This window comes from Myodes glareolus, chromosome 6 (genome assembly GCF_982192425.1).
Source record: "Myodes glareolus chromosome 6, mMyoGla1.1, whole genome shotgun sequence".
Lineage (NCBI taxonomy): Eukaryota > Metazoa > Chordata > Mammalia > Rodentia > Cricetidae > Myodes > Myodes glareolus.
The window spans coordinates 48,792,724-48,936,247 of NC_142031.1; the positions used below are offsets into that span (position 1 = coordinate 48,792,724).

General features: G+C 44.8%; 4 protein-coding genes, 1 non-coding gene and 1 pseudogene across 13 annotated transcripts in view; 1 reads left to right on the forward strand and 5 right to left on the reverse strand.

Annotated features, from left to right (window-relative positions):
* Positions 1-13,240: 13,240 nt before the first annotated feature.
* Positions 13,241-14,722, reverse strand: LOC125403977 (small ribosomal subunit protein eS12 pseudogene; annotated as a pseudogene).
* Positions 14,723-14,820: 98 nt separating this feature from the next.
* Positions 14,821-19,368, reverse strand: Ephx3 (epoxide hydrolase 3). Its single transcript, XM_048439954.3, has 7 exons — positions 18,881-19,368; positions 18,644-18,729; positions 18,129-18,286; positions 17,868-17,996; positions 16,691-16,794; positions 16,460-16,596; positions 14,821-16,361 (listed from the first exon to the last, which is right to left on the reverse strand). The coding sequence occupies exons 1-7, from the start codon at positions 19,289-19,291 to the stop codon at positions 16,133-16,135; spliced, it is 1,254 nt and encodes a 417-aa protein (XP_048295911.3). The 5' UTR covers positions 19,292-19,368; the 3' UTR covers positions 14,821-16,132.
* A 5,031-nt stretch (positions 19,369-24,399) lies between these two features.
* Brd4 (bromodomain containing 4) lies at positions 24,400-99,283 on the reverse strand. Of its 5 annotated transcripts, none has more exons than XM_085690740.2 (19): positions 99,145-99,283; positions 58,143-58,461; positions 55,318-55,455; positions 53,923-54,058; positions 51,938-52,230; positions 51,213-51,575; positions 50,270-50,398; positions 43,085-43,294; positions 41,950-42,149; positions 41,249-41,544; positions 40,135-40,245; positions 31,348-31,400; positions 30,842-31,217; positions 29,684-30,274; positions 27,134-27,508; positions 26,882-27,012; positions 26,554-26,759; positions 26,222-26,471; positions 24,400-25,967 (listed from the first exon to the last, which is right to left on the reverse strand). In XM_085690740.2, exons 2-19 carry the CDS (start codon positions 58,425-58,427, stop codon positions 25,899-25,901), a joined length of 4,212 nt encoding a protein of 1,403 aa, XP_085546866.1. In that variant the 5' UTR covers positions 58,428-58,461; positions 99,145-99,283; the 3' UTR covers positions 24,400-25,898. The 5 variants fall into 5 exon arrangements, with proteins under 5 accessions (XP_085546866.1, XP_048295910.1, XP_085546867.1 ...); XM_048439953.3 differs by lacking the exon at positions 99,145-99,283 and adding an exon at positions 98,709-98,800; XM_085690741.2 differs by lacking the exon at positions 99,145-99,283 and adding an exon at positions 98,679-98,766.
* Positions 79,874-79,979, forward strand: LOC125404184 (U6 spliceosomal RNA). The gene has a single exon (XR_007233199.1). It is a non-coding gene; the product is annotated as a U6 spliceosomal RNA (small nuclear RNA).
* An 11,479-nt stretch (positions 99,284-110,762) lies between the features above and the next one.
* Positions 110,763-129,009, reverse strand: Akap8 (A-kinase anchoring protein 8). 2 transcript variants are annotated; one of them, XM_048439945.3, is made up of 14 exons: positions 128,859-129,009; positions 126,875-126,913; positions 125,883-125,915; positions 125,110-125,389; positions 124,218-124,707; positions 123,691-123,820; positions 123,457-123,503; positions 122,033-122,066; positions 120,155-120,242; positions 117,904-118,045; positions 117,539-117,632; positions 116,620-116,750; positions 113,846-113,941; positions 110,763-112,647 (listed from the first exon to the last, which is right to left on the reverse strand). In XM_048439945.3, the coding sequence occupies exons 1-14, from the start codon at positions 128,875-128,877 to the stop codon at positions 112,207-112,209; spliced, it is 2,064 nt and encodes a 687-aa protein (XP_048295902.3). In that variant the 5' UTR covers positions 128,878-129,009; the 3' UTR covers positions 110,763-112,206. The 2 variants fall into 2 exon arrangements, with proteins under 2 accessions (XP_048295902.3, XP_048295903.3); XM_048439946.3 differs by having other exon boundaries at positions 125,295-125,389; positions 128,859-129,008.
* Positions 129,010-129,214: 205 nt separating this feature from the next.
* The window catches only part of Akap8l (A-kinase anchoring protein 8 like), a 34,556-nt gene continuing 20,246 nt past the window's right edge, over positions 129,215-143,524 (reverse strand). For 3 of the 4 annotated variants that reach the window (XM_048439951.1, XM_048439950.1, XM_048439949.2), the window contains 5 exons: positions 142,617-142,758; positions 142,425-142,530; positions 142,090-142,220; positions 129,699-129,794; positions 129,215-129,587 (listed from right to left, as the gene is read on the reverse strand). In XM_048439951.1, the coding sequence (XP_048295908.1) occupies positions 129,288-129,587; positions 129,699-129,794; positions 142,090-142,220; positions 142,425-142,530; positions 142,617-142,758 (775 nt within the window). In that variant the 3' untranslated portion in view covers positions 129,215-129,287. Of the gene's footprint in view, positions 129,608-129,685; positions 129,795-142,089; positions 142,221-142,424; positions 142,531-142,616; positions 142,759-143,524 lie in introns of all 4 variants that reach the window. The other variant, XM_048439952.2, reaches the window with a different exon arrangement.

Here is a 143,524-nt window from a genome sequence, read left to right on the forward strand (position 1 = left end):
CTTCCATGCTTGGTTTATGATTTTGAGGCCAGCCTGCTCTGTTGAATCAGGCTGGTCTCAAACTCAGAGATCCGTCTGTCTCTGCCTCCTGAGTGCTGGACTTAAATGCATGTGCCACCATTGCCTGGCTGCATTGGTATTTTTATACAGGATCTTACTACATAGCCCTGGCTGACCTGGAACTGGCTGTGTAGATCAGTCTGGCTTCAAACTCACAAAGATCCTCTTACTTCAGCCTCCTGAGTGCTGATATTAAAAGTGTGCGCCACCACATCTGATTCTTGATTCTTTTAAGTTGAGCTATAATTTACATTACATAAATTTACCTATTTGCTATTCTATTGTCAACAATTCAGTGTCACTTAATAAATATTTAAAGATTTAAGTTAGTTTTCACCTCTCTGGCTCCACAACTTTCCACTATCCTGGAGAAAGGATCTTGCTCCTAACAAGAGCTACTCCTCCTCTCCCTGCCACCAGCTACTGACGATTATGAATCTGTTTTCTTTATCTATGGCATTGCTTGCTCTGGATACTTATAAATTTCTATAAATTTATTTATTAGTAAGGGTGCACAGTATCTGAACGGAGGTCAAAGGATAACTTGCAGGCGTTAATTCTGCTCTTCCACACAGGTGGACTTGGATCAAATGCAGGTCATTGGCTTTGGTCCTGAGCCATCTCTCTTGGCCCCCCAGTATTCCGTATAAATGGAATCCTGAACTTTCTGACTGGCTTTTCTTTTTTTGTGGCTGTCAGATGAGATAAGGTGTCAATATGTACCATTGGGTTGCCTGGAACTCACTATGTAGGCCAGCTAACCTAGACCCCACAGAGGGCTGCCTACCTTTAGCTTCCTCACTGCTGGGTTAAAGGTATGCACCACCACACCACACCATGACTTTTCTTTTTCACTTAGAATTTGGAAGTTCTGGGGATCTACCAAAAGACCTTATATTTGCCAGACAAGTGACTTCTACTGAGTTACATCATCAACTACATTTTTTATTTTATTAGTGTGTGAGTGTGTGTGTGTGTGTGTGTGTGTGTGTGTGTGTGTGTAGATTTTGTTTTGAGAAGAGGAGAAAGACTTACTACATTGCTATGCTGATCTTGATTTGCTGTGCTCAAATGCTCTTCCAAGGTCAGGAATGTAGTTTAATCTGTGCAGTGCTAGCTTGTTGTACACAAAACCCTGGGTTGGATCCCCAACACCAACACCACAGTTTAAAAACAGAAAGCTGTCACAGTAGCACGGGCCTGTGATCACAGCACACTGGAGGTGATGGTGGGAGGACCAGACACCCAAGGTCATCCCCAGCTATGTAGAGAGTCCCAGGGCAGCTTAGGCTACCTTAGATGCTGTCTCAAACAAGAAAAAAGTGCCTTAGTAAGATGGCTTGTCCCTGGGAGCCACATGGTAGAAGGAGAGAGTGACTACTGTAGGCTGTCTTCTGATCTCTACAAATGCACCGTCTTAGTTAGGGTTCTGTTGCTCTTATTAGAAATGTTGAATTGGGACTGGTTTACAGTTTCAGAGGTTTAGTCTGTTATCATCATGGGTGGAGGCATGGCAGCTTGTGGGCAGATATGGTGCTAGAGAAGGAGCAGAGAGTTTTACAGCTTGATCCGTAGGCAGCAGGAATTGAACTGTATGTCCCACACTGGGTATAGCTTGAGCATATGAGACCTCAAAGCCCACCCCTAGTGACTCACCTCCTCCAACCAGGTCACATCTTCATCAACCAGGTCACACCTCCTAATAGTGCCACGGCCTGTGAGCCAAATATTCAAACACATGAGTCTATGGGATGGGGGCCATACCTATTTCAAACCACCACATACCTATATGCACACACACACACACACACACACACACACACACACACACACACACCAAACAAATATTAAAAACATTTTTAAAGATTGAATGATCTGGGGCTGGAGAGGTGGCTCAGTGGTTAAGAGCATTGTCTACTCTTCTAAAGGTCCTGAGTTCAATTCCCAGCAACCACATGGTGGCTCACAACCATCTGTAATGAGGTCTGGTGCCCTCTTCGGGCCTTCAGGCATACACACAGACAGAATATTGTATACATAATAAATAAGTAAATAAATAAATAAATATTTTTTTAAAAAAAAAAGATTGAATGATCTTCCTGCTTCAGTTTGCCATGAGCATGCAGCACAGATTCCTTTAGTTGATGTTGACTTATGTATCTATTTGGTAGGCATCAAACTCAAGGCCTCACATGAGCTAAGCAAGAGCTTTACTGTACAAGTTCCCTCAGTCCCTTTAGACAACCCTTAACAACTGCAGAAGGAGCAAGTGAGGGAGACTGAGAGAGAATGTTAATGAGAAAAGAAAGCAGGAGGATATAGAAGGAAAGCTAAATGACTGACCAGAGCTGGTGTCAGAGCTGACCTCCAGGATGCGTCCATGCTCTCTCCCAGGTGTATCCCTTGTGTGGGAGAAGAGCTACCTGCCGAGTTTACGGGTGAAGCAGGACAACTTTGACAACAACCATGATTTCATGGATGCTCTGTAAAAGAGCTGAGTTTATTGTGGTTTTAGTAGTGTGTGTGTGTGTGTGTGTGTGTGTGTGTGTGTGTGAGTGTGTGCATGCGTGCGTGCATGCATGCATGAGTGAGTGCATGAGTGTGTGTTTGTGTGTGTGTTCCTGTACTCCATGGCTCGAGTGTGGAGTCAGAGGATATAGTTTAGTGACATAGGTTCTCCCCTTCCTTTGTGTGGGTTCTGAGGTCACCGGTTTGCCTGGCAAGTGCCTTTACCCACTGAGCCATCTCACCAGCCCTGCTGCTTCCATTAGATTTTTGTTTGGTTTTGGTGTTTTGAGACTGTAGTACTGGCTGTCCTGGAACTCACTCAGCAGACCAGCCTGGCTTTGAACTCACAGAGGCGCATCTGCCTCTGTCTCTACTGGGATTGAAGGTGCCTGCTGCTCTGCCTGCTTTGTCATTAGGTTTGGCTTTGCAGTTCCGAAGATGGAACCCAGGACCTGGGGCATGCCAGGTTGTACCAATGAGCTACTTCCTTAGCGTTAAGAAATCAGATCTGAACTGGGGTCTAAGGGATCCCAGGCCATGTGGATTACAGGGGAGGGGTAAGGAAGGAGTAGAAGCTGGACAAAGGGGAAAAAATGTTGCGTAAGAAGGAGGGCAGGCTGATTCTCCGCAGCGTGCTGAGTAAGCTGTCAACTGACTCAGCCACGGCTCTAATCAGTCTGCGCAGGTGCAGCTCAAACCCCTCCTCTCTGTAGGCCCAGGAGGCAATCCCAGCCCTACCTCCCCATCCTGTCGTTCATTCCTCTCTAGCAGCCTCCCTTTTAAAACAATTTTCTGTTATATCTTATTGGCACTAGAGAGACGGATCAGGGGTTAAGAGCACTACTGTTCTCGCGACCTGAGTTGGATTCCCATAGCCCATGTTGGACTGTTCACAACTGCCTGTAGCTCCAACTCTAGAGAATCTGACTCCTTTTGCCTCCAAAGACAATTGTACTCACGTGCATAAATCTGTATACAGACACACACATGATCAACAGTAACAAAAGATAAATCTAAAAGTGCATTTATTTGTTTGTTTGTTTGTTTTTGTTTTTTGAGATGGGGTTTCTCTATGTAACAGACCTGGCTGTTCTGGAACTCACTCTGTAGATCAGGCTGGCCTCAAATTCACAGAGACCTGCCTGCCTCTGCCTCCTGAGTGCTGAGATTAAAGGCATGGTCACCACTGCCTGGTTTGCATTTTATTTATTTTGGGTATAAAAGACGTGATGCATATGCATTTGTCACATATGTATGTGTCAAAGAACAACCTGTACGTCGTCCTCTCTTTCTACTATGTGGGTTCTGGGCATCAAACTCAGGTCACTAGGTGTGGCATTAGGCCATAACTCTTAAAAACCCTTTCACTATCCTATGTCAAACTCTTTCTTCAACCAGCAGGCCTGTAGTTTCCTGGTCCTGGCCCAGACTTTTCTCTCTGTCAGGGGTGGAAGGACCCTTTGGCTTACTCTCCAATCAGGAACTGACAACAAATGCTTTTATTTTTTCCCAACATAATATTTTTATTAATTATTTGGGAATTTTGTACAATACACCCCAATCACATTCACTTCCCATTCCTGTGCCCTTCTCCCCTCCAAAAGAAAACACCAAGTCCAACTCGTATTGCCCTTATACTCACCAGAGCCCAGGGCTGAATAGTATGACCATATCTCAGAATTGAAATGAATACATAAATGACTGAAGATGCTCAACACCAAGCCTGCTAACCGGAATTCAACTACTGGCCCCGTGTGTTAGGAAACAACCAACTCTAGCAAGTCATTATCTGACCTCCGAACTCATACCCCTCGCCCTACAAGATGAATACACATTTTAAAGATAAAAAAGAAATTAAAAAAGAAAGGTATTCCTCTCCAGGAAGCCCTTCCCTCGAGCTGAGGTCTTCTCCCCACCCCTTAGCTGCCCCCATAATTCAGCCTTGTTCAGAAGAGGCGGGAGGTGTCTATATCTCCCTCTGTAGCCACGACCCTCCCACAGGAAATTGAGGGTTTCCTGAGGTTCGGATGAAAGATGAGACTCCCAAGAGCCCCCAAGAGCGAATGAGTACGGGGGGGGGGGGAGGGGAGGGTTATAGGGCAGGGTTTGGTAACCCAGGAAGCGACCAGAAGGGTTAGGATGCCTGTAAAACTCGTCATGGTGGTTCCAAACCACACTCTTCAGAACCATTCAAGTGATCTTGGAATCCGGAGAAGGGTCTGCGTATAGAAAGAGCGAAGCTAGAGCCCTCGAGTAGGCCTTGTTTTCTCCTGAGTCATCGGAATGGATGCTTTTTCTCAGAATGGACGCTCTAGAGGGTGCTGAGATTCCTGCACAAAAAGCACCCAGGGAATTTGTTGATCCAGGGGCTCCTGTTAGACAGGAAATTGTACACACAACGGCAAAGCTGACATATGAGAGTGGAGACCAAAGGAAGATGCGGCCACAAAACAGGAATTGGAAAGAGGATTTCCATCTGCTTCGAATCCTCGTTGCCTTTCTCTAGCTATGGTGGAAGCATTGCTCAAGATTCCAGGGTCCCAAGGGCACAGGAGTGGCACCGTGGCCGTTCCCACAGATTTGCAGCCTTTGGCTGCTCAGACCTGTGTGGTGTGGATGGGCAAGCGCCTCCTCCCTTGACCCTGCTGGTCGCCTTGGCTAGGGACTACATTTCTCGTCCATGAGCTCAGTCCCTGGGGATTTGGGACGTGGGACCAAGCCAAGACACAGCTGTAGGCACACGGACTAGGAACCTGAGAACATGCCCTTAGCTTTTTGTCCGAGAACCGCCCTCTGTGTCGAATCTGCCGCGAGATCCTCCCATCACACACCCAGGAAGGGTACCACTGCCATGGAGAAAGGCAAGGGCTCCCTGGATATGTGTGGCAAGATTAAACTCCAGGACTTGTGGGCTGGTGACCCAGTCAGGCCTGCTGACACAGCCTCCCTGGGATCCTCTGATGCCTGAACTACCAAACTGCCTAGAGTGGCATAGCCTCTCTCCTTAGCAGCTTCATCTCCCTGTCTGGCAGCCTTTTGAGACTTTGACAGGCTGTCTCCAGGGCCAGAACCACCAGTCTCATGTCCAGGACAGTTCTTCACCTGGGGGGTCATCCCAATACTCCACCTTTTCTTCATTCTTTCACTAAATTGTGTTTGCTTTTCCTTTTTCTTTCAAATTACACTTAAATATTTTACTTCTATCTTTCTATTTGCTATGCGTGTTTTGACTGTATGTACATTCAAAAGGCCACAAAGCCAAAAGCCACACAAAGACAAGGGAATCCCTAGGACTGGAGCTATGAGCTGCCATTGGAATGCTGGGAAATGAACCTGGGTCCTGTAGAAGAGCAGCCAGTGCTCTTAACCACTGAACCATCTCTTTGGTCTCCTTAATTATGTTAAAACATTATTGATGTGTATGTGTGTGTGCATGCCTGTACAGCATGTGTACCATGTGTTTGTGGAGGTCAAAGGACACCTTGTAGAAGCTGGTTCTCTCCTATCATGTAGATCTAGGGATAGACCTAGGTCCTCAGGTTGGTGGCAAGTATATCTACCTGTTGAGCCACCCTACCAGCTCTCTATTTATTTTTGAGACAGGTTCTCAAGTTTCTAGACAGAACTTGAAGTTACCCAATAACTCATGAGATAGTCAAAGGTGACTTTGATTTCCTGATCCTCCTGCCTCTACCATCCAACTGCTGGGATTGTGGGTATACAACATTCTATGCAGCACTGGGAATCGAATCCAAGGCGTTGTATATGCTAAGCAAACATGGTATCAACTGAGCTACACGCCGAGCCCTGTTTTCTTGGTTTTTGTTTGTTTGGTTGTTTTCTGGTTTGATTTTTTTTTTTGAGACAAGGTTTCTCTGTGTAACAAGTTTAACTGTCCTGAAACTCACTCTGTAGACCAGGCTGGCCTCAAACTCACAGAGATCCACCTACCTCTGCCCCCCCCCCCCAGTACTGGGATTAAAGGCATGCACCACCATTGACAGGCCTGTCCCATTTGTTTTTTGGTACAAAGTCTTGATATGTAACCCAAACTGGACTTGAACATGAAATCCTCCTTCCCTCAGCATTCTAAGTACTAGGATTCCAAGTAGCACATCCAGCCTGATAAATAACCTACTTGTTGCCAGGCCCCGTTGTAGATGGAGGTGGCCCAAGTCAGAGCCAGTTCTCTGATGAAAGATGACAGACACAAACAAACAAATAATAAACGATGCTGGGCATAGTGGTAGATGCCTGTAACCACAGCACTCAGGCGAAGCCTGAGGATTGTGAATTCAAGAGCAGCCTGGCCTACAGAGTGATATCCTGTATCAAAAACACCACCACCAAAAATCCTATCTTACTTTGCTTTCTACTGATGTGATAAAATATCAAAACCAAAAGCAACTTGGGAGGAAAGGGTTTATTTCATCTCACAGAACAGCCCATCCATCAAGAAAGCCAAAGCAGGAACCTGGAGGCAGGCACTGAAGAAGTCACGGAGTGCGCTGCTTGCTGCCTTGCTCCACATGGCTTGCTCGGCCTACTTTTCTCTACAACTCAAGACCAGCTGCCCAGGGATGGACCCTCCCGCAGTGGGCTGAGCCCTCTCATCCCATGTTAATCATTAATCAAGAAAATGACTTACAGGCTTGCCCATAGGTCAATCTGATGGAGACATTTTCTAAATTGTGGTTCCCTCTTCCATGATAACCCTAGTTTGTGTAAAGTTGATAACTAATCCACATACAACCAAATAACAAACAGCTAGGAATGTGGCTCATAGGTATAGTATTGCCTAGCATAAATGTGGCCTTGGATTTGATCCCCAAAATGTAAATACAAACAAAAAAGGAGCCTCACATGATGGCGGCTCACACCTTTAGTTCCAGCACTTCAGAAGCAGAAATAGGCAGATCTCCGTGAGTTCAAGGCCAGCCTGGTCTACATAAAGTTCCAGGACAGCCAACTGAGACCCTACCTTAAAAAAAAAAACAATCAGAGGGAATGAGGGGGAAATGGCTCATCAGTTAATAGTATATGCTGCTCTTGCAGAGAACCTGAGCTTGGTTCCTACCACCTATGTGGTAGCTCACAACTGCCTACAACTCCAGTTCCAGGGGATCTGTCACCACTGGAGGGCACCTACATGCGTGTGGTGCACTTACAGACAGGCAGACAAAACACACACATAAAAAATTCAATAATTAAAATTAAATAAATAAGCTGGGTGATGTGGTACATGCTGTAATCCCAGTGGCTCAGAAAGCAGAGTCCGGCAGGTCTTAGTGAGTTTCATGTCAGTCTGGTCCACAGAGTGAGTTCCAGGACAGCCAGGGCTACACAGAGAAACCCTGTCTCTGGCTGGAGAGATGACTCAGAGGTTAAGAGCACTGACTGCTCTTCCTGAGGTCCTGAGTTCAATTCCCAGCAACTACATGGTGGCTCACAACCATCTGTAATGGGGTCTGGTGCCCTCTTCTGTCACACAGGCTTACATGTAGGCAGAACACTGTATATATAATAAATAAATGAATAAATCTTTAAAAAAAAACCCTGTCTCAAAAAACAAAAATAAATAAGACATTAAAAAACTATTGGAGCCAGACATAGTGATGCACACTGTGATGCTGAAATCCCAGCATTGGGAAAACTAACCTGGACAGCTTAATAAGACCCTGTTTCAAAATTAAAAGGTGTGGCATATAGCTCAGTAGCAGATTTGTCTGGCATTTGTGAGGCCTTAAGTTCAATTCTTAGTACCTAAAGGGGAAAAGAAAACAAAACCCTGTTGAGATGTGACGGTTAAATGTGGCACAAGGAAGGGAGAGAGATGGCGTAAAGAGGACTTGCTGAAGAGGGAGAATTAAAGCAAGTGAAGTGGGGAAGCCAGCAGCCTAGGGAAGGGTATCCCAGGCAGAGGGAGAGGTAAATAGGCATTTCTGGCCGAAGAAGGAGGCAGAGGCTCCGGGGTAGAGATAGCAGGGGAACGAGAAGGCTGAGTTCCAAGAGGTCAAAGTCGCTGAGATTCTATGCCAAGTACAGTGGAAAGCTCTGGAGAATGTTAGTGAGAGGCCGAGCAGACCATTATAAAAAATCCCATCTTCTTTTCTCTTGGGGGACCCCCATGCTCTTGCTGCCACAGCCTTCTCCATCAGAGGCCCCCATCTTCTATGTGATCCTGCTTGGCTCCTCCATGAGACCATGGGCTCTGTGGGTTCCTGGCCTTGCTCAGTGCTGAAGCTCCACTGACTACCACACAGCCTGGTGCTCAGGAGGTAAAATAATTGTCTTATTTAGTAAGCTGCTGGAGCTAGAACCTAAGGCTGCACATAGACTTAGCAAGGGCTCTGTCACTAGGTACCCTGTCTCAGTCCTAACAAACTGTCAATTGAACCAGTCAGAAGGCGGGACTAGTAATGAGTACATCCTCAGGACTAGCCCACTCCCTGTGGTGGTTTGAAAGAAAGTGGTCCCCAAAGAGAGTGACACCATTAGGAAGTGTGGCTTTTTGACTTGGGTACTGGGAATCAAACTCAGGTACTCTAAAAGTGCCCTTAACCACTGAGTCATCTCTCCAGACACTAAAGGATACAATTTTTGCTCTGTTTGTTGATTTTTTGTTTGTTTGTATGTTTGGTTTTTGTTTGTTTGTTTTTTTTTTCGTTGTTGTTGCTTTATTTTTTGAGGCAGGGATTCTCTGTAGCTTTGGAGCTTGTCCTGGAACTAGCTCTTGTAGAGCTGACTGGCCTCAAACTCACAGAGATCCTCTTGCCTCTGCCTCCTGAGTGCTGGGATTAAAGGCGTGCACCACCACCGCCAGGCTGTTTTGTTGTTGTTGTTGTTGTTGTTGTTTTATTATGTATACAATATTCTGTCTATGTGTATGCCTGCAAGTCAGAAGAGGGCACCAAACCTCATTACAGATGGTTGTGAGCCACTATGTGGTTACTGGGAATTGAACTCAGGACCTTTGGAAGAGCAGGCAATGCTCTTAACCGCTGAGTCATCTCTCCAGACCCCCGGCTGTTTGTTTTTTTGAGACAGAGTTTTTCTATGTGTTCCTGGCTCTCCTGGAACTTGCTCTGCACACCACGTTGTACTCTAACTCAAAGAAAGGATACAATTCTTAAAAGTCTGCACATATGAAGTGCACATAAACTCAAACATACACATAAACAAAAATGAAATGAATACTTATTCTTCAAAAAGCCTAGAGGACCTGGGTATGGTGTGCATGGTTGTGATCCCTGAGTTTGGGAAGTGGAGGCTGAGAGTTTGAGGCCAGGTTAAGCTACAGAGAAAATTCAAGAGTGCTCTGAACAAGCTACATAGAAAGATCCTGATGTGAGAAGGAAAATAAAGAGATACATAGATAGATAGATGGATGGATGACGGATAGATGGATGGATGGATAGATAGATAGATAGATAGATAGATAGATAGATAGATAGATAGATAGATAAAAGGCAAAATTAAAAAGTGAAGAACTGGCAAGATGGTGGCTCAGCAGGCAAAGACGCTTCCCGCACAAGCCTGACTTCACAGGTTCAATCCCCAGAGCTCACATAAAGGTGAACAGAGAGAACCCATTTTATAAAGCTGTTCTCTGACCTTCGTATTAACGCCATGAATATATCCATACGCACATGCACACATGCACACACACACAATAAAAATAAAATACACAGGAAAAGTCTATAGAATAAATTACTCCCTCCTCCTTAACAACAGCCAATGCTCATCTCTCAACTCCCAGACCTGTCCATCTCCTTCCTTTCTGTGTCTGTTTTACCTTTTCTGTAGGCTTGGACAAAAGGAGGCACAGACAGAAGATGATTTTGGAAGAGAGAAAGACATTAGTTCTTGGGTCCTTCCTAATTCGGATCACTTCAGCTGGCCCATGTACATAAATGCCTCTGTTTCTAGGCTCTGAAGAAATATTTTCTTTCCCATGCCTCATCAGAGGCTCCCGACGTTTCCCCATCCTCTGCCTACCTACTCGGTACAGGAAGGTTCCGAGGCCTCTGACCAGTCTCCTGCTTAGCCTCCCTCAGGGTACCCAGTTCTGTCCAGCTTTCCTCCTTCTCAATATGGGGGAAAACAGCTCTCTGGGACCTACAGGAGTCTGCATACTTGGTCCTCACCCTCCATCACTCCGCCTCTTTTGAAACCCCGGTCTATACCAGGCTTCTTTTGACACCTTTGTCTTGCTTCCATAGCTGGGGTGGGGAAGCAAGCACACTAGCCTGATTCTTTCTCTCTCGCTAGATACTAGGGCCCTCTTTGCTCTGGGAAGATATCCCAGCTCCAGTATTTCACCACCTCATCCTCTCCCTGTGCATGCTAAGGTTATCTCTGTCCTTGAACCCATAAGATGTTTCTAGAACCCTGTCCCAAGAATCCAGCTCTTTTAGATTAGACATGCCTCTAATCTGCCTCAGTGCCTTCCCTGTACATATGTGTCTCCCTTTACCTAGACTTAACCACGGTCATCTCAGTTCAGCCTGTCTCACCCTCTCTGTCTCTGCCTCCACTCTATCTGACCCCCCTACTCGCCCCCAAATAAGGTTCCACGCACAGATTTGTCCGATCTTCTTCCTTGCTGGTAGTTTGAGCCCACACCGGCCTAAAGAATGGAAGAAACGACAAATCAGCGAGGGTGAGGGGCTTACTTAAGGTGGAGCACGTTTTTTCCCAAACGTTCCACTCTTAAACTGGCCCGTTCCAGGCAATCTTCCTTCGGTTCCTCCTACCGGGCCACTGCTCCTGCTCGGTTCCTTACTCCACGTGGCCTGATCACATTCTGGCCGCGTCTCTGTCCCCTGTCTAGCTTTGTCTCCTCTGACTGACAGTGTTCAACCAGAGAGGCATGAACTGATGAACAAACAAATGAATGAACGAGTGAGTGGGTGGATGGATGGAGGAAAGGGGGCCGAAGGCGAGGGCTTAGAGAACCTGGTTTGGAACCCAGCCCTCCACTCCTGCCCAAAGCGATGTTTATGCTAGGTCCCGAGGTCAGAAGAAATTGGCTCCCCGAATGATTGACTCAGGCTGGGGAAGATCAACCTTAGAGGACTCTGACCAATGAATATGATCCCCACTTTAGAAGACTTTTCCTCTGCCAGGCTCCCACTCCCTCTCTGCAATTGCGCGCGGGGTGGGATGGGGTGGGGTGGGGGTGGGGGAGATTGACTAGGATCAACTGATGGAAGGCAGAGCCTTCTGGTTACCCTGGCAACCGTCCCAGCAACTGTCCAAGGCCTCCGGTCAGCCTTTGCCTGGGCCTCTCTAGTCACCCAGACAACCGCTACCTCGTTCTGGTCAACCATCAACCCTTCTCCCGTCACCCTGGCAACCATCAGTGGACCCACCACCTTGGTGTCGATTCTCATCCAGCCTACAGATTTTCTCGTCCCAGACCTCCACTCTAGGCTCTGAGAGCCCCTCCTCTTGATCTGCAGGGAGACAGGCCTTGGTTCCACTCTATAGTGTGTGTAGGCCGGGCCCTAAGGGTCCCGGCTCTGCAGTCTGAGAAAGTCCTTTCCTGTTCCCCCTGCTCATTCTTGCATGAACTGTCCAGCCGCCACAGGCAGCTCTTCAAAATGCAAGCCATGTACCTCCTCTGCGGGGGGAAAAAAAATCGCTCGGCTTTCTTTGACAATCAGTCGGCTTGCAGCCCCTGATGGTCTGGGAGTGACTAGTCTCCGGTTATTCCAATGTCCAGAGCTCATTCCCTCCTCAGACCTTCCTAGGAACTGTTTCCCATTCCTGGGAAAAGTTCATCCGGACCTGCCCCCTCGAGGACTGTGGCTCCTTAGGGAGGCCTTATCTGAATTCTGTCACTCACTGACATAGCCTCTTAATCCCTCCCATCTGTGAACTCCAGAATTCCAAGACGGTCCATTCTATGACTCACGATGTATGCCGCGAACTGACAACAGTGGCCGGAGTCGGTGCAAGGGAGGACAGAGAACGATGGTCAGGACAGGCAGCTCTGGTTAGGCAGGCTCATTTCCAAAATAGAAAGCATTTTTTTTTTTCAGGTTTCCCAAGCCCTCATGCTACAGGTGATATTGTTTCCAGAGGATGAGCAAAGCCAGGGCAGTGGGGGCCCTCAGGATAGCGCATCTGGTAAAGGTGCTTGCTGCAGCCTGATGTCCTGACTTAATCCCTGGGACCCACAAGGTAGGAGAGGAGGAACTTTTGCAAGCTGACTTCTGACTTCCTCAGCAAACATTGTAGCTCTAGCACCACATAAACAATAAATAAACAAATAACTAAATAAATGTAATTTTAAAAACCAAGAAGGCAGGCAGTTAGGATGGTTGGGTGGGTTAAGATGCCTGATCACCAAGTCTGATGAACTGCATTCTGGTTCCAGGACCCACCTAGCGGACAGAAATAGCCAACTCCTGCAAGATGTCCTCTGACATCCCATGTACACATACCCCCCCCCACACACACACATACACAAATGCACATGAAATAAATAAATAAAATGCAATTTTAAAAAAGAGAGACTGGGTACATGCCTTTGATTCCAGTCCTTAGGAGGCAGTGACAGGTAGATCTCTGTGGGTTTGAGGCCAGCTATGGCTACATGGCGAGATCTTGTCTCAAAATAAATAAATAAAAATTAAAAACAACAACAACATAATAAACAGCTGCACATGGTAGTATACGCCTTTAATCCAAGTACTAGTGATCCAGAAGCAACTGATGTCTGTGAATTCCCAATCAGCCTGGTCTACATAGCAAATTCTAGGCTATACAGTAAGACCCTGTCTCTAGATAAGTAGTCAGCTAATTAGCTAATTAATTATAAAAGATAAGGTAAGAGAAATAATGATTTTTATGAGCATTCTGGAGCCGGTGGTCCACCTCATACTTGGTCTGTAATTGTTTTATTTTTCTAAGACTGTGTTTCGTTTTGTAGCCTAAGCTGGTTTCAGGCTCACTCTGTAGCTCAGGTTGGCCTCGAACCTATGATCATTTTCCACAGCCCCCACTGTACTGAGATTATAGTCTTGCACCACCCACCACGCCCGACCTTCACCCTCCATTTGGAGTCTGAGTCCACAGGCTGTAGACACTCAGCAGAATTTTGGCCAAGTCATATATGAGAGCGTACACCTGTAGCCCCAGTACTCAAGAGGCTTTGGGGAAAAAAATCTCCAGTTCAGCACTGGCCTCAGCTATGAATAACAAAAAGTGGCAATTTGGAACAAAAGATAATAAGAGCTGGAGGCCTCAGATCCCAGATAAAATATATATATATATATAGTGTGTGTATATGTGTGTGTATGCATGCACATGTGTCTTTATGCACATGCGGAGGTCAGAGAACAAGTTCTGAGAGTCAGGTCTGACCTTGCGTCGTGTGAGCCTCAGGAATTGAGGTCAATGGCCATCAGGCCGAGTGGCAAGCACTATCACATGCTCGCAGATGGCCACGCGGTGAGCTGCTCCCTTCTTGTGCCGAGTCTAGCATCCCAGGCTTTCTAACAGAACCCAGAGATATTTCCCTGAGGATGTGAGACAGGATGAGAAGAGAGAATTTAACCTGCCTTGAATTTGGTCATGATGGAGAGGGGGATCATGGGGAGCCGCCCTGGGTTAGCTGGAGAGGAGTGGAAGCACTCACCTGTTCTCCTACGAGGATTCATTCTTGGTGAGGTGATTAGAAGCTGGCAGGGAGGCACCTTACTCTTTGTTGTCCTTATTTATTTTATTTTTGAGAAAATGATCTAAAAGTTGTGTTTATTTTTTCCTCCATTTAAACCCTTCGATGATATTCTTGGCCTGAGAGTCTTTGCCATAGCCCTTGACCACTACACATCTGCAATCAACCTCTTTACCTGGCTTTCCCTCCCCTTCAGTCTCGAGGCCTACCCATTCCCCTGGTTTCTTGTTGTCACCAACCTTGATTACGTTGTTTCGGTGCTCAGCACAAAGCGTCTCCACCAGCTTGGCAGAGGCCCATTGCAGCTGGATCTCAGCACCCAGGATGGACTTAGTATTTGTCTAAGACCCTGACACCTTCATGGATGCCAAGCTCTCGGCTGTTGTGGATGAGGGCAATCTTCAGCGCCCCTTGTAAAGCAGTCCTGAGGTCCCTTACACCTCCAGCTGCAATGCCTTCCTCAGCCATGGCCCTTGGCCATGGATTATGGATTACAGGCAAGGCCGAATCTTGATCACACCCTACCCTCCACGTCCTCACAACTCCAAAGCAGCAGGGGGAAAAGCTCTCGTTATTCGTTTATTAAGGCATGGTACTGCTGTGAAGCCCAGGATGGCATTGACTAATACAATATTCCCACTTCAGTTCTTCAAGTGTTGAAATTACAGGGGTACACCATTATGTCCAACAAGCCCCTCTTTCCTTGTAAAAGTTGATTTACTTATTTGGTATGCATGTGGTTGTGTGCACATTCAACTGAACTCAGACCGTCAGGCTTGGTGGCAAGTGCCCTCATCTACGAAAGAGTCTCATACAACCTTCTGTGCTTAGGTGATTTGGCAGTTAAAACAGTTGTTGTGACCAAGGCACTGTGTTTTTAAAAATATGTATTTCTTGCTGGGCAGTGGTGGCACACGCCTTTAATCCCAGCACTCAGGAGGCAGAGGCAGGCGGATCTCTGAGCTCCAGGTCAGCTTGGTCTACAGAGTGAGTTCCAGGACAGTGAAGGCTTCACAGAGAAACCCTATCCTGAAAAAAAATTTTTTTTTCTTCATTGAATTTTTTTATGTGTATGAGTGTTTCGCTTGAATGTATGTATGTGCATGCCTGTTGCTCAGGGATGCCAGAAGAGGGTATCAGATCCCTTGGACATGGATTTACAGATGGTTGTGAAACCCCATATGAGTGCTGAGAATTGAATTCATATCCTGCACAAGAGCAACAAATACTCTTAACCCCTTACAGTCACCTTCCCAGAGACACTGAATTTTTCATAGCAAATGAAACTTCATTTTAGCTAATTAATATTTAAATTGAAGTATCACTGTAGGTTAGGAAGAAATTGGATGCAGCCGGTGGTGGAGGTGCATGCCTTTAATCCCAGCACCCCAGAGGCAGAGGCCGGCAAATGTTTGAGTTCAAGGTCAGCCTTGAACTCTACAAAGTGAGTTCCTGGACAGCCAGGGCTACACAGAGAAATTCTGTCCCAAAAACCAAAAAGAAATAAATTGCATGCACTATTGAATAAGCCCTAAGCTGCAGATTGGAGGTGGAAAACCAGATAGAAAGGTTAGAATTTGTGGTTTGTGTAGCTACTGAGGAAGGAACACTTTGGGAAGGTGAGTCCCATCAACTAACTCCATAAGGGAGAAGCATTCCTAGCTGCCAGAGTCCAAGAGGTTTCTCACCCATGCAAACACCCACGCTATGTGTGAGCCAGGGCAACCATAGATGCTTTTTGTGCGCAACGCTGGAGCCATTTGCTGTGGGTGAGCTGGGAGTCCATTCTGTGCCACACTGCACAGACTCTCAGATACACAAGGATGTGGGTACGTGATCCCGCAAGTATCATGTATCTGTTGGACTGGGGAGCAGGGGCTACTCGTCCAGCAGGTCTTGCAAGAAGGCCCACATATACTGATGCATCTCCTGAGGATGGCTCTGTGGAATCCAATGCCCACTGCCTGGCAGGATGTGGCTTTTCAGCCGACCCGGCACAAAACGACTACCAATGGCCCCCACAAGCCCCTGCTGTAAGGTGTGGTCTTTCTCCCCCCACAGCAGCAGTGTGGGCGTGGACAGTTCTTGGGGCTCCCGGGGGAAGTTCCTATGACCAAGATAGACAATTAGAAAGAATGGCTACCCTCGGTTTTTCAAGGGAGGGGCGGGCACTCTCCTGAGCTTCTCTCCTGGGTGTAGCCTTACCTGAACAGGTTCCGATAGTAGTTGAGGGGCCCGGTGAGGCCTCCAGGTTGTGAGAAGTGATAAAGGAAAGCTTCGAGTTCACAAGGGGTCAGACGCGGAATACCCGTCTTGCGGTCGGTGAAAATGGCTTTTAGAATCTGGGTGTACACAGTAGAGTGCCGGTTTCAGTGTCGGGCCTTCTCAACCTCAAACTGCTATCCCCCCATTCTTAGACCTCAGCCCTCACTGCACCTGAAAGTCGGACAAAGATAATAGCGTCTCTGGCAGCCAGGGAAGCTGGAACAGGAACATGTAGTTTGATCGGAATAACTGGCCAATGTGACGGATTGAGTATTCTGGGAAGAACGTAAAAGATGTGAGGTCTGGGCTTGAGACAGCCCTGTGATCCTGTATCCTTATGCACGCAGCTCAGGCACACAGGCATCTAGAGCACCACTACTGCTGGTCTGTCTGTGAAGATGCTAGTCAGGTACTGCGAACACTCTGGCCAGGTACTGACCTGCCAAGCTGTCTTTCCAGCTGCAGAACAGGCAAAGCCGGAGCCATGGTTCAGTGTTTAGAAGTGCTTGCTGCTTTTCCAGAGGCCCTAAATTTGTTTCCTAGTACTCATGTTGGGTGGCCTGTAACTCTAGCTCCAGGGAATCTAATGCCCTCTTCTGGCCTCCATGGCACTCATGTACACACACACACACACACACACACACACACACACACACACACACACATATACTGGGAGAGAAACAGAGAAAGATAACAAAATAACTTCTTTAAAAAAAAGAACAGGCGGTGGTAACTCAAAGAGATCTGCCTGCCTCTGCCTCCCGAGTGCTAGGATTAAAGGTGTGTGCTTGGATTGTTTGAATAGCAAGTGCTCTTCGCTACTGAGCTCTCTTTCCAGCCCCGCCCCCGCCAGTAATAGGTGTATGTTAGTATAGCCAGCTCCACAAACTTCCTTCATATACAAAATTGCTAAAATTATTGTGTTAATTACTTTCAGTTTATGTGTAGAAACTGTATAGGAAGATTAAATTAATTCCATGCTTAGATTTAGGCTCTAGCAACAAGTTATCTATATTTGTAAATACTGTAAAATAAAACAAAATACAAAATCAGAAACACTCCTGACCAGGGCGTCCTCTCCCTCCTCTCTCTCTCTCTTTCCCTCCCTACTTCTCTCTCTTTCAAAACGTTGGAGATTACATCCAGGCCCTCTAATATACTGAACAAATGTTCATATACTCCAGCCCTAGTCCAAAGCATTTTGTTGACTCACTCCAACCTGGAAGCACTCAAAGAAAAAATGTGGGTTGTTCCTAAGGGTACTCTCATTGATTTCAGTCTCTGACATGGTGACAGGTCCCAGATACATACCCTGGTATTGAGGCATATCCCAACACTCCCAACACACCTTGGAACACTGACATAGGAGGTCCACCGACCACGACCATCCGCTCCACTAGAGACGGGAAGTAGATGGAGAAATCCCAGGCAAGGACAGCCCCCCAGTCATGGCTCACAAGGATGCACTTGGAGTACCCTGGGGGACACGACGGTGTAAGATGTAGTAGGAGTGAGGCAGAAGTATGGGAGTGGGTCCCAAAAGGGGCAGATGAGGAGATGAGGGTACAGGAGGGGAGGGGCCTCTCCTGAATTGGGCACTGACTCATACCCAGGCCTAGAATGATATCCTTGATATCAGCCAACAGCAGATCAACGGTATAACAATTCACATCCTTTGGAGCATCAGAGGGGCCATAACCACGCAGGTCAACAGCTACCACATGGAAACGGCTCTGAAACTCCCGAAGCTGGTGGCGCCAGGAGAACCTGCCCGGTGAGGGAGTTTGGAGTTGAGTCAGCCGCCTGCAGGATGTACCTCCTATACCTGGCAGATACCTTGAGTCACCCCACATTTCTGTTCTGGACTTCTTAGAAAGGAAATGGGGAAATCCCAGGCAGAGGGGCCCAAGGCCACCTCACCTTCAGCAATCCTCTTGTTCAATCTCTTCAGAGGGATAACCAGCCCCCTGGGCCAGCGTCTAGATCCCTTTGCAACCCATGTGGACTTCATATGCTCTGCACCCCCACAGCTACTCAACCCCGCTGGTTCCCATTTCCTAAGTAACCCGTGGTCAGAACTCTACCCAGTCCAGGGAGCACCAGAACCCAGGGACCAAGACGTACCAGTTCTCTGGGAAGCCATGCAGAAACAGCATAAGGGGCCCGTTGCCACGACCAGCGGAGACATAGTGAAGCCGCAGACCCGAACTCTGCAGGAGGGCCCAATCTAAGTAAGAACTGAGGAAGGTAAGGGAGCTTCCTTCCTAGATGAGCCCCCGAGATCGATTTGGATTCGACGTTTCAACCCCCTTTCTTCATTCCGCATCCACCCCACGAAACCTGCCTCCAAGAGGCACTCACCCTAAGGGTCAGAAAGCAGTGCTGGCCCAGCGTGGGGTCTCTCAGGCAGCCCGGCGCCGACAACCGCTGGCGGCCGCGACAGCCCCGGCGCGGACGGCACAGCACGTTGGTGAGCGCGATGCAGCTGTAGATGATCGCGGCCACCAAGGCAGCCAAATACACCAGGCTCATCACTAAAGCTCGCAGCAACTTCAGCGAGAGGCGTGAGGGCGCCAACAGCGCAGTCACCACAAACTCCGGCATATCCTCGCGCTCGGGGACGACGACAGAGTCCTGGACGGAAGACTGAGCCGGGGGTTCTGGCCCCGGGGGCCCACCGCCTTTGTTTTGGGATCCCACTGTGCTGTCCGGCGCTGCGGGAGCCGCTGAGGAAGCAGGTGACCCGCTGGGGCAAAGACTGCCACCGCACATGACTCACTCCGAAGTGGCAGGTGAACTACCTGGGCCGGATGAAACACTTAAGGATGAAGGGGTGGAGCCTAAAAGAACCTGGTTCTGTGGTTGGGGAGGAACTTGGGGGGAAAGAGGGACCGTGGGCGGTGCCCTAGGACATCTTGAATGGAGTTTAAAACAGGAACAGGGGATTAAAATGATTCCCGTAGCAGGCGGAGCCTGGAGATGATCCAGCAGATAAGGGCCACACAAGTTTGATCCCAGGGAACCATACAGTGGAAGGAGAGAACTGACTCTCACAAGTTGTCCTCTGTCCACACTCATGCTGCAGCACGTGCACACCTTGGTGCTTTAATCTCAGCCCTCGGGAAGCAGAAACAGATAGATCTCTGAGTTCGAGGGCAGCTGCTTTACTTAGCAAGTTCTAGACCGGTCAGGGCTACATTAAAAAGCAAACGAACAACAAACAAACAAAACCAGCAACTGGCAAGGCTCTAAAAAAGGAGAGGTGAAACTTGGAGGAACAGAGGCAAGAGTCCTGTGAAGTGGGTGGAGCCTTGAGCGAAGGGGCGTGGCATATCCAGGGTGGGTAGACCCAATTTAGTCCAGAAGCCCCGCACGGGTGAAGGGAGTGGTTTATGAAGGTGGAGGAGGAATTAGGCGGAGTCTGTATTTGGATGAGAAAGACAGAGGCTGGGCTTGGTGGCTTGGGTAAAGGCCAGACCCAAGAACTGAAATTTGTTCTGGAGCTGGAAAGGGGCCGGAAACATGAGTGTGGAACAAATCCAGAAGCGGAAGGCCAGACAACGCTATATAGCTGGGAGTAGTAGGGCAGTGTGGGCAGGAGAATTCTCCCCGTGTACTTCCCAATACTTCCCAAGCGAGAGGGCGCGACATTCCCTTGACCTGGTCTGAATGTACCCACCAGTGCTTTACCTGGTTCCAACCCCGCCGTGTCCTCTTCTTTCGTTGGCTTAGAAACTCCTACACGACTGTGATCGAATAGCAGTGGCCATTGATTTCTAAACGACAGGTGGGGCCTAGGTGTTAGACAGCCGGTGTTGAGGTGCAGGTTCTGTAGGTGGCAGACAAGCATGGGCAGACCCTGCCTCCCGGAGAACTGGAAGCTGGAGCTAGTCTGGGCAGACTGGGTCACTGGGGCTCTGCTTCAAAGAGGAAGCAGGGCAGTACCCGGTATGAGTCGCATCTCAGCAAGAGGCTAGCTTCTTTTGCAACCCTTGACTATTTTAGGAACATCCACTATTTAACCCTTATAGAAACCCTGGCACATGTAGGTAGCGTTATCATATTCTCACATTAGATTATGAACCTGAAATTCGGGAATGAGGTCATTTTGCCTGGAGTCCTATATCTGGCTTAGCAGCAACCAAGGACAATACAGAAACAGCAATCTGTGCTTCATTCAACACCGAGGCCACTGACAAGATTTCAGATTTCTTCTGGTGGTTATTTAGGTATCAGAGAAATACTGGCTATTTAGAAACATGCACTTCTGTAGCTGCTTCTGTTACTGTGGTACTAGTGACAGAGGCCAGAGCTTTTGCACGTGCAGGGTAAGCACTTCAGCAGGGAGCTTCACCCTTAGCCTTAAAAACTTGATTGCTGGCAGGGCGGTGGTGGCACATGCCTTTAATCCCAGCACTCGGGAGGCAGAGGCAGGCAGATCTCTGTAAATTCAAGGCCAGCCTGGTCTACAAGAGCTAGTTCCAGGACAGGCACCAAAAACTACAGAGAAACCCTGTCTCAAAAATCAATCAAACAGGGCTGGAGAGATGGCTCAGAGGTTAAGAGCATTGCCTGCTCTTCCAAAGGTCCTGAGTTCAATTCCCAGCAACCACATGGTGGCTCACAACCATCTGTAATGGGGTCTGGTGCCCTCTTCTGGCCTGCAGGCATACACACTGACAGAATATTGTATTCATAATAAATAAATAAATAAATATTTTTAAAAAAATCACCACCATTAAAAAAAAATCAATCAAACAAACAAACAAAAAACTTGATTGCTATTAGTCAGCCGTTAAAAAAAAAATTGCAGGCATGAAATTTGTAGGCAAATGAATGGAACCAGGAAGAAAATCTTCTTGAGGTAACCTAAACCTAGAAAGATAAATATGGAATGAATTCACTTAAATGTGAATAACCATAAATAAATGATAACCAACCTACAATCTGTAGACCCAAAAGAGGTTAGGTATAGAGAAGGGAATTAGGAGGAAACATGAATCTCCCTGCGAGGGATTTTAGAATAGATTTCACGTGGGGATATGTGGGGATTGGAACAGGAGGATCAGATGGGGAGGGAAAATAGGGTTGAGAGAGGCATTGAACATGGAGAAGTGGAGATGGTGCTCATGGAGCCTTCACCCCTATATTCTAGTGTCTTTGGCATGGGAAGGTACTCTGCAGGCTATCAATTGCCTTATTCAGTTATCATCAGAGAAGCTTCCTCCTGCAGCTCATGGAGCAGATGCAGAGACCCACAGATGGACATCACATGGAGACAGAGCCCCTTGGAATATACAGCTCTAAATAGGAGGACTCTATCAAATCCCTCCTCTCAGAGCTCAAGGAACCCCCTTCCTCAGGGGTTCCTCTGTGGAAAAAGGAGTTCCCCCCCGCCCCCCCCCAGTGTTTCTCTGTGTAGCTTTGGAGTCTGTCCTGGAACTCGCTCTGTAGCCTCAAATTCACAAAGATCTGCCTGCCTCTACCTCCTGAGTGTGCCATTACCGCCCAGAGACAAGATCTTATAATTCTCTTGTGCTTTAGCCTCCTGAGAAGCCACAGATGCCTAAGTGACTAGTTCTTAGGGGACAGGGTCCTATAGACCCTAGAGCTGGTTTCAATTTAGCGAATGACCAGGAACTTCTGATCCTCCCTCTTTTGTTCCCGAGTGTTACAATTACAGGGATGCATCACCACCTCTGGCTTGTGTGTTGCTACAACTGAACCTAGAACTTTTTTTTTTTTAAACGATTTATTATGTATAGAACATTCTGCCTTCTTGTATGCCCGCACGCCAGAATGGCCATTCCAGATGGTTGTGAGCCACCATGTGGTTGCTGGGAATTGAACTCAGGACCTCTGGAAGAGCAGCCAGTGCTCTTAACCACTGAGCCACCTCTCCAGTCCCAGCTAGAACCTCTTTCATGCTAGGCAAGCATGCTACCAGCTGGGCCACACTCTCTATAAGTGGTTAGTTATACGTTTACCATCTTGGAGCATTGTCTATCAATTCACTTTTTCATTTTTTGGTTTTTCGAGACAGGGTTTCTCTGTAGCTTTGGGGCCTGTCCTGGAACTAGCTCTTGTAGACATGGCTGGCCCTGAACTTACGGAGAGCTACCTGCCTCTGCCTCCCGAGTGCTGGCATTAAAGGCGTTACGCCACAATTGCCCAGCTTATTAAGTCACTCTCATTATTTATTTGACGTGGTTCCTCACTTTTCTACACTTCCCACTGTTACAAGCTTTATCAAACAGGACTCTAAACAGTATTTTTATTCTACCCAAGGATGATTAAACTTGTGGCAAATGGCCACACACATTATTTGGCCTCAGTAAATAATGCACTTTATTGTTCTTAGACTTTACCATCCTCTTTTCTCGCATGATTAATTAGTATTGTTTTTTTGGGGAGGGGAACAGGCTGGCCACCTACTCACATTTTTCTTACCTCCAACCCTCCTGAATGTTGCAATTTAACTTTGGTTTCTTTAATATTCCATAAAATCAATTATATCACATAAGTGTTCCCAGGAACTATCTCTCCTGAGCCTCCGACTTGGCTCTTTGGCTGATAGGCATCTGAGAACTTCCCTTCATTAAACTCCATACTATACAATCTTGTCTCTAAACACCAATTCACCTTCATTTTCCAATTCTACACTCAAAAAGACATCAGTAATCACAGGAGGGTAACTTTATATTCAGTACAAATGTTTATTTTTGCAATGAGAACTGCACAAAAAAAAACCCCTTTAGTATATAAGTGAAAAGTCTACGAATTCCCTTCTACAAATGTCTAAAGTATTTTAATACAAGATTCACTGACATAATTATTGGCCAAGCAACCCGTGCATACAGTACATTAGGGGCTTGTACACACCTCTTATTCTTGTATAGGACTAAAACTGTAAGAAGGATTTGAAAATGGTCAGAAATTAAATAGATCCCAGTTCTAATTACAACCCAGTTAGAGGAACACCTATCAGGGAGGTGTGGAGGTCATGTAAAACTTGAGCAAGAATGTACAGATAAATCATTTCCCCAGCTTAAAAGTGGGGCCCAGCATGGGGAAATCATCTCAACGAGAGAAAACATGAGTGGGATGTGGTAGAAACCTCAGAGGACCAGAACACCATTGTTCCTGCAAAGTAGTATATGAAACGCTTGGAGGGGGATAGGACCTTAAAAATAGGGAGGTGAACACTGGCTAGGTACCCTAACTGTGCCCTACACTGAGGTTTGGCCTTTCTGGTGGAGGGGTCCAAGGTATGGATTAACAGTGCTAGAAATATTTCAACTTGTCTCTGCATACATATAATTATTTATCTTACATCTTAGGGACTATTCTTGGGTGCCACCCATGCCTTGTAGCTGGGGCATGTGTGAACAGGTGAGCACAAGGCAGCAAAGCCATCTGGAGGCTTTCTCAGCAGAAATGTGTTGATATGTGGGGACACAGAGATCCTATTTGGAGGGAATGTACACTTACCTAAGAGTATCTGGTTAACCCTGAGCTTAAATCAAATTAGAAGTTAGGTAGAGGCAAGCATGGTGGGAAAGTGGCCCAGAGCCTTGTGTGAAGAGGGGACCAGGATGGAGAAGCGCCCTCAGAGTGTAGTCTGGATATTGGCCAAGGTATCACTAAAGCCTATCGCCACCTTGTTCAGGTATTGACAGGGTTTCTGGTTCCCTGTTACAGCTTCAGTTTGTGGGGAAACTGAGCCCAAGTAACTCCTGCCCAGGAAAGGAAGGACCTGCCAGTGGAGAGGGGCTCAGTGTTGGTAAATCTTATGCAAAGGTATCTGGGGACCTGGGCCTAGCCTAAGCAAACTAGAAAACCTAGTTGGTTCACAAAGAAATGTCAGGGAGACACCAGCATTAAAAAAGAGAGATGTGTTTATTCCATGATCAGTACAGACCAAATGCATATTCACCATATGAAAGTCAAGCCAGTCAGTGACTCCAGAGTTTGGCCAACACCGAGGCACCAGCACTGTGGTGTAGAGTGGGTTCTCATGGCACATGTAACCTCACCAGGGGCTCCAATTTTTTTAAAAAAAAGGGGGGGGGGTGTGCAGCCCACTGGTCTAACCAGGTGCTAGATGGGGAGCTTCTGCCTCAGTCTGCAGCCCCCCAATGCCTGGGGCCCACCTCATCCCCAGGCTCTCCCTTTCTTGGTAAAAACAAACAGATTTGACATAAAAAAAAACAAAAACAAAAAACAAAAACAAAGAAGTCAACAAATAGAGGGAGAGGAAAAAAATTGCAGCTTTCTGGTTTTATAATTAAAAATAAGACTAATAAAGTTTGAAACTGAATACAAGCAGGAGTTTGTTTTGTGTGGGGTTTTTTGTGAAGTTTTTGTTTTTGTTTTGGTTATTTTTTCGTTGCTTTTTTAAACACCAGTTTGGTGGAGTCACCAACAAACTTCAAACAAAGATATGCCAACTATGTTCACTATACAGTACAGCCACGGTCACACACTACCCACAGCGCGGTGGGAGCCGCCACTCAATGAGGAGACGATCACACCATTTTGGAGATAAGCAGTGCCACTGTGTCTGAAGGAGAAGAGAAAATTAAAAATAAAATAGAATTCAACAAAAATATATATATATAGGAAAAAAATAAAACAAAACAAAATCAGAAACACAGGTGGGAAGGAACTGACTTTGGTTGGTGGCCTTACTCCCCAGGTGAGGCCTGTCCATATATGTGAACAGTCACCTCTATCTGAATTGCCATGGACACACACACACTTCCATGGCACTATTCCCTTTTGCACAAGCGAACACTTATTATAGAGAGCGACTCTCAATTAAAGGCTTGTGGGGAGGGGAGAGGGTCTGTTCAAGGCAAAGTCAGTGCCAGCAAGGGGGTGGGCCAGTGCCTTGCCGTTCCAGTCCACACAGGCTTGCCCTGGCCTCCTGGGAGCGGGCAGCGATGGCTGGGGTGTGAAAGACTCCCAACGGGTAGGACGTCACAAACGTCATGTTCTCAGGGACAGAAAACCAGTCATGGTGGCGGCAGCAACAATGTCCTGTGTATACTGTGTAGACATTTGGCGCAGAGAAGGGCCTCTGCCCCGCAAGCGGGGACGCAGGCCTTGGGTCCAGCCGGCACTTGACTCATATTGAGGCGTGCTCTGAACTGACGTCCTCTGAGGGGTGGCATGTGGTAGGACGTCTGTCCGACTGGCTGTAAGGCAGATGGGCTCTGTGATCCTCAGCTGCCCGTCAGGCCTGCCCCGGGCATAGCATGCAGGAGAGCCAGGCCCAGAGACACCTCTGGCCGCTGCTACTGCTTCCACTGCTGCCCCTAACACTATGGAGAGTCAGTATTTTTGCCAGAAAAAGGCAGAAGTCACCTAGGTGCTCTCAAAAAAGATTTTCTTCAAATATTGACAAAAGATCACTCTGGAAATTCATGTCAATCGTAGCTGCCATCTGGAGGGGAAGAAGGAGATAGAAGTGAGTTTAGGGTGTATTGTTCCACCAGGTGCTGTTCCCTCATGCCCACCCTGGTCCTTTCAACCCCTGTTCAACCCAGGTGCCAGTGAACTCAGGAGACCAGTCAGGTGTACTGCAACCAGCCTGGGCTCACTGCCTATCCTTCCCTCCCTAGGTCCTAGGACGACCTTTATCCCAGGATCTTCAGGGTAGACTCCTGCCCAAAGTTCCCACCAGGTTCCCCTACTCACTGCCTCCCTGCGCCTCCGCTCCTGCTCTCGTTTTCGAGCCAATTCCCTCTGCTGGTCCAGCATAGACTGGGGCTGAGAACTCTGGGCTTGGGGGGCGGCTGCGGCGGCGGCAGCTACAGCAGCTGCCTGCTGCTGCTGCTGCTGCTGCTGTTGCTCCTGTCTCTGCTGCTGCTGCTGCTGCTCCTGGCGCCGTCGTGCCTCCTCATGGGCTCGACGTGCCTGTTCCAGCGCATCTTCATCCTCTCGGCTCCTGGGCAGAGCGGGGCCCCAGGTCAGCCTGGAGCCCAGTATGGCCCTGGGAGCCCCAGTGCCCTGCATGGACCCCAGCCCACCTCATACGCTCCTGCCTCAGCCGCTCCTTCTCCTTCTCCGCATGCTCAGCCTGAGCCTTCAGGGCCTTTTCCCGCTCCTCCTTCTCTCGAGCAGCACGACGGAAATGCTCGAAGCTGTCACTTGAGGACTTGGCTGTGGAGGATGGTGTGGTTGGATGCTTCTGTACCAGACTGGCCCAGGAGCCCATGTTCTTGATTTTCAGGTCCTATAGAGGCAGAGATCAGGTGCCAGGTAAGGACCTGTTGCACAGGATATGACAGGAAGCTTATGCTCACCAAAATTATTTCAATGAGATGAGTACCTCAGAGTAAGTACTACAATCCTTACCTTTTTGGGTGCCACTGGTGTTTTTGGCTCCTGTTTCTGTTTGTCTTTGTCAGGGGCCCCTGGTGGGGGTGCAGTCTGCTCTGGGGGCCGGATCACAGGCCTCCCCACATCTACAGGCTTCATCTCAGGCCCTAGAATTTACAAACAATATGTGGGTCTGGGCCACCTGAAAGGTGTGGCTCATGGAGTATAGGTCATCACCAACATGGGTCTGGGGCCCAAGTCCCAGGTGCAGGCAGGGAGGACACTCACGCTGGGGGAGGTGGCCTGGGGCCTTGATGCTCTCTGGGTGCTTGGGGGGCTCTGGTCGCAGTGAGGTGCTGAAAGGCTCGCTGCGGATGATTGGTGAATGAATCTTCTCCTCCTTTACTACCACCAGGGGCTGGGGCTGGACGACTGAGGGTGGGCGCAGCTCCTGGGACAGCATAGGCACGGCAGCCGGTGAGGCAGGTGGGCATCCCTGGCCTCGGCCCATGACTGGCCCTGGGGGCTGTGGCTCAGCTCTGCCCTTTACCTGCTTCTTAGGCTGGACACTTTGCTGGGGTGGAGACTGATGAGTCAGGCTCTGGAACTGTGGCATCTGAGGGGAATGTATCATAAGTGGAGAGGGGGCTTCACGAAGGTGACCTAGGAAATAAGACAAGAACTGTGTTGGGGCTAGTATATAGACCATTAGCCCTTAGCCACTTGTGCCTTGAGAAAACAGTAATGAAAGAAAGGCCAGGCTATTCATAGACTATCACGTGGCCCAAACAAGCTTGGAGACTCACAGTATCTATTATACCTGGTAAGAACATGACCACCCTACCTTGAGGGAACGTGGATTCCCAGTCCCATAAACATGTGGAGCCTGTTTATGCCCTAAGTTGGATGCCCAAAGACTTTTCTGTAGTCCTAAGTCCCAAGATTTAATTCTTCTGCACCTCAGCATTACCCAGGAAGCTTCGTTAAACACATAACCCAGCACATTAGATCTCATGTGGCATCTGCATGCCAGAACTTTTTAAAAGCCCCCAGAAGGTTCTAAAGTTTACCTGGGCTATACAAGGGAGATAAACAAATTCTAAAGACTCAACCAGATAATCCACATTGGCCCCTACAGTATGTGTGGCTGCAGAGGAAACGGAGCTCAGGCCCTGGGTTGAAGATGGTCTTCCCCCAATACTGCTTCCAAGCTCATCCTACAGAATGTAGAAAAAACTTGGGACTGACCTCTACCTGGGCAAAGTCAAGTACAACAGGTCCCAGAGCTCACAGTCAGTCTACTACCCACATCTAAGCAACAGGTGTAAGGTGGCCACCTAAGTACCTGGCATAGGTTAGGAGTGCTAGGGAGCTCTATGCTAGCAAAGGAAATACACTCAGCTGTACCAATGAGGAAACTGAGCTAGTTTAGTGAGCCAGAGCCTCTTATCTGGGGAACTGGAGAAGCTGAATCTCAGCCATTCCCACAAAGTTTGCTCTCCACATAAACCCCAGCTAGAAAGGGGCCTTGTCACCTGTTATAGCTCAGTTAGTTACAGCCCAGACTAGTCCTCCAGGTTCCACTTCTAAGCTACTATACTAGCAAAGGAATCCTTAGCTCCTCCAGCATCTCACCCTCTCTCCTCCAGTCTAAGGTGTCCAATTTGGCAGACCTAAAGCAGACCATAAAATCACCTATGTGGCAGACTCTTGGCTACATTGTTGGGCCAGCACCAAAGTCTAGTAGGGTGAGTTTTCAGCTTGTCAAAACTCCCTTGGAAGCGAGCACCCTGGCTCCACTTGTCCATAGTTCACCTGTGGCAGTGTCGTCAAGAACACCGTGAGGCTGACCTGGACAACAGAAGACTTTGGTCTAGGGTATTGTTGATGGCTTTGGAGAGCTGGCTTAGCAGTCCAGGGATGGTGTTGGGAAATTGGCTGGGTATCCAACAGAATGTTTCTGACAATTTGGTTTTTATCCCAGAGCTGTCAGCTAGGTTCCAACCCACAAGGTTCTTTATGTGCCTAGGTTACAGGAGCATGGGTGGGGCCCTGAGGACGCTAAGAGAAAGTGGACGGAGGCTGTCCTGTCCAGAACTGGCTGACTCTTCTGCCACCTGTTCACCAGCTTCCTTGTACAGGGCAGTAACAGCATAGCTGCATGGGTGGTCATGTCCAACTCTACTTTTCCCAGAAAGAACCAACAGCTGCTCTCAGCTCGGGACATGGAGTAATTCACTTGCCACCTGGCAGCTTGTGTTGAGTCTAAGAGAGGTCACAATCCTGCTTTGCTGCGCAATTTAGTTCAACCCTAAGACAGATCACATTGTAAATGTACAGTGCTTCGCGAGTCCAGGTATGTCATTCTATAGCTCAAACTTTACTGGAACCTTTTCCAGCCAGAGATGGCCAGAGCATTTTGGTTACCAGCATTTGAAAGTCAAGTGTCCCAAGAATGAGAAGCCCTGAGGTGGTGGCACACGCACTCGCACTCAGGAGGCAAACAGGCAGATTTGTGTGAGTTCAAGGCCAGTCTGGTCTACAGATAAAGTTCCAAGACAGCCAGGGCTCCACAGAGAAACTGTCTTTAAGAAAACTATCCTAACCTTAAATGGGTAGATCCTGGCTTCCACTTAGTAGGAGTAAGGTCAAGGGAGGTCTTTGTCTGGGCTATCTCTGCTTGTGAGCAAGACAACCTGATAAACACAAAGCAGGGACAGTGATATTCCCAACAACACAGTGCTACAAAGTTTGGCTCTGAAGTCAGAAACACCGCATTGCCAGAATAAGTCACCAGGCCCACCTCCAGACTCCAAGTACAAAAAATAGGCCACTTACCAGCTGAGTAGGGGTCTGACTTGTGGTGTCGGGGGGAAGGGTGATGCTGGATGACTTGCTGGGGCTTAGCAGGCTGTGGTGGAGGTGGCTGCTGGCCTGGGGGTGGGTGAGTAGGCTGCTGGCCTGGGGGTGGCGGGGGTTGCTGGATGTGAGCAGAAAAGGGCATGGATGGCAAGTGAACTGGCCGTGGTGGGGGCTGGTGCTGTTGCTGGGGTGGTGGTTGGGGCTGGGGAGGTGGGGGTGGTGGAGGCTGTTGCTGGAGCTGCTGCTGCTGAACAGAAGGATGGGGTGGGGGCGGCAAAGGCGGTGGGGGTTGGGACTGCACCTTCACAGAAGGGAGTAGTGGTGTGGGGGGCTGCACCTTCTGCAGCTGCTGTAGGTATAACTGCATCTGCATTGAGGTGAGGGGTGGGGCAGGTGGCTCTTCATCTTCCAGCAGCACTTGGGGGGGCTGAGCCATGGGTGGCTGTGGGAGTAGGGAGGGCTGGGCCAGGGCAGGGGACACAGCTGGGGGTCGGGTAGGCTTTGGGGGCAGAGCAGCAGCTCGGTTGCTAGGCCGAGATGGTTGCTGGGGCAGCGCATTGTGCAAAGCTGGAATGACAAAAAATATGGAAGTGAGACCTTAGTTATCTATCTACGATTTTGGGCTGTCTTTTCTGCTCTGTCCCGACATTGTTTATATAGTGACCTCTTACTGTTCTTCCTCCAATTTTCCTAAGCTTCCAAATAGCACAATAAAGACAGCTTCTAGAAAGACCAATTGGTAGGCTCCTTGCAGTCATCCTGTCCTATATTTTGTGTCCCTGACCCTTCCTCTAGTTCCCTGCACAGACCTTCAAGCTTCACTGTAGGTCTTTGGTACCTATTCACAGACGATTACCAATATGCCAACATGTTGAGCAAATCTCTCCATCCCATCCATGTTCTACAGTAAACTATTGGGAACGAATGTCTCCTCTATGCCCTAAACCAAGAGCTGCAGACAAGTCCAATCTTTTCTACCATAATGCCTGGCCCCCAAAACTACAATATTCTGACATGCCAGTCAGGTCCCAGAGAAGCAACTGACTTGATTGTTGACGCTAACAGGGAGCCTAGAATACCTGGTAATGATGTGGTAGAACCAAGGTGTCAAAGGGAGAGATGGTCATGGCTCACCTGGAGGAGAAACCACGGTATGCTGGTTGAGATGGGGTGGAGTGCTGTGCTCAGGCGGCTGGGGCAGATGAGGTGGCAGCTCCGGCTGCGGCAGGTGCAAGATGGGCTGGGTGAAGTGGCCAATAGGGTCAAACACACTGCCTGGTAGCTGTGGTTCCAGGACGGGTACCTGGGCAGTGATGAAGGGTGGGGGCGAGGACTTCATCGCTGGGGCAGTCTGCTGTGGCATGGAGGGTGGCGGAGGTGGGGGTGGGGGTTGCTGTTGTGGCTGCTGCTGCGGAGGTGGAGGTGGAGGAGGCTGCTGGGGAGGTGGGGGTGGCTGCTGGGGCACAGGAGCTGGGGCTGTCTGCATCTGTGGATGGTGATGGTGATGATGCTGTAGGCACACAAAAAGATACACAGGTTGATGTCAGACATGAAAAACAGTCGGTTGTCAGATCCACAGCATCCTTTCAGCTGAGTGGGTCATCTAACACCTTAGGAGGAGACACCCCTGAAGCACATACCTTTTTTTGGTCCCTCCCAGGGTGTCCCTTCTTTTTTGACTTGGGTGCCATCTCTGCAGAGAGAAGACAAAGTAGTGAGACTCTGGGGAATTAATCATGCATTAGCCTTGGATACAGAAGAGGACAAGAATACAGGGCACTCAGGACAAAGGCTGGACTGCACTGGGCCATCAGGGTGGATGTGTCACCTATCCACCTCTCCGTGGTTTTCCCAAGGAACTATGCCTGGAAAATGCCTAAGTTCCAGACCACAGGCACCAGAAATAGCCAAGGCCCTGGCTATGTCAGAATCTGAATTATAAGAGACCTTACCTTAGAGTTCCCCATTTCATGAGTTAGACCTTGGGCAGTAGTGTCAGCACACTCTAGACTATAACCTGCTATGTTTTGCAATGAGTCAGGATGTTTGCAATAACCCACGTATTGGACAGTTGAGAACAACACTCCAAAAAGCGAGGACAACCATTCAGGGCCACACAGCTGAAACAACAATTTAGGAACTCTTGTAGATGGTTTACTGAGGTCTTTGCCTCAGAGTGTTCAAGCGGGGCCTGAGAAAGATCAGTGATATTGGCATAGGGCATGACCTGACCAGAGCTACAGGGTGGGCAAGGAAATTTCTGTAGAAAAGAACACAGAAAGTTTCACCTTTTGGGAATAAGGAAGCAGGATGGCCTCCCCACAACGACCATGAACAAACAGGGTAGGTGTTCGCTGCCAAATAGATGGCATTGACCCCCTTCTCTGATTATCAGTCATGTCCCTTCTCTGGAAGAGTTAATGTGCCCTAGCTTTTCAAGAGGCTGAAGGTATGGTGCTTCAGGTATGAGAATGTGCCTGTCTTTTTTAAATATCTAGATGCATACCTCTGTCACCACCTTAGACTTTGTAATAAGGAACGTTTACCAGCAGAATATTCCAGGAGAGGGATTAACACCTTGGCCAATGCTTCTGGGCTAACAAACAAAACAATTATCAATTACCAGGTTGGAGTCTGGGTCCATAGTACAGAGCCTTTCAGATTCTGTCACAAAAGAAAGATTTGTTTCTTTGCTAAGGCTTACCCCAAACACCTTGTCAGAGCACCAGTTCTTACTGCTAGCATCGAGGTTACCTCTCTGTTCATAGCTGCGTCAAGCTACTGTGCAGGGCGTGGCCCCAGCTGTGTAGCATGTTACCAGCAGGAGTTGAGATGGGACCTTATGCCCAAGTTTGCCACTCCATGCAGGACTGACAAGACACAGAAAGACCCTAGCAGTCAAAACTATGTCTTCATACAAATGGCAAAGGGCAGTAAGTGAGGACACCTAGCACATGGAAACCTAAGACTGAGCTCCAAATCTTCGTGCCAGGAAGCAGGGCTCTCCTTGGGTCAGAAGAAGAAACTTGGTAAGAAGCCCTTTTACAGGGAAGACATTTTAAAGGGGTTTGCTGGGAAGATTTATAGAATCAGGACATTTGGTTGCTTTGAGTATGGAAGCAGAGAAGGTTGGACACCTCACTCAGGATTTGTATGGCAGGGGACACAGCCAGTAACTCAGTAGTGGTGGGAGGGAGGGCCTTGGGACAGTCAGTGAGTGGACAGGCTCCTCTATTAGCACTTCCAGTGTAAAAAGGTGGAGTAGGTAGAGGGAGAGAAAGGGACTTGGTTTTGGAGGAAGGTTGCTCAAAACAAATGCTGAGTATACTCTTGACGGGATCTCAGCATAGAGAAGCTAGGCGATAAAGCTGAACCACTGTGTCAAGTGTGATCTGGGAAAGCACTAGAGTTGTTACCCAGATGCTGAACTGAATGTGAGCTACCTAGGAAGGAGAGGGGCTCTGCCTGTTGTCTGGTAACATTGAACAAAGCATTGTTTGCCCACTTACACTAAAGGGACAATGGCTCCAACCCCTCACCACCTGCCTATGAGCAGAGGTCCACAAGACCGGGCTTAGGAGCAAGAGCGGTTGGATACACGGGTTCTAGGAAGCATGTCAGTTACATTGGAAAGATCACAGGAATATTCTGGAACTCATCTTCAGACTGGAAGAGGAGGCACAAGGCAGCCTCCCCGCCCCCACCTAGGCGGAACTAGTGAAGTGGCACGTAGTGAGGCTCCCGTGAAGCTCCTGTGGCCCAATGCTTGTGTTGGGTTGCCAGTAAGAAGACAAGACAGTAAGCATACAGCTTCATGACACACCAGCCCCAGACACCCCCACACAAAACTCTCTAGAAAGAGTTACATGGAGATGGCCTCAAATACTATGTGATCTTTATTCCATAACAATCTTAAACTCCAACACAAATTCCATCTTTACATTAGGATGGCATAGTACAAAGTAAAATGATCTTGTAAAATCTGATTAAAACACTGATTTCTTCCACCCCAGTCCCACTCGAATAAAGGAGACAAAGGTTTAAGGGCAGGGCAAGGGCAATATGGGGCAGAGCCTCTACTGTCCTGGATGGCTCCCATCAGGACCCCACAGCCAGTTGGTACGCTAAAGCCCTCCAAGGGTACTTCCCATTGCCCAGGAACAGAAAACTAGGAATAAGGAAAAGTAGGTGGGATGCTGCGTACCCAGGGCACCAAGTACAATTGATAGTCTAAAGATCTTTCAAGCTCAACGGGTCCTGGGTGTTCCTGTCACACAGAAGGCCCACATAGCCAGGGATTCTCGACAGTAAAGAAAATAAAGGACAAGTTGCCCTGTGTATAGAGGGTGTGGGGAAGGGCAGGGGCAGCACATAGCCAAGATACTGTGGGAATGCAGGCCATCATTTGGTCCAAGATAGCAAAATCTTCCCAGAAAGATAATGCCAACAGCTTCCCAACTGTCCTGTGGGAATATCTGGGCAAGAAGCGCCACCCCCCATCCCAGTCAAGCCAAGTTTACTGGGAACACGTCACACACAGGCCAAAGGGCAGCTCAAAATAGTCTGTTTGGCAAAAAGAAGCTATCTTGAAGCTAGACACAGAGGACTTGAAATGGCCTATGAACTCAGCAGTATCACTGAGGAGCCATTGGATGTTCTAGGGAGTCTGAGACCCAAAGGCCATATCAGGTATAGGGCAGCAAGCAACCCAAGGATTCTAGAACTTGGGAAAGGGCATAGCACCACCTCAGCCTGCTTTAAGCCCTAGGAAAAGGCAGGCTCCAATGTGTCAGTCTTCTCAGAAGTATGTAAAAGCACATCTTAAAAGAGAAAAGGGCAGAAAGAACCTGCTAAAATGCAGATGCAATTCCTTGGGGTTGCCTTTTAATGTTGGGTAGTTTTCTGCTAAGATGCGAGATTTGTGAGTAAAAATGGTCAGGGCCAATACTTGTTTTTTAAGGAGAACCCCCCCCCCAAAAAAACCCAGCCTACTTTGGTTTGTCTCTATAAAAGTTTGGATGATGTGGTCCTAACCAATCTAACCAGTAATGCTGTCATTATAGGAAGATGAAGATGGTGGTCTTGGACAATGACATGGGTGACAACGGAACTTGGAGAAGCACTGCAGGCTCTCATAAGTAGCCATGATATCCTTCTTGCCCACTTCCCAGAGCCTGACCGGGCTTGGAAGTGGGGCCTGATGGGCCTTGCATGTCCCTTATCAGCAGCCTTGAAGGTATTTTTCTTATGTGACTTGGAGAAAAGACCAAAGAACTTGGGGAAACGCCCACCAGACCACTTAACTTTTAGTGCTCTATGGGAACAATGGAGACTTCAGGAGGCTATGGGTAGGTTAAAGCTGGTCACAGTCTCCACCTCATCAAGTCAGTCAGTCAAGCCTTTGGGAAACCAGTTGGCCTCTAAAGGCCCCACACAGGTCAAAATGCTCATCCTCAGGGTGAATTATATCTTTCCTAGGCTAAAGTCACTGCAAGGTTTGAAGTCTCAGAAAAAAGAGGGAAAGGATGAAGAGAGAAAACACACTGTAATCAGGCTTCACACATAGAGCAGCACCACACGTATGCATAGAGGGGGATTATCATCCTCAAGGAGATGCCACCCACCCAGTGGACCCCAGACGACCAGGGAAGCTGGGCTGGACAGCCAGGCAGTCTTTGTACAGAGAGGCCCAGGCAGCAGGTCAGGCAGGCAGCCTTCCTGAAGGTGAGACTACGTGTGTACTGCTGAACAAGACTAATCCACCCCAGGGGGACAGGCCCAGGGCTCTGAGCAATTCCATAACTTGGTGGAGTTCTGTCCCTTTCACTGAAGAAAATGGACTTAAGCTATAGCTCGCTGGGAAGGAATCTGGAACTGAAGACCGTTTTATTAAGAGTCCGTGTCCAATGATTAGGCAGGACCTACATAGAGGGAGAAAGAAACCAGTGTGAGAGAATGGTGTGGAATGTACCGTTCAAGTTACAAGAACAGAAGAATTGCAGGCTAAGCCAGCTTCTGTGCCCAAGTGACTGAAAGGGCACAGGAGAACCTTCTTGGAAACAAGAGTCCCATTCCTACCTGGCCTGATTCAGCAGGGATGGATAAATCTGCATACACAAAGATCATAGTATATGTAGAAGTCTGTCTGCACTTCTCAACAGAACAACTGTTTCTCTTAATGAGTTCCATATGTGCCCTGCCTGAGTGCACTGGTATTTTTTTTACTCCTGATGTCCCATTAGAATGTGAGAGGGTGCCCCTGCCCAGGTATATCAAAGTCACCAAGCATCAGCTAACCAACTTTTCCACATAGTGTGGTTAGGGAAGTAAAGGTCCCAACAAAGGAGGCAGCACTGCATTGTAACATTTCCCACTGAGGAAGACAAAGAGCGAAGTCATTTCTGCTACCACCATATATCCCCAAGACAAAAGCAGAAACTATAAAGAGGAACTGGTGACATAACAATTGTTGAAGGGTGGGAGAGGCCAGAGAAAACGCCTTGTCTTTTCCATCCCTTTTCAGGACATCCAATATGGCTTCTGCTCCAGAGAGGGGCCTGGACTGGTTCCCACACGTAGCAGAGTGGCGCCTCTGCAGGAATTATGGATGTAACAATCCCTAGTCCCAGAACATGCCTGGGAAAAACCCGCCCACTCAGCCTCTTACTGTAGGCCACATTCCTCAAGGCTGGCCCCTCACCCCAGGGAAGCCCCAATCCCTCCAAACTATAACTCCTGGACTTCTAGACGTGCCACCTGGCTCTGCATAATACCCAATCTTGAGAGGCCTTTCTGAAGCAATTGCCACACTCTGGCAGCAGGATCAACATATCCCTGAGATAGGACTGGAAGGAGTCCCTCAAAGATCCTGGGGCCAGGGAGCTGAGTTTGGATTCCTGATCAAAGCCCCAAGAGTGTCTCATGGCCTCTGTCTGCACTTCCCAGCTCCAGCCTTTCCAAAACACCATGCATTCCTTTTTACCCTGGAGCTATTAAGGAACACCCACTTGCTCCAATCCTGGGAAAAGGAAATAAGACTAAAATAGCTGGACTGTGCTCTTGCATGAACAATCCACAGTACCAGAGCCTTTTCACTATTCCTATCCAAATCCATTCCACCCCAGGCAGCTGAGGTGCAGTACAGGGGTGGCACCAAAGAGGGTGTATGTATGTATGTATGTGTATATATATGTATGTATACACATATATATGTGTGTGTATGTATGTATGTATGTATGTATGTATGTATGTATGTATACAGACATAATATAAGCTATGTAGCCACCCAAGCCCATAAACACCTGTGGAAGATACGTGAGAAGAACCAGGTATCACCAATATGAGAGAACTGAAAAAGAATCTTAGGACATCCCTTACCCCACATGACAGCTGATCTGATCCTATGCTGGTGACTGCATGGCCACAGCTGGAAGAGTAATGGAAAAGGGAGAGCCACAGTGTCTTGTTCCGGCATGCCCAGCCTAGGTCTGAAGACTTCCTAGAAGTTGGGAGGGAGGGAGGTGGCAACTGGGCCTTATTCTGCTTGTTCTAACACTGAACCCCTGAGCAGTTCCAGACTCAAGCTAGAACCAAGCTCAATAAAAACATAATAATAATAAAAAAAAAAACAACCCAACAACAAACAGCTGGGCTCAAGGAAGTGTCAAGATGGTCACTGGTGCTGCAACAGAACATAAGGGCATACATAGTGGCTGCAATCCATCTAGCAAAGCATCCCATCCACTCATCTGCAGAGTGGTCTAACCCCGTGTACCTTGTTGTGGTAGAAAGGTTCCCCTACTGAATGCTTCTCTTCAGTTTCTCTACATGATTTAACCATGCCTGTAAAACTGACCCTTAGTGATATGTGACAAAAATAGGCCCTTTGAGAAATTTTAGCTTCAATTTAAATAGAAACATAAGAACAAGGAAGACATAAACTAAGCCCAGAAGACCAAAGGAAAACACTTTCAGTGTCTATTCCACCTCTGCCCTACTCTCCTGTCAAGGTAGAATTACTAATAACTTGTTAGAGAAGTTGGGGCTGCTGGGCTTCCTAGATCCATGAATCAGCTGCTAAAGGATCTGCCCATCCCTGAACTCTACATGCCACAAAGTGCAGTGTCTGTGCAGCATGAGGAAACAAAAGCTTTGTTTCACTGGTGTGACATTTACTGTGTGTGCATGTGTCCATTCGTGTCTAAGTCCTTGTATGTGTTTGTATGTCCTATCTGGGGATCTGTAACAAAAGCTCAGCAGGTCCCTCCTTAGTAGTAGTGTCAACAATCCCACAACATAGCACTCTGCACACAGCAGGAAATAAAAATCTACTGCTCCACTGGCAATACCAGTGGCCTAAATGAAGACAAAAGAGAGCTAGCAAGCAAAACAAAAGTGGGAAGGGCATCATCTGCAAAGACGGAGGCGCTTAGCCCAGGCAGCCAAACAAATGGTCAGCATTAGACGGCCACAGCCTAGAAGTCTGCCAGTTAATAGCTCCATCACTTTAAATCTCACTCTCCTTCCCGCCAGGACAGCTGTTCCCAGGACTCTCGGATTACTTGTTGCACAAGCTTTCTACTTAAGGGAGGAGGCGGGCTGAAAAAAAAATTCTTTTCTCTGTAACAGTAGCAGAAAGCTGCTGGAAATGTCATTATGGCAGCCATCAGGAAAGACAGGAGCACAGCACCCATGTGGGACCATAGGAGGACTTTTATCTTAAAGATGAGGGCTATGGAGACAGTAGCTCAAACATGTGTTTGTGTGAGGGGTCAGAGTTCCCTAATATCCCAAAGATAAGCCATGCTATTCAGCATCATGTCAGGATCAGTCTCTGGGATTGTCTTTTGATTACTTAGATTCTTAGAAAAGGCCGCAAAATCTTAGGAGGAATGATCTAGAAAATACAGGAAGCACAAAAAATCCAGAGGAAAGGCAAATCTGAAGCTTGGCTGGCAATGAAAGTGAAAAGTCAGTGGCCACCAAGAATGCTAATGGAGCCCCAAGAATACATTCATTCACCCCATTCACCCTACTGAAGGCAGTGGCCCCAGTTCAAGTCGAAAGTGGCTTAGAGCCAGCGCTTCCCAAAAGGCTAGGATGCAGCTCCCCCTGCTGGTTCATAAGGAAGCAAGGCCAGTGTTTAGGTTAGAATGAAAAGGGGAAAGAATAGGGAAGAGGCTCTGAGGTCAGTCACTTTGCACATGGTAACTTCTGCAGTCTGTGTTGAACAAATGCAGAACAAACCGATGTAATGGATTACATTTCCTTAGTAATTACATTGCAAATTAAAAACAAGGCAGTACAGAGAACTGTCCCCTGGAAAGGTCCCAGTCTATTCCATGACCCACAAAAATACTCCCTTAACTCTCAATTTCTTTGGGCAGAGGTGAACCTGTGCAAATAACTTGAACCAAGAGAGTTCATCCTAGCTGCTTTAAGGGAGTGTTGACCATCCTTGAAACAATCAGGTCATTATTCCACAGTATTCCATGGAATACTGACAAGAGCTGTTTAAGCTCACAGACCCCTCTTCCCACTATAAACCTCACACACACCAGCACATTTAGTAGAGCACAATTAAGACCCTAGGGCTGGTTCCTAGGTGAACTGTAATTTATCTTTGCTCAGCTGATGGAACCTGACCTGCCTAGAGGTAAACCCACTCACACAAGTCATGTGTCAGGCAACTCAGGTATACACCATGCCTTTTCCCCTATCTTTCCCTTGACGCCTATGTGAGAACCTGCTCCTCTGGGAACAATGAAGAAAAAGTATACATCTGGGGAAAAAAAAACCTGTTCCCATCATTACCACCTGCTCCCACCTCCAGCTCTGCAGCTGTTGCTCAGAAAGAACACAGGAACTGAACACTCTTGTATAGGCCCAAAGAGCACAAGAAAGGGCCAGGAGAAGAGCAAGACATACATGTTCTAGTGCACAGATAGAGCAGAGGTGGGAAGGAACAGCCAATACAAAACAGCATTGAGCACACTGTGGAAAAGAAAAATGGCAATTCCCAGGGTTTAGAGACCAGGGCTCAAAGCTGACTGATTATGCAGGCTGCCAGATTCAGGTGACTTGGCTCTACTCTCTGCTACAATGTGGCCAAAACTGCTTCCATGCCAACTATGATGCCAGAACATAGAAAGGGGAATAGGAGCATTCCACACCAAGGTTGACTGGGACCTTAACACCTACAGTCCTCAGGTCTGCCCTCTACCCTCATGGAAAGAAGAAACTGCTGCTGTACAGGGTGTCTTGCTAGCCCTGCAGTGAGAAAGTTAATATGGTGAATGGGTAGCCAGCAGGGCCCAGGCAGTTCTCAGAGACCTCCAACTCTGAGCTCTTGAACAACCTGGACAAAGGACTACTATGAGGGATGAGTGGGGTGGTTTGATAAGATATTTAAACAGGAGTCAACTAACCTGTTTCAGAGTCTTCGCTGTCAGAAGAGCTGGATTCGCTGGTGCTCTCTGACTCAGATGATGAGAAGCCCTTCATCTTGGAAGAACCAGCAATCACATCAACTTTTTCAGCTGTAACCCAAATAGACCAGAATCAGAAAGAATACCTGCCCAGGCAGCTGCTGCTAGCCACAGCATACTCCCACTGTCCAGAGGATCAGTGGGAAGCACATTCCCCATAGCCTTATAGACTGTTCTTGACAGCTTCTACCAGTCCAGACCCAGAGAGCCACACATTGTTCTCAATGGTAGCCTACTACACACTAGCTAGAACAAAGCTTGTGCTGTAATTTCAATCATTCTCTTATAATACCCTCTGAATGGTTTCTCATGGATTCAGAAGACCGAGCAGAGCAGTAATTTCTTCATACAATATACGACTAGCCTTGGATAAATAGGCACTCTTTATATAGGGTATTATGTCCAATGCATAGCAAAACATGCAAAGAGCTCAAGGGTTCTCCTAGCCTTCCTTCCTGTTTAGTTGCATGAGTGAAGCCCAAATAATGTCACTAAACAGCAGATCCAGAGCAAAGTTCTAAGGACTAAGAAAGCAGTATAAAAAAATACTTTGACAGGTATCCTAAGCTGAACCCTCTAGCACTAAGAGGGAAAGGTATACAGCAATGTGAAGCATACATAAAATGGAAGAGATGTCTGGAAGGCTGGTAGTAGTAGACATCACTTCTGCTTGCAAAAGTGGGGCTGAGTACTGAACTAACGTAATTACACATTCCTGGGACATCCAGGCACCCCTTTCCTCCTGGCCTCACTTCAACAGAGGTGGGAGATCACTTCTGGAAAAGACTGTATGGCTATCTAACAGAGAAGTAAACAGCTGCTGTCAAGACAGGTTCAAGAAGGCTTCAGGAAACCACCAAAGAGGTCCAGAAAAGAACCGACAAACCAGGATCCAGTGTGGTATCATCCTTTGGGTATCTATGGCAAAGGTATAGAATTCATATATGTGGGGATGGAGATGAGCGAGCGGTGTTTCAAGTGTGGAGTGCTATGTTGGAAAAGGGCTAAGGGTTTCCACAGAAAGGATCCTTATACAGAGAGTTCCCAAGTATACCTTGAGGTTTTCTTTTCTTCCGCAAACAAGAAGTGACATAGCGTTCCAACTCTCGCAGTGTGGACGGTTTCAAAGTCTCAAAGTCAATCTCAATCTCATCAGGGTTGGAGTTCTTGAGTGATGGCTCCCTTGACTGGATGATATGTACTACACGGCCCAGCTTCTCACCAGGAAGTTTGTTAATGTCTAGACTTAGCTGCCTCTTCTCCTCATAGGACATGGGCTTACACTTGTCCTCTTCCTCTGATTCATATGTGGGAGGGGGCTTGCTCTTCATGGGTGCTGGTTCCTTCTTGCTATGAAGGGATGATACAGACAGTTAAGAATGGGTTTCCTGAGGAAGCTGTGCACACATCCCTCCAAAGTGTGTGGGTGGGTAGGGGTTGACTGCCCACACCCAACCGGAAATAGAATTTAAGGCTACTAGCAATCAGAAAGACCAGCAGGAAATAATGGCAGGCCTCAGGAGCTGAAGCTTTGCTATGGTTGCAAGGTGGCTACTTGCACCCTCTCTACTCAAACACAGTGATATACCAAAGTTCATGAAGGGAAAAAAGCAGAGGGAGAAATAACAGCAAAGTGCTTATGACAGGGCACCAACCAGGACTGGTGGCTGCATCAACAGAGTGATCTTTGTCCCTACCATACATGGGTTTCTGGGGTCACCACTACCAAAGACAGAAAAATTGGGAAGCACATACCTCACATTGCTGTTGCTGCTGTTATTTTTCTTTGTCTTTTTCGGAGGAAGTTCCTTGGCTTTGCTTTTCTTATTTTCCTCTACTTCCTCTTTCTTTTTGTGCTTTTCCTTTTTCTTTTCCTTCTTGTCCTTCTCTTTTTTCTTTGGTTTGTTCTGCTGGGGCTGTGAGAGGGCTGCAAGCTGTTCATGCACTGCTTTGAGCTGTGGAGCAAGCAAGCAAATAAATAAATAGATAGATAAATGGGTGAATCAATGAATAAATGAATGAATGAATGAGATCACAACTGGGACAGGCCTTTAGTCTCCTTCCCTCATTTGGGAGGCAGAGCAAGGTAAATCTATATAAGTTCTAGGCCAGCCAAGGCTACAGTGGAAACCTGTTGCAAACACAAACTAACCCACCTAAACCCTGGGGTACAGCTCTATGTAATGGAAATAGTGTATGCTTGGGTATCAGGCCGTGGGCATGGGAGAAACATAAGATAGGCTGCCATGGACCTGCCAAATTAATGAGATCCCTAAAGTGGCCACCCACTACTCGATCTCCAAGGATTGTTACATCTCTATAACAGGAGCTTCTCAAGTTGACATAAGCTAAACTACCTAGCTATCTTAGTCCCAGAATGTTTCTGAGAAGGTTTCTAAGCTAGGTAAAGAGTGTACTGAAAGGGGGCTGGAGAGATGGCTCAGTGGTTGAGAGCATTGCCTGCTCTTCCAAAGGTCCTGAGTTCGATTCCCAGCAACCACATGGTGGCTCACAACCATCTGTAATGGGGTCTGGTGCCCTCTTCTGGCCTGCAGGCATATACACAGACAGAATATTGTATACATAATAAGTAAATAAACAAATATTTTTAAAAAAAAAGAGTGTACTGAAATACTGGGGCTTGGTGACCAACTCAAACATTAAGGTTACTGTAGGCAGGCAGCTTCAGGATTCTGAAGCCCATGTGTCCAGAAAATATCATGCCTGAGTCCTACTTAAACACAGAGCCCGTACTTCCACAGGATTAACATTCCATTGACTAAGAGGAAATGCCACAAGGGAATTTTTGAAAAAGCAGAATCAAGAACATCTCTTGGAAACCTGAGAAACTACCCTGGCCTCTGGGGCATAGAACCACAGGTTCTCTTACCTGCTCCTGGAGCTCAGCCAGCCGCTGGGCTCGCTCTTCCTCAGAATCATCAGTGGAACTGTCACTGTCAGAGGAACTATCACTGCTGCTGTCACTAGATGAGGGTGGGGCCACCACCTTTGTAGGGGGTGGCACAGCAGGGGAGGACACTGTAACTACTGGCTCTTCAGGCTCATCAGGCATCTTGGCAAAGCGCATTTCAAACACATCCTATGGAGGAAAAGCTATGCCTATGAGGATGTTCAGCTTTTAGAGCTTCTTCGACCAAATCAACAAGAAGTAAGAGATTATAGGATAGCCCCATCCCCGCACACGTGCTCAAGCACACAAGGCATTACAACCAGTCCTGATCTGGCTGAGTATTCATTCCCTAGAGGATATACAGAGAGTCAGGTGAAAGACTAGTCTGAGAACATTAGTTTGAAGGTGCTCAGTAAGCAGTAGGCCACAACCAAAACTACTCAGAAAACATGCCCGTGAGTCTTCTATCAGGCCTGTAGCTGTCTGACAGGAGCACTTGCTGGCCTTCCCAAAGAGAGAAAACAGTACTGGCAAAGGCTCTGAGTTGAGCATTCATGGCAGAATTCACGTATCTGCATCTGCCTTGCTGTAACTCAAGCGTGATCCATGTACGCTTAATTGAGCAGATACAAACCCTCGGCTCAGGCACCTCCAGCAATGCTGGGGAGTGGAATGGGATGTTTATGACAGGTATTAGGAAGGAGGAGTATCTTGTGTGGTAATAATCAACTAAAAGAGAAGCCAGTAATTTTGAGCACAGCAACTAACTTCAAGAGACTCTCAAGACCAGCTGAGAGTTACATGGAGTAATAATACAACTCATGGAGCAGTACCCCTTGCTTTCGCTCACAGGGATCAAGTCAAGCAGCAAACCAACTAGCAGACCCCACCCACCCACCCACCCATGGTGGAGACTCCACAGTCAATTCAATGACGACTTGCAGAACAGACATGTAAGGAATAAGGCAGGCTTCCCAGAAAGATCTTCTTTAAGAATGAAATAAAATGAAGGATAGATCTAGGAGGAATTAAGAGAAGAGAAGGAGAAGGGCATGTTATGATCAAAATACATTGTATTAAAATTTCAAAGAATTAATAAAAGAATAAAACGATAGGTGTAGCAATTCACACTGAAGGAACATTCCTTTTTCTGTGTCCCTGCTTCAAAAGATGTGTGTGTAGTCAAGAGTTTTCCTGTCATGCAGCTGCTCTCAAATAATCACTCAGAGACTTATATTTACTGCAAATGTTCAGCCAATAGTTCAGGCTTGTCACTAACTCATTCTTACAACTTAACTCATTTCTATTAATCTATGTGCTGCCTCAACACTTGTGGCTTTCATCTCTGTCCTATTTGTCTGACTTGTTCTCTAGCTGGCTGGCAACTCCTATGACTCCACACTTCCTCATCCCATCATTCTCGATTTGATTGTCCTGCCTAACTTTATCCTGTTTAGCTACTGACGAGACAGGTTACTTATTAAAGCAACCATAGTGACATAGTAACAGTGTAAAGGAGGATTATTCCACAGCAAGTATGCACACACATCTGTGTATTTGCTGTGAGAGATGTGGTGGCTAAGTACTAAAGTTAACACTCAGGAAACACTCAACTTTCTTCCAGATGCCTGTCCTGAAAGCTCCATAAACAGGCATCTAGGAGAAGATGTCCTCTACAGCAGGTATCCATGTAACTATGGTACTGTTTCTCACATTTGCAATACCATTATGTAAAGCTTGGCATCCTTCTCCCACACTAAGGTCTTATCTGGCATTCTGTTCTGTGTAAGTGTAGCTGATCAAGTATTAGGCATGCACTAATTTCTTAATTAGAAATAAATTAGAGCAAAGCCCTGGTGAAATGTATACAACAGGAGGTGATCAGCACTGGACGAGACAGAAGACCATGTAAGAAAGGGGTGTCAAACCAAAGCAGAGGTCCCTACTGAAACAACTAAGATTCCTATTCCCAAAACACTTGCCATGTGGCAGAAGCTCAATCCACTACTCAGTATCTTTAACACAGATAGGTTATGGCCCCTCAAAAAGCAGTCAGGCGGTAGTGGCATAAATCTTTTACTCTAAATCCTAGGCTGGTCTACAGAGTACATTCTAAGGCAGTCAGGGCTACATAGAAAACCTGTTTCCAAAATCCAACCCCCCGACACAGACACATATGCACACATGCAGCTAGAGCCACAGGTGTCTGTTAAGACGGGCCTAGGGCTGAGCAGTGGTAGCATGTGCCTTTAACCCCAGAACTTGGTAGGCAAAGACAGGTGGACCTCTGTGGGTTCAAGGCCAGCCTGGTCTATATGAGTTCCAGGGCAGTCTCCAAAGTACAGATACACTGTCTCAAAAGAACGAAAAACAAAAGACCAGAGCAATATAATAAGTGCCAGGACTCTGTAAGGGAAATGATCAATTCTCCTTCCCAGAACACAGGGAAGACTCAAGGGAAAGCTGTATCAGGCCTTGTATCTATATCTACCCTTCCTAGGCCAACTTGAATTTTCTTTTTAAATTAAAGATTTATTTCTTATATATACAACATTTTGCCTCCATGTATGCCTGGAGGCCAGAAGAGGGCACCAGATCATATTACAGATGGTTGTGAGTTACCATGTGGTTGCTGGGAATTGGATTCAGGACCCCTGGAAGAGCAGCCAGTACTCTTAACCTCTAAGCCATTTCTCGAGCCCTTGAAATACCCTTTACCATAGAGAAATTTCCCTTCTTTTCAAAACTGGCTGTTATGGACACAAGTAGGGTGAACAGCACTCTGAGGTTCCTTCCATTCTGTAAGTGCTCTGACTTGTCCAAGACTGAGACCAAATAACAAGTAACACGTGACAAGAAGCTGGTCAAGGTGAAAAAATAGCATCAAGCAGAAATAGAGCTACTGGCTTCCAAAACATGTTCAGTTATATGACTCATCCTTTTCTTTTTGTGGGACCCAGGAATCCTGCTCTACTAGAGGTAGAAGCATCAGGAAAACACAGAGCTGTGGGAAGACGACCTTGAGACCCTTAAAGAGCAGGACCATCACTGAACATAAAGCAGTACACTAAGAGGAAACAGCAAGGGAGCAGAAAGAATTAGGAGCGACTAGAAAAGATGTGTAGAACCTCACTCAGGAGAACAACTAGGTCAAGAAGAGAACATAGATGGCTGTAATGGGGCAGTGACAGGAAGACAATGGTTTCAGGAGCAGTAACAATAGCACCCAAAAGGAATATAACAATCAGATCTCTTATTGAGCTCAAGGTAGGTTCAGTTACAACCTGCCCTAAAATTCCATGTCTAGAGTGGACATGACATCCTCCTCTGCTCATCGCAGTCCAATGGTTTTAGAGCAAGTATTTTGTGTGTATGTGTGTGTTAGAATATTAAGTAGCCTACCTAGCCCAGGCTGTACATGATGCATAATGGAAAGATAAAAGGGGGCAGATGAAGCTCTCTGAGTTTGTGGTCATCTTGGTCTACTACAGAGAAAGTTCCAGAACAGCCAGAGCGACAAAGAGAAACCATCTCATATAAACAAAACAAAAGCATAAAAGTCCTTTCAGTCAAATTCAGACGCTAGGTTGTCTGTCCAAATGGTCTCAGATGAACCAGTCCAGAAATCAGAGATGTAGGTACAAACCCAAAAATGAAGTAGATGGATCCTTTTCTACATTACTTTTCCAAGTAAATTCTACTCTTGTAGCACAACCTAATTAAGAAACCAAAGTGGATCTCAATACTCATTTTTAAAAATTTTGTTTTTGAGTGTATGTGCCTGTGTGAATATATACTTATGGGGAGGGGGTGTGTGTGCACACTTGTATACCAGAAGAGGACATCAGGTATCTTCCTAAATCACTCACCCATTTCCTTAAGAAAGCCTTTCCCAGAACCTGGGGCTTATGTTTTCTTGAGTAAGAAGCTAGCAAGGGTTAGTTATTCTGCTGTCTCCATTCCCCTCAGAATTGGGGTTACAAGAATGTACAGGATGCCTGGTTTATTATATGGGCATTGAGATCCAAATTCTAGTCCTCATGATGCACAGAAAGCACTCTTAACCACCTAGTCATTTCTCCAGTTTCATCCCTTCAGCATTTCTTAACGAGGTAAGCAAGGGTGAAAGTTTTGTGGGCCCCTTTCTAACCACTTACAGCATTCTAATAAGGGGGCATTTAGAGAAAAACACAAAGCACAAAGATTCTACAAACACAACTGCTTTCCAGAAGAAAAACTCCCTGGCAAAAGATAATGCTACTTTCAGAAATATTGGCAAAGAACCTCCACCCCTGCCTCAAGTAGATCTTCTTGAGTCGGCATCTTATCTAAGTTGAGCTTGTTATCAAGACAATGCTTAGGAAGAACTCATCTCTTGAGGCTGCTACGTGGCAAATAGCTTGGTGATCATAATGTGACTTAAAATGACATGCTTGGACAACTTCACACACTAAGAAGAAAAAGGCATACAGGCACATAAGCACACAGACAGACAGACACACACACACACAGTCCTTAAACAAGACACCAAAATGTAAAGCAAAAAAGGGGGGGGGGCCTTCAGAGAAGTAGAAATTGCAAAGAGGAAGTATTGGCAAGGTCCCAGGACAGGGGAAAAAAAAATCCAAAAAGGAAAGCTAGATGAATAATACAATGGTTCCTTTTTCTTTCCCCTCTTTAATAAAGTAGTTCAAAGCAGGGAGGTGGTGCACACCTTTAATCCCAGCACTCAGGAGGCAGAGGCAAGCAGATCTTAGTGAGTTCAAGGCCACCCTGACTTACAGAGCAATTCCAAGACAGGCTCCAAAGCTACACAAAGAAACCCTGTCTCAAAAACCAAATAAAGAAATAAATGAAGTTGCATTTTTCTAGGCTTTGAGTTTTTTTGAGCTTTGCAGTTTCCTAAATGGGGGCAAGTAAACAGCACGGATATCAAATCTTGGCCCTGGCTTCAAGAAACTGTGTAGGAGATGAGGTGACCTAAGTTCCAAGTCTGAAGGCACATTGCCACTTGGTGGACTTGTTTAAGAATAGCAGACAGCTGGGTAGGGTAGAGCATTATCTTTAATCCCAGCACTCAAAAGGCAGAGTTAGGGCTAGCCAGAGATATACAATGAATATCTCTAATAAATAAAAATTTTTAGAGAATTATAGTAAAACTAAAAAGCCTGAATTCCATAAGGACTAGTAAATGACAGATTAGCACCAAACTGATGAGGAAACACTAGACCCCAGTGCAAGTCAGAAATAACAACTTTCCGGGCACTGGAGAGATGGCTCTGTGGTTAAAAGCACTGGATGTTCTTCTTACAGAGGATTTAGGTTTGGTTCCCAGCATCCACAAGGTGACTGACAGCTCACAACTTCCGACTAGTCAATCTGCTACCCTATTCTGGCCTGCACAGACATGCAGTTAAAACGCCTATATACATAAATGTAAAACAACTCAAAACAAAACAAAACAAAAATCCTTCTAGCCCGAGCATGCACTTGAATTTTAAGAGCCAGTTCAACACTAACAACAATCCTATCAAGCTATCGTCCAAACTGAAAAGTTCTCTGCACCGAAGGCAAATGATTGAAGTGTCGAAATTCTGGTGAAAAAAGAAGCTATTGATATCATGTAGCATGTAAGTGAAGCCAACAGAAGTAGGAAGGCAAGGAATCCTGGGAATGAAATGGTCTCTGTGTGACAAAGACCAATGAGTCACCAATAGCTTTGCAAATTCTTTTTTTTTTTTTAAGCTTTGCAAATTCTTATCTCTGGCCTGAAAGTACCTAGAGACTGCTACAAGACCTAAGGAAACCTTGAGATCTACAATCAACATACCTGTGTCTCTTAACAGCAGGTTGCTCAGCCTACAGACCACTGACCCGAGAGCAATAGCAACCAATGCACTAAGGAAGAAATGGCTGGGAATTATGATCTTATATGTTTCCTTTAAAAAAGGCAGGTCTGGAGGCTGAAGAGATGGCTCAGTAAGACTGTACTTTACAGGTCTCAAGTTCAGTTCCCAGTACCCACGTCAGGCAGTTCATAATTCCCTTTAACTCCAAATCCAAGGCATCCGGTGTCCTCTTCTTGCCTCTGTGGGTACCCATATACATGGCATACAGACACATACATAAAAATAAAATTAAGAATAATAAGTAAAAGGCAGGTTATAAAGGTATTAAATATTGCCTTTATTCTCCAATTTTAACCACCATTAACCCACTTAAAGTCTCCTCCAGGTTGCTGAGAAAGAGAAAGAGAAGAAGAAAGAAAAGCCAGTTGCAGTGGCTCACATCTATAATCCCAGTACTGGAAGGCTGATACAATAGGATTACTGATAGTTTGAGGCCTGCCTGCCTGGGGTACAGTATGAGACCCTGTCCATAAACAAATGAAAAGAGGAAGTAGTTCACACATTCAATTCGTGACCCTGTCCATAAACAAATGAAAAGAGGAAGTAGTTCACACATTCAATTCGTGTACTCTTCAGAACTGTTAACTTTAAGAATAGAGCATGGGAACTACATCCGTTAGGATCTATGACCACACAAACCAACATATAAACAGCCACTTTGCAACTAAAAGGCAAATGAAGGTTTCCAAGGCTGATGGAAAAATACCCCACTACTCTGGCTCACATGTGAATACAACTGTGGCAAAATGTCTACATTTGGGAGTGCCCTTGCACACTTAAGACAGCTAGGTCTCTTCTATTTTGGAGAGACTGGGGCCAGGCACAACATGCATGTTTTTTTAACACAACACCAGAGCAACTGAATGTAGATGGAGAAGGGAGAAAGAACTTCCAGTGGGAACAAAACCAGCCACCCTATTTTAGTTTTAACAACCCTGACTTAAAATGTATATATGCCATTACTTAAGTTGTTACGTATGTTGTTCAGAAGAGTTGGACGGGGGAGCTCTGCTAGTTCGATGTCAGCCTAGTCTATACTGAATTCCAGGACAGTCAGACCTACATAAGAGAGATGCTGTCTCAAAAAAGAAAAAGAAAACAAAGGAAGGAAGAAAGGAAGGAGGAGAAAAGAACCAAACAAGCAAACAACAACACACCTCCTCCCCAGTCCCGCAGCATTATTATGAGTGAAATAACAGAATTACGATCTGCCCAGGCCCATATAAGGTATGGCCTATCATTCTCAGAGCCTCACCTGGAGTTTTCGAGCCATGGCTACCACTTCATGGTCAGGGGGGTTGTACTTGTAGCAGTTGGAGAACATCAATCGGACATCAGCACCAAATTCCTGGGCATCTCTGTACTCACGAGACTCTAGTTTAGACTGGAAATATAAGATAGATCCTAGTTAGCCATGTCTGTTACTGTTCTAAATAAAGGAGGGTGGAGTGTACAATGCCACGGTGATGTTTGTGGAAATAAAGGTAGCCTCTTAGTGGTCCTCAGTTTAATCCTGGCTAGGAGAGGAGAGAGGGGGACACAGACAATAGGCTGTCAATCCAATTCTCAGTATGAGACAAAAAGACTGTCAAGTCACAGAGCTAGGAAATGACCTCTTAGCACCAAGCTTACCTACTGAGGTCACTAAGGTCTAAAGGGAAATTGAACACACAGAGCCCCAGAAGAGATTATGCCAAAGCTGATGAGAAGATTAAAAAGACTGGATCCAGTTCTGATTTTGTATGTACTTGTTTTGAAGGTACAGAATAGAACTTAGTTCAAGGAACACAGCATTGTTTCCTGTTTGAGTAATGTTCTTCTACTTGTAAGAGAAAAATAATTATTTTAAAAAAAGAAGGAAAAAAAGCCTTAAAAATATTTTGATAAAGATGTTGGTAGATGGTGCTGTGTCTCCTACATAGAAGACAGCAAAGCCTTGCCCATCACACTAAACCCAGAGCACCCAAAGTCTCTTAGTACATCTGCCAGGTGCACAGTGGCATTGAGAGAGTCTCAGAGTGTGCATCTTACATCTCCTTATACAAAAAAGAGGCAAAACCACTACCTAAAACAAAATGGCCGAGTATATTAGGTTAGTGTGTGTTTCAACAAGGTCCTGCAGGGACACCCGCAGATTTATTGGGTTGGTCTAAGAGAAATCCTTCTCTGCCCACCATCCCAGGAACCTGGTGGCTAACCTTGATTGTGCTCATGTCCATGGGATGTTTAATGATGTCACAGTAGTCATGCAGACCCAGTGCCTCCACATCCACAGGCTTGTAGAAGGGCCAGGCATAGGCAGCATGTTTCTTGGCAAACATCTCCTTGAGGATGCCACTGCAGCACTTGAGTTGCTCAGAGATCTTGCTGCTCTTCTCTGGTGCTGGGTGCTGCTGTGAGTCCGGTACGTCCTTCTTTGGGGGCTTCACAGGTCTGCTGCTCTCCCGCCGAGGACCCAGCTTGGAGGTCTTGGGCTCTGGGGCCAGTGAGGGCGGCTCATGAATGGGGTCGATGGTGGTGGGGGTGGTGGTATCTGCTTTCCTCTTCACCCCTTTCTTTGTCTGCCATGAGCACAGGCACAAAAGGCTCAATCAGAGGCTCTGGCCAGTACAGTTGCTCTTCAGGATCACCTCTGAAACCAAGCCCTGACTAGGCTCCCAGCTCAGGACAGGTCCTAAAGTAACTGCACAGAGACCCTGTCATACCACTGCTTTTCAAAGCCAGGACAGGACAAGACAGAAACAGAAAAGCACAAAACTGAGTATTTGCTCCTTTAGGGGCCACAGAACCTACTGAAGAGGTTTCCTGTTTAATACCAGGGTCTTGCCCACAGAGCCCACAGAAGGAACAACTAAAAGAAACTACCTGTCTCCTTCAAGCCCATCTCTGGTGGCAGCAGTTCACCAGTGCCCAGGATGCTCACCTTCACAGGCTGTGGGGTGGCTGCGATGATGGGTGGGTGACTCTGCACAGGCTGTGGAGCTGGAGCAGGTGGGGGTGGTGGCTGGGGGGGTACTGGTGGAGGCGTCTGAAGTGGCTGGGGAGGCACCACTGTCACGATAGGAGGCTGAACAATGAGGTCTGGGGTGACAGCAGGAAAGGGGTGAGTTGTGGCCTGCACAGGTGGAGGAGGGTTCTGTTGAGGTGTCTGGGTCTGCGGAGGAGTTGATGCTTGAGTTGTGTTTGGTACCGTGGATACACCAGGCTTTGCTGTCCCTACCAATCATAAGAAGTGGGAGGTTAAAGGGTATTCTGGGATACACTTGCTAACCCTGACAAAACATATTTATGTGGAACATTTGCTTTAGTGATTAAGACCATCCTGAACATTCCAGACATCACTACGCACCAAATGTATCCTTGTTTCCCCAGGGTTGAGGTTAGCAGCCAAACTTGCAAGGTTTCTTCAGAAACTAGCATGACTTCAACTCTCAAAGCCACTAGAATTAGTATACAATTTTTGCCTCTCAAGACAACCCAGGTTGTTTCCTTGATGATGTGCATCAACACAAAGTACACATGGCATACCAAATCAGTATAAAAAACAAAGGTTTGTAACTACAGCTCAAATGTGAGCTGATGGACCAGGGACTATACCCCATACTGCCACATCCTCTACACATTGGATGCTGTGGAAAGAGAACCCAACACCCTATAAAAGTTAGTTTTCAAAGCCTGTAATCACAGCAATGAGGCGGCCAAGGTACAAAGGACTGAGAGTTTGTGTCCAACCCAGGATATACAAATATAAACCCTATCTTAGGAAGAAAGGGAAGAAGTGGGGAAAGAGAAGAGAAAAAAGGAAAGAAAAGGCACTCTGCAGCTATGGCTGCCCTAGAGCAGTGTGTTGAGGTACCATATGAAGAGCAAGAGGAAAAGGATCTATTGAGTTTCCCAATTTTATTATCTAGTCACCAAGCTTGGGTCTCATCCAGACATTTCCATGCCTGCCCTGTGTACAAAGAATCCTAACTGCTGATCCCCAAAAAGTGAGGGGTAGACTCTGAATGTATGGGTAAGGAATGTGACTTATTATGTGTATGTGCCAAAAGAATAACCTGGCTTTGCATCATAGTGTACATCTGTAATGACAATACTCAAGAGACATGAAGAAAAAGAGTCTGAGTTAACATAGAGACCCTGTCTAAAAGGTGGAGAGGGAAGAAGGGTAGAAGGGGAGCATCCACGTGAGCGACTGGTTTTCTTTGGTTATTTCAAGAGCTACATTGGATTTAGTGTGTGTTTTTGCCACTTTGGAGCAAGGTGGAAGGCCAAGCTAAAAACATCTCTACAAAGAAGCAAACTCACTTCCAGGAGTCATCTGAAAACCATCACCCTTTTGCAGCTCAGAATCATAAAGGACATAGACATAGAGGAGGCAGAATGTGCAGACAGACAAGGAGTAGAGTAAGTTATTGGCTTCAAATGACTGCACATCAGAGGCAAACATAACTAGCAACTCAGATAATAAACCTTAAGATTTTAGGATTGGGACACTAGTTACAATACCCACTGGTCAGGTTAACTTCTTTATTCTAAAATGGAATAGCAGGGCTAGGATGAAACTCGATAGGTTTTTTCGTTGTTGTTGTTTTGTTTTTGATTTTTTTTAATCTACAACACTAAAGGTGAAGAATTCAAACAGTGCTTTCTTTATTACCTAAGTCCGTCAACCACTCAGGGCCCAGTGACTTCTGCCAGGGGGGAGTGGGGGGGGGGGACGACAGATTCGTGAGACCCCTGAAAACATAGGCAATACTGAAACTAAACCCATCCTGTTCAAACAGCACTCCAATATTTCCTATCACCACCTATGTCCCTCTAATCCCTGATATTCTTCTAAACTTGGAAAATAGACAAAGACGAGGGAGAAAACAGCTGATTTACTTGCTATTTCAAATACCCTACCTGTTTCTTTCCTCCCTCGTCCTCTTCCTTTTGTTTGGACTATCATGATCTCAGTTTCTTCTGTGGGCAGTTCATTTATTTTTTGCAAGAAGAGCTTCTCCAGAGCTTCTGCCATTAAGACGATGTCATCTCCAGGCTGGATGAGGAAACAGGTGGAGTAGAGCTGGAAGGACCCTTCTTCCCATCTTTGTGGACAGGACACCAAGGCCACCCCCATGCCCCAACACATGGAGCATTGATTGTATCCAGATTCCAAGGGGCCATAAAGGTTATGCTACTAGGTAACCCTAACAAGACCTCTCCAACTGTATTTCTTTCAGTTTTAAGCTCTAAGAAACCATCTTTGTGTCTTATGTACCTACCAACTTGGTTAATCTCTATAGAAGGCCCCTTTACTTTGGGGTTTCTTCAAATGCAACTCAAATCAATTCACTAGAAATAAATTACATAGCATTTCTTGTGACGAATGCTTTTTAGGGCTCCAGAGATGCTCCCCAATATACCCTAGAAGCAGCTCATTGGGGATTGGATGAAGCCTTTATCACAATGCCTTTATGGACTCCCACGCTAATCACCAAGTCCAAAACATGCTGTCCCCATTCAGCTCTCAACTAAGGGTCTCATCTGTACATTTTGCTATTCACCTGAGTGGTGAGAACTAAGGCTTTACAAAACACAGTAAACTTCAAGAAACTCACCTACCCATCTCTTCTGGGTAATTTTACCCACTACACGAGCAGAGGTCAAAAGCTGAGTTCTGTATAGTGTCTCCCTCCAGAGTCGTTCTATTTGAAAGGGTTGGTTTTAATCACATCTGTGGCCTGAACTGTAAACAAATGATCTGGCTTCATGGCATAGCCGAGCCGAAACGTTTGGCAAATGATCTGGCTTCATGGCATAGCCGAGCTGAAATGTTTGGCTATGGGGTTAGGAAGTGACCCTTGGGTCTATATGCAAGACCAGGGGGACACTCATTATGGCCATGTCCACAGTTCCAGGAGACTGTGACCCACAGAATAGGTGGGGGTCTGCAATTAACCCCACTGTACAAAACATTTAAGACTCTAGTTGCACAGGTTCTTTCATCTACCAATTTACACCATCCCAATAGACCATCTAGTGTCGTCTGTCCTCCTACGTTCTCTATCAGACATGCTCAAGAACTTAAATAAAATCCCCAGAGTACTAGAGGCAGGCACTTCAGGCTAATAAGGATAGTACCCTCCTACACCCTGTCCTACACACGGGTCCCATCACCCTACTTCTGCAAGTATCTTACTATCATATTTACAGCCCAGTTGCTCCCAGCAACCCCGCCCCTAGGATCCTGACAAGTGTCCCATTTTTACTTCTTCTCATTCCCAAGCTGGACCCCTGCCCCTCGCCACATCTCACCTTGTTGTAGATGTAACAATTTGTAAACATAGTGTTGAAGTCCTGGATACATTCCTGAGCATTCCAGTAATAGTTGTTTTCCAAGCGCTTCTTTATTGTTCCCATATCCATGGGTGTTTTAATGATCTTATAGTAATCCTGAGAAACAGATCAAAGAAGGCCAGAGTCACTTGAGCAGTCATCATGCTGGACTGGCCTACCTATGCTTAAGCCCCTCTCTCACCACACTCAAAGATTTTTTCATGGTATCAGTAAGGAACTAAAGGTAAAGTGGGTAAAGGAGAGATTCCTAAACACTAGATGGCAAACGTACAACATAACAGGTCGTCTTCAAAAGAAAAACAAATGCAAATACTTTTAACTAAAAAAAAAAAAAGAAAGGAAAAGAGGGAGGGGTGGATAATTTTGTATATGCACAATACATCTTGATCATATTTGCCCTCATTTCCTAGTCCCCTCATTCACGCCTCCTTTTTATCCTTTTTAAAAAAAAAAATCACTAAGTCAAATTAGTGCTGCCTGTATGTACACGGGTAGGACCATTAGGAGCACCAGTAACTTCCCTGTGGACATATCCCCAAAGAAAACTGACTGTCCTTCCCCTAGCAGCCATCAATTGTCTTTACCTCCTCAGGTAGGAGTGGGTGGGGCCTTACAAGTTCCCAATCTCTTTCAGGGTGTAAAATATCCTTTCATTCTAAGTAAGTATCAGGGAAATCAAATCATGCAGCCTTTTTAAAAGGGACTGAGGGACAGAGGAGAGCACCAAGATACTGTCCCAGAAATAAAGTGGGCAATAAGGTTTTGAGTTGTGCCAACACCCATAAAGAAAAGGACACTATTATCCATGTATGAGGAGACACATACAGGTGCTCTGCTCTGGTAAGGGCTACATGTGCACAACCATACCAAAAGGCAACTCAAAACCAGACTTTTAAACCTATTTCATTAGGCCTCCTCCCTTCCCTAGAGAACTAATGACCAATTAATTAACCCCCGTGGAAATCTGGACAGATTTCATTTTGTGAACAAAACTCTGGGAATAGTATCTGGACCTCCATTGCAGACTGGCAAGTCGTTCAAGGGTAAAAAGGACAACAGTAGAGCAGGGGGATAAAAAGGAACTGAGAGCTAAGGGAGTAGGTTTAAGGTAGGACGAAAGGTCAAAATTACACGTGAAGACATAAACACATAATACAAAAGGTAGAACTAGAAGATAGCTCTAATAGCTCCTGAGAAGTATTAGCTCTTAGGCCACCAGCTGGTTAGATCCAGGTCTACTTAGAGTAAAGGTCTTAAGATCACTCTTGCCCAGCAGTCCTTCTTTGAAGACATGAAAATCAGTGGGATTCTAGAACTTAGAAGGTAAGGGTAGGATGATATGGAGCCCAAAGGCCAGACTAGACTAGGTAACAAGTTCACGGCCAGTCTGGGACATGCAAGACTCTGTCCTTAAGGGAAATTCTAGCACACTTTCACGAGTTCCAGTCTCTGCACTTGACAGATTCAAGTTTCACCTACCACACGATACTCACTAGTCAGGATATCCCTGTAACCTCCTCGCCTGAGTTCCCCGGCAATCCCCTGCCTTGGACTCTGCCTTTTGAGGCCTCTGTGCCTCTGCCCCTATTGTTTCTTCCTATAACAAAGTGACCTTCTGTTCTAGCTTCTTCAAACAGTGGTCTCACATCCTCGCTATCTTGCTCACATAATCGTAAATCTGGCTTCAACTTCTGTGTCACATCTTCCTACAGCCAGCAGGATGGTAGTGTAAGACCCTCCACATTTTGTCTCTCCGTGTTCTCTGTAGAAATCTGGGGACTGCTGTCTGCTGGCAATTCTCTTTTCCATAAGGCCTTTCTTTTAAAAGTTTATGGAACCCACCTTCCACCTCCTCCAGTTCCTTCTATCCCATCTGATCTAAGAATGCCGCTGTGATTGTCTCCTAAGGTCAGAAGATGTATTTGGTGGACAGTTACACAGTTACGGTTTTCAAGACAGGCCAGGGTAAGGTCTCGCATTTTGAAGAACCTGAACATCTGGCAGAGACTAAAGACACATGAAGAGTTCTAGTTCTCAAAGAACCAACTTGGATAATGGCTACTACCACATAACACATTTGCCAGGAGGGCATGAAAACAACACATTTCAGAGAGCAACTTAGAAAGATGAACACATTTGTTCCAACCACTCCCCGAGGTTCAATGAAGTAGTTCAGATTACAGAGCTGTCTGCTAGGGATGTATACAAATGGGACATCCGGAAAGAAGAAAAAAGGGAAGGGAGGGGAGGGGGGAAAAGGGGAGGGAGGAAGGGAAAAATCAAGATAAAGTATGTTCTGGTGGGCGATAGGAAGTGTAATATCTCTAGGGGACATATAACACAGTCCCCTTCAACCACGTTCTCTGGGAGATGCTCCAATATCTTTACTAGCTTGGCAGTGCTTTAGTGGTGCTGCAAGTAACTGCTATTGCAGTAAATCAGCTCCCTTTCTACACAGACTGACCAACCACAGCTTAGAGAAAGGGGGGGGGGGCTTGGACTACTAGCTGGAACTCTGACTTCAGCTCACCTTATTTTAATCTCTTCCCATACAACTTTCACTGGGGTACCAATTAACTAAGAAATAGTATGTCTAAGCCAGTTAGCTTCTCTTTTTCTTTTTGATTTTCAGGACTGCTATAACCATACACTGAAAGGCCACCGCGAATACTGGTGTTCAGAGTTCTTACCATGACTCTAAACCCATTTCCACCCTTATGCAGAATTTGCCTTCACCAGGAGACTGAGGGTGGTGGTAGCCCAGGCCCTGCCCAGCTACTCACAGGGAGGTTCAGCTTGACGGCATCCACAGGCTGCTGGAAAGGCCACGCAAACTGGTGTTTCCATAGTGTCTTGAGCACCACTCTGAGCAGATATTGCAGTTGATTGGTCTGCCTCTTGGGCTTATTAGGGTTGGAGGTCTCTGGGGGAGGAGGATTGGTGCTGGCTGCATTTGCTGGCTGGGGTTGGGCCTGGGCCTGCGTTGTAGACATTTGTGAGGTTTCTAGTCCATCCCCCATTACTGGCAGATTTCTCAATCTTGTCCCAGGGCCGCTCTCCGTAGACATGCTAGAGATCCCATCACATTCTTCACCAGGCACTCTACACAGAAAGAAAAAAAGTCACATCAGAGACATCACATGGACCATGCTAGAAATGACAAGTGCCCCTGGCTACAGACTCCAAAGACTGTGATCAATTGCCAGCAAATGGTCAGAATTTTAATAACCCAATTAAAAGGACCCTAGTGCCTCTCTAAGACTGGCTATCTAGCTAGGCCTGGTGATAAGGGCCTGTAATCCTGGTTACTCTGGAGGCTATGGAAGATAGTTTACCAAATTTAAGACCTGTTTGGACAACTCAGTACTAAGTCAGACTGTCTCAAAACAAAAAATAAAAAGGAAACTGGGTGAACATAGTTTAATAATACATGCCTATCACACACAATCCAATCACAACATAAAGTCTGACCATCTAGCAATCAACAGCCAGGGGAAGAGAACTCAGTAGAAGCCTATCAGGAACAAGCAAAGCCACCAAGAACTACAGAGTTCACAAGGAGAAGGTAGAATAAAGGTATGTTTTGCAAATCTGTATAACCCTTTCCTCATCTAAAGACCTTTAGAGGATGCTGGTAGCATGGCAGGGTAAAATTATATAAGCCCTTGTTTGTAACTGTGGCTTATGAAGCACCAAGTTAAGTCAATACTTCTATTTACGCCAGGGCTATAAAGGAAGGATCAGTAAGATAAGGCCTATTCACCTGACTTTAGACAGCTTTACAATTACTAAGAACATTTTCTGAGTAATTCAAATAATGCATGGTTACTGAGTAAAGAAATCTCATAAAAGGCTACTGCTCATTTTAAAAAAAAGTTCATTCATACTTGTCAATCCAACTATCCCAATGAAATAAACTAATCCTTGTAAATGAACCACAGCTCAAGGACTAGCAACCTCTCCCTCTGGTCCCCAGTTCAAAATGAATATTTTTAAGAAGGAAGGGTTTAAATATATTTTTAATATATGAATATTTTTAATGAGGAAGGGTTTCATGGATATAAAGCCTCGTCCTGACATCTCTCCAACACAGAATTAGAGATGGTCAAAGGGTACCAACAGTGGAAACTAAAGGTGTATCTACCTCACTTAAGTCTGAGTGGGCTGATGGTTAAATAAAGACCAGTTAGACAGCCTGTGTAAAGGACCTCCCAAGATGAGGAGAGAAGTGAGCCATGGGTTCAGCAAGCCTGGTAAACCACCACATGACTCCAGCATCATGATCTATGGTGTTTCTTTCCTTTAAAATGCTTTAGAATAAAGAGAGACAGGCGTGTGTGTGGGGGTGTCTGTCCGTCCAATAAAGACCTCCAGTCTGGTTGACACTGTAATCCCAAAACTAAAGAGGCTGAGGCAAGATCATGAGTTCAAAGACAACCTGAAATACAGTCATGAATGAAAGACATGCATGCATGAACATGTACACACACACCCTCCCTCTCCTTTTGATGCTGTGTATTGAACATGTGCCCAGTGAGCGTGGGCAAGGAGGCCACAGAGCAGAGGGACAAGTTAACAGTTCAGGACTCTCATCCTCACCCTGTTAATAGTGTTCCTCTGTACATCTGTGGGAAAATGAAATGTTCTGGGAATTTCAAGAATCCACCCCTACCGCAGTAAGCCCCACCCCTAAACATAAACAAAACAAAAGTGAAGAGGTCAACCAGAACCTCTCATCCTCTCATCTATGTCTAGGGCAAAGAAATGACTCCCCTATATAGCACAGAGAGGAACTATTTAGCCTCCCTTCAACAACATCCTCACTAGGCCTCAACCATCTATGCTTCTAAACACTGAGTGTCGCCATCCCTGTCACCTTCAGACCGTTTACTTGTTATCTCTGATAAAAGCACAGGGAGACAGGTGTCAACCTCCTACCCAGCACCTGATGCTTCCTTGATCTTCTAATGACAGCATTCACAAACTTGAGTCTTAAAGCCTGTCTTGAAGTCATTTTCACCCTATCACAAAACTGTTACTGCGGAGTTCTAGTCCAGTTTCATGGCTCTGGAAAAGTGGCACTCGTGTGGACAATGTGGTAACTATCAAACAGAGTCATTTACTTAGCCAGTGTGTCTCACTGGAGCTCCATGGCAGCCTGGGGTATTTAGCAATTGACATGACATTCCCTTTGAGTTGATAAAGTAACACTTCAGTTAGAATCACGAAAAAAGTCTGGGCTGCTGTTCTGGCCATGGACTGGGAGAGATGTGCCTCCCCTCCCCTCTTAAGATGAGGTAAGCAAAGACAGATCTAGTTAGTACAGTGAAAAGAGAGACAGCAGCAACTATGAGGAGCAAACAGAAGGGTGGCTGAAGATCTGACAGTTAAGGCAATATTTCCAAGTCAACTTTTCCAGTGTGAGTGTGTGTGGGGGGTGTCCAAGAAAGTTGCTTCCCTTTCTATTTTCATTCTGATCTGTGATCAAGACTCAAAAGCCCCCATTCACTAAGATAAAGAATAAGAAAAAGGCCAAGGGACAGTGAGAAAATTCCACCTATTGTTTTCAACTCTAAATGGTTCATGACCTAAGTGGATGTCCTGATTCTGAATCTGTTCAAGAAGAGAGCCTATAATTTTTTGAGTTTAGAGACAAAGGGGGAAACATGAAGCAAAGGTACAGTATGTGGTGTTAATGCCAAGGTGTCCTGAGGAGGGCAGTGCAAGCACTGTTAACACAAAGCAGTTGACCGTGTTAGGCTCTAGTGTGTTCCTTTTAAATAATTTCATGTAATTTCCAAAACTTAACAGCTTGTTATTACTGTAATAAAAAGCAAGAATCACAGAAAAAAAATCCATATGGAAGGAGGAAGCAGGAAGTACCCATACTGGTTCGGGGAGGTTGTATTTACTGTATAATGCTTGAGAGAGACAATCATTAGGAAGTAACTATACACACAAAGTAGTCTCCTTTCAAAAAACTTTTCAACAGCAACAGCTGTTGGGGCATAAGTAGTTTCAGTTGTTTGTATCTACCTAATAAACAAAACTACTGAGTGTTTACTTTGGTACATACACGCAAAAAGGCAGAAATTACCTTTACCTATTTTACACACATGGGTATGTTTGTGCTGGTATATCCATGTGTTTCACTGTGTGTAGGCCCTTGATTGACTTTGAGAATTAACAATTTCTCTTTCACCTTAACTGATTGAGACAAGATCTCTCAATCCAGCCGAGAGCTCACCGATAAGGTAAGCCTTACTAGCCAACTTGTCCCTATAGCAACTGTGTTCATCCAGCATTTATGTGAGTGTCTGAGTATCTGAACTCTGGTCCTCATGCTTGGATAGGACCTCTGAGCCATCTCCACAGGCCCAACTTTGAGATTTTTAAGGATGCTGTGAAAGTTTGTGAACCTCTAAATTGGTATATATATCCATTAACATAAACTGTGTGTATGTGTATATAACTCCCAAAGTTCACCAACTTTTTTTTTAGTATGTCTTCTTCTCAAGAAGGACACTTTAAAAAAAAAAAAAGATTTATTTATTTATTTGTTTGGTTGTTTGTTATGTATGCAGTGTTCTGCCTGCATATCAGAAGAGGGAACCAGATCTCATTATAGATAGTTGTGAGCCACCATGTGGTTGCTGGGATTGAAGTCAGGACCTCTGGAAGAACAGTCAGTGCTCTTCACCTCTCAGCCATCTCCCCTCTTAACATTGTGATAAGGCTATTTTAAGAACAGTTGATAGCTCAGCAGTGATGGTGAATGTCTTTAATCTCAGGCCTCAGCTGCGGGTACAGAATATGTGTTGCCCATTACTAAGAAGTTTAGTAAAGTGGGTGTGACCAGTCCCATTTTGTTTCTCTGGTTCCAGTCTCCTAGTCCATTGAAGCCCCAGTAACACCACCAGTTGTTTTATCCTGTCAGACTCACCTTCTTCCTAAAGTTACAACACACAGACAGTAAAATGCCAGGGAGTTAACAGCTATGAGTGCTTATTAATTGAAAGCCATCACTGTATCATCTGATCTAAAGCGTAGAAAATCTCTTTACTTATTGTGTTAATGATGTTCTATGCTCTGTATTACAGACTTGAGCTATATTAGCTTAATTCTCACAGAAACCTCACAAGTCAGACAGTGGCATCATCACCTTCACCATGATACCCGTGAAAACACAGCAGTCAAATGGATGTCACATGGAGTAGTGAGTAGTACTTAGTGCACTCTGATTCAGAGCAGCCTCAAAAGCGTAAGAGCAAGGAGCTTCTGCCTTGGCTAATAACACTTCATCCCTCTGAAGGCCTACCCTTACTACAGAGCATCATGAGCTGGGGCTCAAGTCAGATTTCTAGTAGTGCTATCTCCAAACATTTTTTGGTCCCAACAAATTAATCAGAACTGAGACACCTTGTGGTAACTGGTCACCTGTTTGTAAGGAGAACTGAACATCATTATAGGCAAAAATCAAAAGCACAATTCCCTGCTGAAGCTTGGGTATGAAAAGAGGCCTGAAAGGATACAGTTTAAACTTGTTTCCTGATGGCCAATGTGGTCAGTTCCAGGCACATAGGAAAAATACATTCAAATTTACATATATCCTTAAAACATGGTGCCTTTCTATGAGTACAAGGTATCTGCAATAAAGCATTTGAGGCAATGACAGAAGGAGTCTACCACAAACAAAAGCAAAGAGGTAAGGGGCACTGATACTGGCAATAATAATGAAAAATGAACAAGGAGTTTGCAGATAAATGGATGGAACAACATAGAGGTAACCCAGATCCAGAAGGACAAAAGTTTCATCTTATTTCTTATAAGTACATGCCCTGGAGTAACTGTAGTAAAACTTAGGAAAGTAAGAAAGGGACCATTGTCAGGGTAAGGAGCTGGGGGAACAACAGAGAGGTGAATAGCAGGGTATCTGATCTGTAAAGTGTGTGGGGAGTACTTAAGGAGGGAGAATGGAGAAAAAAAAATGGAATGAGGGTAAAATAACAGTAAGAATAAAAAAGTCATACTATTAACTTACTCACTAAAGAAAAACCAATATACACATTATGTTTGTGTATAAAAACATATATATATTTTAAATAATATTTTCTCATTTGGGCTCACAATGATCCCATCTAGATCCAAAAACCACCTAATAAAAAAAGCTCCAAACAGGCATGAGAAGCCCTCTTTAGAGTTGTTCATTAGAGCAGTTTAAGAGACTCCTGGGGCTGGAGAGATGGCTCAGAGGTTAAGAGCATTGCCTGCTCTTCCCAAGGTCCTGAGTTCAATTCCCAGCAACCACGTGGTGGCTCACAACCATCTGTAATGGGGTCTGGTGCCCTCTTCTGGCCTGCAGGCATACACACACAGAGACTATTGTATACAAAGTAAATAAATAAATATTTTTTTAAAAAAAAGACTCCCAAACATGCATGCTATTGCTATGCCTTGGGTTACTCTGGAGAGGTGGAAGGAAAGTTCATATTTCTGAAGACATCATGTACTTCAGACACAGGGCACAGAGGTCCCTTAACCGGAACTGATCTGAACGCCTTCTCACTGAAAACTAGCTTTTCATGGTACCTGAAGGTACTATGCAAGCTTCAAAAGGAGGGAAGCAACCAACAGACCAAATCAGTTGTGTTTCATATGCCTCCTATGAAACACAACTATGACCAGCAAGCAGAGCACACATACCTTCATGGTAGCCAAGAGCTACCAAGATTGCACTCAAGACCTGTTCAATAGGAGGGAAAATTATACCTGGTACTAGAAACTTAGCCAACTACCAAGGGCTAGTGAAGTCATATCTCAGAGGAGAACTTACAAGTACCACTTAACTAAATCAGTATAATCCCTAACTACCTTCTAAATGTTTGTCCTTATGCCCACAGAGGAATACAGTTCTCACTTCTCATGAAGGAAACTTCTCTTTGTAACAGAGACCATTACAGAAAACCTCAACCAATCAAAATGAAGAGATTTATAGAGACCAGTCCTAATGAATACAACTAAAAACACTCCTGTACCTTAAAGCTCATGGAACATGGAAGAGGTGGCCGAAAGGTTTTAAGAGCTAGAGAGGATCAGAAAGATTGCTGTGAGACTGTCTCCTAGTAATGCCGAGTTATACCCATGTCTCACCAACACAACAGCCTAAACACAAGCTGAACAAGGACAAAACAATAGACATGCTGGGAGCGAGTCACAAAGCGCCAATCCTACACAAACAACATAGGCAACTAAGGAATGCTGAGAGTGGGAGAAAGTTTTCCTCAGGGGAAAAACACACCAATTGGTTATCTAATACCAAACAGTCAACCTTGAAAACATAAAAGTAACTTTACATATACTGAGCAGATTTTATTTACACTTAAAAATATATATATATGTATATATGTATGTATGTATAGACACACACATATATGCATGTGAACAATGACCAATTTTAAAAGACCATAAATTTGAAAAAGGACAAGGAGGGACATATGAGGGGGGACTAGAAGAATGACATAATCTAATCATATTACAATCTCAAAAAGAAATGAAAGAAATTAAACACACACATAATTTCTCATTACTAGTCAAATTGCAGCATATTTTGCCCTGCCCTATGAACATCTTTGCTGAAATACTAGTTATACAACACGAGTGTGAAAAGGTCCATTCCTCTCCTGGTCCCAGAGTAGTGGCTACTTCACAATTATGATGACAGCACCATTTAATTGTGCAATCTGTGTCAGTGGGGAAGTACAACCGGGATTACTTTTCTGACTAGCTCTCGCAGCTGGTGAGAACACTTATATCACGAGCAAGACTACACTGCCTGGAGCAGTGGCTGTGTGCCGAGGCAGCTCTAGGAAGCCTTAATTCTTTTTTGATCAGTTTGTATAAACTGTCCCTCCTTTCTTGGTCCTGCCAAGTTAGGGCCTATTACCTTAGACTCTACAATACTGCAGACCCTGAATCTTCTCTTGAACCAGATAAGTGAAGATGAAAATAAGTCAGCCTTTTTGCTAAGGGAATATGATATACACTCAGGTTCTGCCTCCCCCACGGGGTGGGGGAAGACATGGACCAACAAAGATCTTATAGTCAGGAAGGGCAGAAGCTGGGCTGGCTACAACTACACTAACTAGAATTCTACTGCCTTGCCTTTATAAGAAAGCAATAGGCAGGACAGCTACACTGGGAATGAGAGTTGAACTTTTTACCTCTTCTCTGTAAAGGTTGCCAGTGATCTGGACAGGCAAACAGCTTGTGTACAATTGGGGGGAAAAGCTGTACTGTTACATAGAGGTCACATCATGGCACTGACAGCTAAATCTGGACAGAAAGATTCATGAATTTGTCTGTGAGTTTGAAGCTAACCTGGTCTACAGGCTCCAAAGTTACAGAGAAACCCTGTCTCGAACCCCTCGCCCCACCCCTCAAAAAAAGATTCATGAATTTAAAATGTTTCTCTAAGAACATGCTGTGGAAATCAAAACAAACCAAATACTGGTATGGACGTGACCAAATTTGCTGAGCTAACTTTTCTTGTAAAGGAGCACAGAGTAAATACTGTCAGCTGTGCATGATAAACATAGGTCTCTCAAAACAATCTTTTCTTCTGTTACCACAATGTGAAAGCAACCACAGACAGGCAAAAAGGTAAGAGTAAAACTCCAACTGGCCTGAGGGCTAGATTGTAGGTACTGTTCTACAGAATTCCAGACTTTCTGAAGAGAGGGGGAAAGGAAAATGTTATAAAATAGTGGGGTTTTGTTTGTTTATTTTGAGACAGTTTCTCTGTAGCTTTGGAGTCTGTTCTGGAACTCACTCGGTAGACCAGGCTGGCCTTGAACTCAAGAGATGTGCCGGCAACTGCCTCCTATCTGCCTCCTGAGTGCTGGAATCAAAGGTGTGTGCCACCATGCCTGGCCTGACAAAACAGCTGTTTCTTTTTTTCTTTTTAAGAATAACAATAGAGCTGGAGAGATGGCTCAGTGGTTAAGAGGACTGGCTGCTCTTCCAGAAGTCCTGAGTTCAATTCCCAGCAACCACATGGTGGCTCACAACCATCTGGAATGAGATCTGGCGCTCTCTTCTGATGTGCAGGCATACATGGAGGCAGAATGTTGTATACATAATAAATAAATATTTTAAAAAAAGAATAATAAAAATTTGCAGAGTCCTCAGCCAATGTTCCACTGTTTTACTGAGAAGAAAATCTAAGCAAAGTCAGTTTGAAGGGGGTACTTGTACTTAAACTGACACCTTCTCTATAACTTCCAGTATGACTGGGGGTTGAATGGAAATAAACCCTACATCATTTTAAAATTAGAACAGTTAAAAGCAGCATCCCCACAAAAAAAAAAGCAAAATCCTTGAATAAGAGTTATGACCTTCACAAGAAATAATGTTGCATTTGACACTAAATCCATCTTCCTTCCACAAAGTAACCCACAGAAATCACGTACCCCCAACCAACACTAGTAAGAGGGAAGATGGTACAGGAAAAAAGCAAGTAACATAAGGCATGTCTCATTTCCTCTTGGGGTTTTCCCAATCGCCTTTGTCTCTGTGAAAGGGCAATAATCAGCCCCTCCCAGGTGTATCTAGGTATCCAGAGGAACCTCAGGAACACAGGTTGGCATCTTAGAATCAGAACCTTACTCCTCTGCAGACTACTCATCTTGTGGGTCTAAATAAGAAAAGCTAGACTTGGAACATAGATCAGTTGATAAGAGTCATATAATTTGGGCATGGTAGCATATGACTATAACAACTATACACACACAGGATGGGGGTGGGTAGTCAGGGAGGATCAGAAGTCCAAGGTTGTTCTTGGCTTCAGAAACAGTTTGAGGCCTGTCTGGGATACATGAGCTCCTACTCCAAAACCCGAAAAAAAAAAAAAAAACCACTAACTAACTAACTAAATAAATAAATAAATAAGAGGAAAGCTATTTATCAATAGGGAACTTTTAGCCCACAGCAAACCAAACTCCAGGAAGAAATATCACACAGCAGATGAAAATGTAGTACTCCATGGAACTCCTTGCTGCTTCTGTATACGAACTAAATAGATAAAACTAATATTCATGTAATAAGTTTAAAGTTCAGAACAACAGACTAAACCCAGAGGAGGAAAAATATAAAAATAATCTATCTTTGTCTTATTTTTTTTCTCTTCCCCATCTCCCTGGCTAGTAAATGTTTCCAGTCTAGAAGGGAAAACACGTTAAAAATATCTAAATACCCAGGTGTGAGTAGGGACACACTAGAAGTAACCTAATTTGTTAGACTTAACACTTGGTGGAGTGGGCGGAGACTGGGCAGGCAATGGGGCACTCACACAGCCTGAGATCTCAGGTAGGACAAATGAGATCAGCCAAGAATTCAAAGGACAAAAGACTTCTGCATCAATATAGAAAGGAAAATTAAGAGGGTCTAGTGGAATGCCCCAGAAATGGAAATTCTATCAATGACACTGTATCCATATGTATCCACAGAAATGTGATAACGTTATCATATGGCACATTAACATAAGGAGGTAAAGTCAACAGTTTGCTTGCTAAACATCTTATGTCCAAAATATTTCAACATTTTGAAATGATTTATAACATTATCATCACATTATTGGCTAGGCCTGAAGGCAAACTCCAAGTTTAGGCCAGCCTTGTCTTCCGAAACAAACAACAAAAAGAAGCAGGGTTGAAGGAAGGGAGATAGCCCAATAGGTAAAAGGGCTTACCGTACAAGTCTGACAACCTACGTTTGATCCCCATAACCCACAGGAGAAGGAACGCCCAAAAGTTATCCTCTGGCTTTCACATAATCACTTGTGTTCTTTCATGAACCCCCAAAATAATTTTTAAAAATGTTTAATGTTCCATACCTAATCTTGGCACTCCACACTGTACAGCTCAAATTCTAAGAAAAATTTTCACTCAAAAATATACGGTCATAAATGTGCATGTAGATCGACTGGCAGTAGTTACTTAGATGCATGCATGAAGCCTTTAAGTTCAAGCCCTAGCACGGTACATGCTGAACGTTAGTAGTGCGTGTCTGTTAATTCAGAACGCTTATTTAACAGCAAACTATGTAGTAAGTGTAAATGGGAGAAGACATTTTTGGAAACAACAATATAGAGAATTTCAATATAGGATAAAATCGTTGATTTTCCTGTTACAAAACTCCTTACTAGTCAGGTGGTGGTGGCCCACACCTTTAAACCCAGCACTAGGGAGGCAGGGGGGGGGGGGGTCTCTGTGAGTTCGAGGCCAGCCTGGCAAGGCTACACAGAGAAAGAAACCCTGTCTTAGAAAAACAAAAACTGGGCCTGGAGCGATGGCTCAGCCGTTAAAGGCTAGGCTCACAACCAAAAATATAAGAGTTCAGTTCCCAGCACCCATGGCTGTCCCTCTAGGTACCTTAAAATTAAAAAAAGGAAAAAAAGAAAGAAAAGAAAAACAAAAACTGCTTACTTACTAGAGGGTTCAGGTGGCAGAAGTGCACACCTTTAAATCCTGAATAGGAAGATCTCTGAGTGAGTCCAGCCTGGTCTACAAAGCAAGTTCCAGAAGAGTCAGGGCAACACAGAGAAAGCCCATCTTGAAAAAACAAACAAAATGAATAAGCAAATAAACAAATATTTAAGGCTGCTGTGGTGTTAAAAGGACAAGGCCCAAATCTCGTGTTTGTTTTGTGTTTTTGAGTCAGGGTCTCACTCTGACTGGCCTCAAACTCAGAGGTCCTCAGCACTGGGATTAAAGGTGTTAGCCACCAAACCAACCTCATTACCCTTTGGAGAGAGGTTACTGATAAACAGTGCCCCAATCTGGCCTCTAAATCATGAGTCTCCTTCCTGCCCTAGCCTGCCCTGTGCACTGGAATTACAGGCACAGCCACTATGCTAACCCACCTCTCCTTTTTAAACAAATACTAAAACCTTTAGGCACATTTATGTTACTATATAACCACCACCCACACCACATCTCTGTAAATTTTTCCACTCTGCATCCATTAAACACTAACTCCTTGTTTCGCTAATTTCTGTCCCTGGCAACTAACTACCTAGAGGCCTCCTCAACTGAGTGCAACTTCATGGATCATTTAATTTAACAGGATCCACCTTACAGCATACATCAGAAGTCCCTTCCTACTTCCTAGTTTTAAAGTTGATTGTACACATAAACCACACATGTACTTACACATTCAGTTTCTGGACCCTTCCGATTTTTTTTTTATGTGTATGAGTGTTTTTGCTTACATGTATGTATGTGCGCCACATGTATGCCGAGTGCCAGAAGAGGTCAGAAGAAGGAATCGGATTCCATGGAACTGGAGTCACAGATGGTTGTGAGCCATTGCATGGGTGCTGGGAACCAAACCAGAGTCCTCTGTTAGAGCAGTCAATGCTCTTAATCACTGGGCCATCTGCCCAGCACGCCCCCCTTCTTCTTCTTCTTCTTCTTTTTTTTTAACAGTCTGTGCGGTTATTATAAACCATGATGTTATATAGGTATATAAATATCCATTTGCATCCATCCCTGATTACAAGAGAATGTCTTGTTTGCCTACTGAGACAAGGTTGCTTGGGCTGGCCTTGAATTCATGATCCCTTTGGCTCTGTCTTCTAAGTACCTAGATTACAAGCATTCACCACCACATCTGACAAGAATGCCCTCATTTTTTCATTTTAGCATGCATACAGGTATACATGTGTCTGTGTGGGGGATATGTGCCTATAGGCCTGAAATTGATACTGGGTATCTTCCTCGACTGAACTCATATTAAGACAGGATCTCTCGACTGAACTCAGAGTTTGGTGATCAAACTCTAACTAGCCAGCTTATCCTGGTGATCCTACCCCTCCTTCCTTAGTGCCAGGATAACAGTTGACAGCCACACACCTCCATTGCTTTTATAAAGGTTGTGGGATCCCAACTCTATTCCTCATATTTGCACAGCAAGTGCTTTATCCACTAAGCCATCTTCATAAAAAGATCTTTGTGAAATTATAGAAAAAGTAAAATATCACATCTGAAGCTTGCGGGGATGGATTAAAAGAGGCATGGTGACACGTGGGAAGTCTGAACTACTCTAGAGGCTGAGGTAAGAGGAAGATCTCTAAAGCACGAAATTAAAGGCCAACCTGAGCAACATAGTAAGACCTCATAAGGAGGACAGAGAAGAAAAAAAAGCAAATAAAGCACAATTTTAACTGATGAATCTTTAAGGATTTGAAAGCTTCCAAAAAGCACTGTGGTGTGTGTACATGTACTCCTAGAACCATAGGGGCTGAATTATCAAGTTCCCAGATTTGAAACCAGCCTTACCCACATGTGAGACTTTTAATTAAAAGTCCCTAAGTTAAAATTCAGCATTAGATGCTAGAACAGAAAGCCAGTATAAAAATAATCACAATGAAAGCAGCCTTGGCTGCATTTGGTTTCTTACATCTGATGAGATTTTCCCCTCAAATGTGAGAGAAACTGAGGGGACTAAAAAGAGAAGACCATGCTCCCACAGGGATGACTGTCTACTAGCTAGTCATCTTACTAAGAAGTACACATCATACAAACCCTTTGAGATCTTTGTTGAGGGGAAGGGAACAGCAACAAGTTTAGCAGAGAGGCTACTACAGGACCAGAAAAAAACCACAAAGGAGAAGGGGCTGCTAAGGGCATAGATCAGTGTGAAGCACACGTTTATCATGTACAAAGCTCTTGTTTCAATTCCTCGTGCACACATCCTCCAAGAGGAGAGAGAAAAGACTGAGTAAAGACTCAAAAAATAATTTAAAGTGTTTGGAACAAGCTGGGCGGTGGTGGCATACACCTCTGATCCCATCACTTGAGAGGCAGAAACAGGTAGAGTCCGTAACACTCTAAAAGAAAACAACTCAAGTAACTGAATCAGAAATGTGTCCAGTGTTCTACCTCAGCTTGTCTTTGTTAGCTCTCCCTCATCCCATCATTCTCATGCCTCTGTTATTTACATTTTAGGTTCAATTCAACTGATGCCTATGTAAGAAACCTACCAGGCAGTGTTATCTTCAAACCATTTTAGTAGAAGAGTAGGTTTTCTAGCTGCTGGTGCACACCTGTATTCAAGAGCAGCCTCAGTTACATGAACTCCAAGATTAGGTGCATTTGCTTTCATGCCCCAGATTTGAAGAAGCATTTTTCCTGACTCTAAACTGTACCATGAAGCTAAATCTGACAAGCTACAAAAGCAAAAGCTAAGACAGATGTGGCTTATGGGAACAATGACTTGCATGCCCATAGCACACCACCTATAACCGGGTCTAGACAGAGAGAGACATCACAGGGTGTCACAGGTACCTACCTTAGTAGCAAGGGGCTTGGGTCAAGACAAGTTTTCTGAGGCAGTGGGTGAAAGGAAAGAAGCAGTCACAATTTTTACTTTTTGAAGAAATTTGGTTTTAGAAGCATAATGAACAAGTTAAAAACAGATGCCTTTTTGAGCTGGCAATAATGGCACAATTCTGTAACCCCAGTTTTTGTAAAGCTAAGTATGTTTTCTCCTACTTCCATTCCCTGCTATATTACAAATGGAACTCTGGGCCCTAAGGATGCTAGACAAGTGCGTTACTGCTGAGCTCTACTTCCAAACCTCAGTTTTTTGAGAGAGGAGTGGACTACCACACCTAATGCACCAAGATTTATTTACTCTATATACAAATTTATATACCCAGAGAATAAAGTCATTAATTATTTTATTGAGGATCTATTTGGGACTTAAAAAAAAACAAAATAAAACACAAAACAAAAAACTAGGGTTGGAATATTGGTCTGAGGTTAAGAGCACTGGCTGCTTTTCCATAGTGTCCAGGTTCAGTTCTCAGCACCCGCATCAGATGGTCACAACTGTCTGTTAACTCCAGTTCTTGGGGGATCTTATGCCCTCCCCTTCTGTGGTGCAGGCATACATGTAAAAGAAACATATCCTATCAAGGCCTGCGGCCTCAAACTCTAACAGCAAACTATGTAGAATGACATGTAGATTATTAAAAGGACAGACAGTGGGAAGAGGTGGTGTACATCTTTAATCCCAGCACTCAGGAAGCAGAGGCAGGGAAATTTCTGTGAGTTCAAGGAGAGCCTGCTCTACTTGGCGAGTCCCAGAGGCAGTCAGGCTAAGCAGTAATAAAATTAATTTTTTAAAAATCTGTAGTGGGGGGGGCTGGAGATATGGCTCAGTGGTTAAGAGCACTCACTGCTCTTCCAGAGGACCAGGGTTCAATTCCCAGCACCCACATGGCAGCTCACAACTGTCTGAAGATCCAGTTGCAGGGGATCTGACACATTCACACCAATGCACATAAAATAAAGTTAAATAAACCAGAAAAATATTTTTAAAAAAAATTTGTAGTGGGTAAGCCCAATTCTCTTCAAAACTCAGCATAGCTTTTTTTTTTAGATATTTAGATATTTTATAGATATTTAGAATTTTAGATATGCCTTCAATAATCCTGTTATCATTCTAGACACAAAAATAGAACCTGCACCCTTGGGAGTTCACTAGTTGCCACAGAAATAGCATCAAAACGCATGAGACTTTCAGGTGAAGAAATGTACTATGGGTGCTGAAGAAAAATCTTACTAAATTCAGGACAAGCGTACACCCTTTTAATAATAAATGGATGCAGTGGAACCCAGAACACCCCCCAAATGAATGCTCTAAGACTGAGAGAAAAGACTTTTTCATTCATTTTAACACACACAAAAAAAAATACCAACCCATGGAAGAATCCAGGCAAATCTAACTTAAATGGGTTGCCTTCCCCTCCAGAGCAACCATATTCTATACCACCAGACTTTAGTTATATTCTAGAGAACCCCAATTCACAGAACCCATATATCTTCTTCCTTCTCCAATACAACACTTTTCACGTTTCTATTGTTTCTTTTTCATTCTAAGACACATTCATAAAAATATACCCCCCAACATACACACACACAACCTAGAGCTGGCTCACTGTCTTTTACTGTTAGATGTACTAAAGACTTGATTTCAAACCAAAGACCAATCTGAGGCTTTAAAAAGTATTATTGATCCAGGTGGTGGTGATCCACACCTTTTAATTCCAGCACTTGGGAAGCAGAGGCAAGAAGTCTGAGTTTAAGGCCAGCATGCTCTTTAGAGCAAGTTCCAGGATAACCAGGGCTACAAAGATAAACCCTTTCTTGCCATCTACAGATGGCAGAGTACTTATACCTTACAAAGCACCAGGTTTCATTCCCAGTACCACCAAAGAGGGAAAGAAATCTTCAGTTTCAGTTACAGAGGTAGACGATATCTCTATCTATCTATCTATCTATCTATCTATCTATCTATCTATCTATCTATAGAGAGATAGACATAAATACATACACACACACACACACACACACACACACACACACACACACACACACACACATATATTTTTACTCCACCAGGACCTAGATGGAAAAAAAAGTACTATGGCACAATAGCCCAATCAATGAGTTGCAGTAAGGGTGCAAACTGCTCCTGAGATCTGTCCACTATTTATCTTTACCTAATTACTAATAAGCATTTATAAAGATTCCTTCTAACTTTGATTGTCTCCCCCCTACAAAAAAAAAGTTGTGTGAAGGCAAAGAAGGGCTGCAAATTAACTCTTGGTTAAGGCTGGTCAAGGAACAACAGTAGGTTTGGAGAGCACTTCCATCACCTCAACTCTTGTCGTCTGAACTGCTTATTACTATTAGGTTGAAAACTGGACTTCTCACTCAGCCACTCAACAAATGACTTATTATATACTTTATTGGACAACAAAACTTTTAAGATATGATATAAAAACATTTGTTGTCATGGTCTCACAAAGACAGGCCATTAGAAATAAAGTAGAAAAGAGGAAGAGGAGGGAGCAAAGGAATGAAGAGAACCTGGTTAGGTAAAATGCGGTATTCCTTATTGGTTTTACTACTGAGGTTTTGTGGTTCTTAATCTTTTCTCATTTTCTCCATATAATATAATTTTAATAAATGGGATGACACAATACACCCAACTTTCTTCACTGGACTATCCCATTTATAAACAAATTTATATAAAGTTGGGTTCCCAGATTAACTACCTCTTTTGAAACCCAAGCTAGTCTAAACCTTTTGAACATCCATGACTATTGCGAACAGTACTATCATGGTGGTAATGATACAAGAGGCAAAAAAAATTAAGAAGTGTCCATTCATTACCAATAGAAATAGTCTCAACACTGAAGGTGGTAACGATTAATTTCTCAGATTTTATCAGTTTAAGTACAACTGAAACAGTCAACTGGGCCATAACAAACCAAACTACCACTCATTAACTGTCATGCTCAACAAGAGAAATCTAGTATCAAGTATTTTTAAATAGCCAAGCACTGACCCAGGGTAAGACTAGAAGCATAACTACACAGTCGGTACCATCTAGAACACCTTTACATTTTTTGATCTTACTTAGGCTCCTCCAGATATTTCAATAAAGGGGCCCCTAATAAGTACCAAGTGTTGTAGTCCCCACTCCTCTGCGCCTGCCTTTCTTTCCTTTTTTTTGGCGGCAGGACGGGGCGGGGGGGGGGTTGGTTGACACAGGGTTTCTCTATGTAACAGCCATGTCTGTTCTGGAACTTGCTTTATAGACCAGGCTGGTCTCAAAATCATAGGTCCATCTGGCTCTGTCTCCCAAGTGTTGGGATTAAAGGTATGAGACACCACTGCCTGGCTCAAGTGTTGCGTTTTAAAAGGCCTTCCCTGGTGACTCTAACCTTCAATACATGATTCTGAACCACTGCACAATTGAGAACAATAAAGAAATAAGAGAGCCATGCTAGAGGCACCAGAAATCGCTGAGTTTTCACAACTTAACTTGGCAACAATTCCTGATAATCCAAAGCTAAACATTTCTGTATTCAACAAAACATTAAGTGGATATGAGTAAGTGTAACGTTCTCTTTCCACACATTTCTGCAGCTGTAACTGATAAAGGCCTGAATATACAGTTCAGTGGAGGAAGAATCAAATCTTTAGACTGGAAAAGCCCAATGCAATGCAGTAAATATACCCTGGCATACAGATTTTCTTAAAGCCATTGTTTTGTCCAGTCCAAACAAACAAGGGAATGAGAAGAGGAGGACTTTTTCACTACCGATTCTGAGCAAAACTGGAACACAGCTATCTCGATGGCTAGAAGACAAGAACAGAAAGGAGGCAGAATGATATAAAGTACTGACCTGGAAAACTAGTGATAATCACCCCCACCCTTTTTCTACTGTCTTTGTTGAAGTCTTCTCAATATATCAGAAAAAACTAACAACCTAGAGCAGGCTTCTGTTTCCACGGGCAGATTTGAGCCAATTTTTCAGACTCCTGTGCCAGGTTCCCAGGAAAGAACGCAAATGACGGCTAGATGTCAGGAATAATCGAAAATGAACAAAATCACCAATTCCCTCAGAGCCCAGGGCTCCAAGGCCTGGCTGACACCCAAGCTCCTTGGTAGGCTTAGCCACTGGCGGACTGTGGGACCCTGGTCCCTGAGTGGTGAAGTGGTGTGGCAGTCAAGGACAGAGAGGCAGGCAAGGAGGCTCCATGCCAGAAAGGCCGTTCAGTAAACAAACTAGCATGTCTAACTCCAAAAACACTCAACATCATACTTTTGCATCTGTTGTTTATTATTTTCCTACTCTGCTACCAATTAGAGGTTCCAAGCAAGGTTTAACAGTCCAAGGAACAAAAGTTAAAGATGAAGCTGGTAGCACCTGTTAACCTCAGAGAACCAACGTGCTAAAAAAAGCTGTACAACATTCCACTGCAGGCCAGGGATGCCACCCTAAGTCTAGAGTCAGTAGTCCACATGCCTAACACCTCAGTTATGCATCCAGTATGTGGTAGGATCAGAGAAACTAAGTTTCCCCATCTCTCTTGCTGAGGTATTCCACCTAAGATCTCTTTAAATACACCAGCTTACCCTGTCTTCCACAACCCTGTATCTGCCCTCTTTGTGATCTTCCTAAATGTTCTGAAAGTGGACAGATTGTTGTATCACATTCACAAGACCTTAATACTGAAGAATTAGAGGCTTTGCCCTTTATGATCTGGAACAAGCAAGGATGTCCTCTAAATTGTGCTGAAGTCCTAACTAATCTAATTACAAAAGAAAACAAAACAAAGGTACGACTGGGAAGTAACTAAAACTTTCTTTGCAGATGCCATGATTACTTCCCTAGAGGATAGCAAAGAATCAACAAAAAATATTCTAGAGCTAAAAGCAAAGTTGCAGATGCAAGGTGTTTACAGATAATGTGACACAGAAAACATGTGAAAATAGCTGTTTTCTTATATACCAACAAACTGAGATTTGAAATTACAAGCACTCAACTGTATCTTCCATACTGTGCTACTGTGATTATGTCTGTGACCTCTTCTTTCCAAGCTGATATGAAGTGACGGTATCAAGTGAGGGACCTAGCAGGCTGGAAGGTCCTAAAGTGTTTGAAGCTTAAAATAATCACATAAGGCTAGGCCCTACACATGCACATGTAGGAAAAGGAGGTCTAGATAGACAAGCCAAATGTTCTGTTTTGTTTTTTAAGATTTATTTATTATGTATACACGCGCCAGAAGAGGGCATCAGATCTCATGATAGATGGTTTGTGAGCCACCAAGTGATTGCTGGGAATTGAGTGCTCTTAACTTTTGAGTCATCTCTCCAGTACCCCCAGTTCTGTTCTTTCTACTTTAGGAATATGAGTGTTTGACTTGCTATGTCTGTGCATCACTTTACAGCCAGGCAGGTGCCTGTGGAAGCCAAGAGGGCATTGGTCTCCTGAAACTAGAGTTATAGGCAGTTTTAAGCTGTCATGTGGATTCTAGGAATTGAACAAGGGTTCAATCATTGAATTATCTCTCTAGCCCCATCTACAATCCTTTCAGAGAGAGAGAGAGAGAGAGAGAGAGAGAGAGAGAGAGAGAAATCTGGATGAAAGCGCACGTAGGCAGAACGTTGGGTTTCCAAACTCAGCTACTATTCCCACCTCCTCAAGTTCATTCACACAACTGCAATTTATTTTGTAATGTTCTAGCCACAGGCAGAACTCTCAAGTAAGAACCCATGTTTAAAGACACATGGAAAAGTAATATAGTTCCATGGTTCTTTTGGTGATACCGGATGAGTGGATTCTGGGGTATAATGTTCCTCCCTGGGCAAAACCAGAGTAGTCACTCAGTACCCATCACTTAGGGGAGCATAAAATGATATTCGAGCACTATCTTACAGTAAGTGGTCATCTGCTTTGCATCTTACCTAAGTAAGCCATTTCAAGGTTTATAGCAAAATGAATGAGATACTAAAGAGATGACTCAGCATTTAAGAGTGCATGTTATTCTTTCAGAGGACCAAGTTCAGTTCCCAGCACGAACATCAGATAGCTTACAACTACCATGGCCAACTGCAAGGTCAGGAAATCTGACGCCTTCTGCCCTCGAGGACACTGCACTCACGTGCACATACTCTTACCCACAGTTACATAATTTTTAAAATAATAAATCTTTTTAAAAAACTAAATGTATTACTAAAAACCTAAATATGTTACTAAAAACCCTTGCAAAATGTAGCCTCTAGATAGGAGGAATGACTTGGGAGATTATTTTTAAAACCCATGTGTTGGATAGTGGAACTGGATGCTTTTCCAGAGAACCTATACTTGATTCCTATCCCCTACCGGGTGCTAGATAACTGTCTGTAAATATAGTCCCAGGAGATCTGAACCCTCTTATGATCTAAGGTATTGCACACTCATAGTGCAGACATACGTGCAAGCAAAAGAGAGGGTTTCTCTGTCTAACAACTCTGGCTGTCCTGGAACTCTCTCTGTAGACCAGGCTGGCCTCAAACTCAGAGATCTGTCTGCCTCTGCCTCCTAAGTGCTGGATTAAAGGCATGCACCACCATCACTAGGTTATTAAAAATAATTTTTTTAAAGAATCTGGAAATTCTGGGAGTGGCAGCACACACCTTTAATCTAAGTAATGGGGAGGCTGAATCAGACAAAGGGTTCAAGGCCAGTACAGTCTATATAAGTCCTAAAATAAGACAACATAACAGAAACCTTGTCTCAAAAAAGAAAGAAAAAAGTTTGAGAGATGGTTTGGTTAAGAGCACTGGCTGTTCTTCCAGAGGACACGAGTTCAATTTCCAGCATTCACACTATAGCTCACACTGTACTCCAGTTCTAGGGAATACAAATACCTTCTGGCCTCCAGAGGAACCAGCCAGGCATATAGTACAGGCACAGATATGAAGACAAAACCCTCATACACAGAAAACAAAAATAAATTAATCTTTAAAAAGAATGTGTGGGAGCTAGGGATGTAACACTGTAGATAAGAGAATTTGCCTAGAATAGATAAAACCCCACTCACAGGCTCCAAAGCCACAGACAGAGAAACCCTGTCTCGAATAACCAAAAAGATAAAAATAAATAAATAAAAATCCCACTCGTCTATACATACAAGCACCCACAAACCCTGGTGTGATGAAATTTCAGCGATAGGTGGAAGAGGAGTTCAAGGTCAACTTGAACTATATAGTAAATTTGAGGTCAGTTTCTCTTATTTCAAAATCAAAACAAATACACACCCAAATATGGAAGAGTAGTTATCACCTGTAGACAAAAAGATGCACACATGGGGGATGGAGAGAAGGTTCAGTGTTAAGGCACTTATTACTGTTACAGGATCGGAGCTCAGTTACCAACGTCAACATGGTGGCTCAAAACAGGCTGTGATGGCAATTCCAGAGGATCCAATGTCTCCTTCTGATCTCTGAGGGCACCAGGCATATTACATACATACATACATACATACATATATATAAGAAAAGAATTCTTCTATACATTTTTTTTTAAAGATTCAGAAACTTAATTGCTAGATCACAACTTACAAAAAGTTCCTGTACAAAATGATACATGTGTTTAATCACAGAGACTGAGAGGACATCAGTAAAAACAAACCTCCAAACTAGACTTAACTCTGCTCAGACTAGAAACTTCTCTAAAACAGCTTGCTGAAAATTTTGTGTTTCTGACAGAAGTCTCTATGTAAAGTAATGGTGCTGGTGACTTTAGTATTTGTGCTGAACATTTACAAAAGCAAAGACAGACACAGGAGGATGCCTATGAATTCAAGGCCATCTTGGTCTACAAAGGGAACTCTGGACAAACCAAGGTTACTTAAGAAAGAAAGACAGACAGACAGACAGACAAGAAAAGGCAAAGCAGCAATCAACACAATGTGTATGCCTGTGTGTTGAGTGTTTTGTCTGTATGCCTGGTACCCTCAGAGGTAAGAAGAGGCTGTCAAATCCCTTGGAATTGGACTTAAGAGTTGTCAGTAGCCATGTGGGCACTAGGAATCAAACCCAGGTCCTCTGGAAGAACAGCTTTCCAGCCAATACCACAATCTTAAAGTTTAATCTTAAAGAGATTAAAGTGCTTGCTTCAGTTGCACATATTTTAAAATTGGAACGATACAGAGAAGATTTATCATGGCCTTGAGCAGGATAAGATGCAAATTCATGAAGTGTTTCCTATTTTAAAAATGGAGGAGGAATGATGTGGGAGTACCCTCTGTGTGCTGTATTACCATTAAAGAATAAAGAAACTGCCTTGGTTGATAGGGCAGAACTTAGGTAGGTGGGGAGGACTGTACTGAATGTTGGGAGAAAAAAGGGAGACGCCATGGATCCAAAAGAGATAAGATGTGCTGAAACTTTGCTGGTAGGCCATGATCTCATGGTGATGCACAGATTAATAAAGATGAGTTAAATTAAGATGTGGGAGTTAGGGGGGCTGGAGAGATGGCTCAGTGGTTAAGAGCATTGCCTGCACTTCCAAAGGTCCTGAGTTCAATTCCCAGCAACCACATGGTGGCTCACAACCATCTGTAATGAGGTCTGGTGCCCTCTTCTGGCCTGCAGACATACACACAGACAGAATATTGTATACATAATAAATAAATAAATATTTTTAAAAAAAGATGTGGGAGTTGGCCATTAAGAAGCTAGAGCTAATGGGCCAAAGTGATTTAATTAATACAGTTTCTGTGCGATTATTTCGGTTCTGGGCTGCTGGGACAAACAAGTGGTTCCTTACTACAGAGGAAGAGGGGGGAGGGATGGAGGGAGGGAAGAATGGATGAATCAATTAGGGCAGACGTGTAATCCAGCACTGGGAAGCTGGAGGTCAAGCATCTAAAAAGAAAAACCACAGACTATATAATCCCTGTGTTCATACTCATGGAGAAAAAGAAGTATTCATTCCTAGTTAAGCGAAAGAGAAAAGGCAGGGAGGGGAGCAGAGAAGAATGTAGAGCTCAATAAATATCAATAAAAAATGTATTAAAGGGGCTGGAGAGATGGCTCAGAGGTTTAAGAGCACTGCCTGCTCTTCCAAAGGTCCTGAGATCAATTCCCAGTCAACCACATGGTGGCTCACAACCATCTGTAATGGGGTCTGATGCCCTCTTCTGGCCTGAGGGCAGACACACAGAAAGAATATTGTATACATAATAAATAAATATTTTTAAAAATGTATCTAAAAAAAGAGGAAGAGAAAAATCAATGCACAGCAAATTCAAAGTGCCTAATATATAGCTAACCTTTTGGGATAACTCAACTGTGTTGACAGAGCAAAAATTGCTACAAAAATATTTTTTCATATTAATACTTTCTGAAAGACTTTTGTCAAATTTTAAAGTGTTGATTAAATCTCTAGTAAAGATACTTGTGTCTTCAGAGAGATGATGAAAAATCCTAGACAGAAAAATGTTGAAATGCTAAAGAGTCAAAATTAGTAAGTAGCCCCTACAAAACATTTTCATATTCAGAGAAAAAAGCAGCACTAAATGACAAATCTGTCTACAGGACTCTGTGATCAAAATATAAAGTGTCATTAAAATAGAATGAAAAAAGATAGTATAAACCCCTATTTTTATATTTCCAAGACAAGTCACAATAGTGCTTAGAATCAAAATTGTACCCACACCTGAGCTGTCCCTTTTAACTGTAGTATGAACAGATAGTTGCTTTCCCATCACTATCGGTCAGTCTCACTCAACAAGTCCCAACATCTGCCTGATCTTTCCAGTTTTTAAAGTGAAGAAAGGGATAAGTATCTGATGGCTAATTATTACACTCCCTGTTACAACAGCCTTCATCGTAAAAGACACAGGACAAAAGACTCTAACTAACATACAGCAAGGCTAGGCACAGTGGTCATACCACTCATAGGTCTCACTACTCAGAAGCAGATCAATTTAAGGCCAACCTGGGCAAGCTAACAGGACCCTGTCCCACAAATGAAATTTATCAGAAACTCCCAGTATAGCCGGGCAGTGGTGGCGCTCGCCTTTAATCCCAGCACTCGGGAGGCAGAGGTAGGCAGATCTCTGTGACTTCGAGGTCAGCCTGGTCTACAGAGTGAGGTCCAGGACAGCCAAAGTCTACACAGGGTCTAACCCTGTCTCGAAAAACCCAAAAAGCCAAAACAAAACACCAGCACAATCAAGATCACATTAGCAAGCCATGCATAGATTCAAAGACCTTTGAATACTGTCATTCTGACATCTGATTACTTCGAGTAAAATTTTAAAAGAACTATTCATTGATTTTTCATGGTTACTACCGACCTTTCTCCAGAAAAATACTTCTCTCGTTGCCTACATCTTTAAACCTACCACACAATTTCAATCCATTCTATCCAGTCACAAAGTATTCAGAGAAGACATGTTGTGGCACGAATGTCTCTCTCTCTCTCTCTCTCTCTCTCTCTCTCTCTCTCTCTCTCTCTCACACACACACACACACACACACACACACACACACACACAGAGAGAGGGGGGGGGAGAGGGAGAGAGAGGGAGGGAGAGCGCGCGTGGCCAAAGGACAATCCTCACGTCTTTCCTTAGAACCACCCACCTTGTTTTTTGTTTTTGCGAATTGATCTTTCACTAGCCTAAAGGTTGCCAAGTGAACTAAGCTGCCTAGCTGTCAAGTGCCAGATCCACTTGTCACTATATCTCAGTATCTCAATACTGAAATTACAAGGAAATGTCATCTCATCTGAAATGTTTTCCTATTTTTTTTACATGGGTTCTCAGGTCTTCGTGACTGTAAAGTACTTTCATAACTTATCTTCCTAGCTTCCCAGAAGAAAAGTCTTGTGCTTTCACTTCTAGAATGCATAGCCATGATATGAACTAAAACTGACTAAGCACATGTACCTGATGTACCTCAGAACCAATAGAGCCCCCACTAGGAAATTTGCTGAGCTTAGTTGTCACAACTGGAATTGGTAAGCAATGCATTAGGAGCAATTTTCTCAGTTAAGTGCCAACTTTCCCTGACCACCCACATGTTTAAAGAATGATCCTTGTCAGGTGGTAGTGAGACACTTTAATCCCAGCACTTGGGAGGCAGAGGCAGGTGGATCTGTGAGTTTGAGGCCAGCCTGGCCTACAGAGTGAGTTCCAGGACAGGCAGGGCTACACAGTGAAACCCTATCTAGAAAAATCAAAATAAAAAATAAATGAGTTAGTAAGTAAGTAAATAAAATCCATCTGTACTCAGACCAAGAAGCAATTACTGTCTACACCAAAGCATAGAAATCATAATGGTATTTCAACCTCATAAGAATTTTGAATAAAAGAGTATAGGACCTTGGATTTAGATACAGTCAAGCTCATTAACAAGAAAAAAGTCAGTCTAGAATCTGTATGACCCCTTTACCTATACCTCAAACTGGCACAGACTGGAAAGGCAAATCATACAACTTTTTTAAAAAGACTTTAAGTATTCTTATCAAATTAAATCATTTGGGTGGGGAATGCAGACCTGTGGAAGTCAAAACAACATTTGGGAACCATTTCTCTCCTACTATGTGGGTCTTGAGGATCAAACTCAAGTCATCAGGCTTGATGGTAAAAGCACCTTTTATAACTAGCCCTTTACAGAAAATTTTATCAACATAGAATGTAGCTAGTATCAGGAGTGTTCTTGCAAAGCACAAAGGAGAAGTTAAAAAATTCACATACATTAAAATAAGATCCTCTATCAAACAATACTCTAAAACGTGCAGAGGGGACACCAAACTCTACCCACAAAGACAATAGCGCTCGGGCTGGAGAGATGGCTCAGAGGTTAAGAGAACTGACTGCTGTTCCGGAGGTCCTGAGTTCAATTCCCAGCAACCACATGATGGCTCACAACCATCTGTAATGAGATCTGGTCCCCAGAACACTATATACATGATAAATTAAAACAAACCAACAAACACCAAAAAGGAATCAGAAACTTTCCCCTTACTTAATATGGAAATAAATTAAAAAAAAAAAAAGACAATAGCGCTCATATCCAACCAATATTTTTATAATTAAAAATCACAATGATATTTTACATGTCAAAACTGGCAAAATTAATTCCATTAACCTATATTGAAAATATGAATGAACATTTAAAAACTTGGTAAGGAAACTGCTACAATTGTTTTTAAAATACTTAAGTCAGGGACTGGAAAGATGGCTCAGCAGTAAAGAAGCACTGCTCTTCCAAAGAGTCCAATTCCCAGAACCCACATGACAGCTCACAACTGTCTGTAACTCCAGTTCCGGGGGATCTGATGCCCTTATACAGACATACATGCAGGCAAAACACCAATGCATATGAAATAAAATATAAAATAAAAATAACTTGTTTTTAAAAAATACTTGGGTCACCGGGCAGTGGTGGCGCACGCCTTTAATCCCAGCACTAGGGAGGAAGAGGCAGGTGGATCTCTGTGAGTTCGAGGCCAGCCTAGTCTACAAGAGCTAGTTTCAGTACAGGCCCCAAAGCTACAGAGAAATCCTGTCTCAAAAAAACAAAAAGAAAAAAATACTTGGTCATTTTACATCAGCACCCCTGCTGACCCAGATATTCCATTCCTAAGCATCTGCTGAGAAATGTACACATATTTTACATGTAAAATGCTCATGACAACACTGCTCTCTTAAGGTGCCTGTTCTGTACTCCCAATAAAAATTCTGATTAACATGTAACATGAGGGCCAGCTTGTTGGGGTTTCTGTCCCTCCCAGTAACCCAACAAGTTGGCAAGCCCCAAAGAAAATCACACAGAGGACTCCATTAAGTTGACTGGCCCATTAGCTCAGGCTACTTATTAGCTCTTATAACTTATGTTAGCCCATTATTTTTATCTGTTAGCCAAATGGCTCAGTACCTTTCTCAGTGGGGCAGCTTACATCTTTCCTCTCCAGTGGTCTGGACAGATCTGCTGAGGGAGCTTCCTGCTTCCCAGAATACACCAGTTCTCTTTGCTCCACCTCTACTTCCTGTCTGGTTTTCCCTCCTATACTTCCTTCCTAGCCAATCAGCATTTATTTAAAATATGATTGACAGAATCAGACAATTCTCCCACACCACACACATACATGTAAAATACTTAGGATAAAGAGGAAAATGAGCAAAAGCACAGAGAAAATAAGAAGTTCAACATCTATCTTGACCACATCATGCATTCAGGCCCGTATACAGGGTCACCCTACAGAAACTGGAGTGTCTCATGACAAGACTCATCTGAGAAACAGTATCACGACTACTAGCTGAGTGTGGTGACACAATCTCTAACCCTAACCAGAAGGCCAAAGCAAGAGAGTGAGTTTGAAAACAGCCTGAGTTACATCTTGGTTACATGAGACCTGCCCCTCCCCCAAAAAAATAAAACACAAGGGTGTAGAAAAATGAAAAACCAAACAGAATCCTGGAGAATGTAACATAAGGCAAACACTTTGAACACCCATCTGGAAGTTTCTTGAAAACTACTTAAACAAGGGTACTACAAAACTTGTAATTCTATCTTTTCATATATATATACACATATATATATATATCTCCCCGAGGAAAGGAAGCACATTTCTACAAAAACAAAACCCTTCATGTACAAAAAGTCACAGCATTACTCATAAAAGACAGAAAGTTGAAACAACCAAACTATCTGTCAACTGATTAAAAGATGATCTCTGTTATACAGATGAAACAAGATTATCTAAGGGGGGGCACCTCTGGGAGAGAAAATTGCATAATGTAGCACTCAATCCCAAAGCTTAACAGTGAACTTCTGAGGACTAATATTCAGTATCCAAGAATCATTGGACAGAAGAGGAGGAAGCAATTCATATCCATCAAGTAAGTCACAGACTACTGAGGCAAAGCTTGTCAATACTGGCATTACTAGATGCTATTTCCACTGTTACATGTGCTCAAGAAGTAATAGAAGCCTCTCTTTAAAACATCTACAACATTAAGCTGCTCTAGCAACATTGAAACAACACACAGAACTGTTACTTTTATTCAGTAAGGTTTTTCAAAATGAGACCTGATGAATCAAGATAGACCTCAAAACTATCAACAGCACATGCAACAAAGCATGCTGAAGTTGCACTGGACCGCTAGACTACAGGATGCAACTTGAGGAAAGTGAAGATAAGGTAGCTGAGGGTGGAAATGGAAACTACCTATCCAATCCCATGCACCCACTTCAAAAACACAAAACATAAAACTCATGTAGGTAATCTTACTTCTCATACAGAATAAAAAAGGAAAACTGCCTGAGTTAACAAAAGTCATGTCTTTACATGAGTGGAATTAAACTAAGAAATGGGAATAACTATTCAGGTGGTGGGGGGGCACACCTTTTTAATTTTTTTAAAGTATTTATTTATTATGTATACAATATTCTGTCTGTGTGGATGCCTGCAGGCCAGAAGAGGGCACCAGACCTCATTACAGATGGTTGTGAGCCACCATATGGTTGTCTGAAATTGAACTCAGGACTTTGGAAGAGCAGGCAATGCTCTTAACCACTGAACCATCTCTCCAGCCCCCAGGTGGGGCACACCTTTAACCCAGCACTTGAGAAGCAGAGGCAGGTGGATCAAAAAGAAATGAGAATAACTAAAAGCTAACAAAAGAAAATGAATGCAGAAAAAGCCATTAGTGTATATTCAGAGAAATTGGAGAGGGGTGAAGGAGTTTATAATAGTTACTGCACTGTACTCAGTAATGAGTTCTTTTCCATCCTGACTCAATTCTGCCCCAATTACAGAAGTATGAATTATTTAAGTTTATGGTGTTGTATTTCCTATTTCTTCCACCAGGCAGTGAAGTGGGGAGGGAGAGTAGAGTGAAGTTCCAAATGCAGCCTGGTATAATGTGTCCTCACAGCTGATGTGCAAAGAATGGTACACTTACTTTCTCATAAACTATCTTCTTCAGCTTGCAAATTCACATATATATATCTGAACAATTTTCCCATAACTGAGAGCAGGCACTAAAAGCTACATAAGAGACCATACTCGAAGTCTACCTATCCAACACCATCAAATAATGATCAGGCTGGCTAAGAACCCCTGGGTTGCTTTCTACAGCAAAGGTTCCAGGCAAACATCAAATCTCAGTGATAAGAGATGTGAAACGAAGCCAGGGTAGAGTTCTAGGGGAAAAAAGAAAGAAAACGGATAAAAAAAAAAACTTTCTTTATCTGTAGATTATAATACACTATTCTGAAATTTCTCCTTCCCATTAAAAAAGCACAAGTAGTAAGGTGAGGGAGACTAAAAGAATTCCAGCAGTATGGCAGCATTACTGATACAGAGGCAACTTGAAGACTACAGAAAACCCTCCTTGGATATTTACAGGGACAAACATTACTGAGTACTCCAGATCAATCTGAGGTCAAAAGTTTGTGAATCTCTACAAGAACGGGATATATGTGAAAATCTCCAAAACAAAACAGCTTAACATTATAGAATTAATCGCTGCAGAAGTAAAACACAGTAAATTCCTCCTGAATGAGTCTGTTTTTAAGATTCAAACTATGTATGCATGCATTTTTTAAAAGAGATCCTCTAATTCTAGAGGGCTCTCCAACCTTTCCTAAAAACAGATGCTCCAGCAAAAAGTATGGCTGGTCTAATTCTTGACCACTGAACTTCCCCTGAGAAGTACAGTTTAAAGACCCCGTGCGGTGTTCATTCATGACCTCATGTCTCTCTATTCAGAGCCAACATTGGTAATAAAAGGTATTGCAAAAAAAAAGGTCGGCCTCCTGTTTGCTTGTCCTCCTTCAGTCAATTTTGACAACTGTTTTCAACAGCAAGAACCATATGAAAATGATTATTCTAGTTGAGCTTATTTTGATTATGGAAATCTCAATATGCCCCTTGTAATACTAGAAGAATGCTAAGCAGCAGAGTTTACAAAAGGCTGGGTACAGAAACAGTTTAGCCAATCATGAAACTCTAACAGCTGCTTCTCTAAACTTGGAAGACAAATCTAAAACATCTTCCAGCAGTATCATTCATGTAAGCCTACTGAAACTTAACCTATCTGACTTTTAAACCAAGACTTCCTTACAATTCCTTCATAGTGTAAACCTTTCATCCTTCTGTTTCCTGAGTTATTTTTTGCCACACTGAGAAACCTGTATTATCAACAGCATGATCTGACATGGGTGTTCTACCTCTGATGCCCAACTCAAGTTTGATGATCTGCTACTTGAACCATAAAAGACCTAACATTTCCTTAAGAAAAGCTACCTTAGCAAAAGATGTGAGCTGGGGAATTGGCTCAGCAGTTAAGAGAACCCAAGGGGTAGCTCACATCTGTCTGCAAGTCTAGTTTCACAGATACAATGCCCTCTTCTGAATTCCAGAGACTACCAGACATACATGGTGCATATACATACTTAGAAGCACCCAAATACACATATCATAAATAAATATTAAAGTGATGAGGAGAGGGCTGCAGAGACAGCTAGACGGTTAAGAGCATTGGTTGGCCAGGCAGTAGTGGTGCACACCTTTATTTATTTGTTTGTTTGTTTGTTGTGTATGCAGCATTACTTCCATGTATGCCTGCAGGCCAGAAGAGGGCACCAGACCTCATTACAGATGGTTGTGAGCCGCCATATGGTTGTCGGAATTGAACTCAGGACCTTTGGAAGAGCAGGCAATGCTCTTACCCTCAGAGCCACCTCTCCAGCCCGTGGTGCACATCTTTAATCCTAGCACTCAGTAGACAGGCTGGCGATCTCTGTGAGTTTGAAGGCAGCCTCGTCTACAGAGCAAGTTCCAAGCCTGGCTCCACAGCTACTGAGAAACCTTGTCTCAAAATACAACAACAAAAGAGCACTGGTTGTTCTCCCACAGGAACCAGGTTCAATTTCCAACATCCACATTGCAGCTCACAACTGTGTGTAACCCTGTCTCAAAAAACAAACAAAAAACATTTCAATCCATAAAATCAAGCAAAGGGTTTACGAACTAGCCTTGAAAAGTGTAATATCCTGTCACATCTTTAACGCAATAGTTTTATGACACATTATTTGGAAAAAAAGATAAAGAATTACTATTGGTGAGGTGACTCAACACCTGTAATCCCTACACTCAGAAGGCTATTAAGGAAGGATTGCTGAATTAGATGCCAACCTAGGGTGCAGAGATCATATCTCAAATGAACGAACGAACAGAACAGCAACAATATTTTCCTCAAACTCCAGACTCTAGAACCTAAACCTTTTATGTCATTTTAAATACAAGTAACTGAGTCCTGGTAAATTACAGTAGTCCAAGGGTAGCTGTCCAGTATGATCATTGCCAACCCACACAGACAGGTTCTATACGTGTTTCTCATTTCAACCCTACAATAATGATCAGCTCCCATAAAATACATGCATCCTCAAAGTGAATGCCAGCTATTTCAGGTGTAAAGTCTTCAAATTTAAGTCCCCCTTTAACTAACTAGTCCTCTTCCTGTTTATTTTACATAGCCTCAAAGGCCAAACCACCTGTAGTCACATGTGCCTTATTAACTGACAACTGGGGATATTAACTACACTCAAGGACACAGGAATTACTAATTAGTATTTCTGGAAATTGCATAATACAAAGTCCAACAATACCTCTCCCCTGGCACTGTCTCCACAATGTGTCCACCCAAGTCTCTTGATGTAACAGCAGCTAGAAACAAATAAGGAATTTCGGCCTTGAATAGAAACCAAAAATAAGAGTTGCCACTTCAAAGTAGAAAAGATGGGGGAGGGGGCGCTGGAGAGATGGGAGAGATGGCTCAGAGGTTAAGAGCACTAGCTATTCTTCCAGAGGTCATGAGTTCAATTCCCAGCAACCACATGGTGGCTCACAACCATCTGTAATGAGATCTGGTGCCCTTCTGACCTGCAGCATACATGCAGACAGAACACTGTACACATAATAAGTGAGAGAGAGAGAGAGAGAGAGAGAGAGAGAGAGAGAGAAAAGACCTAGACAAATATTCTCAGTCCTTTCAACAAAGCAAATGCTACTGGCTTCCACTTTCCCTACCCAAGATGCCCTCAAGTCACACAAACAGTGCCACCCGCCACCCTGTTCTCAAAGCTTAGAATACAGATTCCATTTTACAAACTTCAGATGAGTCTGTACCCTGACAGTGACTTCCACAGCTATCTTTCCGGTATACAATGCTACCCAAGACCATCGCTTGCTGCAAAGTTCTAGAGCCACCCCACAATGGAAGATCTAACAGGATTTTCTCTAGAGGGAAAAAAGGGTCAGCCAAGCACGGTAGTACACCATTAATCCCAGCATTGAGATGTGAAATTTACTCAATTTCTCCTTCTTGGTCTGATTGTGTTTTGAAGATAGGGTATCACAATGTAGCCTTGGTTAGCCTTCATAGCAAGATGGCCTTAAACTCAGAGATCTGTCTGCCTGTCCCTGCCATCTCAGTGATGAGATGAAAGATGTCCATCACTATATCCAGCAATTTCTCTTAATTTGGAGTTAATGTTTAAATTATCTGACCTATTTGTAAAACAGGTGGGTGGTTGTGGCTCATGCCTTTGATCCCAGCACTTTTTAGTCTCAGCACTTGGGAGGCAGAGGCAGGCAGATGTCTGTGGCTTTGAGACAAGTCTGGTCTATAGAATTCCAGAACAGCCAGGAAAAACCCTGTCTCAAAACAAAGTAAAATACACCTTTGAATTTCACACAAACTAACAAAAAGGTATTCCCTCAGAAATTGGTTCTCGTGGTCAAGACCTAAAATCCAATAGAAGGACCGCAGCCTAACTTTCAGGAACTATAGCTGCTCAGCCATTCAACTGTCAGCTTCATCCTACCAATCCCTTGCTGGAGACCATCTACAAACCTGGACATCAATACAATTCAAAACGGAGCCAAGGGAAACAGTGAAGGTATACAGAGATGTGTCTGTCTCCACTCCACCAGCATCTTCTGGCTCTTTCATAAAGTTACATCATCATCAGGCCTGCTCCTGCTATATCATTTTTCCGAATTGCAGCAAACATCACAAAACAGATACCTTTCTAACTAGTATATTTCAACTAATCCCACTATCCCGCTCTTAGTATCTCATCAGGTAAGATGGACAATTCCTACCTTTGTATTAATCATCTACATTAGTCTCCACTGAAATTGGCTTAGAAGGAGACATGGCACCCTTGGAAGGCACCTGGTGGATAGTGGAATGATCAGATGACTTGCCCAGAAAACCAAGCCCTGCTTTATCAGAGTCAGAGTTAAGTTATTCCGACCTGTGGATATACTTGGTGCCTGGTACCTTCTTCCGACATTTCTCTTTATCTTACATAATACAATTGTAAATAAATACCTTTTCTCTCTCTCTCTCTTTTCGTTTTGAGACAGGGTTTCTGTTTATTTAGAGCCTGTCCTGGAACTAGCTCTTGTAGACCAGGTTGACCTCGAACTCACAGAGATCCACCTACCTCTGCCTCCCAAGTGCTGGGATTAATGGCGCGTGCCACCACCCGCCTGGTGGTTGTAAATACCTTAAGAGAGCACTAAACTGGTGACAAGATTAAAATGAGTGCCTTGCAAGACATTCATTGTAATGCAAAATAGTCAAGGACAGATGGGCTTCATGAAGGGCAGGCAGGGACAAATGAGAGACTGAAAGTCTGGCAGCAGGACCAGATTCAAGATGCCAAGTACAGTATTATGAGCAGAACAGTAAAACTGAGTTGCGACTGAAAGTCCAGAGGCTGCTTGGATCTCTGGAGCCACCTTCCTTAAAACAACCAGATGAGGTCTGGAGGTGGTAGCACAGACCTTTAATCCCAGCACTCAGGAGGCAAATCTGAGTTCAAGGCCAGTCTAGCCTAAAAAGGGAGTTCCTGAACAGGCTCCAAAGCTAGAGAAACCCTGTCTCAACACACACACACACACACACACACACACACAAATAACAATCAGATAATAGGGGCTCTGAAGGCAGGACCAGGAAACTGGAGTTGGGGGGGTCCTACTCTGAGCAAAAGAGAGAAATGTCAAAGAGCAAGTGCTCAGGAACATTTTTTTCTAAAAGAAGATACTTTATATTTCACAATTGTCACTTATGTTAAGAACCTCATTTATATAAACAAGATATTGCTAATCTCTTACAAAAGAAATGGAAACACATGTAACTGAAAAATTTCAAAAATACACACCTTGAGATAGTGGTCTTGTTCCTAGAGATGAAAATCTGAAAATAACATCCAAAAATAGAAATATGGTTGAATTAAATGATAGTTTAAGTACTTTTAGGAATGCTTACCCGTGTAGTAATTTGGTAAAACAAAAATTAGCTAGGCTTTGCTAATGAACATCTGTAATCCCAATAATTGGAAGGCAAATGCAGGCTGACTTATTTCAAGACCAGCCAGGGTTACAGAGGACACTTATCTCAAAAAACAAAACCCCAACCAGGGCAAGTGAGACTGCTGCTCAGCAGTTCAAAGAACTTTTGATGTTCAAGTTTGACAAGAGACAGTTAGGACCTACATAAAGAGAATGGAGAACCGAGTCTAAAAAGTTGTCCTCTGACTTCCACTCTTGCACTAATACACACACTGTCACAATAATAAGTAAACACCCCACAGAGTTAGGAAGATAGCTCAGTAGTAGAGTGTCTGCCTAGCTTATGCAATGATCTTGAGGGTCTAACCCAATTTTGTTACGAAAGTATAGGGGGAAAAAAACCAAAAGAATGATAGGATTAAAAGATAGCTTTCAACTTCAAAAAACATTTTAAACCTTCCAAACTCTTTAAATGACCACATACTACCTACAATTGTCCAGATAAAATAAAAATGATGTGGTGTTGTGATGCATTGCTTAGATCTCTGTTAAGAAGCCAGCCAGGTCTACACAGTGAGACACCAAGGGACAAGAATAGTGTAAGTTAAGACTGCGGCACACATAGCCCAATAATAAGCACTTGCCTAGCTTTTGTGAGGCCCCGGGTCCCATCTTCCCTTGCCTGTGTGGGAGTTAGGAAGAGATATGTATCTGCTCTGTTCTAAATGTCACACTGGACACTTTCATCAACTTATTCAGAATCATTCTGAAATTTATCCTGGGATATGTGGATAGTTGTATTAAGATGGCCAGCTGTTTAGAGTGGAAGAAAAAGGTATCTTTAAAAAATAAAAATAAGGGGCTAGATGGCTCAGTGATTAAAAGAATTTCTGATCGATCTTACAGGACCTAGGTTTGGTACCCAGATCCATACAGTCATCCTAACTCCAGTTCCATAGAATCCTATTACACTTCTGACCAAGAGCACCAGGCCTGCAGCTAACACACATATATGCAGGTAAGACATTCAAACACATAAAATAAGCTTTAAAAAAGAGAGAAGCATGTCATGGTGGCACATGCCTTTAATCCCAGCATTGGGAGCCAAAGGCAGGTGAATCTCGGAGTTCAAGGGGCTGCCTGGTCTAGAGTTCCAGAACAGCCAGGCTACACAAAGAAAGAGAAACCCTTCTCAAAAAAACACAGGTATAAGGCCTGTGAGATGCCTCAACAGGCAAAGGTGTTCACAGCAAAGTCTGAGGACCTGAGTTCAATCCCCAAGACCTACACAGTAGAAGAAAGACCACTACACATACTCAAGGCAGACATGCATAAGCCCAAAAGAAATACAAAATTCAAAATTTTAGGTCTGGGCATGTTGGTGCTCGCCTTTAATCCCAGCACACAGAAGCAAAAAAAATAGGAAACAGGTAGATGTCTGTGATTTGCGGTCAGCCTGGTCTAAACAGTGAATTTCAGGACGGCGAGAACTCTAGCTATCCGTTCCACACTTCTCCTACATACTTGTATCAAACTTTTCTGTAAGCACCTACATTCTCGGGCTTCCATATCTCCATTCATCTAAATGCATTTTGCTAGGCTTTTCTTTTGACCCTATGGTATAAGCACTACAAAGGCAATGTAGTTCGTCTCTGCAGGGCTGGGGGAAAACAGGTCAACTAGTAAGGTGCTTGCCTAACTTGCAAAATTCAGTGTGTGATTTCCCCGGCACTACATAAATGGAGGATGGTGAAGCACAGCTGTTGATTCCAGCACTCAAGTGGAGGCAGGAGGACCCTAAATTCAAGGTCTTCCTTGACTGAGACCCAGACTCAAACTAATCCCTCTGCTGGAAAACAAAAACAAAACCAACAATCTCTGTACGTCTTCAAAATGTTAATTATAATTATCTGACCTATCAAATTACTCCTATACATATGGCCCATAAAAATTAATGCATGTCCACATAAATACTTATACACAACTTTTTTTTCTTATAAACAGGGTTTTACAGCTGGGCACTGGTGGCACACACCTTTAATCCCAGCACTCAGGAGGCAAATCTGTGAGTTGAGGCCAGCCTGGTCTACAAGAGCTAATTCCAGGAGAGGCTCCAAAGCTACTGAGAAATCTGTCTCGAAAATCCAAAACAAACAAACAAGGCTTTACAATGTATCCCAGGGGGGTTACCAAGTCTCTATCCTCCAGCCTGACCACTCCTGCCTGACCTTTTATAAAAGAAGTGTTTTTATAGCTGGGCGGTGGTGACAAATGCCTTTAATTCAAGCACTTGGGTGGCAGAGACAGATGGGTGTCTGTGAGTTCGAGACCAGCCTGATCTACAGAGGGAGTTCCAGGACATACTCCAAAATTACAAAGAAACCCTATCTCGAAAAACCAACCAACCAGACAGACAAAAAGTAGTTTATACTAAAGTCCATTTTACCCATTAAAATTGAGTAAATAAAATGTGACACCTAAATAGAGTATCATTTTCTCATGAAAGAAAATAAAATGTTGATTCATGTTAAATGAAACATCTAAAAGCATACTTAATGAAAGTCAGGCACTAAAGCTTAAAGAAGTATCTGGAAGAAGCAAATGTTCAGAGTAGATTATAGTTTCCAAGGATGACGGGAGGAATGAAAGTAACTTGCTACCAAAAAAATAGGTCCTTTGTGAGGACATGGAAATCTCCTATAATTGATTATTGCAATGGACGCACAAGTCTGTGACCATGCTAAAATTAGGCAAATTTTGTTGTGTGAATTATATACCTCAAAGATGTTCTTAAAAATGTAAAACAAACAGCAAAGAAACAAGAAGTTTGATAAAAATTATACAACAGTGTTAACCTCAGATACTCAACACTTGAGATACCAAAAAAAGTCACTGTAGAAAATATCTTTTTTTCTCTTGTACATAGTAAGAGCTAAGGGATGAATTACAAAGATTGATATTTATACAAGAATCAATGATAAAACCATCAACATTTTTTTAAAAAAAGTAACTAGCCGGGCGGTAATGGTGCACGCCTTTAATCCCAGCACTCGGGAGGCAGAGGCAGGCGGATCCCAGGCCAGACTGGTCTACAAAACAGGCTCCAAAAGCTAGAGAAACTCTGCCTGGAAAAACCAAACAAACAAACAAAAAGTAACTAACGTTTTACTGACATGAAAATTAAGAAATGCTACATTTCTTACACAATTTAACTCCCTTTTAAAAAACTTTCTCCATGACTGGTTGAACAGATCAATCCTACCCAGGCACATTGAAAGCTGCTAAGTAGGAAACTCAGAACATACAGTAGTGCACATTAAGTAACTGTGTACCACACTGCTCAAACTCAGTAAATTTACCACCATTACTAGGGCCTTCAATGTTACTTTAGTTAAAACTCACACTCCTTAAAAGTCGTAGTATTTTTTTTAAATGAGCTTGCATTTAGCATTATGTATGGCAAATTCCTATTCAATTATTAAGATGCTCTTTTAAGCACTAAAGAGACAATGAAGAATAAGAAAAGCAAAGTCAAATAAATCCCTCTCTGGTGGAATTTAATTCTGATGAAAGAAAAAAAGTAACTTAAAGGAAAATGTTACATGTGCATGCCACATGTATTAAATGAAATAGCAGCAAGAGTTGTCTCAGAATTCTCACTTTGCAAATGTCCAGTATTTTCTTACTAGAATAAAAATCACACAGACTTAACAGCACTACTTAATATACAGCAGGGTTTTTTATTGGTTTTTCAATTCAGGGTCTCTCCAAGTAGCCCTGGTTGTCCAGCAACTTTCTCCGTGTGGTAGGCTGACCTCTGAAATGCTAGGATTAAAGGCGTGTGCCACCACACCTGGCTCCATTAGCAATTTTCAATGACAAAATTCCTTCTTGTTAACAGAAAGAGCGCGTGGCCCAGGTTATCTTAGATTCTCCAGCCTCTCTGCTTAGTGCTGAGATTACTGTAACACTCTGCCCATCTTCTTTTCAACCATAGGCTGACCTCTGAAATGCTAGGATTAAAGGCGTGTGCCACCACACCTGGCTCCATTAGCAATTTTCAATGACAAAATTCCTTCTTGTTAACAGAAAGAGCGCGTGGCCCAGGTTATCTTAGATTCTCCAGCCTCTCTGCTTAGTGCTGAGATTACTGTAACACTCTGCCCATCTTCTTTTCAACCAATGTCATCAATATCACATTTTTCAAACTTTTTGAAAAAAAAAAAAACCTTTTTGGTGAGGGATGTGCAGTGCATGCAGGGCTCCAGGAAGTCATAAGACAGTGTTAATTCCCCAAGAGCTGAAGTTACAGTAAACTGGCCACTGTGGGTCCTACACAAGAGCAGCTGAGCTAGCTCTGCATACTCTAGAATCAAAATACCACACAGATGACAGTGGGTTGTCAGAAGCAAAATGCCCAAAATGACTTTTCTTTAAAAACAATTCCAAGCAAGATGTTGTGGCTCACAGCCCTTGGGAAGCTGAGACAGGAGGACTGTAGAGTTTGACAACAGCCTAGGCTAGAGTGAAACCTTGTCTCTAAATATAATAACATCCAGAGACGGGCAAGATGGATCATCTGTACTTGCTGTTCTTGCTGAGGACCCAAGTTCTGGTCCCAGCACCCTCATGGCTGCTCACAAACATCTGCACCTCTCAATCTGGGAGATCTGAGGCCCTCTTCTGGCCTCCAAGGGAAGAATGCATGTAGCGCACAAAAATTAACATAACTTCCAATCTTCAAAATTTTCTAACTCTCAAGTCATTTAACAGCCTGAATATACAACATCATTCCCTATTTCCAAATAGTGAAAGTGTGATTTAGGGCAAAGATCACAGAAACTGGCTCAAAAGGACTATCTCTTAAAAACAAAGTCTAAATTCCTTTAAACAATCCAATAATTTAGTGGAACTGTTACTAAGTGGTCTAAGGTTCTCCAGAAATTCTTAGCTATTTTCACCTCTGCAGCCCTCCAAACTAGATACACACTTTCAGAACACCCAAACTACCACAGTCACTTTTGCATCCCAGCTTTTATCAGTAGGCAAAATCCCTTTATCTTTGGCAAATTTGCATTAGGAGAATACTAACAAGATAAAAAGGGGTGGGTTATTTCCAGTTAAAACCAACTAACACACCATTTTAAGAGACTGACTCTAGCCTGAGTCCTAACTCCCCAAAAATATGGTGGTCAACAGGGCAGCATGATATTTTGTAGTAGATTAGGCACTTTTCTTCTTGATTTGATCAACTCAAAAGTATTTGACAGTTTTATCTTCTCCAACCTTCCTGGCTTTTATCTTCTGGGTAGGAAGGAGTTGGCTATCTATAAACGCCCTCCATATAAAAATTATCTCCATCCAAATTTAAATGCAAAGAATGTTCTTTTAATTATTGGAAAGGCCAAAACAACAGTGTCAGAGCGACTCACGCCCTCAATCCCAGCACTCAGGAAGCAAAGGCTTCACTTTGAGTTCGAGGCCAACCTAGTATACAGAGCAAGTTTCTCTGTGTACAGGGCAGTTACACAGAGAAAGCCTGTCTCGAAAAACCAAATAAACAATTATTGTAAAGGCCATAAAATACAGTGCCATCCAAAATCTTCTTGGAATTGAAAACATTCGCAAAACCTTCAAATTTTTTTATACCTGACTTTCTTTACAACTTCCAAGGTCTACCAATTACAAGCACTAAAGTTTATTAAAAGTTGACATCTCCATTCACAAAAATTTTCCAACCATTCATTATAGCACTAAAGAGCACATTGGCTTAGTACACGGCGTATCAGATTTTTGTAACCAGGGTCGTCCATAGTAAGCAAAGATACTCCAATTCTCTACAGGCCTGCTGCAAGAGATCACTGACATCCAACACACACAGAGTGCGAGAGAAGATAATCTAACTAGGTTGAACAAAGCATAAACAAGTAAATAAGCAGGCTAAAACACTTTTTTAAAAAAAATTCCTGTCTTGAATAAAAGAGAGGTCAGCCACTTAGCAGAAGCACATGACTCATCCACCGGCCTGAGCACAAGTATTCACACTGTCCAATACACTAATCTGGGATTTCCCATCCCCAACCAAGGCCCGGTCTTGGGGGGTATCTCGTTCAAGTTGTGTTATTTCTGTGTTTGTGTGTGGAGGGGGGTCATTTTATTTTGCTGAATCACAACTACCCCACATCCCCACCCTAAACCGACACACACACTCGCAAATAAAAAAGATCATTGCAAGAGACGCCAGAGCACACAGAACATGGCAAAACAAAGCGCCCAAAGAGGGGGCTTCCAGACTGGGAGTGGGTGGGTCGAGGGAACCACTAGTCTTTCGTCACCCCAACTGTCCCTTGGGTCCCGTCTGGGGCAGGCAGGAGGTGGCAGCCCTCTCCCTCTGGACAGGATCTTCTACCTCTTTCTAGGTAGAGCTCCAGGGACAGCCAGAAAGGTGAGATTATGGAAGCGGGAACTCTAACTACCCCAGCGCCGGCAGGAGGACCCAGGTAGCGGAAGGACAGCGCGCCGGGAGCCAGCGCGCAGCCCCGGCCAGTCCCGATGGGGAATGCAGAAAGGGGACCAGGAGTACCCGCGGCCAGCATCCCGAGCCCGGACTTACCCGGGCCGGGCGGGCACCGCGAATTCCGCGGCAGCCGCTTCCTCCTCCTCCTCCTCACTTGACAAAATGGCGGCGGCAGGAAGTGCCGGGCGCTTGGCCCGCCCCCCACCCACCCCCGGCCGCCCGTCCCGCCGCCCAGCGCGCCCGCGCCCCCGGTCCCCGATGCCGCCCGTGCCCCGGGAGACAGTGGCGGCCACAACCGCTCCACTGCAAAAGCCCGCGAGGTCGCCCCGCCGCCGCCGCCCCAACGGCGCGGGAGGCCCCGGCAAACCTCAAACAGGCTCCGGGCCCACGAAGCTCCGGCCTCCCCGCCCCCGCGCCGCGCCGATGGCGTAGGTGGTGGCGCACCGGCTCCATTACGCAATGCAGGTTACGCGGGCCGCGCCGTGGGGCCCTGCGGGCCCGCCTCGCGACCGCGAAGGACACCGGTCCTCACCTGAGACGCTAGGCCGCACGCCGCCGCCTCCCGCTGTCCGGGCCACCTGCGCCGAGCCGGGGCCCGTCCGCCGCGCCCTCTGCGCCGCCGCACTCACAGGCCCCGCTCGCCTGCGGACACCGCCGGCAGCCGCCGCCGCAGCCGCAGCCGCCGCCACTGCTTCGGTTCCCTCGGCTGCGGGAAGAGCAGAACAAACAGCCCTGCCGCCGCCGCCAGCGCAGTGACGTCACCGCGCACGCTGCGCGCGCGGCCCCGCGTCGCCGCCGCGCCCGGCGTGCGCGTCCCGCCGGCCCTCCCAGTTGCAGAGAGCATCGCAGCAGCCTTAGGTAGCAAATTGAGAGATGCAGACGGGAGGCGGGCTCCCCGGGCTGGGGGAACCTTCGAAGGCAATCAAGGGACTCCACGGACTGAGGGTGGAGGCAGTTCACCCCGCAAACTGAAAAGCTAAGCTAAGCTCAAGAAAAGAAGACCGCACAGACAAGGAGCCTTCAGAGCAATCAGAAAACTAAGAGAGAAGAGTTTTCGAAGGAAGCCATCACGAAGACCCAGAGAAGAAACCTTGCAGATGAGTGGGTGGGGATCATCACAGGGAAGATCGACGAGAAAAGATTTTTTTGTTGTTGTTGTTTTTAGAGACAGGGTTTCTGTAGCTTTGGAGCCTGTCCTGGAGCTAGCTCTTGTTGACCATGTTGGTCTCGAACTCACAGAGATCTGCCTGCTTCTGCCTCACAAGTGCTGGGATTAAAGGCGTGCACCACCACCGCCCGGCCTCAGAAAAGTTTTTTTGTTGTTGTTGTTTTGTTTTTTGTTTGTTTGTTTGTTTTTCGAGACAGGGTTTCTCTGTGTCTTTGGAGCCTGTCCTGGAACTAGCTCTTGTAGACCAGGCTGGCCTTCAACTCACAGAGATACACCTGCCTCTGCCTCCCGAGTGCTGGGATTAAAGGCGTGCACCACCACTCGGCCTGAGAAAAGATTTTAAGGCTAAGACAGAACTCCAAAATATTTACCAAATTGGTCAGATGACAAACTCAAAAATAGGCAGACGGTGAAGAGAGGCCTCTCTTAATTATGGTTAGGCGTGCTAGGGTGTAGAAGGTTGTGACCTGACAATTTCTGAAAATACAAACATGTTTCAGTACATCCAGTACCCCCAGTTATTGAATTTTCTTCATTATATCATCGTATCAATGCATTCTGAAATAGAAACTGGAGAGATGTCATGGGTTAAGAGAGCTTGTTGCTTGCTCTTCCGATGACCTGAATTCTGTTCCTGGTACCCACTTGGCAACTCACAACTATCTCATAACTAATTCCAGAGGATCTGATGCCCTCTTTTGGTCTCTATGGGCATCAGGCATACATGTGGTACACTGAAATATATGCAAGCAAATATTCATAAACAAAATTATATAAGGGAATAAACCATCAGAGAATCTTTTCTCAGAGAAGTGTCTTAAGAATTCCTACCCTTCCTGTGTGCTTCTGCACACCTTTAGTCCCAGCAACCAGGAGGCAAAAAAAAATTTTACCCTTCCTGCCTCAGCCTTCCAAGTGATGAGATCACATGTGTTCACCACCACAACCAGTCTTTCTTTCTTAGCTGGCCTCTGTAGATCTCCAGATTGATTAGTACTGATCTCCAAACCTAGGGCACTCTCCTTGTATACCAAACTAACTTTAACACTCAAAGACTAAGTCAACTTCCAACATGCTTTAAAACTAGGTATTTGAACTCTCGGGGCTTTCACAACATCCCAGCCTGAAATACAGTTCTTTAAGGTTTTTCAAGACAGGGTTTCTCTGTATAACAACCCTGGCTTGTCAACACAGAATCACATCCCTAGCCCACTTGCTTGCCTTTATATATATATATAAAAAAATGCTACGGGCAGGAGAGAGATGATGTGGTTATGTGTCTGTCCAGGTTTGAACAATTTTACAGAAGCTGCTAGCAGCCTAAATCTAACTTGTACCAATCATAAAAATACCCAATATTAGCCTGGCTGCAGGCCATTGTGGCACACACCTTTAATCCCAGCACTTGGGAGGCAGAGGAAGGGGATCTCTCTGAGTTCCAGGCCAGCCTTGTCTACAGAGTGAGTTCCAGGACTGTTACAAGAGAAACCCTGTCTACAAGTTTCTGTCTATGTTTCTCATAGAACATAAGCCCATATTTGCCTTTAATAAGAATACTAATGTTTCTCCCTCCCTGCCCCCACAGGGTTTTACAACTGTGTGCAAACATGACTGGTCATGGGAAGTGGTGGGGATCACATTGAGGGCTTCACAAATGGAGTGATGGCTCAGTGGTTAAAAGCACTGACTGTTCTTCTGGAGGTCCTAGGTTCAATTCCCAGCACCCACATGGTTTCTCACAACCATCTGTAGTGAGATCTGGTGCCCTCTTCTGGCCTGTAGGCATACAATAGATAAATCTTTTTTTAAAAAAATCATCTAGCCTGGTCTGCTAGTCTGGTCTGAAAGTATCTCTTAGCAGTCCTCACTGCTTAATATGAGCTTGGGAAGGGAGGGGTCTAGTGCATCTGGTCAGTTTCAGGGACTTCCTGAGGCTTTTGAGTTGTTAACTTTCAATAAGAACCACCCTTTAAAACACCCTGAATTTTGTTTTGTCTACATAGCCCAAGCTGTCCTGGAACTCACTATGTAGACCACGTTGCCCTCCAATTTAGAGATCTGCCTTCCTTTGCTTCAGAGTGCTGGGATTAAAGACATTAAAGACCACCATATCTTGAAGTGCTTCCCTGAAGGATACAATGTATCTAGTCCTGGGGAAATAGTATAGAACACCTGATTTCAAATCTAGGCACTTGGTGAAAGTAGCAAAGAACTGCAAGCTGTCCAATAATCTCTGTACTTGTGTGTAGACTAAATAAATGTAAATAATTTAAAACATTGTACTTAATTTTACCTGTTTTGTTTAATGTAGCTACTAGAAAATAGAAATTTTCCAGGCTGTGATGGTGCACACTTGGGATGCAGCATCCCAGCAGGATGCAGAGGCAGGTGAATCTCTGTGAGTTTGAGGCCAGCCTAGTATACAAAGTGAGCTCCAGGAAGGCCAGGACTATTACACAGAGAAACCCTGTATATTGCTTACATTATATTTCACACACATTCTTTCTCATGCGTTTTATAGCACACACAGAAATGCTAGCTTGTGAGCAAAGGTGACGGCTATAGGTTAATTTATCTTCAATTGCTCTCCACCTTAAATCAAGCACTTTACCCACTAAGTCATCCCCCCAGGCCTAATTTGTTTGTTTTTTTGTTTTTCAAGACAGTCTTTCTCTGTGTAGCCCTGACTGTACTGGAACTTGCGCTATAGACAAAACTGACCTTGAACTCAGAGATCCCTCTGCCTCTGTCTCCCACATGCTGTGATTAAAGTGCACCAGTTCCACCACCACCCAGCTAGGCTTAGTTTTGTTTTGGTTTGGTTTTGGGGTGTTTGTTTGTTTGTTTGTTTTTTGTTTTTCTAGACAATGTTTCTCTGTAGCTTTGGAACCTGTCCTGGAACTAGCTCTTGTAGATCAGGCTGGCCTCGAACTCACAGAGATCCGCCTGCCTCTGCCTCCCGAGTGTTGGGATTAAAAGCATGCGCCACCACCACCAGTCTAGGCTTAGTTTTTTATTATTTGTATTTGTGTGTTGTGTGTTGTCTGTATATGAAGCTAAAGGAGGGCATAGGATCCCCTGGAACTGGAGATGACAGGTAGTTGTGAGATGGGTACAGGAACCTAAACACCATATGTAGTTGTTGGGAACTGAACCAGGTCTTCTGGAAGAGTAGCAAGTGCTCTTAAATGCTGAGCCATCTCTCTAGTGCCCTCTAATATAGTACCTTCAGTTTTCCTTTGAGACATGGTCTTTTCACATAACCCTAGCTGTCTTGGAACTCACTATGTAGACTAGGCTGGCCTCAAACTCACGAGGTCGGCCTGCCTCCCAAGTGCTTAGACTAAAGGTGTGTGTCACCAGCACTGGGCTCCAGACAAGGCTTTGTGCTCATATTATCGGCATGAGATGCTGGGGGTGGAACCCAATGCTCTGTGCACACTAGATAAACATTCTACCAATCATTTTCTTTACACACTTTCAAGTGTTTTCTTGCTTTTGGACTGCAGGAATATTTTATTGTTATTGTTTTGCTGAGTTAGGGTTTCTTGCAACCCAGATTGACCTCCAACACCCCGTATAACTGAGGCTGGCCTGAAACTCCTGATCTTCCTGCTTCTATTGCCCAAGTGTTAGGATTGTAGGTTTAAGCCACCATAAGTGGCTTTCAGTTTAACTGAGCATGGTGGTGTTCACCCTTAATTCCAGTACTCGGGAGGCAGAGACAGGGGGTGTAATGGTGAGAGAGAGTGGGAGGGACAGAAGAGGAGACGGGGAGAAGGGAGAGACAGAAGCTGCCTCTTTGAGAGGGAGATGGAAAAGAAAGAACTGCTGGAAGCTGAAGATCAGCCTGCCTCAGTGGAGTGGGGAGAGAGTGGGCGTGGCTTGTCTCTTAAAGGGACAGAGCCGACCATTACAGGGGATTCTTTGAGTTTGAGGCAAACCTGGTCTATAGAGTGATTTCTAGGACAGCTAGGGCTGTGTAGAGAGACCCTGTCTTACCTTCCTCCCAAAATAACCTACTGATAAACAATTTTTTTTAAATTATCAGGCTATAGGTATAGCTCAGCAATAGAGAACTTGTTTAGCACATCCCAAGCCACATGTTTGAGCCCCATTATCAATAAAGAAAGGGAATATACATGTAACATTTAGTAATGATTTAAAAAAAAGATTTGTTATTTATTATATATACTGTGTTCTTTTTGCAATGTGCCACTGCAGGCCAGAAGAGGTCACCAGATCTCATTACAGATGGCTGTGAACCACCATGTGGTTGTTGGGAATTGAACTCTGGAAGAGCAGTCAGTGCTGTTAACCAATGAGCCATCTTTTCAGCCCTAGTAATGATTTTAAAATCATTTAAAACCTAGTAGGGTTTTTAAATCAACAGTGCATACATATAACTTTGTCGCTTTTGGAAAAACTCTAGTATTTGTTTTTGTCTTCTACTGATTCTGTCAGTTTGCGATTAGAACCTGATCCCAATGTTTTCACACTATAATTTTCACACACATTTTACAACCCAGATCTCCTAATTCCTTAAAGACTGATAGAGCACCTGGGGTGACATGAATTACTTTCTTTTATCTTTGCTGTGACAAAAAAAAAAAAAAAAAAACACCCTTTGGGAAAAAAACAAATTGTTTTGATTCACAGTTTGTGCCATGGACATTTCCTGGGAAGATATAGATACACCCCTAACCACAGATAGAATGCCAGTGACAGAACAAAGTAATGATCCTAGAGTCCATCTTAGCAAAGCAATGAGTTTGTTGGGCTAACTTACAGAACGTGGGTGACCCAAAAGAAGCTGCTCATTATGCAGGGCAATGGTGGTGCACATCTTAAATCCCAGCACTCGGGAGGCAGAAGCAGACAGATCTCTGTGAGTTCAAGGCCAGCCTGGTCTATAAAGCGAGTTCCAGGAGTCATAGCTACATAGAGAAACTCTATCTCAAAAAAAAGAAAGAAAGAAAGAAAGAAAGAAAGAAAGAAAGAAAGAAAGAAAGAAAGAATGGAAGAAAGGAAGAAAGGAAGAAAGGAAGAAAGAAAGAAAAAGAAAGGGGAAGGGGGCTGGAGAGATGGCTCAGTGGTTAAGAGTATTGTCTGCTCTTCCAAAGATCCTGAGTTCAATTCCCAGCAACCACAAGGTGGCTCACAACCATCTGTAATGAGATCTGGTGCCCTCTTCTGGCCTGCAGGCATACATGCAGACAGAATATTGTATACATAATAAATAAATATTAAAAAAAGAAAACATGGTATTTTTTTAAAAGAAAGAAAGAGAAAAAGAAAAAAGAAAAAAACAAAAAAAGAAGGAAATTGGAAAAGGCTGGAGTCTGGATCAAAGGCTTAGTGGTTAAGAGCATTTGCTGGGGACAGGTGGTGCTGGTGGTGCACACCTTTAATCCAAGCACTTGGGAGGCAGAGGCAGGCATGAGTTCAAGATCAACTTGGTCTACAGAGTGAATTCCAGAACAGTCAAAGATACAAAGAAACCTTATCTCGAAAGACAAAAGCAAAACAAAATAAAACAAAAAACCAACCTGATCTACAGTACTAGTTCCATGATAGTCAGGGCTCGGATTAAAGGTATTTGCCACCACTGCACCACTGCCTGGTGTGAATCTATTTTCTTTTTCTTTCTTTCTTTCCTTCCTTCCTTCTCTCTTTCTTTTTCTCTCTTTCTCTTTCTGTCTTTTTTTTTTTTCGAGATAGGATTTCTCTGTAGCTTTGGAGCCTGGAACCTGTCCTGGAACTAGCTCTAGTTGATCAGACTGGCCTCAAACTCACAGAGATCCACCTGCCTCTGCCTCGTGAGTGCTGGGATTTAAGATGTGCACCACTACCTCCCAGCTCCGACTTCCTTTTTCTGTGAAGGAACTTCAGTTGTCTGATCTTGAGGATATTCTGCAAGCAGTCACAGCTGCTCTGATGAAAACGGCAATGTCTGTTATCATAGGCCAGTGTTCTGAGCAATCTGGACACTACAGTCCATTGTGGTGACCCGGCAACAGAGCCTGAGCTAGCTGATCACAGAGAAGCTGGTGCTCATCCCACATCTTACTCAACACCTGACCTGAGCCTGTGGGGATGGTGCCACTCACCTCAGGGCATGTCTTCCCTCCTCAACCAGACCGTCCTGGAAGCATCCACACAGACATATCCAGAGGTGTATTTCCACAATGATGCTAAATCCAGTTGTATTAACAATGTTGCAAGGAACCAACAGCTTGTTTGTCCCGGCCACTATGTGAAATAAGCACATAGAAACTGAATTAATTAAATCACAGCTTGGCCCACTAGCGCTAGCTTCTTATTGGCTAACTCTTACATCTTAATTTAACTTGTTTCTATTATCTGTATATCATCACGAGGTCGTGGCCTACCAGCAAAGTTTCAGCATGTCTATCTATGGTGGCGGCTCCATGGCGTCTCCTCTGATCTGCCTTCTTTCCTGCATTCCGTTTAGTTTTCCTTCCTAGCTCTGTTCCCATACAGCTCTGCTATAGGCCCAAAGAAGTCCCTTTATTAACCAGTGAAAGCAAAGCATAGACAGAAGGATCTCCTACAACAACAGAATTTGCATGAAATTTATTGAAATTACTTAACTGGTTGCAGTCCAACTAACCCAACAGTGGCTACCTGTGATTGGAAAGTTCAAGAATCTGGTAGCTGCTCAGTCCCATAAAGCTGGGTGTCTCAACTGCTCTTTTGTATATACTGGAATCCTGAATGCCACTGAAGAATGTACTGACAAGGGCTGGAGAGATGGCTCAGCGGTTAAGGGCATTGCCTGCTCTTCCAAAGGTCCTGAGTTCAATTCCCGGCAACCACATGGTGGCTCACAACCATCTGTAATGAGGTCTGGTGCCCCCTTCTGGCCTGCAGACATACACGCAGACAGAATATTGTATACATAATAAATAAATAAATATTTTTTTAAAAAAAAGAATGTACTGACAAAAGAGAGGTGAAGAATGAACCACACCCCATTCCTTCTTCCCTTGTCCTTATATACACTTCCAGCAGAAGGCATGGCCCAGATTAAAATTGTGCCTTCCAGCCTCAAGATATGGATTAAAGGCATGTATCATCCAACCTCAAGATCCAAATGAAATCATGTGTCTTCCTACCTCAAGATCCAGATCACAAGTGTGTCCTTCATTTCCAGATTGTAGTTTATTTCAGATATGTAACATGAAGGGCCTGCTTGTTGGGGTATCTGTCCTGCCCGGTACCCAACAGCCAGCAAGCCCCAAAGAAAATCACACAGAGGACTCCATAAGATTATAAACTGATTGCCCCATTAGCTCAGGCTACTTATTAGCTCTTGTAGCTTATATTAACCCATTATCCCTATCTATGTTAGCCACATGGCTTGGTACTTTTCTCAGCGGGGCAGCTCACATCTTGCTTCTTTGGAGTCTGGGCAGGTGTGCAGAGGAAAGGGCTTCCTTCTTCCCAGTATTCTCCTGTTCTCCTCACCCTGCCTCTACTTCCTGTCTGGTTGACCCACCTATATTTCCTGCCTGGCCAATCAGCGTTTATTTAAAACATGATTGACAGAATACAGACAATTCTCCTGCACCACGGATATAGTCAAACGTACAGTCAAAACAGCTATCACACCAGTTAAGTTCAGTGATAATTTGACACCACAGTAAGCCATGAGATTTCTAAAACACTGCTTTAGCATAAAGGCAGCCGTCCATAACACCTAGACAAATAAGTGTGGCTGTGTTCTAATGAAGTTATATGGATAGATAAATTAGGATGCCAGGACCAAGCATGGTGGCACATATCCTTGATCCCAGCACTTAGTAGGCACAGGTAGGCAGATCTCAGTGAGTTTGAGTCCAGCCTGGTCTATATGTAGCAAATTCCAGGCCAGCAAGGGATACAAAGTGAGACCTCAAAAAGTAAAAATTGATGGGCATAGTGGTACACACCCCTAATCCCAGCACTTGGGAGGCAGAGGCATAAAAATAGTTGTGAGTTCGAGACCAGCCTGGTCTATAAAGTGAACTCCAGAACAGTCAGGACTATATAGAGAAAACTTGTCTCATTACCACCTGCAAATAATAATAAGAACATAATAAAATTATGGGTCAAGCAGGTAGGGGTGTCATATGCCTGTAATCCCAGCATGTGGAAGGAAGAGGCAGGTGGATCTCTGTGAGTTCAAGGCCAGCCTGATCTACAAAGGAAGTCCAGGACAGCCAGAGCTGTTACACAGAGAAACCCTGTATTAAAAACAATGAAGCCAGGCGGTGGTAGCGCATGGCTTTAATCTCAGCCCTCGGGAGGCAGAGGCAGGCAGATCTCTGTTATGAGAACAAAGGCTTTGAGGATGAGAATGTCTTGGCACTGGATAAAAGTGACGGATGATAAAAGTGACACTTTGATCCTACCCAATGCCACTACCTACCTTAAAACAATTAATAGGCCAAAATGTGGTAATGTGAATTTTAATTCAACATGCAGGAAGTAAACTGTACTAAGTACCCACTTTGTCACCCAGCTGCAATCCCGAATCTATGAGCCACTCTTTTTTTTTTTTAAATATTTTTATGGTTTATTTAACTTTATTGTATGTGCATAGATATGAAAGTGTCAGATCCCCTGCAACTGGATCTTCAGACAGTTGTGAGCTGCCATGTGGGTGCTGAGAATTGAACCTGGATCCTCTGGAAGAGCAATCAGTGCTCTTAACCACTGAGCCATCTCTCCAGGCCCATGAGCCACTCTTTCAACAGTGCCAAATGGCTGAACAAGAAACTGTGAGAGTGGATTTTCTTTACTGTATAAACCCAATGTGGTTTTGACTTTTATTATTTTTTTTTTAAAATAAGCTCACAGAGCTCAGGTTGGCTTTGGAATTCTTATGAACCTGGGGCTAGTATTATGTATGCTCAAACTTTGTTAACAAGCAGTGTTGTGACAGAGAAAGTATAATAGACTATGTAAGTCTGAGGACTGAAAAGCCAATTACCCTTATAGACCAAGTTGCTGGGCAAACTATCTATTATCTATCTATCTATCTATCTATCTATCTATCTATCTATCTATCTATCTATCTATCTATCTATCGACAGGGTTTCTCCATATTAACAGCCCTGATTGTCCTGGAACTTTTTGTAGACCAGATTGGATTTAAAGAGAGAACCACCTGCCTCTGCCTCCAGAGTGCTGGGATTAAAGGTGCGTGTCATTGCCCACGTGCAGTCCTTTTAAATTTTGAGATAGGGTCTTGCTAAATACACCAGGCAGACCTTGAACTCATAAGCATTCTGCATTAACCTCTCTCTGAATTAGCTGGAGTCAGATTAAAGCCTGTTTAGAGTTGGGCAAAGTAGCCCACATCTTTAATTCTATGCTGGGGAGGCAGAGGTAGGCAGATCTCTGAGTTCAAGGCCAGCTGGAGTAGCAGTGAGACACAAAACGACAAAATAAAAAACATTTTTAAGTAACAAAAGTGCCCTGTGTACAAACGTTCATGGTTATTGATGTCCTTAACACTCACCAGTTCACACAACAAATCACCAAGTTTCTTTGGTTTCAAGTAGGAGTAATACTAACTCCTCAACCTTAATGAAGGAGGCAGCTTAGTTTATCCTGTGAACCCCATGAAAAGGTACCCCATTTTTAAAAATTTACTTTTATGAGAACTGATTGGTGTTTTGCTTGCATGTTTGCCTGTGCAAGGAAGTCAGATTCCCTGAAACTTGAGTTACAGTGGAGAGCAGCCATGTGTGTGCCGGGAATTGAATCCAGGTCCTCTGAAGGACAGCCAGTGCTCTTAACCACTGAGCCATCTTTCCAGTTCCAATAGCCAATGTTCTCAACTGCTGGGACATCTCTCTACCACTGATTTTACTTTTAGTTTTTTTGAGACTTGGCCATCCTAGAACTCAATTTAGGTACCAGACTCATCTCAAACTCACAGCCTGTCTCCCAAGTGCTGGGATTAAAGGTGTGCACTTCTTTCCCACCCCATTTTTCAACCCAAATAATTATTCATCTTGGAGAATGAACTTATTTTCATAAGAATGAAACATCCCATGCAGTTTGACACATGGGAGTGCAGAAATATACACTGAAAATCACGTTTCTCAATGGCAGGTCTACTTAAAAAAATAAATTTAGTCTCAAACCAGGTGGTGGTGGTGCACCAGAGGCAGAAGCAGGTGGATCTCTTGAGTTTGAGGCCAGCCTGGTTTATAGAGATCAATTGTCAACTTTTATTCGATGATCCCAATATTCTGGAGGCTGAGGCAGGAGAGCTGCATAGGGAGACTGTGTCAAAAACAAAGCTGGAGAAACGGCTAATCAGTTGAGGGTTCCGGCTGCCCAACCTGATGACAGGAGTTGGATCCCTGGGGCCCACTCGCGGTGGGAGTCTCCCACAAGCAGTCCTCTGGTGTGGGAGAATTGTCTGCATTCTGTCAATCATGTTTTAAATAAACGCTGATTGGCCAGGCAGGAGGTATAGGCAGGAAAAAGACAGGAAGTGGAAATGATGCAAGGAGAGCAGGAGCATTCTGGGGAGGAGGAAGTTGTTTCCTCGCACTCCTGACCAGATCACTGAAGCAGCAGGATGTGAGCTGCCCCACTGAAAAAGGTACTGAGCCACATGGCTAACATAGATCAGAAAAATGGGTTAATCAAGATGAGAGAGTTAGCTAATAAGTAGCCTGACCTAAAGGGCCAATCAGCTTTATAACTTACAGAGTTCTGTGGTTGATTTTCTCTGGGGCCTGCCAGCTGTGGGGTACCAGGCAGGGACGAAAACACAAACAAGCAGCCCTCCCATGTTACAGTCCTCTGCAATCCATGTACACACCATGGTATATTCATGTGCACACACTAAATAAGTAAATGTAAGAAAAATAAATGCCGCTTGCCATGAGGCCCTTGGTTCCATTCCCAGAACAAACACACTCTTCAGACCACATCTAAGCAGCAATGAACAGAAATGTTTTAGTAGCATTGCTTTATTGCTTATTAAGTTTTGACATTGATATTCCCATTAAAGTTCATCTCATATCCCAATAATGCTCCTTGACAGAAGTGCTGATGAAATTCTACAGTATTCTATTGCCTCTTTTATAATTAATAATCACCACTGGCTGATGTTTCCAAGATGTGAGCTGTGTACTGTCCAAGGATGGAAACAGCATTGTAATTTCAAAAGGAAAAAAAAAATTATTCTGATCCTATAAAAACTTGGTTCGTGCTACCTTAAAGGCACACTAAGCCTTCATTTTTCAGATTCAGAACTACCAAAGGAATACTACTTGCTTGGAATGGAAACATCTTCATTAATTGTATGAGCTTTTAAAGTTAGAGCCCATCTATGGGAATTTATGTGTTTTCCATCAATGGGATAATTTCATGCTTTCTTCCCTAAAAACTTGTATGTGGGAATAACGGAATTTAAGAGGTAACAAAACTAACATCCTGCATTAATGGTGAGATGGAACACAAAGAGGCAAAACATGACCCGGGCAGTGGTGGCACATGCCTTTAATCCCAGCACTGGGATAGCAGAGGCAGCAGGTGGATCTCTGTGAGTTCAAGGCCAGCCTGGTCTACAAGAGCGAGTTCCAGGACAGGCTTCAAAGCTACAGAGAAACCTGGTCTCGACCCCCCACCCCCCAAAAAAGGCAAAACATGAAACTGATCAGCACGCACAGCCTATGGAAAGCTCCAGGGGCTTTCTCAGACCTCATGCACAGGCCAAGGCCAATGCTGTGATATGACAAGAGACGGAACATAATATAATACAGCGCATTATAACAACCAAAATCCAGATGGCCATGGCTGTATACACACAGTCCCAGTATTCCAGGGCTGAGACAGGAGGATTGAGTTCTGAGGTCAGTGTGGGCCAAGCAATAGCTGTGCACACCTTTAATCCCAGCACGCAGGAGACAGACAGGCAGATCTCTGTGAGTTCCAGCCTGGTCTACAGTGTCTTGAGAAGCTCTCACCCACATGGATGGTTGAACCATTATGTCCCACATACCATGAAGGTAAATAAGTGAATCCCCCTAAAAAATTAAAAACAAAAACAAAAAAACTTGAACAAGTTATATTCTTATCATCAAGCTGTTTCCCAAGCAAAAAACAAAAACCACAAAACAAAACCCCACATTCTGTCAGTTGCTGATTTACCAAGCATCAGGAAGATCTACTTTATTAGTCTAACTGCAGTGCAGACAGCCAAAGGCCACTTGGGAAAATGTTTACCTCTTCGTATTCTAACAGAGGTGGGAAGCCATCCACTGTACAGCATCAGCCCTTGAGGTACACTGGGAAGGAAATGGCTGAGTCTTTCCACCAAGTAACACACACCCTAGTACTGCTTATAAATCAAAGAGAGAATAGAATACATCCCTTTGAACAGGGAGAAAGAGGTCATTCCGTGGGGGTATCTTTAGAGTCTGCATCAGTTTGCTCCATTTCATCGTCCATGATTCCTGGGATAGCTGTAACAGGTATGGTGCTCTCTGTGGCCACTATGAATGCTTCATTTCTGGCCTCAGTGGCCTCGCTTTGAGCCCTGTCTTCAGTGTTCCTATTTTCAGATGCTGTTTCACAGGTCTGCTCTTCCAGCGACTTTTCAGTGTGGGGGTCACTACTGGTCCCTGCTGTGTCCACAGGGCCTTCCTCTTCAGCTAGAACTTCATTACTCTCTGCAGCTGGCTCTCCTTCCCCTTCTACAGCTCTCACTGCTGCTGTAATCACCTCTGCTAAGACTTCTGCAGCTACTTCCTCTGGAGTCTCTTCCTTCCCTCCAACATTGTCATCTCCTTCTGTCTCAAGATCGACTGTTTCATTGGCAAAAGGATCCTCACCCTGAACAAAGAGGAAACACAAATCAGTGCTAGAGCCAGAGGCCCAGAGTTTGTGAGGAGCTCTTGTTTTGAGTAAGAGTCTGCAAAGCAGCATACTGCAGCTTTCAGCTCTGATTACTTTTATTTATCGAGAACTTCACGCACACAGAGAAGTACTGTACTTATACCATTTGCCCTCTCCTTGCTCCAACTCTTCCCATGTTTCCCTCTGTCCTCAAATTCATGGCCCCTTATTTGTTAATCGCCATGCACATTTTGGGAAGGGAGTGTCGAGGATGAAATCCTAGTTATTACACATGCTAAACAAGTGCTAGTGCCACCCGGAGACCCTATCTACAGTTTCAGCCTGGTGTAACAGCACTGGCTGGCCTCAAATTCAGTAATCCTCTTGCATCTGGTTCCCAAGGGCTAGTACTTCGCGTATATGCCACCACATTTTTAAGCACTTTTCACTTCATTTGTAGTTTATTTCATTGTTTTGAGACCAGGCCTTCCTTGGCTCCAGGGAAGCCAGGACGACAGACAGGCATGTGTCACTGCACCCAGCTTGGATGCTTTATACAAAGCACACCATCAGTATCTGCTCAGTACTTCACAGCTAGACAACCACGGATTTCTCTGGTGTTTGCATGGCATGATGTAGCCACCTACTAAACAGCACCAGATCCCCATTCACAGACCGGCAAGCACCAAGTCTCTAGAAACGCCATTGTCACAGATCCAGCACTCCTGATATTTTTCTTTCTTTTTTTCCCCCTTAGTTTTTCAAGACAAGGTTTCTTTGTAGCTTTGGTGTCTGTCCTGGAACTTACTCAACAGATCAAGCTGGTCTCGAACTCAGAGATATGCCTTGTCTCTGCGTCCCAAGTGCTGAGATTAAAGGTGTGCGCCACCATCACCTGGCCAGCCCTCAAGTATTTTAATTTCCTTCAAATTTTTTTCAAAATTCAGAAATGCTAGCCAGGTATGGTGACACGTGCCTGGTCTACAGAGCTAGGTCTAGGACAGCCAAGGCCGTTACACAGAGAAATCCTGTCCTGAAGGAAATAAAACAAAACCTCAAAACTCAAATAAATATATAAACAAACAAATAAATAGTAAAAATTCAGAAATGCTGGTCACTGTACTCTGGCTACATTCCATACAAATCTTCCACCCCCACAAGGCTTTTCTGGCTCACTAGAGTCACAAATACAAACCTTGAGGTATTTTTCCAGCATCTTCACTATATGTTTGTTGTTCAAAACACTCTTAGCCACATGGAGACTTGTTTTCTTGAACTGCTCAGCAGCCAACTGCAAAAGACAACCAAAAGTAGGCTTTGTAAAATAGCCAAAAGAAACCAGAAACTAGCCAGTATGTGTGATGGCTACTTTAACTGTCACCTTGACACACCCAATCAACTGGAAGAAAGTCTCAATGCTGTACTGTCTAGATCAGGCTGGCTTGAGTCAGGGGGTAGCACCAACTCCTGGACTACGTAAGAAAAAGAACCAAAAAGAACCAGCTGAGCACTAAGCACGCATGCATCCATTCTCTCTAATCTCCAGGCTCCACCTGGGCTTCCTCGAAATGATGTACTATAACCTGGAATTGTAAACCCTTTGTTCACTAAGTTGCTTACGGTCAGGGTATTTTTTTAAATCATATATTACACCCCAACTACGGTTTTCCCTCCCCTCTTCCAGATCCATGCCCGCCCCAATCCCGTCTTCTCTCAAGAAAGAGCAGGCATCCCAGGGACATCAATCAGACAGGGCATAATGCTACGGTATTATGTACTAAGCATGTACCACTACTAGCCAAGGTAACTCAGTAGAAGGAAAAAGGTCCCGGGTCCCATAAACAGGCAAAAGGGTTAGTGACTGCCCTGCTCCCACTGTTAGGAATCCCACAAGAACATCAAGCTATCCAGTCATAACATATATGCAGAGGACCTAGTTCAGATCCATTGAAGGTTCTCTGATCTCTGAGAGCCCCCATGAGTCCTGGTCAATTGATTCTGTGGGCTGTGTTCTCAGGGTGTCCCTGGTTGGGCTATTTTATCACAGTTAAGAAATGAGACTAGGCTGGGCAGTCGTGGCACACACCTTTGGTCCCAGCACTTGGGAGGCAGAGGCAGGTGGATCTCTGAGTTTGAGGCCAGCCTGGACTACAGAGTTAGTTCCAAAACAGTTAAGGCTGTTATATAGAGATACCCTGTCTTGAAAAACCAAAACAAAAACACCACAAAGCACTAAGAGAAGGGTAGGCAACCACTGGTACTTTTTTTCCTTTTTGGTTTTTTGAGCTACAGTTTCTCTGTAGCTTTGGAGCCTGTCCTGGAACTAGCTCTTGTAGACCAGGCTGGCCTCAAACTCACAGAAATCTGCCTGCCTCTGCCTCTTGAGTTTTGGGATTAAAAGTGTGCGCCACCACGACCCAGCCTTGGTACTCTATCTTGATTGACAAGCTAACCTAGTGGTCAGCAATGTAGCCATACCCACTCTATCAACTGTGGTTGCTTCCGCCTATCTAAAGCAGTTGTGCCGCACAGCACAGACCTCTGGACCCAGAGCATTCTAACTACAGGGAACTGATTTCATGGCCCCTTCAGGTAACAAACTAAAAGGACATCCAAATGTCCTATAAAATGGTTTTGGTGTTTATACAGGATCTATGCATATCCTCCCTGTATTTTAGATGACTTGTAAGCCTATGCTATCAGCTATGGTAAGGTATTGGCTGGGGAACATTAAAGAATTGCAGTGTGTTCAGTACAGTTACAATTCCTCTACCACATGCTTTCAATCCTCCATTAGTTCAATCTGTGACTGTGGAACTCACAGATGAAGGCAAACTGTATTTACAATCAGATATTTTATGAAAGAAACAACAGCAGCAACAAAACCTTGCTAACCCCTGGTTTAAACCTTGTCTTTAGACTCAGCTTCATCATCAAGGAAAAACCAAACCAGTACCAAAACCCAGGTTGGTCCCCCAGGCCACTGAGTTCTGAATGGCCCTTGGCCTCACCTTACAGAAACCCAGTTTCAATTCAGAATTTCAGTTACAAGCAATCTAGTCACCAAGTTTCTACCCCACACCCCATCTCGAAATAAGGCAAGGATGGATGTGGAGACATATACTGTTAATTCCTGGGAGGCAGAGACAGGTGGGTCTTTGAGTTCCTGGTCAGCTGGTGGTTACCGTGAGAACCTGTCTGAAACGAGAGAGAAAACAAACAAGAGAGAATAAAAGCCTGCCTCTCGGGGCTGGAGAGATGGCTCAGAGGTTAAGTGTTGGGAGCCACCTGGAGGCACAGGTGGTCCTGCAGTTTGGAGGTATACCTGGCTTAGCCATGTGGGGCTGAGCACCCTTGCCTGCACCCTTGCTTGCACATGCTCAGACCAGCAGAATGGCATTAACCAATCAGGACAGTGTTCAAGCCTCTCCACCGTTTAAAAGCAGCTGCCTCGGGGCCCAACGCTCTCTCTCTAAGCTTTCTCTCGTCCCTGCTCTATCTTCCCTTCCCCCAATTTTCCTCAATCAAAGGGCTCCAAATAAAGATGTGACCAGAGAAGGAATTCTCGTTTTTGGTGGCGTTCATTCCTGCTGGTCAGGATGCGCCCCTCAGTTAAGAGCATTGCTTGCTTTTCCAAAGGTCCTGAGTTCAGTTCCCAGCAATCACATGGTGGCTCACAACCACCTGTAATGGGGTCTGGTGCCCTCTTCTGGCCTGCAGGCATACACACAGACAGAATATTGTATACATAATAAATTAATATTAAAAAAAAAAAAGCCTGCCTCTCAACTCAGCCTCCTCCACGTAGGTGGGAGTAACAGTTACATTTCAACTTGCATTTTAATAGAATTGGGAGTGATGGACACAGTAAGCCGACAGGCTCACTGAGGACCTGCTAGTACTGTAGCACTCCTGGGACATCAATAGTCGGTCACTCAAGGAGCCAGTCTGAATCAAAACAAGACTTACTCTTCGGTTATGGTTATGGTCCACAGAGTGCAGATGCCGCTGGAGGAGCTGGTGCTGTGCAGGAATCAGCATGTCACAGGCCATGCAGTGTGCAGCTTCAATCTTCTTGAAGAAATGCTCCTGGCCAATTCCTGGAATGGAACCCATAAGCAGTTCTCTTCCTCCTTCCCAGCAAGGTCCACACTGTCCCCCGTCCCCCCACCCTCTGAAGTCATCATGAAGACAGAAGGTGAGAGGCTGGAACTCACTCTCCTAGATATTCCTGCAGGAGACCTGCCCCACTGTGCCCACACCTCACTCTTCCAGCTGTCGACATTGGCTTGTTTCACATCGCTCTGATGAGAGGCTATGCAGCTTTGTTGTTTCACTGTACCCAGGGCTTCTTTCCACCCCGTGCTTTCCCCACAGGACTTGGCTTCACATTCTTGGTAGTCCTAGGCTGGCACTGCGTTGTATTTTATTTTTTTTTTTAAATTTTTAAAAGACTTGCATTTTGCTTGCACATATGTCTATTGACCACATGTGTGCCTGTTGCCCAAGAAGGCCAGAAGAACTGGAGTACAGCTAGGAGATCAGCCAGTGCTCTGAATGCCAAGGCATTTCTTCAGCTCCTGGACTGGTTTTTTTTTATGGTGTAAGGATTAAATAATTCCAGGCCACAAGCAGGCTAGCTAAGTACTGCAACACAGAAGAGTTGTTCAAGCCTCTGTACTGTCTATTTTTCTTCTTCTTCAATCTATTTATTTTATGTGTACAGGCATTCTGTCTATATGCATGTCTATGTACAGAAACCGAAAGAGGGCACTGGATCTTAGGACTGGAGCCACAGACAGTTGTGAGCTGTGTGATAACTGGAATCAAACCCAAGTCCTCTAAAAAAAGCATCCAGAATAACCTGGACACTGGGATAACAACTGACCTTTGAATGGATCTGGTTTGGGTTTAGGGCTTTCCTTCTCCAACAATTCCTGGCGCCGCTTCTCAATTTTCTTATTCCTGTTTATGATGTACTCCTGGAAGGATGGAGAGATGCCACCAAATGAAATGAGAACACACTATCTGAACATTTCTTGACTACACAAAGGATGAGAAGATGCTAGTGTGGCAGCTCCATGAGCAAAACCCGCTGTGGTTAGAACTATTATCACTCTGTGACACAGGAACACATACAATAGTTTCAATTTTGGGAAAGAATTGAATTATGTTTAGGCCTCGCATCCCCATAACCCTCTGCAGGTTCCTAATGCTGGCAGGGCTTTCTATGAAGACTGCAGCATCCTTTACCTGGAGGAACTCCACTGTCTTGTCAGGCAATTTGGTACTTATAAACCGCAATGTCTCTTTGTGAAATTTGCTTTGCAGATGCTTTTGGATTTCTTCATCTTCAAAGCTACGAAACTTGCATACAGAACATGCAAACTGAATCCTAGAAAGGCAACATGGAAAGGAGTGGTAATACAAGGAAAGGGATCACTAGCTCTTCTCTGAGTACAGAAATGCAAAAGGAAAACAGGATTCTTCCTGTCCTTAAGGGAGTTCAAAGAGAGCGTCTCCCAGCCTGTCTCTTAGATGCTGAGCAATAAACCATGCTAGGAAACAGAAATGACTGTAGGTCCCTGTCTGAAGAGTGTACAGTCTTGCAAATATTTTCTAAAAACTATTTCATCAGTAGCATACCAGCTGTTCCGGGCCAAAAAGAACTCCTAAAAGTTGTGGGGGCTCTCTGACACGCCCTCCTCCCAGACAGGGTTTCCCTTTGTGTATCCTTGACTGTCCTTGCCTGCCTCTGCCTCCCAACTGCTGGGATTAAAGATGTGCACCACCATGCCTAGATCTCTCTGACAATCTTAAACTTCTTTGAAATCCTTGGTCATTAGTGCTGAGATAGAAAATTAAAAACAGAACAAAACAAAAAAATTGAAGATGTGAGGTCACAGATGCAATTCAGTTATTACAGCATTTACTTGGCATGCATTGGGTTCCACCCCCAACAAAAATGTCACCTCTCCCTCTGGCATGAAGACACCCAAACCTTCTCATCATTTAGGAATCAAGGGGTGTATACATCTGCCCGCTTATGTGTGTAGGTGCACAACCAACAAGAGGCTAGATGGCCTGCTCTATCACTCTCTACCTCATTCCTTTCAGACAGGGTCTCTCACTGAACCTGGAGCTAGGCTATCAGCCAGCAAACCCCTGTGATCATCCTGTCTCAGCACCCCCCCCAAGTGTTGAGCTACAGATGTACATGGCTATGTTGGGCTTTTCTTGTAGGTGCTGGGGATTTAAATTTAGGTCCTTATGCTTACATAGCAAGTGCACCTACCTACAGAACCATCACCCCAGACCAAATGACTTTTTAAAAATTTCATTTATTGGGAAGTGGAGCATGTGTTTGTGCAGAGGTCAGAGGACAATCTGTGAGAGCTGGCTTTCTCCTACCAGGTGGATCCCAGAAATCAAACTCAGGCAACTGGTGTGGAACAACTGTCTTTACCCATTGTACCAACCCAAATCAAAGGTTTTGGTGAACTTCTAGGAAAAGATGATTTTGTGTTTTGTCGATTCCTAGTTTCTACTGTTAGCATTTCTCTGCACAGGAAAATTATGGTAGTACCTGAGCCTTAAGACCAAGGACAGTTTGGAGAAATTGCTCAATGAGTAAAGGCACTTGAAACCAAGCTTAAAAGACTCGCGTGGATCTGCAGGAAACTACAGGATGGAAAGAGAACCATACAAGCTGTTCTTTCACCTTCATAAGCATGCTGTGGCAGATGTACGTGTACACACACACACACACACACACCCCTCTGCATAAACACATGCCCTACCCTGCAATAAATAATAAATTTAAGAAATCATTTGGTCTGGGGAGATGGCTCTGTAGGTAAGAGCACCTGTCATGTAAGAAGTAACAAACACTAATGCAGCGACTCTGATTTCCATCCAGTAGCTGCTTAATCAATGAATCATGACAGACAGACCCATGGTGTATTACAATAGCACTCTATGGGGGTCTGGCATTTTACCATTCTTCTATTCTGAGACAAATTTGGCCAGCAGAATCTCATACACATATATTCTCACTCTGTTGAATTCCAGAGATTGACTAGATTTGGACAGAGAACCAAGACATCCTCCTTCTGCCACCCCTGTCTAATGAAGGTCACTTCCTGGGAGGCTGAATGCCAAGCCAGCAGACAGGACTGGGCATCCCTTCGGCCTGCTGATGGGCACATTTGACCCTCACAGTCCTAGCATAAAGGCTCTAATCTCAATAGTGAGGAAGGATGGTGGTCTCCGAGGTGGATTCTTGAAGCAAAACCAGAAAGCTAACTACATGCACTTTTCACACACTTCTCTAAGTTGTACCTCTCAATAATCTGGCTAAGAGTTCTTGATAGCCGAAGTTACATCAAACCAAACTCCTAAGCATTACAGAGGGAGGACAGGTAAGCTTGGGGAGGCAGACAGTGCCCAGATTCTTTTACCTAGCCTGTCTGTCAATTTGCCTCACTGGCCTGTCAGATGTTACCTGTCAGCTGCTCGGTCCCGCATCCTGTCTCTCCTCCTTTGCTTCTCCCGTCTTTTCTTCACATCCTCGTCTTCATCCTCCTTTTCTCCTGTAACAGAAAAGTCCCCTCGAGACACTGAGGAGCCTACAAGGCAAGGTCGGCTCCAGGGCCAAGTTGGATGCTGCAGCTTGGCAGCCACACCTTGTGCCCATCTTCCATTTCTTTTGTGGCAGAGCCAGGACCCCAAGGCACTGAGGAGCTGTTAGAGGCTCCTATGTACCAGGACCTTTGATGAGAACCCAGAGGAGTTGCCTCACTCCTCCCATGGCCTGATGGGCAGAGGCCCATCCCACTCATGGCCGCCTACTCTGCTCTGTCCTAGCCTACTTGTCCAAGACAGCACTCTGTTGTTGGGTCTTCTCCCATGTCACTCAAAGAGCAGCAAATATCCCCACAGAGGCAACAGTTGAAGGCCTCAGGAAATAAATCTACACTGCTGCCCTCCATCCCACCTCTAGGTGGGCTGTGGTGACCATCCAGTTGGCCTCACCTGAACTAAGGACTCAGCAGGTCTGACAGTCCTTGCTGGCCCGATCTCTATCTTCCACTCACAAAACCAACAACCTTGGACTTTCCCAAGGCTGAGTGGGAAGCAATCCTAGAAACAAAAATGGGAAGAGACCAATTGGTCCTCCCATCCATTCCCCGGGGCTGGCATAGCTCCCAGGAGAGCCCTGTGGCCAGTATCTCAGCATGAGACCACGCCAGATCCCCAGGCTCAGGGTCAGGGCTGGATGCTAAAAAAAGGTTGTATAAGCATCTGAACTGTAACCCCTACCCCTGATGCCAGTCCCGAGACTGTCCCACGAAGATGGCGACCGGCGTGCGCTGCTCAGAAGCCTCTCAAAAGGACGTGTGGGACTTTTGGCAAGAGGTCACTGCCTGAAACTATGACTGCTGTTTAATAGCATAGTCATCCCGGTTGGGTAGCAGGACCTGTGCGCAACAAACATGTCACCTTTGCTTTAGCATTTACCCGGCTGCATGATCTGCTGAATGCTGGGGAGGAATCCAGTGCTGTGCGGGGTGGGGAAATCTGAAGAATAGTTAACTCAAGAACCTTAAAGGAGCCAAGGGCCTGCACATCATAAGGGGTGAAGGCCAGCCTGTGATCCTGGAGGGAAACCAGCTAGGACAGGCCCACAAGAACATGGAGAAAGACCAAGTGGCTGCAGAGTGAACCTAAGGCCTTGCAGTGCAGGCGGCTTCTCCAAGTCACCCTAGCGGTATAACCTTGTTGGGCTCTTGGGTCTCTTGCCCTATAACCGACAAGACCTGTTCTTGGTAACTGCTTTTGAGATCTGGGCTGAGAGCACCTTACAGGTCACCCTTGCAACCTCAAGACCAACCACAGCAGGTATTTGTTCTCTGTCCACACAATCAAAGCTGCCAGTATTTCTGGCAAAGGCCAAGGCATAGACTGAGGCTCGTGATTGAGAACAAAAACAAGCAAAACAAAATAAAACAACAACAACAACAACAAAAAAAACCCAAAAAACTAGATGGTGGGAACAGCAAAGATGGGCCAGAGTATGGGAAGGAATAAAAAAAAAAAGGGGCCTCTTTCTCTTCAGATTTTGGAAACACACTCTCCTACCATGGGTATCTGGTGATACCCAGAGATGGGCTCCCCAGTTCCTACAACCTATATCTATATCCACTGAGGCAAATGAACTTTTAAGCAAATCCTGTCCCAAAGACTGGAGCAAAGCTTTGGGGGTGGTTCCCACAGTGTAGACCCACTGCACAGCTGCAACTCCTCTACCATGCAATGGAGCTTGGCAGTGAGTGTGCGGTCAGACAGAGGAAGGCTGCAAAGGATACTGGGTGATGCCTACCTCTTTGTTTCCTGGAGTCACAGAATTCATCCTCCTAAAAAAGGTAAATGCAATGTCAGGCAGTGAGGTGGAAGTTCCAAAATTCTCTATTAAGTAGCCTAGGCCCTAATACCTAGTGTGTGGTCTCACCACAGACCTTGGCTTACTATGGTGCTGGAAAATGAGGCAGTATAAGGGAAACCTCAGGGCCATAGAGCAGAGCCCAAGTGCCCTTTTATGATTCACTGCCACTAGAAGACTACAAAGGGGGCTTGGAGAGTTGGCTCCAACTTGTTGCTCTTGGAGAAGACCTGGGTTCAATCCCCAGAAGCCACATGGTGGCTCATGAACATCTGGACATCTAACACCCCTGACCTCAGGATGCATTAGGCATGCACATGGTGTGCTTACAGGCATGCAGGCAAAACACTTATACACATGACATGAAATAATATACTATTAAAAAAAAAAGACTATAAAAAAGACTACCAAATCACTCACTTGGTTCTCTCCAAAGTGATAGAACCTGCCTCTGGGGGAGTGTGTGAGTGTGTGTGTGTGTGGGGGGGGTGGCAGCAGCAAATCCCATATAGTCCTGTACTACAGAACAGGAGCACATCCACTAGTAGGAGAAGCAGCTCTGGGTTTGTATTATTCTAATTTCAACACTGATTGGAAATAGGCTTTCCCAAATTTCCAAGTGTATTTAGCACTCTAACAAATTAGGATAAAGACAGATCCTATGATTATCTAAGCAGTCAATGCTTTGGACAAGAGATGTGCAGAGACTTCCAACATCAACAGCTAAGTCAGCTGAACGGGGAACAAGCAAGACTCTCACAGAAGCATCAAGGTTGTTGGCAGAGCCAGATGGAGAGCGACCGAGCACTTGAAGGGCACTCTTTTAAGCTCTGGATTCCATTTCCTGCCACCCAGAAGAGAAAAGCTATTGAAGACCTGTTAGCCCACCCTCACCCTTCTCTTCACCTGACTGCCAGAAGTACCTAGAAGAAATTTTCTAACTCCATATACAGGGAGAAAGAAAATTATCCTCCTCAGAAATGTAGTGTGGCCTGAGAACTGGCCTTTGCAGCCACTCCCCAGTGACTGGCTATCAGGACAATAGGCCGCAGACAGGGCCAGAGGCACCCTACAGAGTCCTACAATGAGAAGGCTGATGGCTAGATTCAACACAGTAAGGCAAGAGGAAGGATTTGGGAGCTTTTTCTGGGGAAGAGGAAAAGTAGGGAGGGGGACAACTGGTTGGGATGTAATGTATGAGAGGAGGAGGGAGGGAGGGAGAGAGAAGCAATTGCTACAGGGTGCTCCCAAGAGATAGGCAGTTGTGTGGTTGAGTCTATCAAGACAGCTATTTTCATCTCTGTGAAGAAGAAAGATAAAGGACAGAAGAAACCCCAGAGACAAAGAATCTGTGGTGAACTTACCCCCCTGAATTCTTCATCTCCTGACCGTAGGTCACCAGCTCCATCATCTGCCAGACATAGGCAACAGAAGTGTTAGCCCCTAGGTGGTGGCCCCCAGAGCATAATCATGCTCCCAAGCTCACTGACCAGACTGACTACAGGGGACAAAATGCCAGCAAACAATGCCACATCAAGTCCTGATCAGGCAACTTACTCATGTTGCACCTACCCGGCCCAGTGGTCCCCAGAGCATACCGTTTTCAGATAAATCTCCTTCGCTGTCAGCTCGGGCCAATTTGGCATCAGGCTCTTCATACAATGGAAACTGCTTTCGCTTCCTGCCCATGCTGTCCGGTCCAAAGCGCTCAAACCCTCTCCTTCTGGGCTACAGATACAAGCACATGCCATGTACCGCTAACCTGGGTCAGTAAGTGCCCCACAGATGAGATCAAAGTTTGTAAGAATAGAGAACACAGGCAGGAAAAGCCTTAAAAAAAAGCAAACGATACTGCATTTGAAGTTCAGAGTCAGTGTCATGCTTGAAGAAGCCAGACATACACAGCCACATGTGATTCACCAGGCCAACCCAGGCCTTCCCTGTTCCATGACAGATGAACTGATGGAGATGATCTAAAACCAAGTGGTTTAAACCGAGTGAAAGTGAACGGCACACTGGGGAGTAAGAGCATCATTACACAGTACAGGCAAGCACACAGCTTTTACCTCAATAAAGCTGCCAGGAAGAAAAAGCAAGAAGGCCTGACATAACTTGGTGAACTTACCCAATCCCGTATCCGAGTCTGGGACCGGCCACATCCATAAGGCATGGTGCTACCAAAACCGCCCACCCCCTGCATGCCCATCATGCTGTAGTCAGGGGCCATAGACTGGGAGAAGAGGGAAGGAGGTGGCCTGCTGGTGGAGGGCCCAGCCAGACCACGCCCACCCATGTAGTTCAGCTCATTCCATGCAGCAGGCAGGGGCTCCGAGGATGACGAGGGTGGCATGAAGGGATCACTGCGTATGAAAGTGCTGGAGTTGCTCCGGTCCTGGAATCGGGTCTGGCCCTGGCCCCGGCCCCTCATGAAGCCATCAAGGGAGCCCCGCTCTGGTGTTGGGTCCCGACAGTCATTGAATGTCCCACCAAAGCTACCATTGCGGTCAGCCCCCAAGTCAAAGTCATAATCATAGCTGTAGCTGGGGCGATAGGGATTCTGCTCAGGCAAACAGGGCCTGGAGTCATAGGGCTCATATGGCTGGAAGCGGAAGGAGCTGCAAGGGAAGTATACAACCTGTTAGGAGCAGCTAGGGTACTGGCTAAGCCACCCAGGCCACCCAATCATCAGTCCTCAGCCTAACTTTACATTAGATTCAGTACAGAAAACCAAACCACCCAGTATCCATTTAAATGCTCAGAGGGCAAAACAGCCCAAGACCTCATCCAAACATTGCTAACAAGAAAGAGCATGAACCCTTGCCAGATGAAGACAGAGTCTGGAATTAACTAAATTAGCCAACGGTTTAGCCTTCAAGACTTATTGCAGCACCCCCACTCCCTGCAGGGCCCAACTGCTGTCTAATAAACAAGAACAGGAAAGACGTCTTTCTAAGAGTTGGTACCCACTCCCACCTCATGATGCCAGAAAGTGATTCCACCAGGAAAGGTTTAATCACCTGTCTCGATCCTGTATGCCCTCCCCACCGCTGCTGGTCCCACCCCTGCCTCCTTCCTTGGACAACATGTCCAAACGCTGATTGATCTTGGCAATGAGCGAGTCAGAATTGTCAGTGCATGGCTCTGGTGCAAAAGAGGCCATATGCATGGCAGAGCTCCCAGCTGCCAGGCCACCATCACTGGCCTTGGTGGCTTCCCACGAGGCTGGGCCATAACTGTAAGGCGCTCCCGCAGAGACACTGGTGTTCTGGGCGTTGTAGTAGCTGTAGTTGTCATAACCTATCAGAAGAAAGAGAAGCCATGTCAGACCTCAGGACATGAGGCTGCCCATGACATCGTGCACAGAAGCACTCTTGGTCTAGCAGGGAAAGAATCACCAACATCATACCACAATATACAAGTGATCAAGACCAGAGATAGGGGGGCCACAGGTGTTGTACTAATAGGCTTTCATTAAAGACAGTAGGATTTGTTCCCTAAACAGGGTCAGGCGGCTAAGAGCCTTGGATTAACAATTTGGGGTACTGACAAAGACATTTGAGAGCTGCAGTTTCTGCACTGCACCCACAATCCCTCTCCAAGTTCAAACTCCCCCCTCAGGACAGCCTAGCTCTGGCACTGATACTCAGCAGCCAGGGTCCCAGCAACTTTTAGCCATCAACAAAGGTGTGTACACAGCCAGGATGGGAACTGGGGACCTGTACCTCAGCCCATCTGGGTGGCTGCTCAGAGCTTCACTTGCCCCCTCAAGACCCCTTTCAGAAGGCCTTACCTTGCCAGCTGGCCACACTGCTTCCGTATGTGCCTTAGGAGAAACAAGACAGAAGGGCTTCAGTGTCAGAATTACAACTCCCCTAGGGACAGCTGCCACCTCACCTCACCAGAGGACAGGCTGTGACAGTGTGGCAGAGGTCCTTAGCATGTTTTACAGAACGGGTACAGAACATATCAACATTTCTCTCCCAGGCCGGCCTGACTTCTCCCTTGAAAGCTAAGGAAAGGAAGGTAAACAGCAGACCCCAGGATGCTGACCTACACCACAGTGCCAACTGAGAGGCCAGTCTGGCCCAGATCTCAGATGGCCCAGTTCTCACCAGGAGCCAATCATACCAACAGGACACGAGTGGAAAATCAGTCCCAGCTGAACAATAGCATATTATGTGGCATGGGTGTCCTAGAGACCACCTCCTGGGACACAAAATGATATAAAAAGTGGCTTGCCTCCAAAGGTGCTAGGGACATGTCCCACGACTGGAGAAAAAGAAAAAAAGGGGAAGCCTTTGTGCCTTGGAATGGGGTAGAGTGTAGGGCAGGTTCTAGACTCAAAACAAGGGTAAACAAAAACTTAGTACACATCCAGTCCACTGTTTTTGTACAAGTGTTTGAGTTAAAAACAGGTTTTATCTCTCTAAATGGTACAGGAAGAGTACCCCCAAAACAAAAATCATTCCACGACATACCAAAAAGGAAATGTGCAATTTGTACACACAGACTAATAGGGGTGGATGAGTGCTATGGGGGCCCAAACCCAGGGCTACTGAGTTCATTCCAGATTTTAAAACTGAGTAGTGAGAGGGGGGCGGAGTGATACATTCTACTTATTAACCAGTCTCTGCTCCCTTGCAGTACACAATAGACTAACTAGTCTTCCGGAGGAAGGCAAGGCAAGGCTACCCTGGTGAAGGCAGATGTTGGCTTCTACTACAAAGGGGCATCCAGTGTGGGGGAACCTATGATTCAACTCGCCAAGCAGAAACCACTTACCCTGGGTGTTGGCAGGTCCAGCACTCCATGCCCCATAGCCTGTGAAGAGATCATGTGTCAAGATTCTATCCGCCATCAAGAAAATGTGGGCTCTGAGAATCTCCCACAATCTAAAGGGTTTTCCTTTGTCAGAAGTGGCAACTGACAATGCCACCTACCCTGCAGTTGGAGATCATCACACTTGACCTGGCTGAACTGAGGTCAAGGCAGAAAAATGAGGGAGCCAAACATGGGAGGACACAGAACCAGCTACACAGCATCAGGCCATAGCGCCCACCCCCCTTGTTTGGCCACCACATAAGTGGAAAAACAGCTCAGGTTGCTGCCAGAAACGCCACATAACTGAGAAACAAGTCGGGAATTTAGTGGCATACACTGTAGGGTTGGCTTTCATGTAACTAACCATGTCCTGGGCTTTTGATCCTCAGCATTCCTTACCTACCCTACAAACAACACCCATTTGGACGGGAGGGGATTATATTCTCTTCATTTGTGCCCCTGCAGCCTAGCACAGTTTTCCAAAGTGGCACAGTCCCTGGTGTCAAACAACCTCACCTTGATAAAGTGAACCGTTATTTCTCTCTCCAGACTATCCCTCACCTACCGTTAACAAAGTCCCTTCAATGCCTTGACAGAACAGGCATTCAACAAGTAACGCCAAACCTAACTGCTAACTAACAGCTAAGAGAGTCGAAGCTCCAGAAGAGTTTGCCTTTGCGCCTCTGCAGGCTATGGCTTCCTGTCCCTGCCTCACCCCATTAACCAAGCAGCCCTTGTAACAGTAAGTGAACCACCTCCTGGTACAAACTGTGTCCCTGTGAGACACTAGTCTTTCTAGTTGCCATCAAACAGTGAGAGGAGGAAACAAGAGAGGCTGTAAGTATTTTAACGGAGTATGTAGAAAGTGGGGTCACCATGAAGTTCCCTAACCTGAGGAACATTAAAGCAGGGTTGTGACAGGTATCTGGTGGGAAAGGCTAAGAATGCAAGACCCAGCTAGGATCCGAACGGTCAAGAGTGCTACTATGTCCGTGTGCTCATCACACCTCAGGTCTCTGCCAAGTCCAGCTCCAGGTATTTCAAGATCCTTCCTTTCTCCAGCAGCTGAAAGTTGCCAACAACTCCCTGAGCCCACTTCGAGTCCCATTCTCACGTAAATTTCGGCCCAGAGTAAAAGCCTCCCTGGATGTTCACATTCTAGAGATTAACGCTCGAAAAATGAGGCCTAACTGCAAAAAGATGCGAAAATTTAAGTTAGGAAAGGCAACGTTTCCGCTTTGGCCATTCCTTGGTCCCTGTAGGCCACCGTAATGTTACAGTTAAGCGCTCCAGTCCCTTAGTAAAGTGACACTTGAGGAGAAGGACGGCTAATCTGCAGTCCTGGTTGGAGAACATCAGGTTTTGCATAAAACCATGCAGCACCTGACCCTCAATGTCCGGTCCTTGGAGGAGTCCACCTCCCAGGGGCAGCACACACCGCGCACACTGCAGAGACCCCGCTAGGTTGTTCCGAGGGGTCTCACCGCTGGGCTTTGGGAGGGCAAGGCCCAGGGCACGTGCTCAACGGCAACCGCCGGCTGCAGATGAATTGCCCGGACTCCGCCCGCGGACGCCACGGCATCCGCGCCCCTGGCCCGACCTCACCCCCGCGCTCTAGTCCCGCCCCTGGGGACGCCATTTTGTGGCGTCTTTGGAAGAGAAGGCGGGACTGAGACCGTCAGGGTTATCGGGTTCCGGCCGGGCCGAGATCCTCCAGGCTTGAGCGGTGAAACCGGCCCAAGGCGCCTCCAGAAACCCGCCACGGCCTCGGCGCCTCATCCGCCTTACCACGCGACTGCGTGGAGACCCAATAAACGCCGCGCGCGCGTCCCGGCCGACGCTCCGCAGGAGCGGGCTGCGGCGAGCGCGTTCCGGCAGCCGGCTAGGCCCGCGTACCGCCGCGCGGCAGTCTTTCTCCCGTGCGTGCACAGTAGCCCGTACTAACCTCCGTAGCCTTGCTCCATGTCTCCGCCGCGATCCGCCAGCAGACCCTTTTCTTAGCGTCCCTTGGAACGCATGCGTTCAACGTGCCGACTGCTACTGAAAACGAAGGACCTACGTCCCTCCTCCTAGCACTACCATTGGTTGGTCTCCAACTGAGCCCGCCCCAGCCGCCCCGCCTAGCCTTCCTGGTTGCTAGGCTCTGGAGTTGAGCCCCAAGGGTAAGCTAGTGCGCAAGTGCATCCAGGTTCGCGCACGCGTGAGCTGCTCTAGCGCGTCCACCCGCGCGCAAGCGCACTTAGTCTCTGGACACTTTCCAGGGCCCGCCCTCGCTACTCAGGAGCAACACAAATGAAGACCTGGGTTGGGAAAGCACTTTATTGGGCTGGGCTTCCAGCATCGGCCATGCGAGCCCTGCCGCTCTCGGTACGGGCTATGGAGCACCCCCACCGCCCTCCTCGTCGTCTTCCACGTCGAGACCCGGGATCCCTCGGATCTGGCACTGGAGCGCCCCGCCCAGCAGGGGCACGGCGCCCTCCTCTTCTGGAGGCGGTGGAGGTGGCGGTGTTGCAGTCTCTGGGGCAGGCTCCAGGGGTACGGGGGGCTGTGCTGGCATGCTCTCTGAGAGCCCTGTCGCTTCACCTGGTGCCCCCTCATCCAGAGCGCCACTGTCCACCTCGTCTTGCTCCTGCTCCTTCTCCTCCTCTGGGCTGTCGGTGAAAGGATTCTCACCCTGTAGAGATTAATGGAGACCTTAAAAGGAGGAAGGATTCTCAGGGACAGTATGGGGACCAGGCCCAAGAAGAGGTCAGGGCTGAACAGCGCCTTTACCTTTTAGCCTCACCTTCAGATAGCGCTCCAGCTTCTTGCTAATGAGCTTGTTGTTAAGAATACTGCGGGCCACCATGAGAGAGGACTTCTTGGACTGTTCCATCATGAGCTATGGGTGGGGCAAACAGAGTTGGTGAGGCTGCTCTGGAAGCCCAGCAAACCCAGTTGAGGCTAAAATTCACCAGTAACTAGACCTAGTGTCTAAATTCGCATTGGACATAATTGTCAGGTCACTCTACAAGCTTGGAAGGAACTAGGGGACTGATCTGATCTTACTGAAGTGCTCCATTCATCCATACCATATTTACTGTATGTGAAATGTGATTCGCTTACATAGGAACTATAGTAACTGCCGGGCCTAGTGGCACAAGCTGTAATTCCAGCTACCCAAGGCCACACACAAGGCTTACGTGGACTACATAGACTTCAATGGCTACTTGGGCAATTTAGACTGCGTCTTAGAAAACAAAAAGATGCCCGGGGGCTGGAGAGGTGACTCAGCGATAAAAGCACTCGCTACTCTTTCAAAGACAGGTTCAATTTCCAATTAGATCTAGGGGATCTAATGCCCTCTTCTGGCCACCATAAGCAACCAGGCACTTGCATGGTAAGCATTTATATATGCAGACAAAACACACAGAAAATAATAAATAAAAAGTTAAAAAAAAAAAAGTGAAGGGAGCTGGTGTGAGGGCCAGCCATGATAATCTAAGTCTTCCTTCAACCATTATCACCTGGGACTCTGGCCATCGATGAATTTCAATAGAGGCTGGAGCCTCAATAGTTTACCCTGAGACTAAGTCGGGCTGCAGGAGAAACCACAAGCTGAGATCACCCGACCCCCACCCAAGCACTGTAAATAGAAACACCTGCCAGAGCACAGTCAGCCAATCAGGGGTCTTAAAACCTCAGAAACTCCTCACCCCCACTTTTACTACTATAAAACCCTATTCTAATTGAGCTGGGGCTCTCCAGTTATTCCAATATGTTGGACATGCGGGGAGACAAGTTTGCAAACTTGATTAAAATAAAGGCTCTTTGCTTTTACATACAGGACTCTTGGTTTCCTTGTTGGCTTGTCGGGGATTGTGAATTTGGGCATAACACTGGAAGTAATAGTTAGGTGACAGACTGCTTAGTATTCCTGCAACCCTGGTTCAGTTCCCAGATACGCACACACACACACAATACAGGTGTAATAAAACCTCTTAAAAATAAAATATAAAAACCATAATGAAGGGGCTAGCAAGATGGCTCAGTGGGTAGAGGCATATGTTACCAAGTCTGACAATATGAACCAGTCCCCTCAAGTTGTCCTTTGATTTACAAACACACACACACAAAACAAGGAGCAAATTGCCCTAGCACACTAGGAGGTGGGGTTTTGTTTTTCTCCCCACCCCCCCAAGACAGGGTTTCTCTGTGATACAGCCCTGGCTTTCCTGGAACTCACTCAGGCTGGCCTCAAACTCATTGAGATCCTCCCGCCTCTGCCTTCCAAATTCTGGGATTAAAGGCGTGCATCACTACACTCAAGGAGACTATTTAGAGTCTGTCTATAAAGAGAGTATAAGGTGGGTGATGGTGGCACAAGCCTTTAATCCCAGCACTTGGGAGGCAGAGGTGGGCAGATCTTTGTAAATTCAAGGCCAGCCTGGCTTACAGAGTGAGTTCCAGGACAGCCTAGACTGTTTCACAGAGAAACCCTGTCTCGGAAAAACAAACAAAATAAAACAACAACAACAACAACAAAAAGAGTAGGGGCTGGAGAGATGGCTCAGTGGTTAAGAGCATTGCCTGCACTTCCAAAGGTCCTGAGTTCAATTCCCGGCAACCACATGGTGGCTCACAACCATCTGTAATGAGGTCTGGTGCCCTCTTCTGGCCTGCAGACATATACACAGACAAAATATTGTATACATAATTAATAAATAAATAAATATTAAAAAAAACAACAAAAAGAGTATAAAAACAAATACAATCAGTCCCATCAGTGCACACCAAGTAAGCCCAACACTCAGAAGGCAGCAAGAAGGACCACTCCAAGTTCAAGGCCAGCCTGACTATATAGGTCAGTCCAGGACCTATATAGTCATATATATATGACTATATAGGTCAGTCCAGGACAGCTTGGGCTACACAAGACTCTTCCTTGCTGGGCTGTGGTGGTGCACACCTTTAATTTCAGCACCTTTAATGGAAGGCAGAGGCAGGTGAATCTCTTGAGTTTGAGGCCAACCTGGTCTACAAGAGCTAGTTTCAGGACAGCTAGGGCTACACAGCAAAACTCTATCTTGAAAAACAAAACAAAACAAAAACCCCAAAAAACAAAACACCAAAACAAAACACACAAAAAAAAAGAAAGAAAAAAAAAACCCAACTGCCTCAAAAACACCCGAACAAAGTGGGACTAACAGTAGAAACTGTATTAAAAGTTGAGCATCCTTTTACTCCACAGGATTTAGATATAAAGAAACAGAGACACTGCTTTACTGGTGGATCAGTTGGTTACAGACTCTAGAAAGCTGTTTGATAGAAAACACCAGAAGTACAAATTTACCTGAGTAATTCCTATCCCTAAGTTTAAGAACTAGAAATATGCACATTTACTAAATGTAGGGGTAAAGAACTGGAAGCATTTATGTTCTTTAGCAGAGAAGTAGGCAAGCCATTCTATCTAAAACAACACCCTACTGCTCCACCTATCAGGCCCTGATGGAACAGTGTGAAGTCTGGGCCTTTTGTTTTTATTGAGACAGGTCTTTTTCCTTTCCTTTTGAGACAGGGTTTCTTTGTGTTTTCCTAGAACTCACTTTGTAGACCAGGCTGGCCTTGAACTCAGAGATCTACCTCCTGGGATTAAAGGTGTGTGCCACTACTGCCCACCAAGACTCGGTCTTGCTGTGGTAGTTTATTGTGTTTTGTTTGGTTGCTTTGGAATTATTTTATGTTTGTTTATTTGAGACATTTTGTAGGCAAGGCTGGCCTGAGTTCACTGTGTAGTTTGGTTTCTCAAACTTGTGGCAATTTTCCTGCCTCAGCCTCAGGTGGGATTATAGGAACATTTGGATATGCCTAGTTTTTTGTTTTGCATTTTTATTTATTATGTATACTGCATTCTGCCTGCATATATACCTGCAGGCCAGAAGAGGGCACCAGATCTCATTGTAGATGGTTGTGAGCTGCCGGGTGGTTGCTGGGCATTGAACTCAGGACCTAAGGAAGAGCAGCCAGAACTCTTAACTGCTGAGCCCTCTCTCCAGCTCTGAATATGCCTAGTTTATGAACTGGCTCTGAATTTATATCCTCTTGGCCTCCTGAGTGTTGGAATTGCAGATGTGTTATCACATCTGAGTCACGGGTCTGGAGGACACATCAACATGCTGGGCCATTTCTTCAGAGGCAGGAGTGCAAACATGATTATTAAAGTCAAAGAAAGAATGAAAGGGTTTTCTGTTTCCATCATGTGTGTACCAGGGCTCAAACTGGGTCGTCAGGCTAGGCAACAACCATTACCCATTGAGCTACCTCGTCAGTCCTCTTTACACATTTTATCTACTAACAGACTGAGTGTGCAAGTAACAGATTAAGGTCCTTTCTTCTCCCATCTAATGTGTCCAGAAGTTGAAACACAGCTGTTTCCAGGTTTTGGTTATAATGACTAAACATGAGAAATATTTAAAAAAAAATACTGTACAGCTTATATACTTTCAGGTTGGTGCTTTTAATTCTAACCAGATGAGTAATACCAAGTGATAGTGCCTGATTATCTAGTGTCTCCTTAAGCCTCTAGTCCAACAGTGACTCACACATAGCTGCACTAGCCTTAAAACAACCGACTGTACAGCACTCAGGAGAAAAGTAGAGCCTGACCTGGTCAGTGGGATGCATCTGGAGGACCAGCTACTGCAGAAGCAGAGGCAGAAAGATCATCTGAGCCCAAAGACTCAAGGCCAGATCAGGCAAAACAGACTCCTCTTACCTGCCTCTTCTCAGCATTGGCTGTTATGTCTTTGCTGTCAGATAAAAAGGATCTTTGCTCTTCTACTGCCCTGGCCTCCAGCAACCAACCCTGTGTGCTCTGATGTGCACACTGAAATAACTGTCCAGAGTTTCTGTAAGGTCAACTCCCATAGCTTCCAGAGTGCTTGGCCTGCTCAGAAAGATTTATTTGAACAGTCAAGGTAAAAACACGATCTAATTTTCTCTCCGATCTCCTGATCTTTTATTTTTCACATTTAAAGTCTCTAGAATTCAGTACATGGTATGAAGCAGGGATACAACTTTCTTTTTCACAAGTTTATAAAATGCATCAGTATTTTCCTACTAAACTGAAATATAGGTCTATAATCTTATTTTTTGTTTGCTTGTTTGTTTTTCCAAGATAAGGTTTCTCTGTGTAGCCCTGGCTGTTCTGGAACTTGCTCTGTAGACCAGGCTGGCTTTAACTGAGAGATCTGCCTGTCTTTGCCTCCAAGTACTGGGATTAAAGGTATGTGCCAACACTGCCCAGCAATTCTATTTTTTTATAAATTTAAAATTCAGGGCTGGGGATGTAACTTGGTGAAACATGGCATAGCAAATGTAAGACCCTGGACTCAATCTCAGCACACATGCACACACAACACACACCCACCCACCCACACATCCTCACATCTCCATAAGGGGTCTAGAGAACAAGCAGACCCTCACACCTCCAAAAAGACTTTAGAGAAAACAAATATCCACCCCCACCTCCGTAACAGCTCTAGAGAAACAAGTATACACACGTCTCCATGAGGACTTTAGTGAGATAAGCTCCCACCCCCCCACCTCCATAAGGGCTCTAGAGAACAAGCTTTCTTTTCAGTAATTTGGTAGCTCAACATAGGACTTTATTCCACTTTACTTATCCTTGAAAAATTATTAACTATTTAACTATAAGGTTCTTTCCCAGATCCAGACAGAGGTCAATATAATACCAGATAAGCTTTCTGAAACTCCAAGAAGATTCACCAGAATCTCCTAGTCCTACCTGCATTCACTAACACTGAGTTAAACAAATGCTGAGTTCTGAGACACACTGGGCTCTTGTGAGACTGTCTAGTCGTTAATTACTGGCCCATGTCAGCTTTTTAAATATTGAATTATATTAGCTTTGCAGTAAGTTTTAATCTGCTTAGCAAGTCTCTGAACTCAAAACTGCCTTTTGTCTAGAATTTCTGGTCACTGTTAAACATGCCTTTTTTATATCTTAAATCCCATCCCTTTACCACATTCCACTAACCTTAAGACCACTTTGTTATAATCACTCAGCTTCTCTAAGAATGTTACCCATGGGCTAGTAAGATGGCTTCAATGGGTGAAGTACAGCCTGCCAAATCTAGGGTCTCGAGTTTTGTCCCTGGGACCCACAGGATAGAGGGAGAAATCCTAACTCCCAAAAAAGAAAGCTGTCCAAGACTTCCACATGTATGTAGTGTACATGCATGCCACCACACACAAACAAAAGAATAACTGTAATTTTAAAAAAGATTGCTGTTACAGTGTGTACACTTCCCCTTCCAGTATTTTATTTCAAGAATATTGCTAGAGTCTTACTGAGTCATCCTTTGCAGTTGCAGATCTCAGGCTAATATCTCTCTCTCTCGCCCCCTTCTCTCTCCCACCCTCTCCCACCCTCTCTCCCTCCCCCTCCCGCTGGGTGCTGAGATCAAAGGCATGTGCTAACACTGCCTGATGGCTAATTATAGTTTATTATGTGTTTAAATTACTACTAGGTTATATTTTCTCTTTATACCTTCCCATCTTTAATAGTAAGCTAATTTATAGTTTCATCTTGGTATTATCTTTTTTTTTTTAAAAAAATATTTGTTTATTTAGTATACAATATTCTGTCTGTGTGCATGCCTGCAGGCCAGAACAGGGCACCAGACCTCATTACAGATGGTTGTGAGCCACCATGTGGTTGCTGGGAATTGAACTCGGGACCTTTGGAAGAGCAGGCAATGCTCTTAACCTCTGAGCCATCTCTCCAGCCCCTCTTGGTATTATCTTTATCTGATTTTTGGAATTAAAGTTAAAAAGGCTTCACAGGTGGATGTAACAGGCAGATGCCTGTAATCCCAGCACTTGGCAAGGGCATTGAGACTTGAAGGCTAGCCTAGGCTACATAGTGAGATGCAAACTCAAAGAAAACAAAATAAACACACAAAAACCAGAAAGCAGTAGCTGGTGAGATGGCTCAGTCAAGCACTTGCTATGCAAATATGAGGATCTGAGTTCAACCCTCGGACACCATATAAAAAGTGGTTGTGGTGGCATGGGTTTGCACTCCTAGTAGTGAAGTGGAGACAAACTGGTCCCTGGGGTTTGCTGGCGTCTAACTAGGCCAGTTAAGAGACTGTCAAAAGCAGAAAGAAAGGAAAGAAGGCAGGCAGACAGAAAGGGGTTCGCAGTGACTCCGGAACGACATCCTATAGTTGTCATCTAGTCTTCAAAGCATACTGAATGTATGTGCAAGTATATACTGTCCAAACCTACACAACCCTCCCAAACACTAACACGCACGCACAGTAACATCCTAAAAATGTTACTTAGAGAGGACAGACATTTAGAACAGCAGCCTGAGGGCTCTGGGGAATCCAAGTTCTAATGAAACTGATGAAAACTTGAAAATAAAACCTACCATTTTAAGTTTCTGGAAATGTTTCAAAGGACAAACAGAAGATGAAGAAATGCTTAATGAAGAAAATACTTTGACCAGTGGCAGCAACAACTGCATTTCTCTTCCTGTCCCTGCTACCTGTTGCAGAGGCTCAATTCTTGATAAAGAGATAACAGCTTAGTTGCCATAAAGAGTCAAGGTTTGCCTTAGAGCACAGCATGCTAAGACTATAAGGACCCACATATCCTTGATTTGTTCATAAAGGAAAGGGCCCAGGCTGAGAGAGAAGCTAAGAGACAGGCTAGAGTCAGCTCATGTTCCTCATCTCTTTCTAAAAGCTGAGGAGTAACACAAAGAAAAGTGTTTATTTGCCTTCATTCTTCAAGCCTTGGCTCAAACTCTGCTTTGGAAGAATCCCTTAGAGACCACCCTCTCAGTATCTCCCAAAGGAATGAACTCCATCACCAAGAATGACGTTCAAGATGAAAGGCTCTTTCAAACCAATGGAGAATGTAGAAGGCGCCTGGAAGATCCAAGATGAACTAGAGATTGTGTTACAAAGAACCAGCATAGGCGCTAAGAAAGCCTTCCTGGATTGAGAATAAATGTCAAACAATAATTTCAAAAACTAACCCTGTAAGAAGTCCCAACTGGGGTAAATGGGAGCTAGGACTGAACTCAGGGTGTCAATGCATGCTAGAGAACCATTCTACCACTGAGCCATACCTCAGTCCAAAAGCCATGATTTAAATGTTCAAATTAGAGAGCAAGTTAAATTCCAGGGAGCAGCTAAAAACAAAAGAACAACCAGTCAGAAATTAATATAGTTCATTAGCTGGTGTGACTAAGAAAGAGATAGGTGATTCACAATCATTTCGGGGTAGCAGTGACATGTCCATGATTTCCTCCCTTGAAGGATAACATCAAATTCTCACCATAGGAATGAAAAAGACCTCATTAGCAAATACCTCACTAAAGAATTTGGCTTGTCCTGGGAATGTAATTTTGTAGTACAGTGATTGTTTATAATGTATAAGGCTGGGAGTCTAACTCTAATACCCATATAAAGGAAAAAACAAAACAAAACAAAACAGAATGTGGCTAGTCATTAAACACACAGATAAGCAAAGATTAACAAGATGGCTACAATGTGGAGGGTGAGGGGTCAGTCACAATGTGGTTTCTAAGACGTCTAAATTATAAGATAGTCAAAGGAAACTGATCCATATTTAAAACAACAAACAAACAAAAACCTCTAACAGCAAACAGGAAGCAATCTATGAAACAGTGGCTGGATGTCAGTTTTTTTTCTTTGTTTGTTTGTTTGTTTGTTTTTGATACAGGGTGTCTCTGCATAGCCTTGGCTGTCCTGGGACTTGTTCAGTGGACAAGGTTGGCTCTGAACTCCGAGATTGGCCTGCTCTGCCTCTTGAGTGCTGGGATTAAAGTCCTGTGCTGCCACCAATACCACTACCACCACCATTGCCACCACCACCCACAACCACTGGCAGATGTAGCTTTTCTTACAGTGATTTCATACAACAGTTTACCTTATATAACTGAGTAATTTGAGTACTCATTCATCAAAATAGGTGTCACTACAGCCTGGCAGTTTCATCATATTTCAAAGTGGCAACTAAAAATACATTTTAAGCTGGGTAACAAATTCTTCTGTGAAGTAAAAGATACATCAAGAAAGTGAAAAAGTATCTGGGCATGGTGGTTCACACCTTTAATCCTGGCACATGGGAGCAAGAGGCAGGCAGATCTCTATGAGGCCAGCCTAGTCTACGCTGTGAATTCCAGGACAGTCAGAGGTATATAGTGATACTCTGGAAAAAATAAAGTGGAAAACCCTACAAAATGGTAAAGAATTTGCACATCCTATCACATAAGGGACTTGTGTCTCAAATACACAAAGAAGTAAATGACTGAAGATACAGGTTAGTGAGAAGACGGCTACCTTAGCGTGGACAAGGCCCTGTATTCAGTCCACAGCAGTACAAATAAAAACCCTAATAACTGAAAACAACAGAATTTTTAAATGATCTAGGTATCTGAGTAGATTCTTCCCCAAAAACAGCACTTTTTACTCACTAGGATGGCTAGACCAAGTGTTAGGTAGTAAACACTGTTGAAAAGGCTGGGGATGTAAGTTCAGCAGGCAGACTGCTAGCCTAGCATGCATAAGGTCACAAGACTGATCTCCAACACTAAATAAAATTGGCACGAGGACACATGGTTATAATTCCAGACAGGAGGAGCAGGTGTTCAGCTACATAAAGAGGTCAGTCTGGGTTACATGAGACCCCATTCCAAACAAATAACACTGGTGAGAATATAGAGAAGCTTGAACATTTCCATGATGCCTGTGAGTATATAAAATAGCGTAGCTACTTTGGAAAACAATGTCAGTTGCTTAAAGCAATTAAGAGTTATACTTTCATGCAGACATTCTATTCCTAAATATATAGCCAAGAGAAATAAAAAAACAAAAAACATGCCCACATGTTAACTGGTAAACAAATGTTCCTAAGATCATTATTCTTTATAGCCAAAAGCTGGAAACAACTCAAATACCTAAGAGCAGTGGTTCTCAACCTGTGGGTCATGATCCCTAGGGGGAGGGTGTTGAATGACTCTTTCATAGGGGTCACATCTCAATATTTACATTACAATTTATAACAGTAGCAAAATTATTATGAAATAGCAACAAAAATAATTATAGTTGGGGTCACCATAATATAAGAAACTATATTAAAGGGTTACAGCATTAGGAAGGTTGAAAACCACTGCCTAAGAAGATGAGTGAATTTAAAAAACCAAAACAAGCAGGGCAGTGGTGGCACACGCCTTTAATCCCAGCACTTGGGAGGCAGAGGCAGGTGGATCCCTGTGAGTTTGAGGCCAGCCTAGTCTAAGAGCTAGGGCAGTTAGGGCTGTTACACAGGGCAGTTAGGGCTGTTACACAGAGACACCCTGTCTCAAAAAACCAAACCAAACCAAAACTCAAAATATTTAGACAATGAATATATTAAGCCATACATAGAATGAAATTGATACATGGTACAATTTAGAGATCCCTGAAAATACCATGCTTACAGAAAAAGAAGCAGTCACAGACCATGCATTATTTGAGTATCTATAAGCAATGTCAGAAATAGGCAAATAAACAGTAAACTGGAAACTTCCTAGAACCAGGGCTGAATGAAAAGCTAGGGGTAGGTAACAGCTAGTGTGTTCTATAGCCGACTATGGTGTGGTTGTAGACCTCTGTGGTCTGTGGGATCTACCCAAAACCACTGAATTCTAATCTAAAAAAAAAGCTGTGTCTATATATAGGGTATGTACTAGCTAGTGTATGTGTGCTTGTGTTTTGATTCAGGATCCCTCACTGAACCTGAGGGTCATTAATTTATCTAGACTGGCTGATCAAAGATCTTTAGAAATCTACCTGTCTCTGTGACCCTGAGATGATTATAAGAAGCCAAGACTGGCTGATTCCATGGTGTTACATAATGCGACTAGCTGTCTCAAACTCCTGCTACCATGACTTCCCCACCATGGTGGACTGTACCTTTGAACTTTGAACCAATATAAACTTCACCTTCTTCTTTTTTTTTAAACTTATTTATTTATTATATATATAATATTCTGTCTGTGTGTATGCCTGCAGGCCAGAAGAGGGCACCAGATCCTATTACAGATGGTTGTGAGCCACCATGTGGTTGCTGGGAATTGAATTCAGGACCTTTAGAAGAACAGGCAGTGCTCTTAACCTCTGAGCCATCTCTCCAGCCCCCAAACTTCACCTTCTTTATGCTGCTTTAATGGTCAGGTATTTTGTCACCAGATTAGCCTTGAACTCACAGACATCCGCCTGCCTCTGCCTCCCAGTTCTGAGTGCTGGGATTAAAGGTGTGTGCCACCACTGCCCGGCTCTTTTCTTTCTTGAATAGAGCTTTACTTTGTAGCCCAGGCTGGCCTGGAGCTAACAACAACCCTTCTGTCTTGGCCTCCCACATGATGGGATTACTGGTGTGAGCCACCATCCTATCTAGCTAGTTTGAAACTTTCAAACGTGTAGCATTTAAACTGCACTAAAATTACCTCACCTGTAATTTCATCACAGGCAAAATTCTGACTTTATATTTTCTTAGTTATTGCTAATTGTTCCTACATTTTATTAACACAATGCACTCAACAACTTTCACAACCTTCTCTCCCTAATTGGACTTAAGGCCTGTTCAATAGGAGGGAACTCATGCCTGGAACAGGAAACCTAACCAACTACCCAGGGCTAATGAAGTCATGGATCTTGGAGGAGAACCTACAACTACCACTTTACTAAACCAACATAATCCTGAGATACATTCTAAATACTTGTAATTATCCCCACAGATAAGTGCAGTCTTCAATCACCATCAAGGATACTTCTCTTTGTAAAAGTCAGGGACCATTAGGGGAAAACCACAACCAATCAATAAATGCAGAGCTGTGGAGTCCAGTTCCAAAGGATACATTTACAACATAACTCTTGGATCTAAGGCTCAGTAATCATTGAGGAAGAAGGGGTGAAAGACTGTAAGAGCTAAAGGAACAGGGAATTTGCTGAGATTGTATCTTCTAGAAATATCAGAAGTTACATACGTGAAATATCATAACACGGCTGCCTAAACGTTACTTGAAAAGGACAGGATGAAACCAACAGACATGCTATTGTGGAATGGAAAACTCAAGAGGACTTATCCTAGACAAAGAACTATAGGCAACTAAAGAATGCTGAGAATGGGAGAAACAGTCAGGGAAGAGTGCAATACTTGGTTATCCAATTTTAAATCAGTCCTAAAGACATAAGCATACAAATGACATTATGCAGACTGAGAAGGCTGCATTTATCTAGTGAGGAACAGGCAAAGATACATGAGCATGCTTGCGTGCAAGTGCATGTGCACACACATATTCTCATATGTAACTACAATTAAAGAAAAAGAGGCCACGAATTTCAGAGAGAGAAAAGTAGAAGGCACATGGAGGATTTGGGAGAAGAAAAGGAAAGGGGAAAATGATATAATTATAAGGTCAAAACACAACAAAAGAAAAACCACCAAAATAAACACACACCACATACTCCGGCCTCAGAAAAGCCTGGGAACACACTAAAAAACAAGCCACGATGCACTAACTTTCTTACTAAGTGTGCTTTTTTCCCTGCATCACATACCATACATTTCTGTCTGCAATCAATACAGCACCACCGTCTACTCAGTTCCTAGGAATGGGAATCATCCAGAGCTCCTGGTTCCTCACACAAGCCAGTGTCCTGTTCCTGCATTGCCAGCATTTCTCTTCTTCATTCCCCAAATCATTCTTCTCCACATGGCCCCAGACTAGCTCCCTATATACTTCAGGGCAAATGTTCTAGTTCATTATTAACTTTAATACTTTTACTTGACTACTTGAACTCTGCCAATGACAGAAGCAAGTCTCTAAAGCTTCTCTCTTTAAGCCCTTCTCTCTTTAAGCCACATTAGTATTACTTGTTGGTCTCTGTTTTCTGAAACTAATTTAGCTATTGATCCTTGTGCATATGAAGGAGATATATCCCAAGGCGCTCATTAAAAGTTCAGTTAAATGTCACCTCTGTCAAAGAGGGCATGTATCTCCTTGGCCTTCCATCTTGCCCTTGCTTCCCTCACAGTCTCATGGGCAAGCAGAGGCTACAACCCCATCTGAGGATACTTGGGCCCCAACTCACCCTGCGGTTCCGGTTATGATCCATAGTCTTGAGATGCTTTTGGATGATTCCAAACTGCATGGGGATGAAGAGGTCACAGGCTGCACAATGGGCTGCCTCTACCTTCTTTACAAAATGCTCCAGAGCAATTTCTGTAGGGGTCAGAAGGAAGCAGTCATCACTGGTCCCAAGTGCCAAAGACATTGGACTAGCTTCTTAACTTTCCCTGCCACTTCCACCCGAGCCTGAGACTCAGTGAACAGAGGACCATCATGTCACTGCACTGAGAAGCCGAGAAGGGCAGGCGGGGGGGCCTACCTGGTGGCAGCCGTCCTGCTGGGATAGAACCTCCTCACCTTGGGTCAGATCTTGGTCTCTGTAGATTTGCTGGATCAGACCATCTAGGTCCTCCACAGTTTTTCGGAGCTCTTCTGTCTTCTTGGTCTTGTTGGTGACATATTCCTATCGGAGACACAGATGTTTGTGCCAGGCCCAGGGGTTCCAGAGACTGGAGAAACCAGCAGCAGATGTGCTGCTCAGACGCTCACCTGAAGGAAGTCAGCTGTCTGCTTGGGAAGCTTGGTGCCTACATATTTGAAGTGTTCCTTGTGGAATTTGCTGTCAAGGTGGCTACCCATCTCATCCTCATAGAAGGTCCGGTATTTGCAGAGAGAACACACAAACTGGATCCTGCCACAGGAGAGAAACAAGCAGCTGAGGCTGCAAGGGTCCTAGGGAGTGTTACTGCTATTTTACCCAACCCAGCTGGAGGCCTTGAAAACAGGCCTCAAACTGAAGTGCAGTCCCAGCAGAGGGGTAGGCTGGGACTGACAGGGTCAGGAACAGAAGGGGACAGTCTGCAGGCTGCAGTTACAGCAACGTAGGGATTAGGGGAAGAACTCTTTCTTCCCACAGGCAGTTGAACCCGAGGCAGCTGCTGCTGCAAACAGGCAAAGTCACTGGAAGGTTGTCGGAGGGCCTCTCTAGCAAGGCTGGGCAGGAGCTTGTGCATTTGGCCCAGCTGGGGATCAGAAGGAAGGATGCCCTGGCGAGAGCCAGGAGGCCCTGAGGTGCAGAGTGGAGTAGTCCCGAGGCAGTGCCTGAAAAGGTGCTGCATCTTCCTTCTGGGGTCGGGGGGGACTCAAAGGCCCAGCCCATCCTCTGCTCAGAATGCCTGGGGGTGGTGTCAGGAGGGATGGTAGGCAGCAGGCCTGGGCACCTGCTGCCTCATCTTCCTCTTCCAAGAAGAGACCAGTCTGAGCTGGAAGGAGGGTGCCCGCCTGGCTGCCAGAGGGCAGCCTGGAATCACTGGGCGAGGTGCTCTGTCTGGGCCTCGTGTCCACAGCAGAAGCCTGGGGTCTAGGGCCTGGACTGGAACAGGCCACCGTGGCAAGGGGCGGAGGAGGCCAGCCGCCACCGAGGCCTCGGGGCGGGTCCCTACCTCTGCCGGACGTCC

What these genes read in the sequence shown, in the direction of transcription:
- Ephx3 (XM_048439954.3), bottom strand. Translation starts at nt 19,291, where the DNA reads ATGTGCGGTGGCAGTCTTTGCCCCAGCGGGTCACCTGCTTCCTCAGCG. An exon ending in CATGGCTTCCCAGAGAACTG is followed by an intron (nt 18,287 to 18,643) that starts GTACGTCTTGGT and finishes CTCACCGGGCAG; the next exon opens with GTTCTCCTGGCGCCACCAGC. An exon ending in TACTATCGGAACCTGTTCAG is followed by an intron (nt 16,362 to 16,459) that starts GTAAGGCTACAC and finishes TCTTGGTCATAG; the next exon opens with GAACTTCCCCCGGGAGCCCC.
- Brd4 (XM_085690740.2), bottom strand. Translation starts at nt 58,427, where the DNA reads ATGTCTACGGAGAGCGGCCCTGGGACAAGATTGAGAAATCTGCCAGTA. An exon ending in TGGACATGAGCACAATCAAG is followed by an intron (nt 50,399 to 51,212) that starts GTTAGCCACCAG and finishes TTATATTTCCAG; the next exon opens with TCTAAACTAGAGTCTCGTGA. An exon ending in CACCAGTGGCACCCAAAAAG is followed by an intron (nt 26,760 to 26,881) that starts GTAAGGATTGTA and finishes CTGCCTCTATAG; the next exon opens with GACCTGAAAATCAAGAACAT.
- Akap8 (XM_048439945.3), bottom strand. An exon ending in AGACTCGGATACGGGATTGG is followed by an intron (nt 123,821 to 124,217) that starts GTAAGTTCACCA and finishes TTGTATCTGTAG; the next exon opens with CCCAGAAGGAGAGGGTTTGA. An exon ending in AGGAGATTTATCTGAAAACG is followed by an intron (nt 123,504 to 123,690) that starts GTATGCTCTGGG and finishes TATGTCTGGCAG; the next exon opens with ATGATGGAGCTGGTGACCTA.